Source organism: Barbus barbus (assembly GCF_936440315.1).
Source record: "Barbus barbus genome assembly, chromosome: 2".
NCBI classification, from domain to species: Eukaryota; Metazoa; Chordata; class Actinopteri; order Cypriniformes; family Cyprinidae; genus Barbus; species Barbus barbus.
The window spans coordinates 37,109,187-37,218,486 of NC_136730.1; the positions used below are offsets into that span (position 1 = coordinate 37,109,187).

At 36.8% G+C, this 109,300-nt stretch overlaps 1 protein-coding gene across 1 annotated transcript; it reads left to right on the forward strand.

The window, feature by feature from the left end:
- Positions 1 to 22,422: 22,422 nt before the first annotated feature.
- LOC306887108 (ankyrin-2-like) lies at positions 22,423 to 107,153 on the forward strand. The gene is made up of 48 exons (XM_079444620.1): positions 22,423 to 22,800; positions 33,626 to 33,727; positions 39,776 to 39,874; positions 41,824 to 41,922; positions 42,022 to 42,120; positions 42,386 to 42,571; positions 46,597 to 46,695; positions 47,110 to 47,208; positions 48,372 to 48,470; positions 49,324 to 49,521; positions 49,609 to 49,707; positions 51,848 to 51,946; positions 52,317 to 52,415; positions 53,841 to 54,038; positions 55,128 to 55,226; positions 55,707 to 55,805; positions 55,934 to 56,131; positions 57,660 to 57,758; positions 57,842 to 57,940; positions 58,136 to 58,234; positions 58,392 to 58,490; positions 58,600 to 58,672; positions 58,849 to 58,902; positions 60,520 to 60,661; positions 61,099 to 61,186; positions 61,436 to 61,533; positions 61,857 to 61,892; positions 65,183 to 65,407; positions 70,849 to 71,003; positions 71,156 to 71,367; positions 71,849 to 72,056; positions 72,497 to 72,593; positions 72,838 to 73,066; positions 74,221 to 74,346; positions 74,429 to 74,551; positions 75,110 to 75,142; positions 77,250 to 77,271; positions 80,091 to 85,076; positions 85,644 to 85,721; positions 86,218 to 86,349; positions 86,980 to 87,126; positions 87,281 to 87,461; positions 87,553 to 87,628; positions 101,164 to 101,247; positions 102,033 to 102,197; positions 103,145 to 103,333; positions 103,541 to 103,632; positions 105,685 to 107,153. Exons 1-48 carry the CDS (start codon positions 22,696 to 22,698, stop codon positions 105,905 to 105,907), a joined length of 10,746 nt encoding a protein of 3,581 aa, XP_079300746.1. The 5' UTR covers positions 22,423 to 22,695; the 3' UTR covers positions 105,908 to 107,153.
- The last annotated feature ends 2,147 nt before the right edge of the window (positions 107,154 to 109,300 follow it).

Genomic DNA, 109,300 nt, shown 5'->3' on the forward strand with positions numbered 1-109,300 from the left:
GAAATAGAAGGGGAGGGGCAAAAAATACATTTCAGTGGCATGGCTGTCTATGCAGGGTCAGAAAGCTTTCGGATTTCATGAAAGAAACATCTTCATTTGTGTTCTGAAGATAAACAGAGGTCTTGGAACGACATGAGGGTGAGAAATTAATGACAGAATTTTCATTTTTGGGTGAACTATCCCTTTAAGTTATCAAATGTATTATGTTAATTTTGACTTGGCATGGTAGTATTTTGTGGAGAAATAATCGATTAAAAGATTTCAAAATTCACAACCCAGGCTGTTGTGCTACGTCTAGTAGCTTTTGTGTCTCATAGCATTAGTTCCATGTTTTAGCCACCGTGTCAAAATGTTTCATTCCATTGTGCCCTGTCCAGCTGTTTTTAACCCAAGAATGCAAAATATACCAAATTAACCACTGATTTTATAATCTATTATTTAAATTCAAATAGTTGTTTCATTACATTTGTTTACACATTCCTCAAAAACAGACTTACTTTTGATTTGTCGTTCATTTTTATAAATTTTGTAATAAGTATTTTCAAACAGTAAAGCACAGCGAACACCAATCTCATCCTCACTCTTTCTCTCACTCTTGCTTTATCATCAACATTCATTTTCTCTCTATCTTGTTCCCACACTCTCAGAAATAAAGGTACAAAAGCTGTCACTGGTGCGGTACCTTTTTAAAAGGTACATGTTTGAACCTAAAGGGTCCATTTTGGTACCTTAAAGGTACATATTAGTACATAAAGTGGACATATTTGAATTTAAGTACAAAAGTGTACCTTTCGAAAAGTGACAGCTTTTGTACCTTTCTTTATGAGAGTGCATGGTACCTGTGGCTCTGAGGCACTCCTTATGTTTCAGACCAACCCGTGCTGAAGGGAATTTGAAAAGAGGGCTATATTCAGCATTCACTGCCTCTGAACCTTGACACATGTAGTATTTTCTTGTAAATGACTATTTTCTTAGAGAATGTTAATGGCACGAATTGAATGAGCAATTTGAACAGACTCCTAAACTGTGCATATGAATGACATTCATTCATGTCATGCACAGACAAGCACCACTTATAGTTCATTGAGAAAATGTGTAAGTCTAGTTTTATGCTGGCTGTATGGTATGTTCCACTAATTAAGCAGAAAAACTAAAATCTATTCAGAATAATAAACATCTATTCATGCATGCAGTCTTTGCAAGTTATAATAAAACTGTCAGTAGAATTACTGTGGTTTGTACTTAATCGTTTGTAAAAGTTTGTTGTTTGTTCTGGCTGAATACACTTCCTCTCACTTAGACTGCTTTTTTGGTCAGTGGTGGGTGTTACATGAAGCGAAACGCAATGACAGATGGGGGCTGGAAATGGCCAGAGAAACTGTGCTCCAGTAGGGTTGAGGGTTGTAATTTTGTGTTTGTGTGTGTGTGTGTGCTAGTATACAATATGTGTTTATATGTGTGTAAGGCAATTATCAAGTATGCTAATGCATTATATCTTCACAAGAAAACCGAGAAATACAAATATGAGACCAATAATATACCAAGATGGTTTCAAAGCAATATTATTTTATGTAATTTCTCTCTTCACTTATTTTTGTACAATAACCTGCCTTTTTTATTTGACTTATTTTTATTGTTTATTTTAATATCTCTTTAACAAATAATTTGCGATGCTACCTGGCATGTTGTTTTAAATTTCAAATAGTCAAATATTAGCTTTTTAACTGCCTGGCCAATAAGTTGCTCTATCACTACAAACCATGCTGTTTTTCATTTATTGAAACTGACATGCCATATAATCTTTTCACAAAATAAGAACGCTTATACAAAGAAAAAATGGTTTAATATGATAAAGTTTTATTTTCATCAGACAAGGGCTAAAGTGACAAACAATAAATATGCAAACAAATCTTGACGGTGCTTTGAACGTTTGATGGAATGCATGGTGACACTGCCAATTAAATGCATTTTCTCTGGCATCCTTTCCCTGTCTGTTATTGTCTCAATAATTTCAGTGAAACTAAGAATCATAAGTTCATTCATATTAAATTTACTATCAATATTCCATTTTCCAGATGTCTTTCTCTCACTACGTACGCCTGTGGCCAGGAAAGTCCATTGCTTTGACTACAGAATCTTGTAGGTAGAGGGAAATCCAGTTACCCATCAAACCCTGCTGTTCCGCTCACTGTTTCAGCCAAATCTTTTGTCCTCCTAATCCGATTGTTCCAGTTTTTCGTTCTGCTTTATCCCAGAGTCATTCCCTCATCACCACCCAGAAAACACAAAGACAAAGTGAACACTGTGCAACAGTCACAGTAGAATTAAGCAATAATAATCCATTTTTATTTATTACATGCCTTAAATGTGATACTTTCATTTAAAGGAAGAGTAAAAGAACAGTTCTAATGACACATGCTGTTGTTCCATTAAACATATAAGGAGAATTGTTGAATAATCTTGAATAATATGACTCAAGTTGTATAAACCACTTTTATGGAAGCGATTGGAGCGACATCATAAATAAATAAAAATAAAACAACAAAAAAAATTATATAATTGTAAAGGTTATGTAAGTCACAGTCAGTGTTGTGTGTGTGAATGTGAGAGGGAAAAAGAAAAAAAGGAGAAAATTATGAATTGAAATTTATTGGAGGGTGTAGATTTGGGGGTTGGGTGGAAGAGAGAGAGAGAGAGAGGGAGAGAGTATGATACACAGAGTCTCTGTTTACTGTTAAAGAAAGGATCGATTATGAGCTTTGAGGTTCTCTAAGAAAGAGCAATTGAAGCTGAAACAGTGAAGATAGTGTCAGACTGGAATCTTTGACCAAGATCCTGGAAACATTCTCCTAATGTTTGGGAATATCATTTCTCCACTCAAGTCTTTTCCATTCCCTCTATAGTCTTTTTTGTTCAACAGTGCCACACAATGTCTCCACATTAGTTAATACATTTACATAATACATTTTGCTTCATACGATTATATAAAGATTGATGGACTGATTTCGCTCTTTATTTTTAAAGCTGGCATTGTGTGAAAATCAAGTCTATGTCAAAATTCAAACCTGCTTGGATACCAAAGAAATTAAATTTGCTATTGCTAAACTTTTTTGTGTGATTTTTACTCAATATCTGATTAGAAATCCTGCAATATCACTTGTTCATGTATTTAGTCTTTTGATTATAAAATAAGAATACAGTACGTGTTTATAAATTCAAATTCATTCATAAATTCATATAATACCCTAGCAACCGCATAGCAACAAGCTAACAAGCAGTCACGGGTGCATTTCCTAACAGCATCGTTAACCAACTATATGGTTATTCTACACGCTACACTACACTACTGTAAATGCTATACATGTTCTCTATATAGATATTTTACGATGGCACATGTACATAAATGCATAAGGGTAATCTTGGGTTATGATGTAAGAGGGAATACGTGATTAATCAAGCAACAAATAAAGAAAAATAATTTAAATAGTGAAGTAGATGTGTTACTACCAGAACACCCTGGCAGTGGGTGTTGCAAGTCTAGTTAATATTTTAGGCTACATATTAAAACAAGAATATCATTGTATTATACTGTTTAATCCACTGTATCTTTTAGAATTGCATGTTCAGCAACAAACAATTTTTGATCAGGCATTGCTAATAGTTACTAAAGTACAAGTTGGGGTAGAATTTTGATATGGCCGTGAACATTAGATTTGACAAGTTTTTAAATGTACAATGTAACTTTAAAAATCTTAGCATAAAACCGTTATGTTAGCATTATATTATTTCAGTATCTAGGTTTTTTAATCTATAATCTCTAAGGCAGACATATATCTTTTGTTCATGTTCTTGTTATTCCTTATTGCCACCCTAAAGAGAGTATGAAAAGTCAAACCACTATCTCAGCCCAAAATTGAAAATATGGAAATCATATCCTCATTTAATGAACCATGCCTTGGTGAGCTTCAGGCTGTACTGAATAATGGACCGATCCACCCCCTTAGGGTTTTATCAATTATTCATCTGAGAAAGCAGATTATTTTGGTTTACTATTTGTTTCTGATGGTTAGGAAGAGAACTGACCTATGTGGTGGAGCAGATGACATTTTTCCATGCACAACGGTTCAGAGCATTTCAGAACATTATACACATAATGCTAAAAAGTCTTGAATTGTTAATTATCACAAAATAGATTTTATTGCATATATTGTTTAATGTATCCATCATATAGCTAGTTGGAATGGAGTTGGAAACAAGCTGTAAAGAGTTGCATAAGGCTCTGCTCTGTTCGACAGCACACTTTGTCCCCTGGACTGTTATTGATTTTGTTCCAAGTTTGCAAACCGACACCAGCTAATAGAATCTGTAGGAGGATCTCTGTATAGCGTTTCTATTGGTTTGCCCCACAGCACTTTGAAATTGACTCCCCTTAGAGACCTTAATAAACTATTACATCTCTTTTAGTACAGAACTTTTTTTCAAAATAATGAATAAATACATTGAAATTAGTTTAAAATAAAGTTGTTGTTTTTTTTTTCATTGTGAATAATGACAATGGAATTCTTGAGTCCATTAAAGTCACAATATGCTTGTTTCCGAGGGAAAGATGTTGTAAAATGGCATTGTTGAGGAATTCTCTTTGTGTGTGGGTTATGAGAAATAAGGTCTAAAATGACAAAGAAAAATCTTTTGCCAGTTTAAAGCTGGAGATACACTGCACGACTAGCTGAAACGTTCTAATATTGACCTCAACACACTTAAAGGGATAGTTCACCCAAAAATGAAAATTATATCATTAATTGCTCACCCTCATATCGTTCCAAACCCGCAAGACTGTGTTCATCTTCGGAACACAAGTTAAGATATGTTTGATGAAATCCGAGAGCTTTCTGACCCTGCATAGACAGCAAGGGTGCTACCACCCTATCAAGGCACTGAAACATAGTAAGGACATTGTTAAAATAGCCCATGTGACATCAGTGGTTGAACCGTAGTTTTATGAAGCTATGAGAATACCTTTTGTGTGCAAAGAAAACCAAAATAACAACTTTATTCAGCAATTATTCTCGAAGCCCTGGGAGGGACGGGAGGCCTTTCTATGTGGAGTTTGCATGTTCTCTCTGTGTCAGCGTGGGTTTACTCCGGGTACTCCAGTTTCCTACCACAGACCAAAGACATGCAGTTTAGGTAAATTGAAGATTCAAAATTGTGTGTAAGACAGACTTGTGTATGGATTGATTTGTGTATGTATTAACTGGTTCTTGCAGTATGTATGGAACCAAACTAAACAAGTAGTTAATAATGTATTTAACCATGTATCAGAGATGTGTCTTTTCTGTCTGCACAGTACAAGAAATCACAGGGTATGTTTTGAGCCATTAGTGTTGCCTGAGCTTGAAAACAAAAAAACAATACAAAACAATAAGACCAAGCCCATATGAAACTCAAACCCAAAAGTGTCATCTCGAAAATAAGCCACATACCAAAACATAGTGACCTGCGGCTGCCTATATTTTAAACACCATGAACTGGATAACTTTATGAGCCAAACCCAAACAACAAGCTCAAAGATGCTTAGTAAGATTCACCTATCAGAGTTGGGGAAAGTTACTTTTAAAAGTAATGCATTACAATATTGTGTTACTCCCTAGTTACTTTTTATAGAAAGTACTGTTACATTACTTTTGCATTACTTTTTCTCATCTGGGCTGGGCTTGGTTGTTTGTTTTTAATATAAAAAAAGTTAGATTTTTGGCAAATGTAAAAGTCCTTTCACAGCACAAGTGAAGGCTGAGGGAAAAGTACATTCACATCTGTACAGTAGAGGGTGCAACCTTTCTGCTGTGATTCTGGATTGCATGAAGAATAGCATGCAGGAGAAGAAAGTTCAACACTCTTCAGCAATAAAAAAGTCATTTTTGCTTATGGTTGAATTTGATCATTAAAGTTCAGCAGCAAAGATATTGGTTAATAAAATAAAATTAAAGGTGGGGTAAGCAATTTCTGTTTAATATGCCTTATGAAGCTCCATTGTGATAGATCCTGTTGTCTTTGGGTGCAAAAAGAATTTCCTGTGTGAATGACTCCTTAATCCTACTATTATTGTTATTTTTTTAAATGCCATTATTTTTTTGTGCATTAATGTGTAAAACTGACAGGCCCAACTAATATTTGTTGTTGTTGTTGTTTTTCAAGTCTCTGATCTTTGATATCGCATTAACACTGATACAGATGGACGTTCATGTGTGCATTAATACCAAAATGCACATCAACATGTTCATAGAAGAGAAATGTCACACATGCAAATAAAATTAATTTTTCCTTCCATTTTTTTTTTTCTCTCTTCTCTCGGTCAAGCCAACTATTGTTTCGTAATAGGACATAATATCACTGAAAGAGATTCTGGCTCAGGGTTGGTAAGATTTAATGCCCATAAACCACACAAATCCACTGCAGTGGATTTATCTTTTTTGATTAACAGGTTTGTCCATGTTTAATCTGCACCAGTTTTAGACAAGAAAAACAAATACGGAGGACCCTGTCTTGTGGAGAGAATAGGAGAAAATGGTGTTAATACGCCACTCTGCACTGATAGTTTGGACTCTGGACATCGTCTTAGCTTGTGTTTCCCTGAGGGCTTTTCTGTCGCATACCTGTACTAAGATCTGATTCTGGGTCAGTTGAAGACTCCACTATTTCTAGACACTTAATCCTTAAGCATCACAGTGTACTAATACCTCTAGCCTGGTGCTCAGTAATCCATCTCTCCACAGTGGCCGTTCTTCAGCAGACATCCTCACAACCCCTTGTTCCCTATTTTTATTTCATTATTCTGTCATTTTCATTACTCATTATTCCTGTTTTTGGATATACCTAATTGAAACCTCCCAAAAACACCCATGAGTGTTGGAATGGTGACCAGGGCAACAGCTCAGGTAAGGCTTTATCATCAACTCTGTGTATTAGCTAACTGCTCATAATTTATTGTCCAGGCAGTTTTATCTAGCAGTTTTTTTTTCTTTCAAAGTTCCACAGAGGTCTGCTGCAGCCTTTAACCTGCTGGCCCACAATAATGGTTATTTCATTATTGTCTGTGGCCAAAGAACTGCATCTAAATGTTAAGCAATCAGCACATTCATTAATTTCTCTTAACAACCATAAAGTGATAGTTCACCTAGTAATGAAAATTGGTTACACTTTATTTCGATAGTCCACTTTAGACATTCTAATAACTATAAGTAACTTTGTAACTACATGTCAACTAATTCTCATTAATTTGCAACTACATGTCTACTAACTCTCAGTAGGGTAGGTTTAGGGTTAGTAGAATAAGTTGACATATACTTGCAAAGTTTCTCATAGTCAGTATGTCGTATGTTGTGGACCCATCAAAATAAAGTGTTAGCAGATATTAAGCAGTCTACTAATACTCTAATGACTGCTACTTGACATGTAATTGCAACGTTACTTACTGTTAGTAGAATGTCTAAAGTGGACTATCGAAATAAAGTGAAAATTCTATCATCATTTACTCACCCTCATATGCACTCTCAGAAAAAAAAGGTACAAAAAGCTGTCACTGCGGTGGTGCTAATATATACATTTACGTTACTAATATGCACCCTGTAGGTACATTTGAAAAGGTACCTTCCCAGTGACAGTTTAGTATAAAGTCATATGGTTTAGTCATATGGTTTCTAACCCTAACTACTAAAAGCTTTATTTTACCATTTCTGGTTGTCTGGTGCTTCTTTCTATTAAAATATTAACTGCTGGTATTACACATAACCATTTGAACAAATGGTTACCTTAAGTGTTAAAATTTTAACCCTTAACTCGTCAACCAGCATTTGTGTTACACATCTGAATGATAACCCAGACGTGCTATGGGGAGGTGTGCTAATAAAAAGTGAGCAGTTTTTTGTCTGCCAGATGTTATAGCAGGTGAAAGAAATACTTGAATAATAAAATAAATAAATATTTTTAACAATAGTGAAAACGTGCATTATCAGCATTTGCTAAAAGAGCATTCATTTATTAAAAGACGAGGGCCAAAGTACCCAACTGAAGTGCCCAGATGACTTCAAATTGACTAAAACAACTTTTGTAGTAGTATTTTTGTATTGTAAATACAAATAAAGAATGAAGCCTAACAAAAAGACTAAAGCCTAACAAAACTACTTTCTCTGAATTTTATGACTGTTTTATCTTGTATTTATTCTTGTTTTCCCACACTGTTTTTCACTGATTAGCAGGTCATTTCTGATTGTTATTGATCACAGAATAATTTGGCCCAGGAGCTCATGACTGAGCAGGGTATAAAATAGGTTGTGCATGGTTATGTGCGTGGCTGTGGGGTGCGATTAGCTTTTGAGACTCACAGCTAAAATAAAATGTTCAAGGGCCTAGTTATATTCCATTGGTAATGCCCATGCTTTGTTAGAAAGCAAAAGATTGCATTTAGCTGCATGCCAGGAACCAGGCAGAGATGATTAATCGAGCCAAAATGCATTTGATTGATAAAAGAACCTTAGTGACAGTTGCTGTCTTGATATGATTATTTCTGTGACGTTTACATTCTAATTATGATTATGTGATAGCATCAGCTTGAACAGATGTGTTAACACCAGCTACCATTGGCCTATAAAATTTAACTCCCTAGTTTTTAAACTGCTTCCAAGTTCTATGTATCCCACCCATTCCAAACTGTTTTGCGTTATGCTTTGTAAAGTAGCAGGGGATGCTGCAGTTCATCACATTAGTTTGTATTTTTGTTGTTATTTATTGTTGTCACATATCATATTGAATTTTTACAGTTGGTCCATAATCACATTTAGAGATGTTGTGAAATATAAATAATTAAATCATGGTGCACAGTGAAAAAAAACATGCACAGTGTCATGGAAATATGTTACACCACATTGCATCACATGCAATAACTGCAGAAACTTGTAAATTATTAAATGTGTAATAGTAGATAAATTAGTTTATATTTAAGTGATATCTCATATAATCTTTTGGGAGAAACTTGAAATAGAGAGGTTATGAAATAAACTTCCTATGCACCAAAATAATTTGTGTATAAATGTTATCAAGATATTAGCATGGTTGCAACACAGGCTCATGAACAGTGTGTGCCTATGGCTACATTTTTTTCAAAAAATATATTATGTTGCTTCTTGCATGTTTTGTAGCAGTTTCAAAGTGAAATTCCCAGTGAGTGGTGCTAAAAAAAGAGAGTTAAATTTTGTCCCAAATTCCCGAATCAGATAAATGTGACTGTGCCCAACATTTTATTACACTGGTTTATTCACGTATCATGGCAATTCAAAAATTGAATGTCCGGTGAGTGGCGCTAAAAGGTTAATGCTATATTGCATAAACAACATACCTATAATAAATATAACCCTACCAAACCAATATTGTTAAAGAAAAAAACTGCAAGATACCTTGACATTTTACCTTATTTTTACATGGCTCTGAGCTCTTTTGTCAAACTGTGTTTCAGAAGAAACATACCTGAGCTCTCACTTGGATCCAGCTTATATGGCGAGCTACAGACAGCACTTTAGACCGTGTGTTCTTCTCTGCCCACGCTAAACTTCACAGGTGTGAATGCACGCTCAGTCATGCAACTCAAGATCAAAATGCTCACGAAAGACGCATACTTCCACATATCCATCCTTCCTCAACACATGACGTTCCTGAGGTTTGCTTTCGGGGGCAATGCGTACCAATATTGGGCTCTTCCATTCGGTCTGGCACTTTCACCAAGTGTGTGGATTCTGCTCTGGCTCCCCTGCAACTCCAGGGCATCCGCATACTGAATTACATCGACAATTGGTTGATACTAGCTCAATCAGAGCAAATGGCGGTTCGCCATCGAGATGTTGTTTTCGCTCACATGAAAGAGTTGAGGCTAAGTCTAAACGCGAAGAAAAGTGTGCTTTCTCCAGTACAGAGGACCACTTATCTAGGCATAGTGTGGGATTTGACCATGATGCAGGCACGTCTGTCTCCTGCTCGGATCGAGTCAATCCTCACGGCAGTCAAGAGAGTGAGAGAATGCTAGTCACTCACTGTCAGACAGTTTCGGAGACTGTTCACTTCATGGTGCGGAAATCGTTAGATGGTCCCAGTTAACTGCACGGTTGGCTCAGTTCTGGAGTTCCTGCAGGAACGATTCTTCGCAGGTTTGACCATTTGGGTGGTCAGTTATTGGGGGCGAAACCCGTTGGTACATGTTTCTGTCATTCTGTGAGGCCAGGAGAAGTATGGTACCGCTCTAGACTCTCAGGTGCATCTGTCTTAGCTGTGCTCACCATGATTTCACACTACACAGGAATTTGTCAGTATGGGGGCGTGGGCATTCTCATTCCCAAAGCGTTTTCCAGCACAGCGTGAGTTCCCGAAGGGAACCATGGTTACATACGTAACCTGGGACATTCTTGGTTGTCTGAAAGCTGAAGAAAACATTTAAAAAATGTTCAATTATATCATTTTGTACACATTACAGGAACATTACTTTACGTTTAGAACATTAAAGTTGGGGTATGCAATTTTTCAAAAACGCTTTAGAAAACTGAGTCTGGGCCGAGTACCAAAACAAACTTGTAGCCAATCAGTAATAAGGGGCGTGTCTACTAATGATGTGGAGAAGAGAGCGTTCAGTGCACAGGACGGAGATTAGCTGAGCCGAGTGACAGAAAGATAGAGATAGCGGATAAAAAATTAAAATGTCTGCAGAACGATATGATTTCAAATATCAACATTGGCTACCAGAAATCACTTACCCCACCTTTAACAAGTAGTAAATAGCAATGTTTATAAAAACATAGACTGATGCCCTTCTAATATACTGTATTTTAGAAAACCATTCTATGAGCAGTATACAAATAATAATTTGTATAATATTTTGATAACGTTATTAAACCAGATTATATTTAACGAACATTTAATTCATGTTCCTGGAAGAATTTTGTTCATAGCTTAGTAGATTGGTATGGATAGGGTTAGAATAAGTTTACTTCATTTGAAAAGTTACTTATAGTCAGTAGAATGTCTTTTGGGAGACTATCACAATAAAGAGTTAGGAGATATTAAGCATACAGTCTACTAATTCTCTAATGAGAGTTAGTTGACATATAGATGCAGCTTTATTGTCAACAGAGTGTTCAAAAGGGACCATAATTTTTTTTTTCAATGAGGTTTTCCTGGGTTGCAACATTTTAGTCAAAAACGGTTAATGCATAGAGTAAAGCCATCTATTGCCAAATGTGTCCACGAGTAAAGCAAGGTTTGTGTGAGGTTGCTATTAGGCCTGCCAAGGATTTCTGCGCGCGCGCGCGTGTGTGCGCGTGTGTGTGTGTGTGTGTGTGTGTGTGTGTGTGTGTGTGTGTAAAAAAAAAACCAAACAGATGGCATCACTAGTGTAATCTATGAGTCACCCCTGTCGGCCTACTGACACACTCGAAAACACTATATACCTACAAATACACTCTGCTCTCTAAATCCTGATGTCACATAAAAGGATGCTATTATTCACCATAATATATTTAGTTTGATAAAACTAATCATTATGGATCCACTAATAACTTTTTTTACAGATCAAGTTCTAATGAAAATGCTTTCTTTTTTGGTACTACTGACATTTGTATTATGGTGCTGTTAAACAATTAATCGCGATTAATCGCATCCAAAATATTTTTTTTTGTTTAGATAATATATGTGTGTGCACTGTGTATATGTATATATAAGTAGGCTACATATATAGGCCTACACATGCATATATTTAAGAAAAATGTTTATATTTTAAATATATTTATATACAATATAAATTATATGAATATACATATATACATGTACATACATGTAAATATTTTCAAACTATATACTGTATGTGTGTGTATTTATATTGTGGCGGGAGGAGCAAACGACAGACACAGTTGGCGTGGCGTCAGGCCTCGGAGAGGTTTTTATTAAACAATAATAATCAAAATAGTGTCCATGGGGAAAAAGTGTCCAAAATAAACAGGGAATCTGGTGTCCTCGTCGTGCTGCGGGGTACGTGAAGGAGGGCAGTGTCCAGGAAGGAAGGGTCCAGGGAAGGGCGGAGTCCGGTGGCCGCACGCGCTCCCCTCTCGGGACCGGGAGCGAGTGGCGGCGGCTTCTCTCGAGCGGCTTCGTCCTACTCCTTGGCCCCCGGCGCTTCTGGGGGATTAGACGGCCCGGCATCCTGGCCTGTCAGCCGTCACGGGTGCGGCAGTCTTCCTACTCGACGCGCCCTTCCTGGACCCACGAGGACACCAGCGTGCATGCACGGGGAAGAGACCGGTCTCTCGAGCAGAGGCGCGCTCGGCATTTAAACGGCGGCGGTGATGAGTCTCCATTCACATCAGGTGCGCCTATTGCGAATAGATGAGGCTATTCATCGCCCTCCTCTCTCACACACCCACTCCCGTCGGGAGCCTGGTGAAGGGCGGCGAGTACGGGACGGGGTGGTGATGATAATAAGGGGGGAGGCAGCCGACTCGTCACAATATATAGCCTACATAATAAATCTACAGGAGACACATATGTAAACAAAAACTCACCAATTTTCATGTAGTATAGTGTGAATAATTATTTGAAGACAAAGCTAATGGTATATACTTTTTCAGTTTCTTAATTTTATTTAATTTATTTTAATTTATTATTTTATTTTATGTTTTTTTATTATTATTAATTTAATTTATGATTAGGGCAGACACTTTTTATTCATGTATTCCCTCAAAACATTTTGGTTTTGATAGTGCCATGCTCTATTGTTTGAGCTACAGGAATATCCTCTAATTTACACTCATGCAAGGCATCTGGATTTTTCTAGCTAGAGACCATTGCTAAACTAAAATACTTCATCTTGTTTAACGACTTGCTTAATTTCATTTAAATGTTTCTCCCAGTCTGAATTTGTATTTGGAAATTTGTCAAAGAGCCTTGCTTAAAGTTGCTTCAGAAAAATGTACAGCTTGTGATTGTCTATGTGCGGGGCAAAATGTTTAGTAATACTAATGTCTTGTTATGTGTTTGTGTAGCTCATACCCAGACACAGTGGAAAGCGCTGTTATTGTCGCTGTCTCTACTAATGCAGGTGTTTTCACTAATAAATACCTTCTAGTATCAACTTTTGACTAAATGTGCTCATAATACATGGAAAACCTGGAAATCATTTGTGATCTCCAAGCCTAGAAAAGTCATGGAATATAGTAAAATAAGTACAAATAACTTAAGCAATCATTGAAATTTAGTTTTCTCTGCTTTAAAATTTAATTGGCCACATATTGCTGTGAGTGCTTGTGTAAAGTACAAACTTTATATATATAAAAAAAAATCCATAATCCTGCTTTGATAATGTTAGTATGTTGTTTTATGGTTGTACTTGGGACATTTGTGCACTACTAAGGAAAATCTTTTAAATTCCAAATTAAATCCTTAAGCAGTAAGTACCTTATGACTGGAAAGGTAACAGAAGACTGTTGGGAACTGCTGAAACTCTTTAGTTCAATTTCTGTTAAAATTGATAACAGCTCTAGAGAATAGATAACCAGCAGATGGCGCTACGTTAAAGTAAAGCGCTGTACACTGCTCTGCTACTCTGAGTTACTGAATATTCGTGTATTCAACATAAAACACTTCCATTTGAACATAGTAATAAGGATTAGTGGTCTGTTCGTTACTTTGGGATATTTGCTTAGGTGTAACACTATTAGTTGTGCACCACAATTTACTGATGACTGTCATACTTTTGGAGAATGATCAGTAATAGCTGAGCCAGTGGTGCTGTGTTATCAGGCTAGATGGTACAAAAGTTTTCAGAAATCTACCTATCCTTCAAATGCATATTTTCTTATTTACTTTGTAAAATACATTTATTTTTAAAGAGGAGATAAGGGAGTGTTGTAACACAAAGCAAGTTGCAATCCCTTTAATTAGATGAATTAGGAATGAGCTACAGGTATGTTTCTGCTTCTATTGTTTTATATAAGGGATAACATTTAATGTGAGGCTAGTTGTAACATGCATGATTTAAAAGTTTACATACTAGCATGCCTAAGCTTAATTATTTACCACAGTAGTTGCTATATCATCACTAGTGTACTTTAAGTTTTCTTTGGTCTTTCAGCCATATTACAAGTGCACTGCTAATTTAATAGTTTTCTTTAAGTGAACTTTACATCATAATTATAGTTTACTATTTATATACTGCTTTTTAAACAGTTTGCACTGAAAAAACAAAGACTATGTGTTCAGTAATTAAATAAATAAAATATTCACAAGCCAATAACATAGACAGCATTTTACATGAACTATTTGTATTCATTTTTATTCAGTTGCTTATGGATATTTTTATTGAACACAAACTGGGCTGCCTCACAAGAAGGTCCCAGTTCGAGTCCTGGCTGAGCAAGGAGCAGTCTGCAGGTTTTTCAGTGTAGCCTATACTTTATGTACACAATTATTATATAAATACTTATTTAGATGTATGAGTTAATAAGTTCACTTGAAGAAAACAAAGTTTTCTTGAAGTATTCTCACAGACATGCTCCACTGTTAGCACTATGCTGTTCCATGCAATTAGCAATGCATTTCATTCTGTTTACTGCACCGTGAGACCTGAAAATCAGACAGGGGCAAATCTGAATGTTTAGATATTAACGTTTAAAGAATTCCAAAGCATTCTTACCCACTCACCTATTTGTCTTCCGTTCTGGGATAGTTTTGTGTAGGGAGGGTTGTGGTGTGTTTTGTTAATGTGTGCCTTCGTCTGTTGCCTTGTTTTGCCCTACACACACACACACACACACACACACACACAAAATATATATAGGCTATATATATTTATTAGGGCCAGAGCCGATCCTCCCTATACGCAGAAATTCATGTACAAAATTCAAAATGGCCATGTATTGTGTTAGTGTATTGTGTTACAATCCACCTGATAGAAAGATAATATCATAGTAATATGATATAATCTTAATAACAATAATAATAATAGTCAATAATCAATAATAATAATACGTACTGCATATTGTTATTGTTTTTATATTTTAGTCATACCCTCAGAAACCAATGGGACATAACAGATATGTATGTCTCTCCTATTATGTTTATAAAAAACAACAGAATGCAAATTTATTGATTCCTTTTATTTTAAAGTTATTTTAAAGGCCAAAATGTTGCCATTGTTTCATTGTACAGTAATCAGTAATACGAGTATATGGATTTGAAAAAGGCTCAGTGAAAGAAATCAGCATCTACGAGTGTATAAATCAGCTAGTATTACCACACAGAGGCGGACTGCACCAATTCCTCTTTTGACGGGTGGGAGGGAGATGGGAACCCTGAGGGGATGGGAATTTCAGAAGACCGAGAGGTGTCTTTAATCTTTTATCTCCCCCTCCTGTTTTTCTTGCATGGTTGCACCCATTTTCTCGTCTTTAGCAACAGTGAGCGATACAGTACAGTAGCCACACCCTTCTATCCCAACCACCCTGCCCAGAGACCCCTGAAAAATGTGATTGGTCAGGAAGGCGTGTTGTCTAATGACTGATTGTGCCACAATCCAAAGCTAAGCGGCTAACGGCAGCTTGAGGACACATGGGGGGATGGGTCTGCCCTATTTCCCTCTTCTTGTTTACCTCTGATTATTTTATCTAAGCTCATATAGTTCCCCCACCCCTTTTATAGCGCTCTCGCTCTCTCTGTCTCTCTCTCTCTCTCTCTCGCTCTCTCTCTCCCTCACACATACACTCACACCTTAAATGTAGTTTCCCTGAGAGCGGGAGAAGGAGGATGCTGCTTGCTACTGCTTGTCTATTTAGACCTGTCGTGGGAGGAGTTGAGCGTCACTGCTTCTCTCTGTTCTCCTTTTTCTCCCTCTCTACCTCCCTGCGTACTTCCAGAGCTGTGACAGTGGGTGTTACTCGTCTGCCCTTGGGTTTGAAAGTCACCTAAGACCTGTTTCTTCATTGCTAACATCATTCCTCCTTCGATTTCTGCTTATTGCTACTGATATTGAGGAACTGTTGCTATGGCGCATGCTGCAGCGAGCATCAAAAAGGCCAGAGTGGAGATGGAACAGGCTCCTGATTTGAAAGCGCTGGAGAAAGCCCGTGAGAAAAGAAGGCGCTCGCGTGAAAGAGCCGAGCGCAGGTGTAAGGTAATGAAGGCGTCGGCATTTTCCATCTCACCTTTCTTCCACCAGAGCACTGGGGACACAGGCCCTTAAAAAACCTCCTCCACCCTTTCATCCAACCATCCATCAACCATCCATCAGCATTCAAGTCTGGCTCAAGATGCACCTGCCTGAGAAAGAAGAACACTAGCATTACAGCAGGCTACGAGGATGCACTCTTATTTATTTATTTTAATTTATTTATAGTCATGACTTTTAATAAATGTCTTTTTTATTTGACACTATTTAGTAGTTAAAGCCTGTAGTTTGTATTCATACCACTTCAACCTTCTGATGCATGATGTCCACTACAGTTATCATCTTTCAGATCTTTAAAAGCCATCTTTTTTATTTTTACCTGTTCAGGGTGATGTTACATTCAAACCGCAATGTGTGATTATCTTTTATATTTATTAATACTGTAGTTCATGCATCAGAAATATGTATGTCCTTATAATTCATATCTTCCAGTAATAATGATTGTCTATTTATTGATGCGGCACATGTCCATGACACACATCTTTATGTTTTTGCATCTTTACAGTATCCATACAGTGCTGTGTTGTTGTGTGAGAAACCAAAAGGATTAATCTGCGTGTAGCAAAGAGAAATTAAGGACATGTCTTAGTCCTGTAGTCAGAGCTGCAGTCTAATAGCGCAGACTTGGCACTCAGAAGCAATGTGTGTTTGGGTGTATCTATCATGCATTCTGAATATGGTAGCACAGAGGAGTGTCTGTTTATGCATCTTTGTGTGAGTGTTTTTGTATTTGACACTGTCTTTAAATAATTACTGGCCCTTTAATTTTTATGCTGAGATGTTTATGCTGTAAAATATGGCCACTTTAACAATAACAACCTAGCAGATACAACACAAAAATTATAAGCAGTGGGCAAGCTTTATGTCCAGGACTGCTGTTCATGTTAGGACCAGCTATACATTTTCTATTGCATGGTTGTAATCCTTGAAATGTTTTGCGAGCAACCCTCTACTGTACAGGACATCAGTCTTAATGAAATATAGCAATAGTAATTAGTCTATGAACAAACTGTGTCAGAAACAAGTCAGACAAGTCGTAAAAAGGATTAGTGGTGTTTTTTGAGCAATTGCAATCAGCATAATCGATTATACAATACTTCACAGTGCTGAGGAAAGTGAAATGGTGTGAAACACACTGTAGTTTTTGCTTGATGTTGCTCAGAGTGAAATGCAGGGTTTTAAATTACGGAGTGTCTATTTACACAAAGTGCAAATAGCCCATCTTGTTGGCAAAGCCTATTTACACTAACTCCGCCCACTAACGTGTGATTGGGTTAGTCAACAATAAAAAAAGAAGCTAGTGTAACATCAGTTTCAGTGGCGTAGATGGTAAGGTGCATGCTTTTTGACGCGATCGACCCGAGTTCGAGCCCACCTTTTGCCAAACATTATTTTCTCCCTTTTAAAATCTCATATCGCATCAGAAAGGCATTTATTTTCAATAAAAATGAAGGAAATAATCAAAAGTTGATCGGGTAGGGTTAGGGTAGGTATAGGGAGGGCTTTATTGTCCCAATAAGTTGACATGGGGCAGTCGTTGCCTAATGGATAGAGAGTCGGACTTGTAACCCGAAGGTCGTGGGTTCAAGTCTCAGGTCCGGCAGGGATGTAGGTGGGGGAGTGAATAACCAACACTCTCGCCACCCTCAATACCACGACTGAGGTGAGACCCTTGAGCAAGGCACCAAACCCCCAACTGCTCCCTGGGCACTGCAGCATTGGCTGCCCACTGCTCCGGGTGTATGTTCACTGCTGTATGTACACTTGGATGGGTTAAATGCAGAGCATAAATTCTGAGTATGGGTCTCCACACTTGACCACACCACTTCCCTTTCCCCTTTTTGGGGGCAGTCATGGCCTAATGGATAGAGAGTCGGACTTGTAACCCGAAGGTCGTGGGTTCGCGTCTCAGGTCTGGCAGGGATTGTAGGTGGGGGAGTGAATAACAGAGCACAAATTCTGAGTATGGGTCACCACACTTGGCCACACACCACTTCCCTTTCCCCTTAAGGTGGCATGGGGCAGTCGTTGCCTAATGGATAGAGAGTTGAACTTGTAACCCGAAGGTCGTGGGTTCGTGTCTCAGGTCTGGCAGGGATTGTAGGTGGGGGAGTGAATAACAGAGCACAAATTCTGAGTATGGGTCACCATACTTGGCCACACACCACTTCCCTTTCCTTTCCTTCCCAAAAGCTATGGGACAGGACCCTTTCAAAAGGTTCAAATGTACACTATATGTACCTTTAAGGTACTATGCACCCTTTAGGGGCAAATAAGGTACCGAGAAAAGATACTGCCCCACTGACAGCTTTTATTCCCTTTTTTGAGAGTTTATGGTAGCATATCCAGATTTGTCGCAGTGTTCAATTCCTCTCCTGACTGTAAGTGGCAAATCTCTCCAATCCATTACATCCAGCTGCAGCCGAAGTCGAGCGCACCTAAAGTCTGAGCTTTTCTTGACTGCTGACTGCGGGATGGAGTTGACCAATAAAATCTCCTGACTTGTTTATGAAAGGAAATTATGCACTTTTCGTTTTGGATAGTTGAAGCTCTGAATGAGCAGTAACTTAAAAGTGTTGTAGCCAGTAGCTGGTGAGAGACAAAGTTAATTTTAGACCCTGTTGATATGGTATTGTCTTAAACTCAAACTGACAGATAGTAGTTTAGATTTTAAATCACGTTTGTGGTGGTAGTGCAGGAGGAAGAAGAGGAAAACAAAAATATTTGTAAATACAAATAATAAAATGCGGTGGTAAAATAAAGTGTGGTATTATTATGGTTGTGTAGATGTTATTTATATTTTGTGGGATGATGGTGGTGGCATAATACATCACTGTGCAGGTATTTTATAATGCAAATTGTTCTTTTAGTAAAATTGCAAAATGACCCGGGTCTACTAAGGGCGATTAACTAACTGTGTGGTTGTTGGCTTTTTAGTGTAATATGCGATGTTCATTCACCTGTAGCATATTTGATCAACCGTGTACATTTTTAAAATTAAATTGACTCTCAGGTGACAGCTGTCTCACTCAAAACTTGGCCATATAGAACAATCACTAACCTCCAGACAAAAAAAGAAAGGAGACAAAATAACAAACTTTTTAGTGTGCTCAAATGCACAGTACTCTAAAATATTATGCCCAGTCATATTAGTTCAGATGATAGGAATAGTTAATCCAAAAATTGAATTCTGTTGTAATTTGCTTATTACAATAACCATTACTTATTACCATCACATTACAAACCCAAACAACGTTTTTGAAGACCGCTTTCATACTAGAGATTTTAACGTGAACCAGAATACTGTTGTTTGGTATGTGTGAAAGTCTCTCTCTCTCTCTCTCTCTCTCTCTCTCTCGCTCTCTCGCTCTCTAAACTGGGTGTGCACTAGTGAACTGAATCCAAGTTGGGATACTCTAAATGTTCCTACAAAGTATGACAGAATAATTTAGTCAAAAACCATAAAAAGGGAAAGAAAGAAAGAAAGAAAAAGAAAAAGAAAAATAATTTACTGTAGTACATGGTTTCTGTTCATTCAATTAAACAACTCTAAATACTCTGTCATGGTTAAAAATGTGACATTATGCATGTTAAATAAATAGTACAGCTTGAAACATACTAAGCAAAATGACTGACCTACGTAACATTGCAGAAGAGATTAGAATATGTATTTATCTTTGTCCAGCATGTTATGTCCAGAGGTAATAATGTGCATCATCAGTTCAGGCTTTCTGCTTTGTAGCAACATCAAGGGCATTCACGGGTTTAGTGTTTTAAAATGTGTTGCAGTGCAGATGTCTGAGTTACTATGGAAACATAGCCCCAGACACTTTATTTGTTTGATTTGTGTGTGTGTGTGTGTGTGTTATAGCAAGAATCACTGCCATGAAAGTTCTATTGAATGTTCACTGCCATTGATTTATAAGTGATGTGGTTGTGACATTTTAAACAATTTTTGTCTCGAAATGATGCCAGTGCTATTAAGGTTAATAAATACATATGTGTCTGTTCATCATATTAGGCCAGAGTTTACACAGACTTTGTTTGGGTATGTCCTGTCAAACAGCAATCCAATGATGCATTGTAGTACTACAGCATCACATTAAAAGCATGATATTAAGATAAAAAATCATTGATTTAACATATATATGTATATAGAATATACATATATATGGTATAGGTATATAATATGGGGAAGTCGTGGCCTAATGTTTAGAGAGTTGGAAAAGGTTGCGGGTTCGAGTCTCGGGCCGGCAGGGATTGTAGGTGGGGGGAGTGAATGTCCAGCGCTCTCTCCACCCTCAATACCACGACTGAGGTGCCCTTGAGCAAGGCACCGAACCCCAAACTGCTCCCCGGGTGCCGCAGCATAAATGGCTGCCCACTGCTCCGGGTGTATGTTCACGGTGTGTGTGGGTGTTCACTGCTGTGTGTGTGCATGTTGGATGGGTTAAATGCAGAGCACGAATTTCCTAGTATGGGTCACCATACTTGGCAGTATGTCACTTCACTTCATGTATATATATATATATATATATATAAACAGTGTTTATTCGACTCCCATCCCTCCTTTCTTGTTCAAGTTGAGAATCCTTGTTAAACATTCTATGACTCTATGACTTTATGACTTATAAAGACTTTTTCATAATAATATGTGGGGGGAAAATCCCATAGACTAACACTGAAGGGGAACATCTATATCTAGGACTAGGATATCATAAAGATTTAAGGGTAGACAACCACCCAGAACTACCTAAGCGACCACTTAAAGGCACGTTAAATAAGATCCATAGCAACCTGACAGCAACACCTTACAGCCACCCACTATACCCCAGTATTGTGCCAATGAGTAATGTATGGGCAAACACAACTAGATTATTTTTGGAAGAAACTGTGAGTTGGGTTTAATGCATAATAGTAAATTTATGTAAGTGGTTCTTAGGAATTCTGTCTGTTGTGCATAAAGTGGTTATGTTCCCCACAGCAGGAGTGAGTAGCTCTTTTGCTCCACCGCACTCCCCCCGACCACATGGTTTACTAGAGATTAAAGAAGTTTGTTGTCTGTCCAGACCAAAAGATTATGTCCTCTACGCAGCAAGAGGAAGATTGAAATAAAATCCTCTATCAGTGCAGGAACGTGATGTTTGCTTAGTGAATAGACATGGTGCGTGATAAGGGGAGGGGCTTTGTAATTGGTGGTTTGCATTGGAAAATGTTTCTGTGCTTTATGAAGCTTAGAGCAAATCTTTACTCAAATATCAAGATGTAAGTCTTTGGCACTTAAAAAGATCATTTAGGTGCCAAAGAATAAGGAAGTAAAGACTGGTAAAGTGGGTAAAGATTCTTGAAAATATTCTTAAGAAGAATGTCTTCTGAAGCCATATAATCACTTGTTGTAGGGACCAGAATGACAATTTGATGAAGTGTATTTTGATAACGATAACAGTCTGCTAAACAATGTCTCTTTACACCACACTGAAAATGTGGTTTGTGGTTAGTTGAAGTGGATGGACCCTCAAATGGGCTCTTTGTTGAATGGGCTCCATGTTAAAATATTTAATTGAATGGAAAATATTTTAGCCAAAACAGTTGGTTTATTGTGTAGAGAAGGTCTATTGTTGAGCTCATTAAATGTCAGCTCAAAGCATTTGCTTCTGTATTAAACGTCATACATTCACACACAAGTTCCAACCATTTCTTTTAAACACATACACACTCACACTCTCACACACACACACACACACACACACACACACCATGAAATGGCAACTCAAAGGACAAGGAATGACAAATTAATTGTGTCATTGATCATGAAGGTTAAATATTAGCACTGTGTTGTACTGTGCATTTGTGATAAAAATTCTAAACATGACACTAACAAGCACATATGTAAGTGTAATGTTATTTCTTTGACCAAATTTGTATAAACAAGTAATACTGAGTAACTTACAGCAATGTGAGCAAATAACCTTGAATGTTCTCTATCCCCCACCCACACCTCTGACATCATGAATACTCAAATCGGCATGTTTGTTTAATGCTCATTGGATAGAGGCACTTCTGTTAACATGATCCTTGGTGGCCATTGGAGCACTGGGTGCTGAGAAGGAGCCCCTGAAATCTCCCACCTTACCTCCCTGTTTTGGCCATGTCATCCTCCCTGTTCCCACATCCCAAACATGCCACCATTGACATGCATAGCTTGGCTTGTGGGTGTAAAAATAGCCAGGGCTCAAATTAGCAATGAAGGAGAAGCATTAGCACCCAGTAGTTAGCTGCGGTAGAGCTCCACTGGTTATGGAAGGGACTAGTTGTCTGTCTAAGTGATAGATAAACTGGTAGAACAGTGTGGTGCTTCTCTGTTGGGCTCAGAAATGGGAGCCAAAAGGAATAGCCTTATTTGATGGTTTCAGGATTTCTTTTCACATCCTTGTATATCCACCATGGGCAATGCAGCAATGCGTAAGGCACATAGAGTCAAAACTCCTGCAGAAGATGATATGCTTACAAACATTGAATCAGATCAAAGTGAAAGCATGGACTCCCTGGTAAGATTTAATATTTTTGTATACATATTTGCCTAGGTAGCTGTTTCATACGCAGTTTCAGTGAGGGAGATTTTTGCTAAGTGTTTCTATTCTATTATTGAGCAGACATGAAGTTGGTTGATAAATCTGGATCTTTAGAAGTGCAGAATTAGCACCTTGATGTTCATTATACATTGTCCTACAAAGCTGAATGTGACGTTTCCCTGAAAGTTTAGTCGCAGGTAATAGTCTTCAGCTTCACAAATCAATGAAGACTATGGCAGCCTTATATCAATCCAGGTTTGCTGTGATATTTTCGTGCCTTTGATAGTCACTCATGAGATTCTTCTTGACAGGTAACAAAACTTCAGCAGCTTATGAGGCCCAGTTTTACATGGTTTAATTCTACTTAATCCGTCAAGAATACAATGTTGCACTGGTTATGTATATTTGGGACATTTTATGGTCTTATGTGCATGTGTATTGGTTTATTTTGCTGTATGTCTTTTCATTGTGCAATTATGTTTGCCATATTCAGACTCTTTAGGCCTTACTCTTGAAATATGAGCAGAAAGAATTTCTGAATACATTGGGGCTCATTCATAAAACACAAACAGAATGAATTTCTGTGTAAATTGTTTGTAAAGCCACTCAGATCATTTTTTGATTCATTCAAGTGTACATATTTTCAAGATGCTGCTCCCAACCATGCATAAATGGTGTTTAAAACATGCAAAAATTAATCTGAGTGTTCTTTTAGGCAATGCGATTACTTTGTATTTTGATAACACTATGTATTATATTAATATTTCACGAGTGTGTTTTCTCATATAGGTAGTCATTAAGCTATTGATGTTAAACTTATCCGGCTTGCTTTCCTTTGTGGATTGGGTCAAGGAAGCAGCTCTGATATAAACCCCTGTGGCTTCTAAAATAAGTATAGATGGCAAGATAGTTAAATGATGTTGTTGGAGAGATGCAGAATTTCATATAATAACAAAATTAAGCTAAGCAATTAGTCAAATGTGAAAATAAATCTCATTGACAAAATGACTGACTCCTTTGTTTTGGCACTAATATCAGTTTTCGAATAAAGTCATCAACACTGTTTTCACCTGCAGTAGAAGAGTCCGTTAGCAGACTACATGGATTTTTGTTCTTTGTGTTGTAAGGTTTTAAAAAGGCTGTTTCCATGGCAGCTATAATCCTGGCATGACCTTTTATATGAATGTGAGTGGGATCAAAATTGTGATGCCAAGTTAAAGTAGATGAGTATGCTAGGTATTTTGTGGAGTCAAATACAGCTATTGGCTAACTGAGGCCACAAATGTCGGATAAATCTCTGTTGGATGTAGACTGCATGTTGTGCAATATTTCAAAAGCAATTAGTGATTGTTACAGAGATTGAATTGATAAACAGCTATAGTTGGTCTGCTGTACCTCCTTCTTAGTTCATGAAGTATTGAGGGGGGTGGGGAGGAGATTGAGCCAGACAGAGATAGAAAGCAGTAGGTGAATTAAATGCTTGTTTTAATATTGTGGGTGAATAGTCTGCACAGACTCTACACCCACAGAATTACAGCAGAAAGCTTCACATAATGTTGTGCTTTTACTCTAACCAACGCTAAATGTTTAGGTTAAAATTGATTTTGTTTAGCCACATCTGAGGTCCATACTTCTTAGATTTTTCCACAAAGGAATTGTAGCAGTAGTATAGAAATATGGCAGCTGCTCAGCATTTTGTTCCCTACTCAGGTATCTAGGATTACACGCATAACCAAGACATTCTCTTCAATCAGAAGTTGATGCTATTGGGACACTCTATCACAATGTCATACAAAGCAACACAAAGTTTGCACCAGTTTATCAATCTATGAACATATGCACAGACTGATAGAATAATATGAACTGACACCTGTTCAAACAGATAAAACCTAGGAACCAGGAGTCAAGCCGTTGTATAATTAAAACTAAATTTTAAAAAGTGTGTGTAATACACCTTATAAACATACAATGCCCTTTGCTTTGTAGCAGCAACAACCCTGTTGTCCCTGTTGTGGCCACTAAAACAAGCAAACAGCTGATAAGATTTACACTATTGGCTTACAGTCCGTGTAAATCCATAGCGCAGAGGTCAAACCCAATATTTCCAGCCAGGGATGCACGGTGGCCCAAACTTGAGAAAGTAGATATACTCCAATCGGGATCTCCCAAAGAAGCTCCTCCAGGAGAGCCACCAGAGACAAGTGCTACACTCTAAAAACCGCTGGGCTGTTTCAACCCAACTTGGACTAACCCAATCTCTGGGTTAAAAATGTAATTAAGAAATTTAACCCAGCAGTTTGGTTAGTTCATATTTGACCCAAAGTTGCACTTATCTACTTCAGCATTTTTTAAAGTGTACCAGCAAAAGATGCACTACTTGCATCTACTTGCATTCTCGCAAATATTGTCGGAAGCATAATTTTTGGTGGATGGCATACAAGCATGTGCCATAGGCATGTGCCAAACATCCATCTCCAGAGGCAATGGAAGAGACAGAAAGAACCAAATGGGGCACTGGGTAATTCAACAGGGCAGATCCCCATAAAGTGCTCAATTTGGACTACAAAAATGTCATTTCTGTAATGCTGCTTTAGAACAATATGTAACATGAAAAGGATTGTATAAACTTGACATCATAACAGAACATGTGAAAATGGTTTGCACATCCTGTGTGACTCTATCATGAAACAATGAATAAGCACTCTCTGACCGGATAAATGGAACATCTATTTCTTTATGAGTGTTCATTTGGATCATTTGGCCTTGAATGACAGCCGTTTTTGCCTTATTTTTTTAAATTAGTGTGTGCGCTATTGTCCATTTATAGTGTTGAATTTGTTGCCTCTTAACTTGCAAACTGTGACATTAGTTTCCTGCGTCAAGCTGAGCATGACTAATAAAGTACTTTGGCTGCAGTATTCAAAACTGCTGCTGTACACAATCTATCCTCTTGACTTCCTGTGTCCTTGAGCACTGCTACTGCTACAACTATCAAATTAATTCTGCAAATCTATCTAAGCCAGTTAGTTTTTTCTCTAACCCTTAAGCCAGTGGCTGAAAAGAAGTAAAATAGCACAGTTGCAATTATTCATAGTGTATGTTCTAGATCTTTTCTTTGTGCAATCATCAGACATTTTCATATTATCACTGAATACTACAACTGTTGTCAGGTGAAGTATATTTTATTTATTTAGACCTTTAAACAATAGACATTGTTTCAAAGAAGCCTTACAGAACATATTTCAGCCATAATCTCTCAAATTCCATAAACCCGTACGCTGTAATTACATACATAAATTGGTGAAACAACACTGCATTTGTACACTGCAGTTCATAGATATTTGTAAAAATGGTACTTCACTACATTCTCTTACTCTAAGTACAGCAATGTTTTTAGGTTGGAACTCTGGGTTGGCATTTCAGCAGATGCTCATTTGTTTCTTTTTATGCATTGTATGAATGTGTTTGTTCTGAAATTGAATGGTTTACAGTGTGTCTAAAAACAGCTATTTATTTTCTTCAATCCTTTACGTAAATATAATAACATTTAATTATGCATGGTTTTTTTTTGGTACATAATTCTTTTTTTGCATGTCTCCATTCTTATGTCAAGACACACTTCACTAGAAGATATCTTACTGAGGCAGTGGCTCAACAGGGTTATTTCTGGATCAAATATATACACTAGGTTTTGAAACTATGAAACTATTCTGTTTTATCCAGTATGTGGATTAGTACTAATGATAACAGTTAGAAACATGCTAATAGGCAGATACCTGCAAGTTAGGCTTGTTTGTTTTGATGGTTTTAGAGATGTTTTGGACATTTCATGCCGGGAGACCAATCGTCCAAACAGATCCCAACCTAGTTCTTTAACTAGCTCAACCAGCAAGAGTTTCTTAATTCACTAGCATCACCAGATCAGTCTGGTTACCTAGTTTTACCAGTTTAAGATTTGCTTGAGACCAGTATGGTCATAGTGGTACACTAGCTGGATCATGCTAATCTAGGTCTTGTTTTGCAGGGAATGCAGCATATAATGTGGGGAAATGATTTTAAATGAATTATTCGTCTTGACAGACAAGAGCGTTTGTGTTTGTGTTGTGTGGTCTCAGAAAAGGGCAGAACTGCTGGTCTCCTTGGTTACTGGGCTGGGATGAGAATGTTTCTAGTTTTACTTGTCATGGGATTCTGAATTATTCATAAATCCTTCACACAGTGTATGAATTCAAGCAGAGAGGCACTCTCTGAATGAATGTTTTATGCTCAACTAGCCAATTAGTGATCCATTGACTTATATTATGTTTGTTGGGTTGTAGGATGGTTAGGTTGGCAAAACTTTAGTTGAATCTTATTTTGACAAGTATTTAACATTATATTGTTGATCACTTCTAAAATGATTCAGAACATACAAGGCATTAGTTTAAATTTCTAATACTATTTCACATTGTACTATGATAAGTCTGCAAATTAAATGACATTTCCCAAATTAATTACACAATATGCAGTATGTACTGTCTAATGTTTGAATTTTACAAGGTCATTTTGTCATCCAGCATTGTAGTCTGCTAATCTTTTTGGGATTTTCATTGTAAACACACTACTCACACTTTTTTACTGCATAATAAAATAACGTATAATTTAAATACACAAATTGGGGCGTACCTACTAAAATATTCTACAGTAAAACAGTAATAATGTATATAAAGGAATGTAAAACTTTTAGCCTTTTAATTGGGGAAGGAACAGTCTCATTCTAGAGTCCATTTTATTGAACAAACATTTGCATACACACTCATGATCAAGATCATAAAGATTTTGGGTATTTTTTTCTTGTGTGTCATCAAGAGAAAGATTAATTCACACAAATAATTACAGATAATAGTTAATATACATGAACTAAAACCCACAAAAGTTTTAATTAAATGCGATCTTTAATCATAATGTTTATTAACTTAATCATTTGGTTGAACATGGTAAGCTTACCCACCTGAAAGGTTGTGTTCCTTAAATGAAACATTTTGATTTATATTTTGAATTAAGGTGTTACTGAGGTAGCTACATTTCTCATTAAGCAAAATCTCCCTGAGCACAGACCTAACTCTCCAGAGTGTTATCCTAAGATGCCTCCTCTATATAGAGATCACAAACAGGGACAAACACAGTGTAGGAGCCAGACAGACAGACGCCTGCTGTAGCCCCTGGAGAAGTGACACTTTACAAACACAAACAGGTTGCATCACACACGGAAGAGGGGCCTGTTTCAATAAGGAAGTTCAACCAACTCTGAGTTTAAACTTGAACTCTGAGTTGACTTAAGCCGGGCTCACACTGTGCGATTTTTAATAGTCTTTTGCGATTGTTGCTTGTCACACTGTACGAACATGATCCCCATGTCAGACTGTAGGATCTCAGTTGTCTTAATGTCAGACTGTACGACAGTCCAGACGCGACAAAAACGGACGTAAGCAAGAAGACTTGTCCGGAGTTTTACGTCATCAATACGTGACCCGCGTTCTCTCGCTATAATGGTAGCTAGCAAACAACAGCAACGTGTAGCGTTAGTTTTATTAATTACATGCCTTGATGTAAAAAAAAAACAAACGAAAAAGACGACGTGTGTGGAGCAAATCATGGCTGGGCAAAAGAGGACTTTATGGACTTCCAGTTCTACAGAGCGAACTTGAGGTAATTTTGTTATTCGAGTTTAAACTTCCTGCCCCTTAATAAATAAACTTTAAGTAAACTTTACTTTGTATATATTGTTTTTACAAATAACGAAGTTGAAGTTTGAAGTTGTCGCGCTAATTGCGTCATCAAGTTCAGTGCTCCTATTGGTTCTTGGTTTGACGGTCGTCGTAGGAGATGTCACACTGCAGGAAAGTGTCTGAAATCTTCTGACACTGCCAGAATTTAATCGGAGGAATTAATCGGCTGTCGGTGAACAAGTCAAACCAGCGATCTAGACAACCGATTTTAGCCTAGGATAATAGAAATCTTTTAGGATTTTCTAAATTTGTCTCAGACGAACAAATCGTGGCCAAAATCGCACAGTGTGAGCCGGGCTTTACTCTGAGATGGGAAACTGAGTTTTCGGTTACAGAACAGCTGAACTGAGTTAGTTTGCTCAACTCTGAGTAGGTTGACTCCGAGTTAAGCGCATGCACCGTGACTATGAAAAGTCATGATCATGAGCAGAGTGCCGAAATTACGATTCACCATGGCAAGAGCTTCTGCCAAAAGATGTCAGCGCTCGTTCTTCCGTCAATGCGTAACTTTAATTCTCAATAACTGTCATAACTTAATAACTGTTATAATATCAGAGGTGAAAACTGTAAATTATTGAACTAATATTCATTTTAATGGTATCCCATGGCCACACACACAAAAAATAAGGAAAAAGACAGAAAAAAGAAACAAGAATGTGGCAGCAGCTAAAAAAAGAAACTATAAAAACACAATTCATTCATGGTAAAGCTTTAAACATGAAAGGTTCATGGGTGTGGGCTAAATGCATAACTTTACAAACATTAAATAGCATTCAATGTCTATTTCAATGCGCTGTAGCTTTTTCCACATAGTCTAAAACACTCTTTTCACATAGGCTAATTAAATATTCTCTAATCCAAGGAGAGGAGATGGGCAAATATTGGAAGATTTCTAAAATCCAAAAGTAAAAATAATAAATTTTGATTTTGTATTAGGAAATAAAGATGACCAAAAAAAATTGTGAATAATTTGTTTATTGAACAGCTGTGGTGGTGGATACGGCTCGTACTACCCCTCCATCTGGCATCCTTCCATTCCATAAAGTAATCAGTTTCATTTTCAGAAGGTGCGACGGTGGGGATATGCTTGTCATCAATGCATTCAACCACAGTGGAAATCCTGAAGGACATTCTGATTATTGGGTTACTTCCAGACGTCACAGAAAGATGTTATCAAGTGAACGTCATTTATCAAATTAGCCTCATTTAAACAGATTTTTACCGTGCTGAGCTACAGTCCAAAAATATATATAATGTGCTCTGCATCGCCGATGTTTTAAAGTGCATTTTTCTTATTTTGCAAATTATCTTCCAATGGGGTAAAAAATTCAAAATATTCTTGTTTCCGTTTGCATTAAGATTATTTTTCTTACCCTATGGCGGACAATTGTACTTGTTTTATGTAAAATGCACTTAAAAGAAATGTAGACTAAATGTAGACCATTTTTGGTATATAAAATGCATATTAAGAATTTTTTGATATTTGTACTTGAAATAAGACAAAAATACTGCATCTCAGTAAGAAAAGCAATTTTGCAGCGTGAATGAATGAATGAGGTATTAAAACATCGCTAACACTTTGAAAAGGGGGAGGAGATTTACCAAAGAAAACCTGCTTCCGACCAGGTTAGGTTCACAGAGTAAGTTACCATGGTAACTGACTCTAAGTAAGTTACCTCTCTTTCAGAAACGGGCTTGACTTAACCTGCTTTCCCACAAACCTCCCATTTTGAAACGGAAAACCCAGAGTTTCTCAGATTTCAGGGTTAACATACTCCGAGATTTCACTTAACCTCCTTTCTGAAACGGTTGTACGACAAACTGAAATGAGCATAAGCAGAAAAAAAATTACAGTTTCTTCAATATTATTGTTATTATTATTATTATTTATTTATTTATTTCAGCAATGGGAATGTCTTTATCTGTATATAGCTATGGCAAAATTATGTTTAACCTATCTGCATTTAGATAAAACCAGCTGTAGTTGTGGCTTTAAAAAGAAACCCATTTTAAAGGTAATTATATTCCTTAAACTGTTTCTGTAAAGCAAATATGCATTTAATAATTCAAAGTGTTGCATATTACATAATTAAAGTATAATATATTTATTTTCTAAATAAAATAACAATAAATGGGCCAGCGCCAATAGCTTCGTGGTTAGTGCATTGACATGTGGTGACCACTTTATGGTGACCCGAGTTCGAATCCCGTCTTGAGGTCCTTTGCCGGTGCCGTTCCCTATCTCCTCCCAGTGCTTTCCTGTCGTCTCTACTGTCCTATCTATAAAAAAAGCATAAAAGAATATTTAAAAAATAACAATGAATGGTAAATAAAATGGTAAAAAGTTATTTAATAAAGTGCAATGCAGCTATTTAATTGTACTGCTCCCATTTTTATTCAGTCTTTACACTCATACCACTCATACAATTTACACAATCAGTACTTCAAGCTACATTGATTATATGATCACACGCCACTATTTAATGCATGTGGAACTTAACCTGGACAAGAGCAGAGCACTATTATCATCAGTTTTTAAAAGAGATGCTAGGGCTGTGCGGTATGACAATATATATCGGATGGACGAAATAAAAAGTCTGTCGTTTCATATTATGCTCTATCGTTTATTTTGTGGTGTCGTAAAATACATTGTTTACGGTAATACTGTTTCATCATTTGGATTTGGGGGTGTGAAGGGAGACAGAACCAGGTGGAGAACAACCAGCCAGGACAAAACGAGGAGCTCGTTAACTAAATGAGGGACTAAATCTGTAGCATGGAAATGCGTTTTTAAGCACTGCAGTTTTAAAAGAACTGATTTTAAGGCGTTGATACACAACAACAGAGCTATATGTCTCTGTGTGAGAGGAGGGTGCATTTTTTGCCGCTTTATTGGCTTTGAACGATTACATAAACACACTTATATGGATCAGAATCCCTGTCTTTGCAAGTATCTTTATAAACACAGTGATTTTAGGTCTTAAGAGAGAGTAAACAGCTGAAAAAGAAAACGCATATGTTACATTATATTGGATCAGGACTTCGGTCTTAAAGCTGTCCAATGTCCGTCCTGCCTGCCATTCATATTAATCAAACAACAGTGGGAGAAAATCTCTCACTGCTCTTGACTAAATCACTTTTGTAACTTTAATAAGATGATATTAAAAATAATAACAATGATATTTGTATATATGTATAGAATCTATACATAATACGTGCTAATTATATCTAGATAGAATTAACACAGTGAAGACTAATTAATTTACAAAATGTATGTAGAGTTTCTAATTTATTGTAGTTTTTTTGTCCTATTGCTTGCAATTAGTTTCTTATCCTTATTTCATCACTGACTGTTTATTTATCTTCAGTGAGCTTGAGGGTTTTTTTGGTCTATTTTTAGGCTTTAATTAGTTTGATATTGACATTGGTGACAAGGAGTATGAAAATTCTATGGTATCAAAGATTTTAATATAAAAAAATGTGATGTATATCGTTATCATGATATAAAATTAGTCATATCGTGATATAAGATTTTGGTCAAATCACCCACCCCTAAGAGATGCCATTATTGATTTCAAGGTAGTCACATAAATTAAAGTAATACTGTTTATATTACAGGGCCTTAACATGGTCCAGTATATGTTTTGCATATAGCTTCCTTAATTTACATTGTCAAAATGCAGTAAGTGCCACACACATCTTAAATATACCACATGGGACAAAGTGCGCCTTGATATGTTTGAAAAATGGCTAATGTTTACTATAGTACTATAATGTATATGTACCTTTTTTCTGCTGGCTTCTCACGCTGTCGCTGACTGACATATGAATCGCACACATACAGGCACTGCTAGGTGATTTTGCTTTGGAAACTTCAGAAAATTCAACTTGGATTTTATCAGAACTGACATTGCTGACTTCGTCGTCTTGAAATGGATGTCGCTCAGTCCTTTTTTGTCCGATTTCAACAAGTCATATAATTTTGAGGGTCTTTTAATGGAGAAAAATTTGGTCATTGTGACTCATTTTGCCAACACAGGTCACACACACATATATATATATATATATATATATATATATATATATATATATATATTGTTTCCAAAGCAAAATCACCTATCAGTGCCTTTATGTGTGCGATTCATATGTCAGTCAGTGACAGCGTGAGAAGCCAGCAGAAAAAAGGTACATACACATACATATACATTATAGTACTATAGTTTATGAGCAAAAACAGTTACAGAAGTACATGCATTGTGCATTGTTTTAAAAACAAATGCACAATGCATGTACTTATGTAACTGTTTTTGCTCATAAACACTCACTCACTGAATTAATTTTCTCTCTGAAGCTCTGCATATGGGTTCACATTTATATACTCAGTTCACTAAGTATGCTGTGTAGTTCCTCACTCCACGTCTGCAATCTTTCTGCTGAGGTACTAATGGTGCATTGCAGTTTTACGCAGACTGCAATGTTTTTTCTAGCTGCTCCTTCAAATCTATCTTTGCATGAACCAGTAGACTTCTTAAAACTTTTTGACAACCTTGTGCATTTCAATCTGTTTTTTTAAACTGTTTATTTTAAGTATGTTGTTCATAATGTCCATTTCTATAGAACAAAATATTCCAAAATCCACCTTTATCCACATCAAAAATTACTTGTAGTGAGTTAATGTTCAGAACATTACTAGAGACTAAAGTAATTGAGAGATAAAATATTAAAAAATGTTGACAATATTCGAGAAACAGCTTAAATCTCATCTCATTTGTGTGCACTTAACTTTATCCTGTTGAATAATAAAAATAAATGCTTTCACTATTTCTTATGTCCCTTATACCTCCCTGTTCTAGCTTGTACTATCCTGTAAGATATTTGAAACACTTGTTGTGTTATTGTCTCCTTAAGATGAATCACTTGTTGTATTCCGAATTTGTATGTTGTTTTACATAAAAGCAACTGCTAAATTAATAAATGTAAATAAAAAGATGTTAACCTGTACTAATGATGTAATTTTCCTTTTTTTCCCCTAGTCGGACAGCAATACCAGTTTCCTTCGAGCAGCAAGAGCAGGAAATATTGACAAGGTTCTGGAGTATTTGAAAGGCGGAGTTGACATCAGCACTTGTAATCAGGTAGGAGTCTCTCTTTGTGTATTTTGTCAAATATCATAAAGAAATGTGTATAGGTTTCCTACTGGAATTTCTGACAAAATTTGGAACATGGTCAGCTCCTGAATGGTTTTGTTGGAGGTTTTAAAGGTGCACTAAGCGATTTTTGCCAAACAATGTTGATATTTGAACGCACCAAAACAAACACGCCCATACCCCAACAGGACCTCGCCCCTATTTTGATATCTCCTCCCCACACGTACATACACAACCATGGCAATGACGATCGCAGAAACAAGGGAAGATGACACACAAGCATATTCAAACAAAAGCCAACACGGATAAGTTGTGTGAAATGACGCTAAATCAACTTTACTCACCTATCATGAACAAACAACGCAACCTCAGTGTACAATTCAAGCCCTTCCTGCTCCTTGAGTTCTCTCCACCAGTGGAAAGCTGCTCCGATATTTACGTGGGTCCTACCCTCTTGCCTGATCGTAACCTTTCTTTTTAATGTTTTGTTTCTCTGATATTTATTTTTTGCCATCCCTCTCTATCTATAGTCGATCTGCTAATATCCATCATGTGCACTCAAATTGAGCGCTCTCTTCCCTATATCATTAAAAGACACACACCCTTACTGCTGATTGGCTACAAGTGTGTTTTGGGACAAATGCTGTGGTCAAAAGCGTTTTTCAAAATCGCTTAGTGCTTTAGAATTCTGGTAAAGCTGGCAATTTGAAAGGGCACTTCAGAATGAAGGATTTTGAAGTACAAGTAAAGCCTGGCTCACACTGTGTGATTTTGGCCACGATGTGGTCGTCTGAGACAAATTTTGAAAATCCTGAAAGATTCCTATAATCCTAGGCTAAAATCGGTTGTCTAGATCACTGGTTTGACATGTTCACCGACAGCCGATTAATGGCCGTTGCGATAAATTTTTTCCTCCGATTAAATTCTGGCAGTGTCAGAAGATTTCAGACACTTTCCTGCAGTGTGACATCTCCTACGACGACCGTCAAACCAAGAACCAATAGGACCACTGAACTTGATGACGCAATTAGCGCAACAACTTCAAACCATTCATTATTTGTAAAAACAATATATGTACAAAGTAAAGTTTACTTAAAGTTTATTTATTAAGGGGCAGGATGTTTAAACTCGAATAACAAAATTACCTCAATTACCTCAAGTTCGCTCTGTAGAACTGGAAGTCCATAAAGTCCTCTTTGCCCAGCCATGACTTGCTCCACACACTTCGTCTTTTTTCGTTTTTTTGTTTTGTTTTGTTTTTTTACATCAAGGCATGTAATTAATAAAACTAACGCTACAACTAACGTTGCTGTTGTTTGCTAGCTACCATTATAGCGAGAGAACGCGGGTCACGTATTGATGACGTAACACTCCGGACAAGTCTTCTTGAGTACGTCCGTTTTTGTAAAAAAAAAAAAAAAAAAGTACGTCCGTTTTTGTCGCGTTTTGACTGTCGTACAGTCTGACATTAAGACAACTGAGATCCTACAGTCTGACATGGGGATCATGTTCGTACAGTGTGACAAGCAACAATCGCAAAAGACTATTAAAAATCGCACAGTGTGAGCCCGGCTTAATGGACACTTGCCTCCAATTCTTTGCGCAAGTTTAATTGTGTGACAATGGTGCCTCTTTAATTGGTTCTGCAAAATGCGGGTTTTAAGGAACAGTTTTTTGGCCCCCTACCCTTGATTCTTGTGTGACAATGGCGCCTCTTTAATTGGTTCTGCAAAATGCGGGTTCTTTAAATGGTTCTACAAGAGGTGTGTTTTAAGGAACACCCTTCATCCCTTCGAAGCTCTTATTCTGAAGGGCAAGCCCTTCAAAGGGATTAGGGCATAGGGGTGAGCTCTTCAGATTGGAATGCAGCATCAGTCATTATGTCCAAATGTTCACGCAAAGAAAGAAGGCGTGGTTTCAGTAACCGCATTAGTGTTGATGCAGCCATGTCAGGGAGACGCTGTGTTTCTATGCGAAAGCAAAAGCACTTTATTTGGCCTTTTGAAAATAGACTAATTAGGAATCATTGGTTAAGATTTGTTTACAACAGAACAGCACAACCCAAATGTTTGAATTTGTGCAACGCATGTTATGGACGAAGGTTTTGTGAACCTCGGAGAGTGCAAGTAGGGCCCTATGATTTCCGCGATGCAGAAAACGCGGACGGAATCGCGGAATCCAGTCATAAAAACGGAATTTACAGTTTAACACGGAATGTCACGGAATTTGTCAAAGTTTGGATGAATTAATCAAGGTCATTACACTTAAATCAAATCGCGATATGGGCTAGTATCTGTAAATATTAAGCCGCAAAAGTCAATTTAAATATGAATCTTGCATGTTCTGCGCGTCTCTGTATGAATGGAGCAGAGGCGCGGTTTTGTTTACGACACACACAGCGTGCGTGGCGCTCGCGGTGATTTCAGCGTCTGCTGAAATATACAAAATATTTTCATTTTAATAGTAAATCCCCTTTATTTGCCAAAAATGTAAATGTTTAATTTTCATTAATTAAAATATAAACTAAATCAATGTTTTATGCATTCATCTGATAACCAGTAAAATTTAAATACAGAATTTCTGAGGGGGAAAAAACATTTCATAAGGCTACAGTAAGAATAATAAAAAAAATTGTATTCATTCAAATAATTAGACATGCTAAAACACAGAATTTGGTAACAATAAAACATAAGGTGAGAAAATTATAAACATTTCATACGGCCCTAAACGTCATTGTTGTTACACTTTTAATAAATGAATGTTAAATTGTAAAAGTTTCATGCTTTTAATTAATTAGGCATGCTTTTTGATTAATAAAATTTAATTTGACCATTAAAAAGGAGTCCATAAAAATTAAAACCGAAAAAACAGAATTTAGGAAAAAATTAAACGGAATTTGGGAAAAAATTAATCGGATTTCATAGGGCTCTATACAAGGCTGGCTGTGCACGAAGGCTATTTCTAAAAAAAAAAAGGGTCAGTTCCGACTTTGCTATGACAATCTGGCGCTTCTGAATCAGCGACTGTAAGTATGTTTTGTTATTAGTTTAAGTATTTGCTATTGACTGTTCAAATATGGAGTTTTGTGCGTAACACGTCATGTGTGTGTGTGTGTGTGTGTGTGTGTGTGAGGGGAGCAGGGTCACATCGCAGCAGAGTGTACAGCCTGTCAGAAATCGTCTTAAGCGTGGCTTGTGTACTGCAAATACATATGAGCATCATCACTGTGTCTTGCCCTTTCGGGCTTGAACTGATGCTAAAACTAACTTGAAAGCTGAAGCTCGCGATTATGGTAAGGGGCGTTACATTTCCGACACATGCTTGTGGTGTTCGGCCAATCACAATTCACTGGGTCAGCTGGCCAATCAGAGCAGACTGCGCTTGTCAGAAGGAGGGGCTTTGTAGAAAATTACGTGTTTGAGAGAGGCAGGGCATAGAGAAACTACAATGATGTACAGTATTTGAAAAATAATCAGTTTTTTGAAGATTAAAGCATGTCAACATATTCTGTTACACCAAATACACAAAATAATGATCTTTAAAATAGCATCATATGACCCCTTTAAAGCAAACCTTAGTAAATTATATTGTGTGATTCATTTAAATAGTCTCCTCCCATAAATGTTGCGTCTGAAAGGGTATAAGTTATAAGGTCAGCTGCAAAAATGACTTTTGTGAATGTTCACGCCTGCTAATTTTTCACTGCAAGCCTTTAGTAATTCCTGACAGTACTTTTTTAACACCAAAATAGGGTTTACTATGGTGCAAGCTAGTGCAAATCTGGCCCCTGCTAAAAATGATTGAAGTCAAGAGTCCATCGATTGTACCCATCAAAGGGCCCTTTAAAGTGGTCAGTAATCACTTAAGTTTGGAACGACACTTCAATATGGTGACCATGATCATTCTCACACCGAAGTGTATTTTAGAGGCAGATTTATCTGTTGTGGAACACGGTGAGAGTGGTGTTTCGTTCATGATTAATTCAACTGGTTTGTTTCTATGGTTCACTTTTTAAGACATGCCGCCATACATTTCAAATAATAATAATTTCATATTTTATGCAACATTTCATATTTCTATATTCTATATTGTGTTTCTTTTTTTCTTTTTAGTTTATTATTTTGAGTGACAAAATTTTGACAGTATTTCATGCCACTGATTTCATGGTGCTTCATCATGCACTCAGATAGTTTGTTGCTATTTTAGGAGCTCTATTATCAAGTGCCTACCTCGTGCAAAGCATGTTAGCTTGTTAACAGCTCTGCTATGGCAACAGTGTGTGCCCAGTGTGGTAAACAGCAGGCACATGATTCGGTCTGCAGTATCGAATGTCCTTTGGCTTTTTCTCTTTTGGCTAGCATGCTGTTTATTTGGGGTAGCATAGGAGATGTGCATGGTGTTGTTGCTGATCTGAGATTGTCTACAGAAGGGTCTGCCAGGTTGACCTTGACCCCACCAATGTAGTTAACCTGATCAACTGTTGTGTGTAGACCAGCTTGAACAAGAAATAAACCATGTCAAACCATGTTCAAAAAAAGAAAAGAAAATGTTGGACATATTCCAGTGAACATTTAAATAGTCTATCTTTGAGTTTGTAGTTTTTTGTTTGTTTGTTTGTTTTATATGTAAGAATTTGTATGTAATAATTTTATTGCCAATGTGTGAACAACTTGCAACGAAACTTCAAAATTAGGACCTTTCCCGATTTATAAAAGCCTGTAGACTAATTTATGTGAAGGACTTGGGACGTTTTTGCTGTGAAAATCAAAAGGGTATGACAGAAAGGATGTTTTTCGTCAGCGATAGGAATATGATTTAAGAAGGATAAGAGGTAATGTTAGAAAGTTTAGTTTGAAAATGTTTAATAGCAAGTAAGACACATTTAGACAACATTTGAAGTAAATAATACTTATAATAATAAATATTTATTTGCAACAACTGATGGAGTGCTGAATGCTGCACGCTCACACAGCATTGTCATAGTAATATTGAGCATGAGCAAATAAGTTGTTGGCTGCAACTCACTGAACGGCCACCGGTGTCACTAATAACAAGGGATTCTGAATTCTACATAAAGTCCATTTTAAAAAAATGAAAACCGACAGTTCTGTTTAATCTAGCATGTTCCCATTTAAATGTACAATAACAGCTCATACTTGGCCTTTTAACAAGCAGTAATTTCACAGGGTTGCATAAGACAAGTTGTAAATCGAGCCACCCCCTGAGTCTAGAGAACATTTTACAGCATTTGTTACATGATATATTCAAGAAGTACTCATCATCTGGCTTGACGTGATTGAGAGGAGCATATGGGAAAAGTGTTGAATGTTTTTTTTTTTTATTCTAAAAACTGTTTATGCGTGTTATATCACTACATATTCATCACATAATTCCAATGCATTTACACAAATTACATTTGTGTTGTTTCTTAGTTTTGATTAATCGTTTATATTAATATAAAATATGGAAAATGATAATAAAAAGAACAAGACATGTCCAAACCTTTGACAGGTAGTGTTTCTATAAATAATGGCATAATAAAAGCATACTGTGCTTTCCAAATTAGGTTGTTGAAAGTGAGGTGTAGACATTTAGATTTCTAGGTACTTCACTGCATTATCAAAGGTTGTGTCAGTGATTGGCTGCCAAAGAGATCCCACATGTCAGTGTGATTTTAAGATTGCACTGTCTTTTAAGGTCGCCAGCAGTAGTCATCTGCTAGCTTGCGACACTCCTTATTTTATTTATTATTATTATCTCTTTATAAAACATTTTTTTGAGACTGCACATTGCTTTTTTGAGACTGCAGTTGAGGCACATTGCATTTAATAGGATAAACCTGACATTTAACTTTCTTTAATACATGCATATTTTGAGCTTTTAATCGCAAAGACAGAAAACATACCTTGGGAATGGATGAGGAGGTATACTTGAGTCTTCTTTCCCCTGTACATCGTTTTTATGATGGTTTCCTTTTAGAGTACGTTTGCTTTTAGTAGAGAATGAAGTACTAACTTCTGTCTCTGACCTCCACAGAATGGCCTCAACGCTTTGCACTTGGCTGCAAAGGAAGGACATGTGGACCTGGTCCAGGAGCTGCTGGACAGGGGCTCTTCAGCTGATTCTGCAACCAAGGTAGAGTTCAAGAAAAATATGAATGGTACTTGTGGTAAGGTTTACAGAGACAGAAGCTACAACTCAAGTTTACAAATAAAAAATGGTGTAACATTATGCTGTGCTTTAAAGAGTATGCTAGCAACTCTGTAGATCACTTTTCTGTTAAGCATGTGAAACTGCTAGAAGTACAAATGGTTTCTAGCTGGCACTGGCGCTCTGTGTGGGAAGTTTCTGGGAATTTTCTAGGAATGGCTTTGTGTAAATGAATGCTGATCAAAACCATGCACTGATGATCTTTTTCCTGACAGCTTAAAATAGTCTTAACAACACTTCCCAACCTTTTAATCACCAACCCAACACCTGTTAATACACAAAATGAATAGGAGGGAAACATGCCATGTCAACACTGACATTTGAATGTCAGTTCTTATTTCAGGCTGTCAGTTCCCTTTGACATTCATGCTGTGCTACTGCTTAAACTCACAGAAGTACATTAGAGATGTATTAAAACAACAACTTTGTCATTTTAAATATAGAAAATTTGAGGCTATGCTTTCCTTCTCTGACAGACTGCCATAGTACTTCAGTCAATATGACAAGAGCTGAAAGGCTGAAAGACTCCTCCAGGCTACTAGACGTGCACACATGAAAAGCTCTGTTAACTGTTTTGGGATACATCATTTATACAATTTTGTGTAGAAGCTTCCACACTACTAATGTTTGCTTTAAAAATATATTAAAAGTTTAATTGCTTTTTGAGATTTCTTTCAAATAAATGTCACTGCATATTTGAAAAAAAAAAAAAGGAGGGCTACTATAAAGTGTTAAATGAATGGTAGCCAGATACATTTTGACCACACCACAAGTTCATCAATATTTAAGAGGGGTAATCAGTGGTCAAAGGAGCATTCATCTATTTATGTATGTACTATGCATGCATGTATTTGTGTTTCAAAAATATTTCACCTTATTCAAATATGGATGGGTAGTTAACAGAAAATACAGTGGGCGTATTTGGACACTAAATAAAGGTTTGAGGTTAGCTCTTTAGTACAATCTGTTTATCTGTTTTCCAAAGGAACTGTGGTAGTTAAAAAGATTTCACTCCTATTGGTCTAAACTACAAAAAGCAACAGAGCCCTTATGATCAGTGATACTCACCACAAATGCATTTCTAGGACCCTTGTTTTTTGTGACAGTGCCACCTGGCCAATTCTACTCTATCACAGGAGACCTGCTTCAAACCTGAAACAAACAGATGCAGATACTAGACCTGTTAAAATTATACTGTTTTTAATTTGTATTATATTTACATCATGTAAGAGTAGATGCAGTCATTTTAGACATGAATGTGCAAGACATCTGCTGTCAGCCACTTGCAATCCTTTTAGCTGTGCAAAAACAGATCATTATTGCTGCTTGATGTTACTGAAATCATAATCACACTACTTTGTAACTGAGACAGTTTACTGCAATTTGTTAAGCCGGTTGTATGCCAGACAAGCCAGAGCTAATTGAATGGACAGAGAAGCATTCTATCCTGTGTCTCTCTTGAAAGGTTTTAAACATTTAATAAGACAAATCAAATAATAGAAAGAATTGTATTGTACAGTATCTCAGTTGATCTTTTTCTTGATTTCTGATAGATGCACAATATAAAGAAATGGCTGATCGTGCTGTGCTAATTTTGTGTTAATTACATTGCACACTCAATATTGCATTGCAGGTTCAGAAGCTTATCTAAAATATGACCTAGCTTTGCTGTCCAGCAAGAACAATGAGTGACTGTATTTAACAAATAGTTTTTGTTCTATCATTTATTAGAATTTGTAACATGTTTTGAAGTTATTATCCATGCCTTTCTGAATAAGGTATTCGGCTTTGGGTACATCCCTGATATCATTTGTGGCATGTGATTTTAAGAGAAACGTATATGTAAATGATGAATGTGTTTGTTTGGCTCACAGAAAGGAAATACAGCTCTCCACATCGCTTCTCTAGCAGGACAAGGAGAGGTTGTGAAGATCCTGGTCAAGAGAGGAGCAGACATTAATGCACAATCTCTGGTAGGAACAAGTTTGACATTTATGCCAGCACAAGTTCAAGCGAAAGGGTAAAAAAATAAATGAATACAGTAAAAACCATTCAAATCTGTGCTCTTATAGAATGGATTCACTCCCCTGTACATGGCTTCTCAAGAAAACCATTTAGATGTGGTGCGCTATCTTTTGGAGAATGGTGGAAACCAGAGCACCGCAACAGAGGTAAAGTGCTTCTAAAATTGTATATAGAATGATGAACTTCAGTAAAAAGAGAAAAACCCACAACTGATCCTAAAGATTTTTTGCTTATGTCAAAATGCTGATTGCCTACATGCTGTAACAAATACTAACCCCTAACGCTAAACTACACCATACACTTATTCTTAAAGTATACACAGATAGCATCCAAATACTGTTGTGTCAGGATTATTGGCATAATGCAAGGTTAAGTGCAGTATTTGAAATATTTGTTTTTCTCTTTTTGCAGGATGGCTTCACGCCTCTAGCTATTGCTCTGCAGCAAGGCCATAATCAGGTGGTGTCCATCCTTTTAGAGAATGACACGAAGGGCAAAGTACGTCTGCCTGCCTTGCACATTGCAGCCCGCAAGGACGACACGAAATCTGCTGCCCTGCTACTCCAAAATGACCACAATGCCGATGTACAGTCTAAGGTAAATATGGGCGGAACATAGAGCTAAGGGTAGTATGTTCAAGGATGGAAGGAAATATAAGGGAATATATATCGAAATCCAAATTGAAATTTGGCTTCAAATATAAAAAGAAGGTTTATTGGTATGATGAATAATGTCATTAAGAATAATAACAGTGGGTGTGGCCTTGGTGGGATTTACTCACCATCTCTGCATTAAGGTTGGGACCCAAGATTTGTTCTGGTAACGGTTCTTATACATCTTCATTCTTTTTCACGTTTTAGCAGACTTGTGCTTGCAGTCTAAATGGGATATTATTTTAGATATAGACTGGGTACTGTGAAATAATACAAAGACAGCTACATCTATCCACACATCTATCATTGTTCTTTCTGAGTGCATGCTAGCATTGTAAAAAAAAAAATCAACCTTCTAAACTTTAAAAGTTTAAAGGTATTTCCTCCGTTGACTTCCATTTGAACAGAACTGTCAGGATTCTGCTGCATACACATTTTTAACAAACTTTGCATGGAAGATGGGCTGCCAAAAAAAAATTGGGATCTTTGACCTGTGCAAAGGCATTTGACCAATCTTTCAACTGAATAATAAAAAAAAAAAACTTAAAAGCTGCATGTTTCGATGGGGGTTGTAATTTTGCATGTTTTGCATGTGATTACAATTGCAGTTAGAATCAGACTAATGACTTGCTCAGTGATTGAATTGGTAGTTACACATTCAGAACAGTTTCGTCGTAATAACTGGTATTTTAATTAAAAACTCTGATGTTAAAAAGTAGTAGTTTTTGTATGTTTAGGTATATTGTTAGCACCAATTGAAACAAATCATCAGATTCATTTCATACCTTAAGATTTCCACCCCTACTCTGCATGTCGCTACTAACAGACCGTTACAGATTCAGCATCTTGTAAAACTGTCTTGTTTATGGTTGTGTTTGTATGTGACTTGCAGTGGTTTCAGGATGTTTTTAGTGTCTTCCATTATTGTGTCAGATGAAATCTTTTGTCTGTGTTTGTCTCTCTGCGTTTCTCTGTTTCTCTCTCCAGTATAAATGTGCCTGCATCCTGTGTTTCCATCCCGACGCTGTCCGGGTTTCACTGATTTATCTACTTACCCATTACTCTATTTTATCAGTCGTAAAAACATTCACTACTTAGTGTACCTTAACTGACTGTAAATATGAAGAAACAGCATGCACTTGCAAAATGAATGTGCACAGACACGCAGCCTACATTTGTGTGAAAGTGTGCATGCATGTCTGGTGTTTGTGTTTGAGACCGAATGTTTTCTGTTTTTTTGGGAAATGCTAATAGAGGTATTTATTTTTCTTAAAAAAATGGCCAATGATTTATACTATAAGTGTTGTTTTAATTTTAGTTCAAAGAGAACCATGCAACTTTCAGAATGTTTCTGATGATGAAAAATGTGCCAGTTTAATTTTAGTTTCAGTTTTAAACCAAAATTTGTTGGCTTAAATGCCATATGAAATGTTCATATTTATGTATTACTGTTGTCAACTTTTGGCACATCCGCTAGTTTTACAATATTTCAGACAGAGTATATATAGAACATCAAATTACTGAATGTTTAATCATAAGATAGTTAAATGTGTGATTTTGTCTATGTTTTGCTAGTAGTCCTGTCTTTTGATAGCTATTGACATGCAGCATCACACAAAAGCAAATTCTTGAGCCAAGACCACCATAAAACCAGAGTATTTACAAGAGTATGGAATACAAGGGTTCATTTATTTTGCAACTGAAAGCGATAATTGGAGGTATTACTGAAATAAAGTGTGATTTGAATGGTCATGTGACCTTATACTGTTCGTCATCTCATGTGAGTTAGTATACCTTTAAGAATGGGTTTCTAGTAGCAGGCTGGGTAATACATATGGTCCCTCAGAGAAAAATGAAGACCTCTTGCTTCTATGGCACAATTTGCATGCAGCCGCTATCAACCCCAAATGTGTCTGAGTGAAATATAACAAGCCTATTTCCTTCCCTGTTTTTGCTGCAACAGATGATGGTCAATAGGACAACTGAGGTAGAGATATTTATCTAGTTCCTCATTTTTTGGCAAATAAAAACTATTGATTTACTGCATTCATTTTTGGTCCTCTTTTGGCATGTAGAATTGAGCTTTTCTGTTTTTTTAGTTCTTTTGAACCTTTGCATGGCTGGTTAGTCTCATTCACAGCATCATCCAATCCCCTTTGCATATGTCACGTCAGAAATTTCAGTTTTATTTGTAAAATATATTGATTGAGAATGTTATGTTATATCTAGTGCCATGATTGCTGCTGATGTTTAATCTGAGCTATTATAATCAGAGATAGGCTGAAAAGTCAATGCAGACAGTGTCTATCCTCCTAACATCTTTAATCATAAATTTATATTTCAGCCTTTACTTACAGCTGCAAAGGCACTTTAACATAACTGTTTATGCAAGAGTACTGCATAAATATGTAATATTAAAATATTATTATTATTCACATCCATTGTCTTAATGTTGTATTATCAATTTAGCAGTCTTTTGAAATTCATTAGTTTCTAATAAATTAATAAATAATATTCAGATATTCAGTGCACAACACTGTCTTATATTGGCTTTGCTTGCTGCCTTTACTGAAACATACAGAAGCCCAGGGAAACTAGTCACATGGCTTTTTTAATGAAATGAACATTTATTTCATTACTCTTACCTAAAGGTCAAATAGACCCCAGTGGCATGAATTTGTCTTTCAACAACAATTGCTTGACTTCCAGCACGCATTAGTGTGATTGCATTAAGCTCTTTAATAATATAATATATATATAGGCTGTGCTAAGAGGGATTAATCATTCTTTTTCAACATCCACCCACCAGAAATAATGATTGAATGTTTGCAGGTGGCATATAAATTCTTAAACTGTTGTTTTGTTAGCGTTATCAGTTATGATGTTTTGATATGATTATGAATATTATTGATGGAATGATTATTATATGATACACAGCTGGATGTATGAATGCTAACAACTCAATGCAATATCATACATGTTACAAAAGGTTTTGTAGTTAGTGGTGTATATAATTAAGTACTTCGAAATTATCGGATTTCTTTCATCTTTGCAGGCAATTTGCTCTTTGCAAAGTTTTTATTAGGTTTTAATGTAATTATCCACTGTACAGCATGCTGCATCACATATTTGATTTTGCACCAGCTTTGAACATGTTTCACACAGTCAATATATTCTTCACACTTTTGTAAATGATGTTTTCACATTAAATCGGACCGTGACTTTCAGAATGGGAAGGTAAGGCAAGAATTTCACATATTCAAACTCCTCTACAGTCTTTACCTTCTTATAGTCCAGACATGATTTTAATGCTTATCATATTATCTGCATACTGCACTTTTGTTTTTTGATACTTTTATGTTTTCTTTAGTGTTCTTCTTTGATTATGTTCCCCTTGTTTTCATTATACTAAAACGGTATGTCACCTGAAATGTTGTGTCTTTTGTCTTTAGCTTCTTGTTATTTTAAGTTGATTTATTTGTAATTTTAGTATTTGTTTTTATTTGCATGCCTGTGTCTAGGAGTTTGACCTCTCTTAATGTTTATATGTGTATGTTTATGTATGTGTTAGTTGTCAAAATTCAAGTTTAAGGTTTCTTTTCAGACTTCTTCACATGGGACCAAAGGTGCCTTTGAGGCAACGATGAGCTCAATCCGTTTTCATAATTGTCCATTTTGTACTTTTATGTGAGACCACATGTGATTGCTGCATGCTAATTTAGTCTATTAAAACAAGATAAAATCAGGGTTGCAGTTTTTGGCTGGGGTTAAAGATGCCTCTAATTGCAGATCTGAAACCAGCTTTTTTTGTAAGTTAACATGGTTGTATAGGCGAGGTTTGTTGTTTTCAGATCTGTGTTTATTGACAGCTTGGCTCCAAAGCATGGGAGGAATGTTGGTGTATATCTCATGTTTTTTACTTTATTTTATGTTTCTTGTGTCCCGTCCCCTTTTTTTATTATTTTGTAGAGTGGATTCACACCCCTGCATATCGCTGCTCACTATGGGAACGTAAATGTTGCAACACTGCTCCTCAATCGAGGGGCTGCTGTGGACTTCACTGCAAGGGTGAGTGTTTACAGCTTTTACATGCATGTGCACGAGCTTGACTTTCTTAAGCACTTGTGCATATAATAATACAACTTCCTCATAATACCACAATAAGATACAATACACAAACTAAGAATTTAAATTAACTTAACATTTAAAAAACATTGAAAATTATTTTTGCATTTATGAACCTGATGAGAGTTGAGACCAAAATTAACAATTTTGAAATCTGAAATTATATATTTACACATTTATTTATTTTTATTTTTGGGGGGCATGATGTGCAATTCAAGTTGTTAACATTTTAGACAAAGCTTGTGATTCTACATAAGATAAAACACAATCCATAAATGATAAAAATGATTCTCAACTCAAGTAATTTCTAAAGGCAATTTTTATTATTTTTTAAATTTGTTTATTTTGTCTGTACAGAATGGGATCACGCCATTGCATGTTGCGTCTAAGAGGGGAAACACTAATATGGTTCATCTGCTGTTGGACAGAGGGGCTCAGATTGATGCCAAAACAAGGGTTAGTAACAATTTGTTAGCACTTTTGTTTTGACCGTACTGTATACATTTTTTATGAATCTGATATAAGCCAGATGTTAGTTAGCTATAGAAGAAAGGTATGCTATGCTTAGATCCAATTTATGAATTTATATTTATGTTTTGTAAAAGATGCTCTTAAAAGTGTAATCTGCTTCACTTCAAACTACTTAATAAGCAGTAAAAATTACCTATTGAAATGAAGAAACTCTCTCTCTACTTTGGCTGCTGTTGTCTGCACCACAGCAGAATTATCAGCACATTGTTTTGGCACATTTTACACAGGATGACATTTCTTATTGAAAATAAATAACTAATTTAAAATAAATGATATAAATAAACCAAGTATCTCCTAACTGCTATCTTGGGCCAAATACAGGGAATGGATGACCAGTTCATAACAGGGCTACCACAGGGAAACACACATCCACACACTTAATGTATAAGCAAACTATTGTCACCAGTTCCCCTGACATACATGTCTTTGAATTGTGCAGAAAACCAGAGCACCCCAAGGAAACCCATGCAAACACAGAGAAAACATACTAAATAAACACAGAAAGGCCTACTGGAACCTTCATTAATTGAAAGTCTCAATCCAATAAGCAGTCAGATGATCTAATAATCAGTCAGAAGTCTTTAAAGCCTGTGGTACATGCATTGTTATAATCCCATTTTAATTACATGATCCAGTTAAACTTTATAGGCTTTAATTTGCCAAAATATTAAACTGCTACAAATATAATGTGTATTTATATATTCAAATACACTTAGATGTGTGTGTGTGTGTGCGGTCTGATTAAAGCCATGACCGGCTGTGTTCTTCTTCAGATTTTGACTGCAGTGTGGAGTCCAGCTGGTTGTGTTCTGTCCCTTTCTTCTGCAGTCTCCCTCCTGCAGTGTCTGATGTATCATCCTACACAAGCGCGCGCGCACACACACACACACCCCTTTCACGCTCTGTTGTTACTGACTTCAGCAGTGCTTTTTATGTGCTGTAAGCAATGGTGAATACACTGAGTATAAAAGACCCAGGAGAGAGACTATGGTTGAGAGTGTAGGGATTAAGAAGAATGTATATAACGTATATATGCTTTGTAATGAAATTACTGATGAGACGATAAGGTGAGAGTGTCTGTGTTGCAGGATGGCCTCACACCTTTACACTGCGCAGCAAGAAGTGGGCATGACACAGCAGTGGAGCTCTTATTGGAAAGAGGAGCCCCTATGCTGGCCAGAACCAAGGTAGCTATCGAAATGAAGACTTGCTATTGTTTTTGTGTATAATAATAAATATATATTCTGAAAGTTAATTTTAATGTGTTGTTGAAGGTAAAGGTAAAGGGTAAAGTTTTATGTTACTGTTTGAAATTACACCCTAATAGATAAATTACTAAGTAATGTCTGTTATAGCTTTGGAAATCTCTCCCTTCCCATAACATGACATTTTGTATTCACTGCAACATGTACAAAGACACATAATTAGACTACCAAACTCACCAAAGCTGTCAACACTGTAAGCAGTGCAACATCTCATGATGCATAGTCAGTGCATGCAAGGAATTGTTTTGGAGGACAGATTGCCTCAACCAGCTGATATACGAAAAAGTTAATCCAAGAGTAGCATGATCATTTGCTTAAAATAATTAACACAAAGGGAAATTTAAATAAATAGCAGTTTCAAAAAAATGCAACACAGTAACAAATGAAATAAATGCAAATTTGGATTTCAAAAATTTGATTCGTAATATTATCTAATGTTATGGTGTTGTGTTTCTGATAATATGTATTGGTAAATCATAGTAAACATGAAATACATTGTGAAATTGTTTTAATTTAATTCAATTCTTATTCATTTCAGCAACTAGATTCTAAATGCTACAAAATCTTGTTAGTTACTTTGAGTAAGAGTAATTCAATAATGCAGTGCATTACTTTACATTACAACTTAACCCATCACCTACCAAAAACAGTTTTCTTTTATCTCTCCTAAAGTTTCAAAGCTTAAAAATGTTTTACAATATCAAACACATATGTGATGTGTCAATGATAAAGTTTTCTCTTTCTTTCTTTTTCAATTTACCCTTGTTGTGTCTAGAACGGTTTATCTCCACTCCACATGGCAGCGCAGGGTGACCATGTGGAGTGTGTCAAACACCTGCTGCAGCACAAGGCACCTGTTGATGATGTCACACTGGACTACCTGACAGCCCTCCATGTTGCTGCCCACTGTGGTCACTACAGAGTTACCAAACTTCTATTAGACAAGAGAGCCAACCCGAATGCTCGAGCATTGGTACATGCATTCTTCTTATTGTGGGTCTTGTTTCCTCTATAAAGCTTTTTATAATTTTACACTTTCTTGCTGGTTGTTTCTTTTTAGAATGGTTTCACTCCTCTACACATTGCCTGCAAGAAAAACAGAGTCAAAGTGATGGAGCTCTTGATCAAGTATGGAGCATTCATTCAAGCTATCACTGAGGTATGTGCACAGAGTCTAACACTCCCATAAGAACACCATGGAGGTATTTTGTCTCATTTGATAAAATAATATGTATTTACAAAGTTTCAGTGATTTATTCAGTTTAGTTATTTTCCAGAATCTTCATTAAGCCTGCATAGAATCTGTGCATAGTTTCTCAGTAAGCTCTGCAGTTCATAGGTTCACTCAAATGGCACTAGAGTCAGTGGCATTTCTGAATTTGTGCACTGTGACAACTTTTGAGTTAAAGTGCTTCGCTCTCGGCTTACTTTATTTTTAAGGATGGATGGAAGATCAGAATCACTGAGGTGGCATTCTTTTGCCTTTAAAGAACTTACTAAGGTGGTTTCATGTACAAACCTGATTCCAAAAAAGTTGGGACACTGTACAAATTGTGAATAAAAACAGAATGCAATGATGTGGAAGTTTCAAATTTCAATATTTTATTCAGAATACAACATAGATGACATATCAAATGTTTAAACAGAGAAAATGTATCATTTTAAGGGAAAAATAAGTTTTTTAAATTTCATGCCATCAACACATCTCAAAAAAGTTGGGACAATTACCACTGTGTGGCATCCCCTCTTCTTTTTATAACAGTCTGCAAACGTCTGGAGACTGAGGAGACAAGTTGCTCAAGTTTAGGAATAGGAATGTTGTCCCATTCTTGTCTAATACAGGCTTCTAGTTGCTCAACTGTCTTAGGTCTTCTTTGTCGCATCTTCCTCTTTATGATGCGCCAAATGTTTTCTATGGGTGAAAGATCTGGACTGCAGGCTGGCCATTTCAGTACCCGGATCCTCCTCCTTCGCAGCCATGATGTTGTAATTGATGCAGTATGTGGTCTGGCATTGTCATGTTGGAAAATGCAAGGTCTTCCCTGAAAGAGACAACGTCTGGATGGGAGCATATGTTGTTCTAGAACTTGGATATACCTTGCAGCATTGATGGTGCCTTTCCAGATGTGTAAGCTGCCCATGCCACACGCACTCATGCAACCCCATACCATCAGAGATGCAGGCTTCTGAACTGAACGCTGATAACAACTTGGGTTGTCCTTGTCCTCTTTAGTCCGGATGACATGGCGTCCCAATTTTTCAAAAAGAACTTCAAATTTTGATTCGTCTGACCACAGAACAGTTTTCCACTTTGCCACAGTCCCTTTTAAATAAGCCTTGGCCCAGAGAAAACACCTGCGCTTCTGGATCATGTTTAGATATGGCTTCTTTTTTGACCTATAGAGTTTTAGCCGGCAACGGCGAATGGCACGGTGGATTGTGTTCACCGACAATGTTTTCTGGAAGTATTCCTGAGCCCATGTTGTGATTTCCATTACAGTAGCATTCCTGTATGTGATGCAGTGCCGTCTAAGGTCGCCGAAGATCACGGGCATCCAGTATGGTTTTCCGGCCTTGACCCTTACGCACAGAGATTGTTCCAGATTCTCTGAATCTTTGGATGATATTATGCACTGTAGATGATGATAAGTTCAAACTCTTTGCAATTTTTCTCTGAGGAAATTTCACACCGCCGTTGGTCCTATCTTGGAAAACAAAACCTACCTTTCCATCTAATCCTTGTAGTACTACATCTTTCCCGATTGTCTGATTTCCTGACTATATGGCTGCTGGCCATGGTGGTACTATAAGCATACTTAGAGGACATACTTCAGGATATGTTCAAAGGGGCTGGTCCGACCCCTGAAGCGATCAAACAGCTCAGGTGTCCCACTGATCTGGTGCTTTGAGTCACAAATCATATGGTTTGCACAGTCAGTCTCTCTATTGCAGGTTTGTTTGCGACAAATCCTCCAGACTTTTTTATTTTATTAAATAATTCAATAAAGTTACTAATAAAAGTTTTGTTCACACATTTTACAACATTCTGATCAATTCCATAGACTTTTCCTGCACAGAAAAACATAGATTTATAACACAATAGATCTGTTTTGGGTCTATTCATTTCATTGATCAGTACAGTATATCAATATAATCACAATACCAGTATATACTTAATATTCATATGTGCATGTTGTGCTTATTTGGGAGAAACAGTTAGTAGACGATGTGTGTTGATGATTTATTTGATTTAGATAATTAGGCTGATGTCGTTTCCATCTCTCTCTCTCTCTCTTTAGTCTGGTCTCACACCAATCCATGTGGCAGCCTTCATGGGTCACCTCAACATTGTTCTTTTACTACTGCAGAATGGAGCCTCCCCTGATGTTAGCAATATAGTGAGTGAACAGCGAGCTGTCTGTCTTCCATCATGGAAGTTTGAAAGTGGTCAATGTGGAATGTTCTACAGGCACAACATGACTCGCACATAAAGCTAAATAAAACTATGCATAAAAATATTTTTTATTAAAATCCATTAGTATACTGAATGAAATTTAAGTTTGGTGCAAAGCATTATAGAAATACCTTTTCAATTTAAGCTTATTTTTAATGCTGGCTTAAAGGCAGGATAATTAAGATGTCTGTGCCTACCTTTCGAAACAGGCTTTGTGTTGTAAGACAATTATTTAAACATGGAGGTTCAGCTAAGAAAAAGATTAGAAATCTCTGGTCTACAGCATTAAGTACTCCCTCTGTATTCTGTCTAAGCGTGGCGAGACCGCTTTGCACATGGCTGCCCGTGCTGGACAGATGGAAGTTGTTCGCTGTCTTCTGAGAAATGGAGCCATGGTGGATGCAAGAGCAAGGGTAAGATAAAGGCATACTTCAGCACTGCATGTGTTCACTTAATATTAATATTTATCCAGTCCTTCTGTCTTATTTGAGGGGGGATAGGTATCCTTACCAAAAAGTAGTACATTTCAAGTTTATTTTATTAAGTATACGTAAGTAAAGTTCAAGTATATTTTTAAGTATACCTTATGTAGTAAGTATACAAATATCAGTGTACTAGTAGTATGCTTGTAAGAGATGTCAATACTCCTTGGGACTAAATTGGCCCACTTTCTAGTATATAAAAGTATACTTTTAAGTATACTTTAAGTATAACAGTAGTAAACTTTGAGTACACAACTAGTTTAAATCAAAGTTTTTAGTTTGTACTGAAACTATACTGAAAGTTAACTTATAGGTATACTGAGAGTTTACCAATTAAATACTTGTAGCATTTTTAGTACACTTTGAAGTATAGTCTCAGTAAACTACTAGTTTAGTAGTTTTATACTGCAGGTTTACTCGTAAGTTCTTTAAGTAAACTTTACATCATACTTTAAGTATTCTACTATGTCCCTATTTAGGTATTAATTTAATATGTTTTTTTTTGTATGTGAATATCTGAACATACAAAACATCAAAAGAAAGAACAGGGTATCCGCTTGTAAACAAAAACATTTTATTTTAGCTTCATGCATTCTTTTTTTAAACACTTGAATGTGGGTAAGTTTCATAAATAAAAAATAAAAGAAATAAACAACATTTTTTAACAAAAAGCTGACAGAAGTTTATGAATTGGATCCAGAATGATGATCAAAACGTAGATGTTGATCAACACCCCAAAGCTCGACAGTCATTATTACCTCTTCATTGGTCGACATTTTATTCCATAACTTTACACAGTTTTGATGCGGTTTTATGTCTGATGATCATGTTAAGATTACATGTGGAAGCATCAGTTTCTTCTTTGTTTGTTTTTTTTGGAAATTATGTAAAGTTGTGTACCCCCTACCGTATAACAATGAAAACACGGCTTCTAGGAGCACAAGTATAGCTCAAATATATTTAGACTTTTTCTAAGTATAAGTCAAGCATACTTAAGTGTCATTTTAAGTGTATTCTGAGAAGTACATAAAGCCAATTTCTGAGAAGTACATAAAAAGTAGACTAAAAGTATACTTTCCTATTTTTAGTTTAAAAGAAGCATACTAATAGCACACTTGAATAAACTTCTTTTTCGTAAGGGTATTCCAACTGTAGTACACTGTCAAAAGTAGTGGGTAAGCTTTTAAGGGTCTGTGAGAGCAGGGTGGCCAGAGGCTGATAAAATGCAGATATTTAGAGTTTAATGTCATCAAATAAGACATGCACCAAACTGCTGAAATTAAACTTTAACACAGAGTTTACTCAAAACTTGCCTATATGCACATATGTACCAATATCACACTTCTCACCCATCAGGAGGATCAGACGCCGCTTCACATTGCATCTCGTCTGGGTAAGACAGAGATTGTCCAGCTCCTGCTACAACACATGGCTCATCCAGATGCAGCAACCATTAATGGTTACACCCCACTTCATATCGCTGCACGCGAGGGACATCTGGACGTTACCTCAGTGCTGTTGGAGGCTGGTGCTTCTCACTCTTTAGCTACCAAGGTTAGTGATAGCCAGATTTGACTTCCCTGTTGAAAAAACCTATTTAGACCAGTATCATTGTGGTCACAAGTTTACATAAACCTTCCAGAATCTGCAAAAGGTTTTGTCTTTTGGGAAACATGTAAATATCTTATGTAGCTTTTGAAGAACAGTACAAATTAAAAAATATATATATTTCACATCCCTGTAGTGATTTACCTTCTTGAGCGTAAATTAATGATTGCACCATTTGTTAATAGTTGAGAGCCTACACCAAGTGTAAAAAAGAAAAAAAAAAAAGATTGATCTCAAAATCAGAAGTCACTGTTGGAAAGTTGTCTCATGTAGAAGATGCTGGAAGTTATTATTATTTTCAAGGATTATTAACTATTGTTAACTGTAACTACATATAGATATGAAAATACTGCAGTTATTGTTACTGCTACTGAGTTATTATTGTGGTATTAGTCCACATTAGCTAGACAGTACTATGTTCAGAATCCTAAGTACTCACTGTCACTCCCGGCTGACAGTACCAAAAACTACATATGAATCATATAGTAAAGAGTTAACAGAACTGTTTGACAGCCAGAGCTATTGCTTCAGTGAATTGAAGCAATAGCTGTACCATTGGTCTCAAACTCAGTTCCTGGAGGGTCACAGCTCTGCACAGTTTAGCTCCAACCCTAATCAAACACACCTGATTCGGCTAATCAAGGTCTTCAGGATTGCTAGAAACTTCCATGCTGGTGTGATTTGCAGCTGGTTGGAGCTAAACTGTGCAGAGCTGTGGCCCTCCAGGAATTGAGTTTGAAACCAATGCTTTATACATGCATCTCTCAAAACATATTTAGTCTGCTCATCTTCTCACAGGGCCCAGGCCAGTTGTCAGTGTGGTAACTGATAGAGAGATGTGTTGTAATAAATTTACAATGATTTGTGGCTTATTTTAAAATTTTATATTATTAGCTTTTAATGATTTTCTGTTTAGAATATGTTTATAATAAGTGCATATTAGTATTGTGTATAATGTAATATACATCCAATTAGGTTAGTATGTTTGACAAGGTTCAGTTGATTTATCTGCATTTTGCATTTAAATATTTACAGAAAGGATTCACGCCTTTACATGTGGCATCAAAATATGGTAGCCTGGATGTGGCAAAACTACTTCTACAGCGGCGGGCACTCCCTGACTTTGCTGGGAAGGTAGGCACGAGCAAACTGAACAATCTGTTTTTTAAAACACTGTTGTACATTTTAAGATTAAGACAAAATGATTAAGTGCGTTTGCAGTTTAAAAAAAAAATACAAAATTCACATGACTGGTTGGTTCTAGTCTAATTCATAGAATTTTTGGAATGTTGTTTAAAAGAAATACATTGAGGCTATGTTGACTGCAAGAGTACTGGTAAGCATTGTTCCACTTACTGATAACATTTTGTTAAGAAAAAGAAACAACATTGTTTTCTTCCTTTTTTCTTTAATAAGGAACCAGGTTTTGATTGCTCTCGAGCTTGCACTCTAATATAGACGATAACTTTACCTTCAAACTTACCACGCTATAACAAGCCCTGTTAACACTGCTTTTTCATCAAATATTCCATGAGTCATCAGATTTGGTTTAATGCTTTTTGCAATGCTAACAGTTCTCCCTTAATCATGTTGCACTGACCATCATCCCAGCAGAATGGTCTTACTCCTCTACATGTCGCTGCTCACTATGATAACCAGAAGGTGGCGCTCCTGCTTTTGGACAAAGGAGCATCTCCCCTTGCCACAGCCAAGGTGAGAAGACGTCATCTAAATATATATGCTTTTTTTTTAATTGAATTTCACATTTCTTTTTTTTCTCTAGCAAACTCTCTGTAGCTTCACCAGCCTAACTGTCCTCTGTCTTTTCTCCGTTCACGTAGAATGGATACACTCCCCTTCATATAGCAGCAAAAAAGAATCAAATGGAAATAGCTACCACACTCCTGCAGTACGGAGCTGAGACCAGCATCCAGACCAAACAGGGTGTGATGCCACTCCATCTAGCTTCCCAAGAGGGACACATGGAGATGGCAGCTCTGCTTCTGCAAAGAGGAGCTAATGTCAATGTACCCACTAAGGTGAATGATTATGAAAATACTTCAAATCACTACAAATATCAAATAAATGTAAACATTGTAAAAAAAGACATTTGAGGCAGAGTTTGCAAAATTGAATTAGGCATTTTAAAAACATTGAATGATAATTCAGTATGGTGTCCATCACTTTGACATAATAAAATGATCTAGTCTTATGTGTTTCCATTAGTGCTGTCAAATGATTAAACGTGATAAATTGCATCCAAAATAAAAGTTTTTGTTCACGTAATGTGTGCGTACTGTGTATAATTATTATGTATATACAAATACACACATGCAGTATATATTTTGAAAATATTTACATTAGTATATAATTATAAATATATAACATTTATAAACAACATTTTTCTTAAATATATACATGCATGTGTGTGTGTGTATTTACGTATACAATAAATATAAACAGTACACACATATATACTATGTAACGGGGCGAACAAGACGTGAGGATGCAAGTGCAAGCTTTTATTTACAGGCATGGTCAATAACAGGCAGGGTCGAACAAACAGCAAACAGGTATAGAGAGTGCAAGACAGAAGAGTACTCAAGTAAACAGGCCTGGTCGGCGATCGGCGTACAATATCCAAAGGGCTTGACAGAAGGGGTAATCCAGGTACGAGAGCAATAATCCAATCGAGGTGCAAACAGAGTCTGAATGGCAAGGCAAAAGGTAAATCCAGAAAACATGGGCAGGAGTCAAAACACAATCGAACACACAAGGTAAAGCAAGGCAATACTATGACTTGGGCTCCGTAGAGTAGCTATCGCTATGAAAGTGATAAACGCAATACAATACTCTAGCAAGAGGAAGTCCATGGTTTATAAAGCCTGAGTGATTAGTGTGATCAGTCGTGTAATCAGTGAAAACAGCTGTGTGTGTCGTCAGTGCAATGAATGATGGGGATTGTAGGGAAGTGCAAGAGTCCATGCGGTGAGTGGGTGACCTCTGCTGGTGATTAACCGGAAATGCATGGACAAGATTCATGACACTATGTAAACAAAAACTTTTATTTTGGATGCGATTAATCACGATTAATCGTTTGACAGCACTAGTTTCCATACTTTGAAAGATTACTACAATAAAGTAGATGACATCTGAAATAAGACAAAGATGCAAAAGCAGATGAATCCAGTGGAATAATTTACATTACAGAAGAGCACAAAAAAAAAAAAAACTAAAAGAAGTAACAATGGGACAAAGCAATGCAATAATTGTGAGTTTCTGAATAGTTTTATATACTCTGTGGTCCTGTAAAACTGTGGTTTTACATGACAAAAGAACAGGTAAGCCATTTTGCCTACTAAGAGCCAATCCTCCATTTAATCTAACCTCTTGATTTTGTTCACTTAGAAGCCCTATATTTGTTTAAGAATAGCCAAGGCCCAGACTATTATTAAGCTCTTCATTTCAGCTTTGTTTGTGATGATGAAATCCAGCTCTGTTGTGTATAGGTCTCTGGTTTGATTGGTTCATTTATTTTTACATTTTTAAATTTGAATGTTTTCTCAGAGTGGACTTACATCCCTTCATCTTGCTGCCCAAGAAGACAAAGTAGGTGTTGGAGAGATTTTAGTTAAGCACGGTGCCAACGCTGACCAACAAACCAAAGTAAGAAGATTATTATTATATCCCAAAGTAAGATATATTTTTCCCAATAACTATCACCGAAGAAAATATGATCTCTGTTTCAGCTGGGATACACACCTCTTATCGTTGCCTGTCACTATGGAAATGCAAAGATGGTTAATTTTCTGTTGAAGAGTGGGGCAAGTGTCAATGCTAAAACAAAGGTATTTCTTAATCTATGAATTTTTTATTTTAATATAAAGATCATTTAATATTTAAATAAATACAAATAACTGTATAACCACAATATAAATTGATTTCCACATAAAAATGAGTGTACTTCATATTAATTAGACAAAAGATAGCACTGTGTTGTACTGTAGGCATATTGTGAAATATAACATTTGTATTCTTGTCAGAATGGTTACACACCTCTACACCAGGCTGCACAACAAGGCAACACACACATCATTAATGTCTTACTCCAGCATGGAGCCAAGCCCAATGCCATCACTGTGGTGAGTAAATATAAACACAGTCACACACAAACATACAAACACGTACTCCAATTAAACATTCTTCAATAAAATCAGGACACCTTAAAATAAAGTGCAACCAAAAAAAAAAAAGCAATTGTCTAAGTTCGTTGTTGATATTATGTCCTCTACTGTGTAGAATGGAAACACCGCTCTTGCCATCGCACGTCGCCTTGGTTACATTTCTGTGGTTGACACTCTGAGAGTAGTCACAGAGGAAATTATCACTACAACAACGGTAAGTTTACCCAAAAATGTGCATTTATAAGAAGTTCATAAAAATGTATGCATTGTGGATTTTAACTAGATTACCAACAAGATCAAAAAACACATTTGTTTCTGTGTAGACGGTGACAGAGAAACACAAGCTAAATGTGCCAGAGACCATGACAGAAGTCCTTGATGTGTCTGACGAAGAGGGTGAGTGTGACAAAAAATTATTTTATTTCTTTATTATTTCAGTCAGTCAATCAGTCACTCAATCCCGGAATATTTCGTCAAATATGTTGGCAAGTCTGAAGTTTTCACTTGTAATATGTTGACAGATTTTCAGCTGTTTGGGTATCTAACATGTATTAACATGGAATTTCCTGCAGTTCCAAGACAGGTAGATGATGGGGCTATGTCTGATGACTCTATTGATTTTGAAGGTATAGAGTGACAGAGCATGGATTGCTGTGGTGTAATAGCTCAACCTCTCTAAATGATCTTGCAGGTTGTAATGATAGTAATAATAGTTGTATATGCAAGAAGTGTGTGTGGCATGATGGAATTGGCTACTTTTAAATGAATATTACTAAAGGACTGTCAAAACTTTGTGGTGGTTAATGATTTTTCATGAAATATAATGATATGTATTATATGTATAGTTTTAGTTTTGCTGTCATTTATTGGAATTGTAGTGCAGCCAATAAGTTAATAAGCAGTCTACTAAACATTGGTTTATTTTTAAGTTGACAATAACAGCTGAAAATTTGATTCTAATTATCTCTTCTTTAAAAAGGTAAAATCATTCTCAGTTGGAAGTTGCATAATATGTAAAAAATTGTAAAATGAGTACATACTGACACAATTGAGTCATGGCTGGGGATTAGATTTATAAATATCACCTTTTAGTTTGTCAAATCCTGGCAAAACCAACCCTACTAAAAACATATCAATGTCCCAGTAATAGCTATGTCTATTGCTAGGCAGAAACTGGCGTTACTAAGCAGTTATTTTAGTATCATACTAGTGGAGTTTTTGTTCATGTTTTAAACTTTTAGTAATTTTGTTTAGCAACTTTAGTCATTTTTGTCATTATTATTATTATTATTATTTATTGTTGTTACTACTACTACTAGTACTACTACTATTACTACTAATAATAATAATAACAATTTAATAAGTCTATATTGTTTTTATTTTGATATATTTTAGATACTTGAACCTAAACTAATCAAAAATGAGAATTGTTGCAGCTACTTGATTTTTATTTTTTTTTAGTTAATTTAATTTAATTTAACTGTGCTATGAGATATTGTAATGTCATCTGTTTTTCCCCATGAAGATGGTGCATTTTAATATTGTACGTATATATGTACTAAAAACTGTTTTGTCAAACTTTAGGAGTGCACTGCCATATACAGCAAATGACTTTAAAGCTAAGAGACATTAACTAAAACCCACAAAACACAAATGTTTTGATTTTTAAGGGTGAAAATAAAAGTGTGGAAGTTTGATCACCTATAGTATCTGAGATCTGTCTATCTAAAACTCAGTTTCTTTTTCTTTTCTTTTTTTTAAATGGCTAATCATTTAATAATTATATTGCATACTATTTGTGTTGTTTTTCCCAATGTTCCACACTCTAGGCAGCCAATATGCAACTGAAAGCCAAACACCAATCTCTGTCTACAGTATGTCTTGCCTTTACTGTCAGCTCATTGGCTTACAGCACAGGCTAGAGACACTGCCCCTGCTGGCCATACTGTGGCAGAGCTGCTTCATTTAGCCTACCCTTGATTTTATTGCCCTAGGACTGCTTCAGTGTAGACTGCTGTCGTACCAAATTATAGAGGCTTTGCTGATGCATGCAATCTTTAACAAATGTAAATGGAACGAATGAAGAATCTGTAAAGTAAAGGTTTTGTGCATTTATAATGTTTTTTTCCCCCTCTCAAGGTCTCGTATGTTTTAAACAAGTCATTATTTTATTATAAAAAAACTTTTAATGTGTTTTGTAGATATATGGGATTACAGTAATAACATAATCTGTCTGTCCACAGGTGATGACACCATGACTGGTGATGCTGGAGAATATTTGAGAGCAGAAGATTTGAGAGAGTTAGGAGACGACTCTCTACCTGGGCAGTACCTGGATGGCATGAACTACTTGCGCTTCAGTTTAGAAGGAGGCCGATCAGACAGGTACGTTTGTTTTGATACTTAATGAAATGTAAGTTGTTAAATAGATACTGCTATTTTCTTATAGTGAAATTTGTCAAACATAAAATTAGCAAACTGTCATTTTTCATATTCAGTTCTCACTTTATTGAATACTTACAGTTCCTTAGTATAACTCAAACATACCAATGTATATTTTTATTTTAAATGCTTTATATTTAAATGTATACATTTATTTGTAACTCACATATTCTTCTTTCTGCTAATGCTGACATAGTCGCTTACAAAGGTATGTGAGGAACGCTGCACTCTCGATGTATCAGTGATTGTTTTAAAGATGATCCACTATTTTTGTTCAGTGTATTTTTAGAACTAGCTGCTACTGGATGGATGCTGATGTATATAAATACAGGTAAAAGATGACAACCTATTGATTGTGTATACTGTATGTTTTTCTTTAGTTTGGACAGGTCCTACACACCCACTCACCAAAGTTACTACCCTGCAAGACACTATGGGATGATGGAAGATATAATATACAGTAACCAGGTAAAGTTGAGGATTTTTTTTCATGCATGCATTTTTTTAAATTGTAAAATAATGTTTTATATGAATGCTTTCATTTGTGATACCCTGTGGTGGCCTTCAATAATTTATATGATTAATAAACAAATTAGTAAACTTATTTTATATAAATATACAAGTTTTTAAAGATTCTGGCTTCTTGAATTCTGCAATTCATGTCTGTATTAGTAGATAAAACCCCAATTTTAACAAAGATGTCTTTATCCACTCCAGGTGTCCTCACTTGCAAGAGAAAATGAAAAGGACTCATATAGCTGGGAAACGGAAAACTTGGACAACATAGCACTTTCCTCAAGTCCTGCTCATTCCGGGTATGGAAAACAACTTCATGCTCTCCATCAAACACATTCTTACTCACACATACATATACTATAACTCTTTGTATTAATGGTCAACGTGGAATCAAAATTGACTCTGTTTAATTTTTATATGTTACTGGTCTTATTGGTATTACCTTGGTATTAAAGGTTTTTTAAATAACACATTTTTAACAACCAGAAACCTGTAGGATGGTGGCCTTGAAATTGCAAAGTTACTATATCACTTCTCACTTACTGTAATTTCATCTGTTTTTCAAACTTCCTTCTCTCTTTCTGACTTTTTCTCTCTGATGGATGGTATTTTTGGTCTTCAGCCGTTGTTCTCCATGTCATGACCATGACAATAGCAGGTGACTGCAACGTGTCATTTGACCTCAGACCTCCTCTGCTCCTTTCAGTGTGCATTCTGCACAGGAATCACCTAGTCTGCCATCTTCTTGCTATGCCTTTTGGATTATTACAATTTGTAATAGGCCTGTGTGTGTGTGTGTGTGTGTGTCTACACACACAAACACACAGCACGTATTTACACCCTAAAGATGCCAAAAGGCATAGCAAGTTTGAAGTCATCTGGATGTTTTTGTAATTTTTCAAACATTTCTTGGAGACTAACACAGTATTTGTCTGTTCCTCATTTGTTTTAATCATGGATTTTGTGACAGACAAAACTTACCAAGTATAATGTGATATTACACCATTACTGTAGCATGTTACTGTAACATAACATTATTATTATTATTATTATATAACAATATATATAATATAATAAATGCTTAAATGAAATTTAAATGTATCAAAGATACATACCTATACAAATTGAGCCATAAATAAAATTAAGATAAAAAAAAAAGTTTAATGCTGGCCTGTGAGGATTGATTTTAAAGAATAAGAAAGCTTGTGTTGGTGTACAAAGATCCAGATTAACCAAGTTAACTACTGAAAGTGAAATAAGTGCATTACCATAACCAGCACAAAAAGTGATTGCATAAGAATTTTAATTCTTGTAAAATTTACATATACTTACAGGTGTGTCTCAGAAAATTAGAATATCGAGAAAATGTTCGTTTTTTCTTGTAACGCATTTCAAAAAGTGAAACTTTCATATATTTTAGATTCATTACATGCAAAGTAAAACATTTCAAAAGTTTTTTTTGTTTTAATTTTGATGATTAGAGCTTACAGCTCATGAAAGTCAAAAATCCAGTTTCTCAAAATAATATAATATTTACATTTGAGTTTCAATAAATGACCATTCCTACAGTAATGAATTCCGGGTATCCCTTGTTCTTTGAAACCACAATAATGGGGAAGACTGCTGACTTGGCAATGGTCCAGAAGACAATCATTGACACCCTCCACAAAGAGGGTAAGTCACAGAGGGTCATTACTGAAAGGTGTGGCTGTTCACAGAGTGCTGTATCAAAGCATATTAAATGCAAAGTTGACTGAAATTGGATAGGAAAAGGTGCACAAGCAACAGGGATGACCGCAAGCTTGAGAATACTGTCAAGCAAAGCTGATTCAAACACATGGGAGAGATTCACAAGAAGTGGACTGAAGCTGGAGTCAGTGCATCAAGAGTCACCACACTCAGATGTCTTCAGGAAAAGGACTACCAAGCCACTTCTGAAACAGAAACAACGTCAGAAGCATCTTACCTGGGCTAAGGAGAAAAAGAACTGCACTGTTGCTCAGTGGTTCAAAGTCCTCTTTTCAGATAAAAGTAAATTTTGCATTTCATTTGGAAATAAAGGTCTGGAGTCTGGTGGAAGACTGGAGAGGCACAGAATCCAAGCTGCTTGAAGTCCAGTGTGAAGTTTCCGCAGTCAGAGATGATTTGGGGTGCCATGACGTCTGCTGGTGTTGGTCCATTGTGTTTTATCAAGTCCACAGTCAATGCAGCCGTCTACCAGAAGATTTTGGAGCACTTTATGCTTCCATCTTCTGACAAGCTTTATGGAGATGCTGATTTCCCTTTCCAGCAGGATTTTAGTACCTGCCCACAGTGCAAAAACCACTTCCAAGTGGTTTTCTGACCATGATATTATGGTGCTTGATTGGCCAGCCAACATGCCTGACCTGAACCCCATATGGAATCTATGGGATATTTTCAAGAGAAAGATGAGAAACAGTCGATTCAACAATACAGATGAGCTGAAGGCTCAATAGTGCTTCAGCAGTGCCACAGGCTGATCGCTTCCATGCCACACCTCACTGATGCTGGAGTTTGAACTAAAGGAGCCCCGGCCAAGTATTGAGTGCAGAAATCAACATACTTTAAAGAACTTTTTTGCAAATCCTTTTTATGATTGATCGATCTTAGGAAATATTCTAATATTTTGAGATACTGGATTTTTGACTTTCATGAGCTGTAAACATCAAAATTAAAACAAAAAAAACTTTTGAAATGTTTTACATGTAATGAATCTAAAATATATGAACGTTTCACTTTTTGAAATAAGTTACAAGAAAAAAATTACTTTTTCACAATATTCTAATTTTTTGAGATGCACCTGTACATATACTTATGTATACTTTACATAAACAGAATTGTCATATACATAAACATGGGCATTTTTGTTTGCTATGCATGTTGTGTCTCTAGGATTGTATATCCACATTTCCAGACAATTTGTGCAGGTGTTGTGTGTATGTTTGCATGAAAATCAAACACAGATATATGTTGTTTTGATAATGTTATCCACCAGGATCTCATGGGTATTTGTATGTATTTTACATAGTGTGGTTCTGAAGTTTTGTAGTAAATGTAGTTCTGCCACACATACATTCATTTACATTTGCATAGACAGTAAAATGTACAATATTACCGTATTGATTGCATCTGAAAACGATCTTAATTTACACATGAAAAACTGTATAGGCATACATATTTACAAACCATTATTTATGTATATCGAATTAATGGAATTAATGGTTGATATTGTATTTACGATCATGGAGGTTATGATTTCAGTTGCATTTGTTTACGGCAGTTGCTCATTTAATTTATTCATTTAAATTGATTAAAAATTTATGTTAATTAAGCCATCAGAAATTAAATCTTAAAAATTAATAACATTTTTGGAATTGTTTAACCATGACTTGCATGTGTTTTCCATAGAATACAAAATAAGCTTCAATATACTGTGTAAAAGCAACTCGGGGAAAAAAAGGCAATAAATGCACCAAAAAAAAAAAAAAATAACTCGATAAAATTCAAGCTTTTCTTCTTAAGATAATTACATGTTTCTGCCTGTTACATTTGATATATTCTTTTTATAAACAGTGGTTATGTTTAGTTTTAGGTTAAATATTACAGTTTTTATGTGTGTAAATACACAAATAATGTTTACATTTTAGATGCTGTCAGTCCATCCATATTGTACATTTCAGTATCTATCCAAACACACAAAACAATATTGTTGTACCTGTAAATGTTACTAATAATACCCACTTATAAACAATGAGACCAGGCTGGAATATCATGATCACCTTTTGAAGTGACTTGTGATTTCATGACATGCATATGGTTTTCATTGAAGTGGTTCTTTATTAAACGTTACTAAACTCTTATTTTATCTGAAGATATGGTGCCTTTAAAAAAAATATAATAATTTAACATTGTACTTCCTCAATGCAGTTTCTTAGTCAGCTTCATGGTGGATGCCCGTGGTGGTGCCATGCGTGGATGCCGCCACAATGGTCTACGACTGATCATTCCACCGCGGAAATGCAGTGCCCCTACTCGAGTCACCTGTAGACTGGTGAAAAGGCACCGACTGGCAACCATGCCCCCCATGGTAGAGGGTGACGGTCTAGCTAGCAGGCTGATTGAGGTTGGACCCTCTGGAGCTCAATTCCTTGGGTAAGCAGCTATTGGTTTTTGTTTGCTCGGCAGATCGGAATATTAGATATTAGACACAAAATAATGTGTATGATTGCTGTTTAAACTCTGAACATATTATCTTTTTATACTGACTTAAATGATCAGAATATGAGATGCTGACTTTTAATCAATGCTCAAAGTAGTCTGGTGCGCTGGGCTACATTGGAAACACCAGTATCTTGCACAGTATCTTGTACATATCTTGCACACCAGTATAAACCTGTACTTTCTGTATAAAATTATTATTTTAGATCTGAAAGGACCATCTAATCTACGTTAAATCACCCATCACTCTTTGCTTGTTTTAAGTGACATTTAGGGGTGGGTAATAGACTAAAGTACAAACCCGATTCCAAAAAAGTTGGGACACTGTACAAATTGTGAATGGTGCCTTTCCAGATGTGTAAGCTGCCTATGCCACACGCACTCATGCAACCCCATACCATCAGAGATGCAGGCTTCTGAACTGAGCGCTGATAACAACTTGGGTTGTCCTTGTCCTCTTTAGTCCGGATGACATGGCGTCCCAATTTTCCAAAAAGAACTTCAAATTTTGATTCGTCTGACCACAGAACAGTTTTCCACTTTGCCACAGTCCATTTTAAATAAGCCTTGGCCCAGAGAAAACGCCTGCGCTTCTGGATCATGTTTAGATATGACTTCTTTTTTGACCTATAGAGTTTTAGCCGGCAACGGCAAATGGCACGGTGGATTGTGTTCACCGACAATGTTTTCTGGAAGTATTCCTGGGCCCATGTTGTGATTTCCATTACAGTAGCATTCCTGTATGTGATGCAGTGCCGTCTAAGGGCCTGAAGAGCACGGGCATCCAGTATGGTTTTCCGGCCTTGACCCTTACGCACAGAGATTGTTCCAGATTCTCTGAATCTTTGGATGATATTATGCACTGTAGATGATGATAACTTCAAACTCTTTGCAATTTTTCTCTGAGAAACTCCTTTCTGATATTGCTCCACTATTTTTCGCCGCAGCATTGGGGGAATTGGTGATCCTCTTGCTATCTTGACTTCTGAGAGACACTGCCACTCTGAGAGGCTCTTTTTATACCCAATCATGTTGCCAATTGACCTAATAAGTTGCAAATTGGTCCTCCAGCTGTTCCTTATATGTACATTTAACTTTTCCGGCCTCTTATTGCTACCTGTCCCAACTTTTTTGGAATGTGTAGCTCTCATGAAATCCAAAATGAGCCAATATTTGGCATGACATTTCAAAATGTCTCACTTCAACATTTGATAGGTTATCTATATTCTATTGTGAATAAAATATAAGTTTATGAGATTTGTAAATTATTGCATTCCTTTTTTATTCGTAATTTGTACAGTGTCCCAACTTTTTTGGAATCGGGTTTGTACATTGAAAATGGTATTTCAGCAAACATGATAAAATCTTTACTTCCGATTATAAATTTTTTTTTTTATTTCCATTTCAGCTTTAATGTATACAATTCCACTTTGACTTAATACTTGAAACATACTTAGAATTGCAATGGATACATATCATTGTTGCAAGGTAAAACAGGGAGAACTCCTGTAGCAGATGTAGAAAGGTGGTGCTGGGGTGGAGGAGGGCTAAAGGCACACACTGAGTTGGACCAGGTTGGGGTGGAAATAAATAAGGCTGCGTAGAAAGGAAAGAGATATTGATTGACTGTGTTGCCAGCTTGAAAGATCCAGTCAGCTACCCAGGAGAGTTTTATGACTGAACTATGCATTAGTTTTAATTCCAAATTATATAAAAGGTTGTAAAATAAACAGTAAATAGTTATTATTAGTAGTGTATATATGATAATACTAATAATATGCAAAGGGAGTAGTTTTTCCTATTTTAACAGTGCTTTGATGAAATATTGTACAATGTTGTCATGGACTTCTTTGCTGCTTTTATTACTCACCTCCTATCAAAATGACTGATTTTGCTCCTGCATTTCTGTATTTAACAAGGTTGTAACACCTTAAGCTTTGTTAATTATTATTTATTTATTTTGCTAAATGGCTTGCAGAGAAATTCATTGTATCAGCAAAAATGAATCCTTCTTAAATTGCTCCATGATTCATTTTATATGTTTTCCCTTGCTGACTAACAGTTGATGAATGGAAATCTACATATAATGCAAATACAGGGGTGCGTCTTATATTGCTCCACATCCTTATATTGAGCCTCATTTTAGGGGACAGCCATTTGTAATGGTGTGCGAAACCATGGTGGACATTTAATTCAATAATGCACCTCAGTGGCAAGTGCACTATCAATGTACACTCAACAGCTAGTTGCTAAAGAATACCCATGCACTGTCAGTGTTGCATCAAATGAATTTCTAAATCTCACCAAAAGATTGCATCTGCAGCATATTCTAGTACTCATCCATATGTATTCTCCACATATTAACCTCCCTTTGGGCAGGATGTGGTCTCTGGAGCCTTCCTCCCTTCTCCCGTTTGGGAGGAAGAGCACTTCCTTAATGCTCTGGTCTGCAGACAATTATGGGAAAAAAAGAACAGAAAAGATCAAAATGACTACACAGGTTTCATGGGGCGTTGGGAAGGTTACGATGTAGCCGAGTTCACTTGTTACCCAGCACACAATAGCTTGTCAACATCTGCACACTTTCCATGGGGACCCCTAATCAGTAGTTTGACACAACATCAACGTGACTGACAGATAGGGAAATTCTTGGATAATGGACAGAACGAGATGTAGTGTTTCTCCTGCCATAGTCTCGCGTAGCCAGACCTTCAGACAGAGAAGCTGAGACTACTCCTGCCATAACACAACACAACAACACAATGTCTTGTTCCCCCAATCAGGAAATAGAGGTTACAATAATAAACAAGCCCATTTTCATTTTGCAGCCTGACTTGATATAAGGGGCCCATCATGTACCATAGGTGCACATGGTTTAAAGGGGTAATTGTTTTAACTAGAGGAACCATTAGTAAGTAATTATTTATTAAGTAATTATTTATTTACTGTAATGAGGTAGGCAATGTAGCCATTTGTCCTTTTAGGTTTCAGAAGTGTTCTTGCAAGCACCCCCTTTGTGCGCAAGAGATTATGAATGCCATTTGGGACAGGGTTATAGATTCAAATTTGTTCGTGAAAATCTAGTAAAAAAAATAATTTTTCACATTTTTTACTAAATGAACAAAACCATTTTCATTTATATGCAAAAAACATGATCTAATAATAAACCTAAAAAAACAAATATACCTATATGTACATATATGTGACCTTGGACCACAAAACCTGTCATGAGTAGCACAGGTATTTTTGTAGTCAAAATTATTGATTTTTCTTTTATGCCAAAATTCATTAGGATATTAAGTAAAGATCATGTTCCATGAAGATATTTTGTTATTTTTCTACTGTGAATTTAGCAAAACCTATTTTTTTATTAGTAATATGCATAGCTAAGGATTTCATTGGACAGCTTTGAAGGCAATTTTCTCAATATTATTATTATTCTTTTTTTTTTCACCCTCAGACTCCAGATTTTCGGATCTCTTCCAAATATAATCAATCAACAAACCATACATCAATGGAAAGCTTATTTATTCAGCTTTCAGATGGTGTATAAATCTAAAAAAAATATATATATATTGACCCTTAGCAAAATGCCAACTGGAGACTAGCATGAACATGTTTGAATGATGATGCAAGCAAATAGTTGAATCATGTATTAACTAATATTTGCACAGTTTCAGATTAGTTTGAAAAATCAACTTGCAAATAATTTTAGTAATTATGTTTTAATGCTCCCATGAGTCATTGGAGTTTGCATGGAACAAGCTTTTAGCATGGTCTATAAGAAACTAAACTAGGAAATAATTATAATATTAGTTGCTTATTATGTTTATATCACCGACAAACAATATATTGTAAAATAATATATTGTAAACATTTGATATACAGTATATTACCATGTCCTAAAATTACTGATGATTTATTTTATTTAAAAAAACATTCTAGACTTTATCAGGCTTTATCAATTAACCAGGCAGACGGTGTCAAAATAATCACTTACAGTTCTTTTCTAATAACCAGAACAACAACAACAAAAAAGCCTAATTGCAAAATAATTGGAATTTAAACTCTTCTGACTTTTCTATTCTAAACTGAAATGGATCTACACAGGAAACTCGACAATATGCCATCTATGCTCTCTTTTCTCACTGCTGCTATTGGATCACAGTAAGCTCCACCTCCCTACTGCCCCGCCCCCTCTGAATGAGGGTGAGAGTTTGGTTAGCCGCATTCTGCAACTGGGCCCACCAGGGACAAAATTTCTGGGGTAGGAGTGACACATAAAACAACCAATGGATGCCAGTCCCACATCCCACTTTCTCCTTTCACACTATCTTCCTTTTTATTTGTGCTGTATTTGGTTGTATTCTGTTTTCATTGTGAAGTGTCTCTGTGTAGTAGTGTATGGTACCATAGGTGCACCATAGTGTCATTTTTTTTTTCATCTTGATTACTCATGATTGTTTCCAAACTTGATGAAACTGATTAACAAATTGTGGATATACTTATATACTTCGCTATCAAAATTTCACAGGTTTTGGAAATTCATGATCAAAACAACATTCCCAAAACATACTATTTGTAGTGATTGTCATATTCGTAGTGAAGTGTGTTGTTCCAAATCATGTGTTTCCTTTAGCTCCTTTAGATGAATGTTTGTACCCAGCTTTTTGTGCTCATCTCATTTTTTTTGCCATTTGTTGAGCTACTTTTGTTGCAGCATGAATTTCAGTGGTTGTGTGCATTTTTAGATATCAACATAATATGAATATTGTTATATGTGGAAGGTACGTTGTAGTATATTTTTGAAAGTTTTCACTCATTTAGGCCATAGTCTAGTAGGTATGTCCAGTAGAATTTTAATCAAGTATTAAGACTTGTATCAAAAGATATCTGGGCATATCAAGATGTTTCAGCACTGAACTTAAAACGAATGCCAAGTCTAGTTGCATTTCATAAACTTTCTTTTTAAAAATGTTCTTTTTGTGTTTGTTTTTTAAACATTCTAATGAAATAAACCAATAAAAATACAATATAATACACATTATTTATGTATAGCCTACATGATATGAACTTTATTGGATCCAGTTGCTAATCTGTGCAGTTACCATCACTGAACTAGAGAAAAGTAAATGTAATAGGAAACTTCTCATTTCCATTTCTGAATATTATTATAGCAATTACATTACATTAAAACAGCAAGCCTCTCAAGGTAATTTGTTACAGTGATTTCAGAGCTAAATTTATTAGCTTAACCGTAGATAATATGGTAGATATATAGACTTTGTACATAAATATAGAATTCAAAACACATTAACACACACACTTACACATGTTTGATGAATAACATTCTTTAACTTCCTGCTGGGTGGTAGGCCGGTGATTGTGGAGATCCCTCACTTTGCGGCTCTAAGAGGAAAAGAGAGGGAGCTGGTGATCTTACGCAGTGAAACGGGAGAGAGTTGGAAAGAGCATCATTGTGAGTACACAGAAGAAGAGCTGAACCAGATCCTCAACGGCATGGATGAGGGTAAGAAAAAAAAAACATCATGTACATATAAGCATAACATGAATATGACCAATACAAATGATACATTTTCTAACATAGTCATGCAGGTCTGCACAAGGTCCCTTTCTCATTGGCTGCTCTATACATTATGTACAAATTATTAATTTGTTTAGGACTGGACCCACCAGAAGAGTTGGAGAGAAAGCGAATCTGTCGCATTATCACTCGGGACTTCCCACAGTATTTTGCTGTGGTGTCACGAATTAAGCAGGACAGTAATCTCATTGGTCCAGAAGGTGGAGTTCTGAGTAGCACAGTGGTCCCTCAAGTACAGGCTGTCTTCCCAGAGGGAGCTCTCACTAAACGCATCCGTGTTGGCCTGCAGGTAGCATGGAGATTAAATAAAAAAATATTACAATGTAGAATCATAGTGCACACCGCTGTATTTTAGTTTAATTTTCTTTTCTTGTATTTGTCAGTTATTGCTGTTCATTTAGCTATATCATTATAATAATGTTAATGTTAATATAATGTTATAAAAGTAACCCTTTAATGTGTCGCAATATTTTGTTCAGTTTTTACTAGTTTAAGCTTGATTTTAGTAATCAGTAATTAAATTCAAAGTAGTAGAAATAGTACAATGTACTTTCAGTGTGCCATTGTCTTCAAAGTTTAAAGCAGTTTTTAGTGCTTTATTATGTCATTGAGCCAATGTGATCACAGGCATTCTGTTGGTAACAGTCACAATATTTAAATACATTTTGAACAAATGACAATGAGATAAAGGTGTTACTTTACATTATTAATTTGCTCTGAACCTATCGTTATGATAGTTGTATTCATTATTGCCTTTGCTTTTTGGCTAGGCTCAACCAATGGGTATTGATGTAGTGAGGAAGAATTTGGGTAATAAAGCCACATTCAGCCCTATAGTCACTCTGGAACCACGGAGGAGGAAGTTCCATAAACCCATAACCATGACCATCCCTGTCCCGAAGAGCTCCGCTGACCCAATCCTTGGCGGCTTTGGAGGTGGAGATACTCCTACATTACGTTTGCTGTGCAGCATCACAGGTGAGAAAGTACACAGGAATATTCAGAAACCAAACAAAATGCTCTTCATTCCATAGGTAGCAAAATATGCATTAAAGGTGTAACGGTTAAGTGTAACACTGCAGCTCTACAACCAGTGGCATGGGTTAAGTCATGTAGAGCCTAGAATAATCTACTTGCACTGAGCTTATTGGTCGATTTGAAATATGTCTATAGTATTCCATTGTTGTTGTAGTTTCTGGATCTTCACTTAAAAATGACTGTTTGGAAGAAGATTTTACAGTCTGTACATTTTTACAGAGAAAAAGTCTTTAAAAAATGTAATGATATAAAAAATAAATATAAGAAGACAATGAGAAACCAACAAAATAAAAAAAATCTTTTGAAAATACCGCAAACTTGTTACTAAATTTATAAACCTATTTGAATTGTGTAACCAAAGACCATTTTTGCATGTTTAGGTGGGACCACTCCTGCTCAATGGGAGGATATCACTGGGACTACACCATTAACATTCACCAATGACTGTGTCTCTTTCACCACAAATGTGTCTGCCAGGTATTTTCTCTACAGGCATTGCCTGGTAGAGCATTACTCAATATATGTTAAATGCATATATACTATTATGTCTTTTTGATTGGAAAAGATGAAACAAGTTTATTCCTTGTTTTTGAATTACAAATTTTCCCCTTCGAACCGCCAATCCTCAGTGAAGCCCACAAACAAACAAACAATAAATAAACTAATTAATTAATTAATTAATTATAATAAGCACCAATATCTCCTGTATTTTCTTCATCAGATTCTGGCTTATAGACTGCAGGCAGGTGCAGGAGTCGGTGAACTTTGCCACTCAGGTGTATCGAGAGATCATCTGTGTACCTTACATGGCCAAATTTGTCATCTTTGCCAAAACACATGACCCTATTGAGGCTCGATTGCGCTGTTTCTGTATGACTGATGATAAAATGGACAAAACTTTGGAGCAGCAAGAGAACTTCACAGAAGTGGCACGTAGCCGAGATGTGGAGGTGAGTCATGGGTATTGCTACACTGGATTCTTGTTAATATACTTCAATGCAGCCCAGTCAGATATTTCTCAGTATTGTATTGTCTAAACTAGTGGTGGTTCCCAACCAACTGTCCTTGAATAGTAATTGGTTGGGAGTTTCAATTATACTCACCTTTTAACCACATTATTATTGTAAAAAATGTGACTGGTTTACGTGATGAAAGACCACATCAAATGAAGGCGGAAGTTATTATCAGAAGGGAAGTAAAGACAATACTTTATTTAAAAATATATATTTTATTCATTCTAATACACGTAAACTGTTCTAACAAATGAATGCACACATTTTCACAAGCTGAAAGATAGAAGGAAAGAAAGTTTAAAAATTGGCTTTCTAGAGACTAGAAAAGTGAATCTGAAGTTTCTACCAATGCATTCTATCTCACAGATCCGAACTGAACAAACCAATAGTAATTGAGTGAGAAACTAAGGCTTTGGGGCAAAGTTTAACTTAGACTAGACTAACTACAGTAGATGACTTGTTCTGGTTCTGACCAGTTAGATAGATGCTGTCTTTAGTTTAGGGTGTAACTGTGTAACTTTGTTCTCCTCCCCTCACATTAATCAACATGTTATTTTCTCAGTCAAATAGTTCCTGATTGTCCCGGTCTTGCGATGTATAATTTAGTAATGATTTATATAATAAGAATATGATAGATTCTCCCCAAAATTGATTGCCATCAACATTTAGGAAATTATTTTACAATCACTCACACACACACACACACACACATGTTGGGTTTCCATGTTTTATGGGGACATCCCATAGGCGTAATGGTTTTTATACTGTACAATCTGTATGTGCTATTGCCCTACACCAACCCTACACCTAAACTTAGCCCTCACAGGAAACATGCTGCATTTTTAGATTTTCAAAAAACTTTATGCTGTATGATTTATAAGCTTGTTTCCTCATGGGGACCAAAAAATGTCCCCACAAGATTAAGAGTTACTGGTATTACTATCCTTGTGGGGACATTTGGTCCCCAGGACGTGATGAATACCAGGTGCACACACACACACACACACACACACACACACACACACACACACACACACACACACATTTGAATGTGTTTTTAACAAAGAGACTGATATTATGTTGCATTCTAGGTATTAGAAGGTAAACCAATCTATGTAGACTGTTTTGGAAACCTGGTTCCTCTAACAAAAAGTGGCCAGCATCATGTCTTCAGCTTCTATGCCTTTAAAGAGAATCGACTGGCTCTTTTTATCAAAGTAAGTTAACTATGATATATCTGAAGAATTAGAATTGGATTCATACAATGGCTTAACTGCACACTTGGTGAATCACTTGTAGATACGAGACAACACTCAAGAGCCTTGTGGACGTTTGTCCTTCACAAAAGAGCCAAGATCTTATAGGACTTTGACTCATAGTGCAATATGCAATTTAAACATCACCCTGTCAGCCTACTCAAAGGTAAGTTCATGCCCTATGCTATTACTGACATTACAGAGCTGCACAATGCATTGCCCAGTGAAATTTCATTTCCATTTCTTTTGATTGTTTGCTTTGTCAGCTTTTATGGCAGGTTTGCATGCATTATGTTCATTTTGCTGCCATTATTTGATTGTTTCAGGTCACAATATCTACATAGCTTTATATCGACTTTAACATGAGAGAAACTTAGACATAGTTCAGACATAGTTGAAGCACAAAATTTAATTAGTCTATTACACAACTCATTGCTGTGGTTGTTTGGAAGGCCTCATCATTAGGGCCATCTTTTCCTTGTATTTCTTTATTTTATTACCTTATTTAATATTGCAGTGTATTGGGGTTAAAACTGATAAATGCTTTTCTGCATTTCGGTTGCACTTAACCCCTGTCACACCTCACTGGCTGGCCTCAGACATGTTCTGTTGCTATGATAACTGCTTTGCCTGCTCTCTCTGTCCCCTTCTGTCTTTCTTGTACCTCTGTCCTTTCTATCTTCTGGTGCTCTCTTCCTCTTTTGCTGCTTTTTGCTCCTCAAAGGAATCAGATTCAGAACAAGAACCTGATGAGGAGGTAACTGCAATTTTGCACTTTAATGAACAAAATGTCCTTTCCTTTCCTCCATTATGTCAGTTCAAAACTCCAATCTGCAGTCTCGCTGGCTTTAATTATTATTAGTAATAGTACTAAAAGCGTCTGCCAAATGACTAAATGTACTAGTAGTATTGTGTTAGTGCACACAGATGAGCTGTTGTGTGAACATTAATACTGAGAAAATGTTTTGAAACTCTTAGAATCTCATGAATGGCTCCTTATTTTTAATTTTTTTTTTTATTTCTTTGATTGTTTTAGTGGCAATGGCTTAATGCATAAAATACAGATCATTATAAAGGGTTTACACATTTTCTCATAACTATACAGTTGGGCAAAAAAGTATTTAGTCAGCCACCAATTGTGCAAGTTCTCCCACTTAAAAAGATGAGAGAGGCCTGTAATTTTCATCATAGGTACACTTCAACTATGAGAGACAGAATGGGGGGGGGGGGGGGGGGGGGGGGGGGAATCCAGGAAATCACATTGTCTGATTTTTAAATAATTTATTTGCAAATTATGGTGGAAAATAAGTATTTGGTCAATAACAAAAGTTCATCTCAATACTTTGTTATATACCCTTTGTTGGCAATGACAGAGGTCAAATGTTTTCTGTAAGTCTTCTCAAGGTTTTCACACACTATTGCTGGTATTTTGGCCCATTCCTCCATGCAGATCTCCTCTAGAGCAGTGATGTTTTGGGGCTGTCGATGGGCAATACGGACTTTCAACTCCCTCCAAAGATTTTCTATGGGGTTGAGATCTGGAGACTGGCTAGGCCACTCCAGGACCTTGAAATGCTTCTTACGAAGCCACTCCTTCGTTGCCCGGGCGGTGTGTTTGGGATCATTGTCATGCTGAAAGACCCAGCCACGTTTCATCTTCAATGCCCTTGCTGATGAAAGGAGGTTTTCACTCAAAATCTCACGATACATGGCCCCATTCATTCTTTCCTTTACACAGATCAGTGGTCCTGGTCCCTTTGCAGAAAAACAGCCCCAAAGCATGATGTTTCCACCCCATGCTTCACAGTAGGTATGGTGTTCTTTGGATGCAACTCAGCATTCTTTCTCCTCCAAACACGACGAGTTGAGTTTTTACCAAAAATTTCTATTTTGGTTTTATCTGACCATATGACATTCTCCCAATCCTTTTCTGGATCATCCAAATGCTCTCTAGCAAACTTCAGACGGGCCCGGACATGTACTGGCTTAAGCAGGGGGACACGTCTGGCACTGCAGGGTTTGAGTCCCTGGCGGCGTAGTGTGTTACTGATGGTAGCCTTTGTTACTTTGGTCCCAGCTCTCTGCAGGTCATCCACTAGGTCTCCCCGTGTGGTTCTGGGATTTTTGCTCACCGTTCTTGTGATCATTTTGACCCCACGGGGTGAGATCAGTGGCCTTGTATGTCTTCCATTTTCTAATAATTGCTCCAACAGTTGATTTCTTCACACCAAGCTGCTCGCCTATTGCAGATTCAGTCTTCCCAGCCTGGTGCAGGTCTACAATTTTGTTTCTGGTGTCCTTCGCCAACTCTTTGGTCTTGGCCATAGTGGAGTTTGGAGTGTGACTGTTTGAGGTTGTGGACAGGTGTCTTTTATACTGATAACGAGTTCAAACAGGTGCCATTAATACAGGTAACGAGTGGAGGACAGAGGAGCCTCTTAAAGAAGAAGTTACAGGTCTGTGAGAGCCAGAAATCTTGCTTGTTTGTAGGTGACCAAATACTTATTTTACAGAGGAATTTACCAATTAATTCATTAAAAATCCTACAATGTGATTTCCTGGATTCTTTCCCCCCATTCTGTCTCTCATAGTTGAAGTGTACCTATGATGAAAATTACAGGCCTCTCATCTTTTTAAGTGGGAGAACTTGCACAATTAGTGGCTGACTAAATACTTTTTTGCCCAACTGTATATTGTTTGCCATACCAGCTGTGATAGATGTAATGTAAGCATCCAGACAGCTTATGTGGGGTCAAATAGCATGAAATCAGAAAGTAAATTGGCAGTTTTAAGCTAAAAAATGTATGTCTGTTAATGCATAGCATGTATACAACTGAATTTTCTTCACCTGTTTTTCTTTGCAGACAAGCCGAACACTTGAGAAATGTAAGATGTCTAGTTTAATTAAAATATGTTGTTTTGCACCAGACACCTTTCCACTTAACTTACTAACTGAGAATGTCACCACTGTAAAATAACTTACAAAGCATGATATTAACATTCCGTAAAACAATTATTTGTGTCTGAGTGAGTTAACTATTGCTTGTTGTATAGCACTTTTCTCAGTTAAATTAATGTTAATGTATGCTTCAGGGTAATGATTCTCGCATGATTCTCACACAATCTTTCACATTCCTTTCTACTTAACAACAAAAATTACTATTAAATTTTGTTCATAAGTCTCAGATATAAAATATATACAGTATAATGGGTTCCTTTTGCTATTGAAAAAGCTATTTTTAACAGTAAAATTATACAAGACTTTAAAGGTGCACTATGTAACTTTTTTGTTCAGAATTTACAAACTGAGTGAGTACATCATGAATACATGTACCAAAACATGTTTTTGTCCTTGTCTGACTCACTAAGGTACACCTATAATGTTTATATTGGGACTAAGTAGCTCTGGCTACAATGTTCTTTCACAAGATGCAATTATTTTGTTTATTAACCACTAGAGCACCAAAAGTTACGTAGTGTACTTTTAAACATTCTATCAAACATCTATCTTTAGGTGTTAATTAATTGCATTGTGCTATGTTAATTTATATATGTATAAATGAGACACAAACGCACCTATTTTATAATGACTACTCAAACTTTCACTCTCTTTAGACCAGTGGATTTATATGCATAGTTCACCCAAAAATGAACATTTCCTAAAAATGTTTTCACCCTCGTGCCATGTCATCCAAGACATAAATGAGTTTGTTTCTTCATCGGAACAGATTTAGAGAAATTTAGCATTACATGACTTGCATCAACTGTAGTCCATCATTTAAGGTCTTGTGAAGTAAAAAGCTGCATGCCTGTAAGAAACAAATCCATCCTTTATTAAGGCATTTTAACTTTAAACCATGGTCAAAATACGAGTCCATAATCTATAATAACACTTTCTCCAGTGAAAAAGCCCATCCACTGTTGTCCTCTCACATCAAAATCAAATGGCATATTTGTTTAGAATTGTTTTGGACTGTTTTTGCTTGTAAACTGTGCTTGATCTTTGGGTATTTCTTTCCTGATTTAGACGAGTCAACATCTTTTTCACTAGAGAAAGCAATATTATGGATAGAGGTGGTTAAAAAAGTTAAAAGTCAAAAATGTCTTAATTAGGGCTTTATTACAAACATGCAGATAACTTCACAAGACATTTATTGATGGACTGGAGTTATGTGGATTATTTTTGGTGAACTATTCTTTTAAATCCTGGTTGTGGGGACCCATTGCTCTACATGTTTTGTATGTCTCTCTTATCTCACACAGTTCAGTTTGGCTATCTTCTAACAAGCTCATTATCTGAATCTAGTATGTTGAATAAGGGAAATAAAAATGTGCAGAGCTGTGGTTCCCCATTTTCTTATTTTAGGTGATATTAGTGAGTGTAGCTTTCTTTTTCATATTAGTATTATTCTGATTGGTTTATGAATCATGATAGAGGGAGAGGTTATTGAATAATCACTTTTTATGCACAATGTGAATTTCATTCATACTGTGGTGATGTTTATGTTTTCAACTGTTTTAGAGCTCTATTCCCTTCATTACACAATAACAATCTGCAAAGCAAATTATTTCATCTAAATCTGTATGAGTCACCCTCATTAGAAGCTTTTTAGTGCCTTTTTTTTTCTAATAAGCCAGCCTATCAAGACTCTTCCCTTTGTTTATATGTTGTAGGAATGTACAAAACACTGAAGTGGGCACATGATATAACCTGTATTTAAACTAGTCATTGGCCAGTTTGTTTGTATTTATTTATTTATTAGATGTGTGGCTTTATCAGTTGAATAATAACATTGTATAATTTGCTTACTATTGCTTTAGAGAGTATCAAATCACCACACTATGTAATGTGACCTATAGTACATACATTAGGTTAATGTTTAGGTGTAAGTAAAAAATAGAATCCAAATATATTACTACATGGAACTTACTACACAATAACATGTTAGTTTACTAAGGAAATAACAGCTTACATAGAGTATTTTGAATGATGTCTTTGTGTGTGTGTGTGAGAATGATTTTTCAGAACTGCTCTTTGTTTAACACTAGTCATCATTGCCACTACTAATATTTAAAAAAAAAAATAAGTTATAATAAATAACATTGTGCTTATGTTGTTTTTTCAAGTGCATTTATTTCCACATTCTAAAAACACATTTATTTTTTTACTGTTATTCCGTTTTAGTTACATATCACTGGCTTTCTTAAAAAAAAAAGTTTTACTGAGTTCAGTTTTTATAAAGTTCTCTCTTGAATTCTCTGAATTCTCTCTTTCTCTTTCTCTCGCTTTCTTTCTTCTGTAGACATAAATTATACATGAGCAATGTTTACTTTGTGTCACTGTTTTTCAGTATGTCCCAGTGTTTGGGTTGGCTTATTTTTGTCTCCCTTTCTAATTATTGCATTAGTTTGTCTTTTTGTTTGTGTGTGAGTGTGTTGTTGAACCAAATGTGAATAAGCGAGTTTCCTGCTTATTCTTCTGTTGTCTTTAAGATTTGGTTAGTATTTGCTTTGCAGTTGTTATTCTCCCATGAGTCCAGTAGACTCTCCACCACTCATTATCCCACAATCCACTTAGCATTTTTGTCATCTTGATGCCTTCTGGTCCTTGAAGCTTGAATGTGTCCCTTATATCCTTTTCCAATCTCTGTCCCTTTAATTTAAATTTTGGTTAATTTGCTCCTTAAATGTCATCCAAATGGAAGATGATGAAGACACTGAAACAACTGAAACATCATTCCTGAAAACACAATTGATCCGAGACTCCCCTGCCCTTGCAAGTCCAGATTTACTCTCTGAAGTGTCAGAGATGAAACAAGACCTTATCAAAATGACTGCTATTCTGACCACTGATTCCTCAGAGAAAGCGGGTCCCATGCAAGGGGATTATTTAGATAAGGGGGTGGAGGAGGTGTCAGCAGAGCCTTTTGAGATAATGGAAAAAGTCAAAGAGGATTTGGAAAAAGTTAGTGAAATTCTGAGAAGTGGAACATGTGACAAGGAAGAGTCTGCAAAAACAGACAGCCGTTTATATTGGAAGGATGAGGGTTGGGTTCTACTAACAGAAAGTGAAATCGAAGAGGCAAAAATGATGGCTGCCTTTGAATCTGAAGAATCACTTCTAAAGGAAGTTCGAATCAACAGAGGATCACAGAGACCAAAGGGTGCTAGGGACAGGGCTGGCATAGAGACTGTTCCCAGTGGTGAAATTAAGGAATACTTATTGGATGTGCCTGAAACATCTAGGCCTGCATCCCAAGAGTCTCCATCACAGCAAAGGTTCACTGAGGTTGTTCTGCGCAGAGGTGGTCGGAAAATAGTCCCTACTGTGGCAAAAGACACTAAGGCCCATACAACAGATGTAAAAAAGCCAATCAGAAGGAAAGGACCTCAAGGACACACAGATGAAACCCAGTCATCTAGCACAAAAGAAAATATTGTTAGTAAAAGCACTGGGAAGTCTTCCGTAGGGGATGCCTTTCTACCCGTCCCTGGAGACAAAAAAAAGTCTCCTGTTTCACCAGTGGTTGAGGAGACACCAATTGGTTCCATTAAAGAGAAAGTAATGGCTCTTCAAAAGAAAGTAGAGGAAGAACAAAAAGGTCAGAAAAAACGAACAGGCCAAAAACCTCAATATAAAGCAACAGAAGCCAAAGCATCTTCTGTTGTCAAAGATCAGAAAGCATCAGGCCTGAAAAAACAGACTTCTTCAGCCCAGAAACAGTCTCCTACTAGGTCAACAGGCTCTGAGCCTGGGAGACTAGAAGAAACCATGTCTGTAAGAGAACTAATGAGAGCATTTCAAACTGGTCAAGACCCCTCAAAAAGCAAGTCTGGGCTCTTTGAGCACAAAGGTCCTTCCAAAACAGAAGGCACAACAGTGAGTAAACCAGAGGCTATCCTCACAAAGTCACAATGTCTTCCCCAAGCAACCTCACATGAAGAAGTATATTTTGATGTTTTAAAGCCTGAAGATCACCATGAAGAAAAAGAAGTCAAAAGTAGTCCACACATAAAAAAATCTGAAGACATTGAAGAAGATACAAAAGCAATTCAAAAGAGTCATCAATATCCACAGGAAAAGAGTGGAAAGACTGTGGTTTCTGGAATAGTGTCTGCAAGTCCTTTTACTCACTCAAGCATGACAACAACAATTCCTCAAAATTTGTCAGAACAGCGCAGAGATCTTTTGGCTGACAACGGTACAGAGAACAGTGCATTTGATGACAGCTCTGACAGCATTAGACATGAAGCATTGGCCGACTCGCCCAATGCCAGCCTTGCTGAAGTGGAAGCCCCATTGAGTTCTGAGGAAAGTTACAAACATGAGGGCTTGGCTGAGACTCCAGAAACAAGCCCTGAGAGCCTCTCATTATCACCGAAAAAAACAGCTCAGTCTATACTTGCAAAGACCTCAAAATCAGTAGAAGTCACCCCTAAAGTCAAGACAAGTAAAGTATCTGTTTCCTTTTCCACTGAGATGAAAATAACTAATGAACAGGCATCTGAAGCTACAGTTCATCATCCATCATTGAGCAAAGCAGTGGATGAACCAACAAAAAGTGAGTCTATGTCTATTCCTCATGGAAATAGGGGGGTGAACTTTGAGGGTGAACAAACTTCTGTTGATAAGGATGTTGTTTTTGTGTCATCCAAACCATCTAAATCTCGAAAACTGACAAAAAGAACATCTGAAACACTAGAGTGTTTTTTGAGCGATGAGGAATCCTTTGATGGTCAATCAATACCAACCTCTGCTGACTCCCTGGCCTCAAGGGCAGCTACACAGGATCATGGTGGTTTAGTGCTACATCTTAGACACCAAGATTCAGAGAACCTTAGTCCAGTAGCTGATGACTCTTTTACTATTAGCCACAAAGACTCTTTAGAGGGTAGTCCCTTGATGGAAGACAACTCTTCCCATAAAACCCCAGACTCTATTGAGCCTAGTCCAACACAAGAATCCCCGTGTCGTGACTCTTTAGAAAGCAGCCCCATAGAGATTAAAACCAACCTGGCTTTTCCACCTACAGTAGAACAACCCAGTGTGACCACAGGGCCCCTGACATCCTCCAAAGCCCCTGAAATCCCCCCAGACAGTTTGCGTAGTAGAATGCTCAAAGAACAGGAGGGTAATGCCGACGATGACAGTTGTGAGCAGACGTCCCTGATGACAAGTTCGGGTAAGAGTCCTCTCTCACCTGACACACCAAGTTCTGAAGAGGTAAGTTATGAGGTCAATCCCAAAACCCCAGACCCCATGGTCCTGATTGTTCCCTTTAAGCCATCAGTAATCCCAGAGGAGACAGTAGAAGATGATGAGTTGAAGTGTGGCCTGACACAGAGGAAAATTACTCCAGACGAAGAGATGTTTAAAATGGCTGCCAAAATAAAAACATTTGATGAAATGGAGCAAGATGCAAAAGACAAAAAGGACAATAGAAAAGATAGTGAATCCTCTCAGACCTTGGTAGCATCTGATGCAGGAGATGACAGCTTCAGACTGTTTGAGCTTACATCTAAACATGAAACATCCTCTGTGGATGATGTTGGGTTTAGTGAACTCAAACAAGCCTCAGAGATAGCACGGTCTGTTGAACCGATCATTAAAGTACAACCTCCCTCTCCTTTTCCAGCAGGTATTCATAAGAGCCCCCACACATCTGACGACATTCAACAAACCGTGGCCCACAGTGCAGCATCTTCAGCTGAATCAGCAATGAGGAGACCTCAGTCTGTCTCAGAAAAGCATACCATAAAACCACGCCTTCAAGAATCTCATAGTGAGAAATTTAAGGACAAAGATTATGTCGATTCAGAGTTAGTACAGCTAAACAAAACTGCCTCTAACAGCAAAAATATAACTGATGAACAAAAAGAACAAAGCTTAAAAAAATCAAAAGGAAATCGAGAAATGTACAGTCATGAACAGCAGAAGGAGGCAGCTAATTACGAAAATGTTGACTGCAAATCACATAGTCAGGAAGAGTCTAATGTAACGGATGAGATTAAAGGGGATTACATGAGGAATGCAGGGACATCTTATGTTGATATTTGTAGTGGCAGCATAGATATTGATACTATTCCAATTATTATTGGGCAAACAAAAGAAACATTTAAACCAGAAATATGTATTTATGATGACACAGAGGAAGATGATGCTGAGGAGGAACCTCCTAAGACTGAATCTAGAGGAGTTACAGCAAAAGCAGAAACAGACGCCTGGAATTCAATGCGAGAAGATGATGATGCATTTGCAGCAAGAGTTAAAGAGGAAGAGCAAAAGATCTTGGGTCTAGCTGTAGATCGGCATTCCCAAGGGGCGACTCCAGACACAACACCAGCAAGGACACCCACTGAGGAGGGTACACCAACAAGTGAACAAAATCCTTTCCTTTTCCAAGAAGGAAAACTTTTTGAGATGACAAGAAGTGGTGCGATAGACATGACAAAAAGGAGTTACGAGGAGGAAGGGTTTGCATTTTACCAAATAGAGCAACCCATTGTAGAGGGCATAGCTGAAGAAGAGGGTAATGAACCGGTTAGAGCATCCAATGATGCTGAGAATGAGATTGGTTGCAACCTCTCTTTGCAAATAAAAGCAGAGGAGGATGAAGACATCCTTAAAGAGGCTACAGATTTATCTGTACATTCTCCTGCTGGGGATAATCTGGCAACAGCTACAAAGTCCGATTTTTCAAAGTCTAAAACACCCATCAAATTGGATCACTCTGCCTCTACCAAAACCTTAGAGAAGGACCAAACAATGTTAGAGGTGAAATCAGACAAAGTTACGAGTGAGGGACATTTAGTATGTGATCCTGGTTCCTCTGACACTGTTATAGCCAATGTCCAGACAGCAGTGTCAACAGTTACTAGATCAGTTCATTCCCAACAAGACCAAGAGTCCTCAGATTCCTCCCCAGAAGATCAGCACTCAGTAATAGAACAAACCAAAACCCCTGAAAAGACAGAATCCCAAATTAAACCTGTCTCTAAAAGTTACACTGCAGCATCTCTATCATCTACGGCTAGAAAAGATATGTCCACCTCCAAAGAGGAAGAGAAACCAAAATCCCGAATCCCTGTTAAGGCCAGCTCCCTCAAGTGTGAATATGTAGGACTTGCCAAGGACAAGAAGTCAAAGTTGCCCATAAAACCTCAATCAAGGAGAAAATCTGAGACAGACACAAGCCCATCCATATCCTCCAGTTTAACAAAGTCTTCCAAAGCCAAGAGCTTCTGTGAAAGTGATTCCACCAAGAAACCAGCCAAAAAGCACCAGAATCGTCCAACAAGCACTGACCTATCCAGCACAACTAAGACACTTCCTTCAAGATTACCAGTCAGGGGAAAGCCTGGCCAGCCAGTTCAAACTTCCACACCAGCAAAACAAAAAAAGGGTCGGCCAACTGACACAAACAAACAGTCCATTGCATTTTTTGAGGAGATTAGTCAAGAAGCAGCTAAGGTAGTAGAGAGCTTGGCTCAGGCAGAGAAAGACAAACAGGAGGCTGCTACCTTGTCTAATGATGAAAGCAGCACTATTAATGCCTCAGTAATAGAGAATGAACCTTTCATTGACATGCAAATGCCTTTCCCTGAGGATTCCATGGTCATTAGACCCCGATGGGACAACCCTGTTGAGACGCAGATGGAACGAATCCCTGCTGATAAAGTCCGAAGTCAAGGTATCCCCCATCTCTTGGGGCCCATTATCTCTTTCTCATCTGCCTCAGCACCTCAGTGTTGAAAGTGCTGCTTCTCTGTGTTGTAACTAATGTTTCAACTCTTTGTGGTGCTTCTTTGATGTTTGGGCTATGTTTGTGACTGTCTCTTTTCCTTTTATCTGACTTAAATTTCAACATTAATATAAAACCAAATGCAGTGGGGTGTATTTATAGTGATTTTTGCCAGTATATTCACTATACATATTACATTGACAGAATTGGTTAAATTTAAAACATGAGTTGAGAGATACTGTTGATACATTCTTTACAATGTTCGCAAATCCTAGGAGAGTTATTCATAGTATTTATTCATGATTGATAGTTTACCTAGTATTTGCACTTTGCTTGAAAGTAGTCTAAAATGAGTCAGAAATGTTGGTTTAAAAAGTATAGTTAAAAGTATTCATTAATGTATTTTCTACATGAGAAAGCCAGTGACCTTTATTTATCTTAACATTAAATTATAAATTGTATTTAAAAAAAAGTGTTATATTTATGTGGCTCTTGCTGCTTTGCTGAAATTTGCAGTAGCTCCACAGGATGAGGCTGACAGGAAAGAGGGGCGTCTGGCTGTAATTGCAGATCACCTTGGTTTCAGCTGGCCAGGTAAGCAGCTTTTTTAAATATCAATTAACCAGGTTTCAGAAATGCTGTCTTTATGTGAATTCAGTTATAGTGACTTGTGAGTAGAGAGCTTAAATGTTGACAGAGCAATACAGTAAGTATACAGAGTTAGACAGAAAGTTTTCGTATAAATTTTAAACAGGTGCCTGCCTTGGTTTCAATCCATTTGGGAACCACTGCTACATACTGACATTTTTTTAAATGTCAGTAGCCTATGCAGTACAATACTTAATCATACGGTTTAAGAGTGACCCAGCAATACTGGAAAAGACGTTGTGGTTCAAATATTAGAATTGTTGAAGAGGTTGGGATACTTATTGTTGTATTTGTTTGTAATAATCGTCATTCCTACTTTTTTATCATTGTAAACCTTATTTCAACACATATTGCCTTGCAGTAAGGACACTTTTGTTTCATAATACTTTGTTAATCTGAATTAAATACATGATTTATTACCAATGTGTTTTTGTTCAATCAGAATTGGCTCGAGAGCTTGAATTCAGTGAGGTACAGATCAATCAGATAAGAAATGAGAATCCAAATTCTCTACAAGACCAAAGCCATGCCCTCATAAGACTATGGAAAGAAAGGGAGGGCAAAAATGCTACAGGTAAGATTACTGATCATGTGTTTTCCTTTTGTTTATATCTAAATTTGTATTGCTCTATTCACCAGATAGCAAACATTATTAAATCTGAGATCAGTTATCCGCTCAGCCAGCCCAGCACCAATGTGCAGCATCCTTCTGTAATTAATTCAGCTTAAAAGTCAGAATTTATTTTAATTCAATAAACTTTCTACAATTATATTTTAAAAAAATGCATCATGGTTAAATTCAAAATTCTATTTTTGAGCAAGTACATTAAAAACAGTGCCCAAAACAGCATTGAATTTGAACTAATCAGCTATTTGGTGATGAACATGGACTGTTCTAAACAGCAAACCAACCTCTGTGGAATCATCAAAACATCAAACTCCAGAGAGTCTGTAATCAAAAAGGAAAAGCAACAGAGCCTGTATCAAAACAAGATCCAAACCACAGTGGCAGATATGATACCTGCTCTGATTACTTTTTTTTTCTGATATAGACTTATGATATTATGATATAAACAATTTATGATATTATATCATTGTGGTAGCTGGTTCTGCCAAAGATGGAGGATCACTCACATTGTCTGGTTGTCCATTGCATTCTAGTAGACAAAAATATGCATAACATAATCTCTCCACTTGTCAACAGAGGACACTTTGATGAAGACACTTACAAAAATAAATCGTATGGACATTGTTCATCTCATCGAAACAAAAATCATCCAGTCCAGTCAAGAACAGTCATCACACACCTATGCAGAAATTGAGCAAACCATTTCATTGGATCATAGTGAAGGTATGGATGATAATGACTTGAAACGTATTAGGTTGTTGTTGTTTTTTTAGAAAGTCACATTATATTATTTATCACTTTTCCAGCAGATGATGAATCTCTTCACTTTTACAATGATTTTACAACATTTCAACAGAAACTTATGTTGGCCTTGCAGGTTTTTCAGCCCTACAGGAGGACATGGACAGCCCGAGGCCAGGTCGGCGGACAGAAGTCACAAAAAAAGTATCAGAACTTGGGCCTCTGGTGGCATCTGTCGAGGATCTCTCCTGCAATGTATCTTTCCTTGATGATACCCAGAAAGAGAGGTTGCTGACAGACAAAGAGATGGGTTCAGAGTAAGTTAATTCTATTCCTGACCTATACCATTAAAAATGTATTAATAATATACTGTAATAAGTTATTTAAATTTGATTCTTTATTTGTCAGGGTGGTCGGAGCCTCAGCACATAGTTCTGTTGATATGGTTGGACTGAGGCAACAATTCCCAGGCACTGTCAAAAAAGTAAGTCCCTTCTTTACCCTGTACAAAGCTGTTCCCTGGAGACTGCAGTCTCAGGTGTATGGCCCAGTTTGCAAAGGTGGTACTATTTGCAACGAATCATCAGACAATACACATGAAACTGTGAGCGATCCTCTCCAAGAGTTAGGAGCTACTGGGGGTCAATTTATCCCAGTATCCACCCAACAAGATGATGAACAGAATGTCCCACCTTTTAATTCAATGGAAGAGTACAAGCTGAGACAGAGACCAACAACCTTGTCAGATTTTGGGCACACCCTGTTGGAATCTGAGAATGCAGAGCCAGATTTCAATGAGTTGTCTGTAGAACTCAAGCAAGATTCTGAAGATTATATTACCTCACCAGTCTCCAGTGCAATACATTTATTTACATCCCCATCAAATGAAAAGACAGAAATTGCATCTACCTCAACGAATAAATATGAGGTTGCACTTCCAAAGAAACCAAGTGAGAGCGAGGAGTATATACAGCGCCACGTTGAGGAAGTTTCTGACAGATTCTATAGAACCCTTTTTGGTGAAAGTTATGTCTTACCTGAGCTATGTGAAAAGAGTGTCATTGTAGAGACTCATAGGTTCCCTGAAAATGAGATTTCTTTTGTGGATGAAGGGAATTGTAACATCATTCCTGTCTGTGTACAAGAATCTTCAGATGTTTCCAAAGATAGTGATGTTAATCAGTTTGGAATCACAGAATTGTCCACTGAAAGAGTACAAAGCATAACTCAAATAATTTCAGATCCTCTTCAACAACCTAGCATGTCTTTTGCACTTGTAAGTGGAACAGACATTACAGAGAAGATTACCCATTCTACACTCAGTCAAATGTCACTTGATTCAGTTACTAAGCAGCCACATAAGTTATCACTTCCGGTAACTGATTCTGGTTCTTCAGAAGCAAGGGTTGAAATAGCCATGCCAATAGACCAACCAACAGATGCTGGATGTACAAAAACGGAATATACCACCTCAATATCAGCTGACGTTATGGAGTGTAGACCTCTTACACCTGTATCTTTAACATCCCCAATTGAGCTAAGATCATTGTCACCAGATTTAGACTTTGAATATTTTGATAACCTTGGAATGACTTCATCTGAATATAGATCATCACCAGAATCAGTGGATTTTTTGCCTTTAGACTCACCAGTACCATTTGAATATAGAGTGTCTTCACCAGACTCATGCATATTAATGGCTGAATTAAGAGTATCTTCACCTGAATCTGTAACTTCATTGAATGACTGCACTATTCTCTCTGTTGACTCTCCATTGCCTGATTTTAGGCCAGCTACGCCTTTGCCAACTTTTGAAAATTACACACCTGAATTCACAATACTTGTTGAAGAATACAAAACATTGCATGCACCTGGTGAAAAAACGGTTCCTCTTACAGGATATACAGAAGATTCACTAGGAGCATATTATTTGGAGGTGACTGATGAGACAGAAAGACCTATTTCACCTGGTTCTGTGATTTTCTGCCGATCATTATCACCTGAATCAAATATATCTTGGTCTTCTATGTCCATTGGTTCTGACATTTTAGATAGTGAACACTCCACTGAAAAAAGTTCTGAATGCTATACTCCATCTCCTTATGCATTTTTGACTGAATTAAGACCATCATCTCCAGAATCAACAGCATCTATAAATGAATATAGAGTACTTCCCCCTGATTCCCCAATTCCATGTTTTTCAACAGAAGTGCAAAATTACTCTTTAGCACTCATGACAGGATACAGATCACCATCACTAAAGTCTGAACTTTCAGACATAGACTCTGATCTGATATCATTAGAGTGTCTAGCTGGAAGTCGCCCATCATCCCCTGAATCAGTTTCATCTCTCAATAACCAGAGATGCCTTTCCCCTGATTCTCCTCTTCCCAGCTTTACTCAAACAGACTGGGAAAGTTTCATACCAACTAAACTGTATAGATCTGATTCATTTGAGTCAGGCCTCTCAGATAATGAAAACAAATCAATATCAGAAGTATTGCCTGAAACCAGACTGTCATCTCCTGAATCATTTACATCGATAAATGAACACAGACCCCTTTCACCTGATTCACCTGTGCCTGTATATAGAACCACATTACACTTTAATGTAATCCAATTTTGGAGCCAAAGAGACTCGTCTCCTGAATTAGAAACATCTGATATTGAATATTTGCATTGTGAGCCCTTGATCTGTGAGCCAAGATCTCAATCCCCAGAATCATTCATTTTAGAGCCTGAATATGTTCCTTTGTCCACAGTTGTAGTGGAAAGTGTTACTTTTGAAGGTGAGCCAATGGAAAAAGCATACACTCAAATATTAGCTACTAAGACCACTGAATCAGTATACAATGAAGAACAAAGCGTGAGTGAATTGCCAAAACCAAAGGGTAATTTTATGTCGAAAGCTATGCTCGGCAATCGTATTGCCAAAATATTTGATCCACACTACAAAGGCGGCTCCAAGCTTCTTGTTTTGGACAAAACTGGAGAAGTCTCAACAGCTTTACATGGTCAGCAAATAATATACCCACCCTCTACAGAATCCAAAATTCATGATTCTTTTGAACAAAACCTACTTGTCAAGTGTACAGAAATTAGTCAGGATTTACCTCAGACTGAATTGAATTTTGAAAGTCAACGCAAACCACTTTCATCACATCATCAATTTAGACCAATATCCCCAGAATCACTTGTGCTCGATGACCCACTTGAAGAAACTGAGTGTAGACCCTTGTCTCCTGAATCAGTATCATCAGTTAATGAGTTCAGGCTCCTATCACCTGACTCACCTGTAACTGAATTCAGTGGATTTTTCTCTCAGAGTACCTTTCCAGTAACCGGTCATAGATCGTGTTCACCTCATTCACTGTGCTCAGAAATGACAGAATATGAACCTTACTTGGAAGACCTGTTCACTGTAGAAAATTGTTTCAGGGCATTCACACCAGCATCGGACACCTCACTGAATGAGTTTAGATTGCTCTCACCAGACTCACCATTGCCACAATTTTTCACATCCTTTGAAACAACTCCTTTAAATAATTGTAGGTCCTCTTCCCCTGAATCTGCATTGTCAGACCAGGAACATGAAGTAGATCTTTTTACTCCAGTGGCTTCTCTAGAATCATATGATGAACACATACCTCTTTCTCCTGATTTATCAATATCAACACCAGATTCTCCAGTACCTCAATATTATGCTCACTTTGAACTTACAACTTTTTACAGATCTTCACCCCCTGAATCAATAGTATCAGATACAGATATACAGAACGATTTATTTGATGACATGATGATTGATCTTAGAAGGTCCTCATCAGAGTCAATCACATCACTTAATGAAAACAGACCTCTGTCCCCCGATTCACCTATTCCTGACTTCACAATAGCCACACACACATGTATCATGCCATTTACAGGCTCTCGATCATCCTCTCCAGAATCAGTCACTTTGGATGTTGAAAACGAATTGTGTCAATATGACCTTCATCCAGAGCAAAGACCTGACTCTCCTCAGTCTATAATATCAGAGATTGAGATTAGACCACTGTCCCCTGACTCACCTGTACCTCAATTCATGACATTATTCCGTCAGAGTACTTTGCCAGTAACAAGCCCTAGATCATGTTCACCTCAGTCATTGTGCTCAGAGAATACAGAATATGAACTTTACCTTGAAGAATTGCTAACTATAGAATATCGACCAGATTCCCCTGATTCAGTTTTATCAGATACTGACCAAAGACCACTTTCTCCAGACTCCTTGCCTGAATGGAGACCCATGTCACCTGGCTCTGCCATGCTTTTGAAAGACATTAGAGGGTCTTCTCCACAGTCAAATGGGTCCATGAATGAATGTAGACCCCTATCTCCTGACTCGCCTATAACACAGTATTTTCCAGCAGTCTTTGGATCAATTTCTGTTAAAACATATAGGTCCTCATCCCCTGAATCTGCATTATCAGAAGAGGAATGGGAATTAAATGTTTTCACCCTAGATTCTTCTCCAGAATCAACAGAATCTATAAATGATGAAAGTTTTGACTTTAGATCTTTGTCCCCTGATTCTCCAATAAGTCAGTATAATGCCTTTCATTTTGAACCAACAATGGCAACAAGTTACTTATCACTATCCCCCGAATCAATGCTATCAGACACGGATGTACAGAACGATTTATTTGATGACATAGTGATCGATCTTAGAAGGTCCTCATCAGAGTCAATCACATCACTTAATGAAAACAGACCTCTGTCCCACGATTCACCTATTCCTGACTTCACAATAGCCACACACACATTTATCATGCCATTTACAAGCTCTCGACCATCCTCTCCAGAATCAGTCACTTTGGATGTTGAAAACGAATTGTGTCAATATGACCTTTATGCAGAGCAAAGATCTGACTCTCCTCAGTCTATAATATCAGAGATTGAGATTAGACCACTGTCCCCTGACTCACCTGTACCTCATTTCATGACAATATTCCATCAGAGTACTTTGCCAGTAACAGGACCTAGATCATGTTCACCCCAGTCACTGTGCTCAGAGAATACAGAATATGAACCTTACCTTGAAGAATTGCTAACTATAGAATATCGACCAGATTCCCCTAATTCAGTTTTATCAGATACTGACAAAAGACCACTTTCTCCAGACTCCTTGCCTGAATGGAGACCCATGTCACCTGACTCTGCCATGCTTTTGAAAGACATTATAGGGTCTTCTCCACAGTCAAATGGGTCCATGAATGAATGTAGACCCTTATCTCCAGACTCGCCTATAACACAGTATTTTCCAGCAGTCTTTGAATCAATTTCTGTTAAAACATATAGGTCCTCATCCCCTGAATCTGCATTATCAGAAGAGGAATGGGAATTAAATGTTTTCACCCTAGACTCTTCTCCAGAATCAACAGAATCTATAAATGATGAAAGTTTTGACTTTAGATCTTTGTCCCCTGATTCTCCAATAAGTCAGTATAATGCCTTTCATTTTGAACCAACAATGGCAACAAGTTACTTATCACTATCCCCCGAATCAATGCTATCAGACACGGATGTACAGAACGATTTATTTGATGACATAGTGATCGATCTTAGAAGGTCCTCATCAGAGTCAATCACATCACTTAATGAAAACAGACCTCTGTCCCCCGATTCACCTATTCCTGACTTCACAATAGCCACACACACACTTATCATGCCATTTACAGGCTCTCGACCATCCTCTCCAGAATCAGTCACTTTGGATGTTGAAAACGAATTGTGTCAATATGACCTTTATGCAGAGCAAAGATCTGACTCTCCTCAGTCTATAATATCAGAGATTGAGATTAGACCACTGTCCCCTGACTCACCTGTACCTCATTTCATGACAATATTCCATCAGATTACTTTGCCAGTAACAGGACCTAGATCATGTTCACCCCAGTCACTGTGCTCAGAGAATACAGAATATGAACCTTACCTTGAAGAATTGCTAACTATAGAATATCGACCAGATTCCCCTGATTCAGTTTTATCAGATACTGACAAAAGACCACTTTCTCCAGACTCCTTGCCTGAATGGAGACCCATGTCACCTGACTCTGCCATGCTTTTGAAAGACATTATAGGGTCTTCTCCACAATCAAATGGGTCCATGAATGAATGTAGACCCTTATCTCCAGACTCGCCTATAACACAGTATTTTCCAGCAGTCTTTGAATCAATTTCTGTTAAAACATATAGGTCCTCATCCCCTGAATCTGCATTATCAGAAGAGGAATGGGAATTAAATGTTTTCACCCTAGACTCTTCTCCAGAATCAACAGAATCTATAAATGATGAAAGTTTTGACTTTAGATCTTTGTCCCCTGATTCTCCAATAAGTCAGTATAATGCCTTTCATTTTGAACCAACAATGGCAACAAGTTACTTATCACTATCCCCCGAATCAATGCTATCAGACACGGATGTACAGAACGATTTATTTGATGACATAGTGATCGATCTTAGAAGGTCCTCATCAGAGTCAATCGCATCACTTAATGAAAACAGACCTCTGTCCCCCGATTCACCTATTCCTGACTTCACAATAGCCACACATACATTTATCATGCCATTTACAGGCTCGCCATCATCCTCTCCAGAATCAGTCACTTTGGATGTTGAAAACGAATTGTGTCAATATGACCTTTATTCAGAGCAAAGATCTGACTCTCCTCAGTCTATAATATCAGAGATTGAGATTAGACCACTGTCCCCTGACTCACCTGTACCTCATTTCATGACATTATTCCATCAGAGTACTTTGCCAGTAACAGGACCTAGATCATGTTCACCCCAGTCACTGTGTTCAGAGAATACAGAATATGAACCTTACCTTGAAGAATTGCTAACTATAGAACATCGACCAGATTCCCCTGATTCAGTTTTATCAGATACTGACCAAAGACCACTGTCTCCAGACTCCTTGCCTGAATGGAGACCCATGTCACCTGGCTCTGCCATGCTTTTGAGAGACATTATAGGGTCTTCTCCACAGTCAAATGGGTCCATGAATGAATGTAGACCCTTATCTCCAGACTCGCCTATAACACAGTATTTTCCAGCATTCTTTGAATCAATTTCTGTTAAAACATATAGGTCCTCATCCCCTGAATCTGCATTATCAGAAGAGGAATGGGAATTAAATGTTTTCACCCTAGATTCTTCTCCAGAATCAACAGAATCTATAAATGATGAAAGTTTTGACTTTAGATCTTTGTCCCCTGATTCTCCAATAAGTCAGTATAATGCCTTTCATTTTGAACCAACAATGGCAACAAGTTACTTATCACTATCCCCCGAATCAATGCTATCAGACATGGATGTACAGAACGATTTATTTGATGACATAGTGATCGATCTTAGAAGGTCCTCATCAGAGTCAATCGCATCACTTAATGAAAACAGACCTCTGTCCCCCGATTCACCTATTCCTGACTTCACAATAGCCACACACACATTTATCATGCCATTTACAGGCTCGCGACCATCCTCTCCAGAATCAGTCACTTTGGATGTTGAAAACGAATTGTGTCAATATGACCTTTATTCAGAGCAAAGATCTGACTCTCCTCAGTCTATAATATCAGAGATTGAGATTAGACCACTGTCCCCTGACTCACCTGTACCTCATTTCATGACATTATTCCATCAGAGTACTTTGCCAGTAAGAGGACCTAGATCATGTTCACCCCAGTCACTGTGTTCAGAGAATACAGAATATGAACCTTACCTTGAAGAATTCCTAACTATAGAATATCGACCAGATTCCCCTGATTCAGTTTTATCAGATACTGAGAAAAGACCACTTTCTTCAGACTCCTTGCCTGAATGGAGACCCATGTCTCCTGACTCTGCCATGCTTTTAAAAGACATTAGAGGGTCTTCTCCACAGTCAAATGGGTCCATGAATGAATGTAGACCACTATCTCCAGATTCACCTATACCACAGTATTTTCCAGCAGTCTTTGAATCAGTTTCTGTAACATATTATAGTTCCTCATCCCCTGAATCTGCATTATCAGATGAGGAATGTGAATTAAATGTTTTCACCCTAGATTGTTCTCCAGAATCTATAAATGATGAAACCCCTGACTTTAGATCTTTATCCCCTGATTCTCCAATATCTCAATATTATAACTTTCATTTTGAACCAATAATGGTAACAGGTTACACATCACTATCCCCTGAATCAGTACTATCAGGAATAGATATGCAGACCGATGTATTTGATGACTTGGTGATTGATCTTAGAAGATCCTCTTTGGAGTCAATTGCATCAATTGATGAAAACAGAGCACTATCCCCTGATTCACCTTTTCATGACTTCACACTATCCACACAATCATATATCATTGCAGAGACAGGCTCCTGTCCAACTTCCCCAGAATTGGACTGTGTGGATGATGAAAATACACTTTATCAAACTGACTTTAATTCAGAACAAAGACCTGACTCTCCCCAGTCTATAATATCAGAAACTGGGGGTATACCACTGACCTCTGACTCACCTGTACCTCAATTCAGTGTGTTATTCTCTACGATTACTTTGCCAGTATTAGGACGTGGATCATGTTCACCTCAATCACTGTGCTCAGGGACTACAGAATATGAACCTTCTTTTGAAGACCTGTTTATTAGAGGCTCTTCTCCACAGTCAATTGTGTCCATGAATGAATGTAGATGTCCTGACTCACCTATACCACATTACTCAGAATTATTCATTGAACCAAGGCCAATAAAAGGACATGGTTCATCCTCGCCTGAGTCTATGACATCAGATGCTGGTTATGAGTTAGAGATCAGTGCATCAACATGTGAGAATAGGCTTCCTTCAATGGATTTAGTATCAGAGAATGAACCCACCTCAGGTGAGATTAAATCTCATTTGTTTTATTTTAGGGCATCCTCAACAGACTCTGACACCCTAGTTAATGACTTTAAATTGATCTCACCTGACTCACCTGTGCCACAGTATTTCCCAGCACTCTTTGAATCAGTTCCAGATTATAGGTCTTTATCAGATTATATGGGCTCATCCCCTGAGTCTGGATTGTCAGAGGAGGAACTAAATGTTTTAAGATCAGAAGCTTCTCCAGAATCTATAAATGAAGGCAGATCTCTCTCCCCTGATTCACCTATACCCCTGCCAGATTCTCCAATACTTCAGTATTATGCTTCACACTTTGAACCAACAATGGTAACAGGATACAGGTCAACATCTAATCAGACGATATTATCAGAAATAGAAATGCAGACAGATGTATTTGATGACTCGCTGATGGATCTTAGAACATCTTCACCAGAATCAATGACATTGGTAACAGAAAACAGACCTCTGTCCCCTGATTCACCTATTTCCGAGTTCACACCATCCACATCCACATTGTTCATACCAAAGTCAGATTCTATATCAACTTCCTCAGACTCTTTGAGTGATGAAAATGAAATATATCCATCAGACTTTAGTATAGGGCAAAGGCTTAACTCTCCTGAATCAGTAATATCAGAAACTAAGCCTAGACCAGTTTCCCCTGACTCACTAAATGATTATAGACAAATGTCACCTCACACAGCAATGTCTGTGGTAGATAATGCATCTCCAGAATTATTTACATCATTGGAAGACTGTAGAATATTACCTCCAGAGTCTGTTCCACAGTTTTCTTGTATACATAAAATATCAGCAGTAAATGTATACCGATCAGAGTTATCCGAGTTACCTACATCAGAGACAGACTTTGAACTTTGGGTAATTTCATCTCAAGCTACTGAACAGAGACCCTCCTCCCCTGAATCAGTCATGTCCTTGAATGAAAAAAGACCATTATCACCAGACTCACCTATTTATGACTTTAAGTCATCAGTGTATGTAAATGTCACCCCAAAAACCACATACAGATCATCCTCCCTAGAATCCATTGTATCTGATGTAGAATTTGACATGGCGAGCTTTGCATCTGAGGATGTTACATGGACTGAAAATAGACCCTTATCTCCTGCGTCAGGTGAAATATCTCCTGTGGATCAATGTCATTTAGAAATAGAAAATAATCACACTGATGATGAAAGCCAAAAATTACTTGACCAAGAGCTATCCAGCATTGCGACATATCTGCCATTAAACAAGACTTTCAGAATGATGCCTCAATATAAACTTGTGTACAAAGCGGTTCCCTTAGCATTAATCTCCCATTTGTATGATCCTCAATATAAAGGCGAAACTTTCTGTCCAAAGCCAGGTGTGTTTGAGTATGCTGGATGTAAAAAGAAGGCAAATAATGAATGCACTGAGCAACACAATTATGACATTTCCAACAATGCTACATCTTATAGCGAAACATCCTCACCTTTCGATGCCGGTTGTCTGCAATCACATGTACAAACAGAATCATTTGATTTATTTGAAAAAAATCAAGAATTTTCCACTGATTCTTTATTTTATTGTACAAGTTTAAATGCATGTCTAATGGACTCTTCAGATAGGAGAGCCTCTTCACCAGAATCATATACATCTATAAATGAGTACAGGCAACTCTCTCCTGAATCTCCCATTTTTGAGCACAGACCATCATTACCATGGGCAGAGTTTTTGTTTGAAAGTCGACCCTCATCCCCTGAGACGATTTTCTCAGTAAATGAATTTCAAAGTCTTTCACCTGATTCACCTATACCTGAATACTCAACACCATCACCAATTCCAAATGAACATATATCTGAATCTAGCGAAGTACTCATGCAACACAAATCCATTTTGAGTCCACTGTCCCCTTCAATGAGTAATGATGAAAGTTCTGATATGGACTCAGTGTATCCTGAATCATGGTACCCACTGCCACAATGGATCATGTCTGAAAACAGACATTTATCATCTATCTCAGATTTTTCAGACTTTGATTCTAGATCTTTATCACCTCAAATGTTCTGTCTTGAAACAGAAGTGCGAAACCCATCACCTGAAGTGGCAACATTAGACACAGAATTAACAGAAACTATTACTCCAGAACCTTTAGTTTGTGAGACATTTTATCAACCTGAATCACCTGAATCAGTGATTGAATCTGAAGATGAGTTTTATGAGAATTTGAATAATTTGTCATTTTCTGACATTGATGAGATTAAGGAAGATTTACCTGTCCTCAAAAATGATCCTGCTTTGCTGAATCTAGTGACATTTGAACAATGCGAGGAACAAATTGAGTCTCCAAGTGAAATAGAGGAGCTTCCGTCTGTTTCTGAAATTGGGATTGAGCGTTCATTCGATGATGGACTACAACCGAATGCATCTCACGATATAGCATCCGAGCAAACACAAAAGGACACACAAAGTGTAACAAAGACAATTACTTATTGTGAAGAACAGGACATAATCACAGCAATGAGTGAATCTGCAAATGAAGAAACTAGCAAAGGCCTCAAAATCCATAAAACAGATGAAAAGGGACACATGGAAAGTCCACAGCAACAAAAAGAAGATCTAGGACATGATTTAAGAAAACTAGCCCCTAAAGATGACAAAAAAAGGGTAAGAAGATTAGCATGCAGCTGTGAATCGTGTGCGTTCATAACAATGTATGAACCAATAGGAATGTAGTGTCAGATCTGCTCTAAAACAGATTTTCACAGTTCTTGATCTACTAACATTTCGAGACTAAATAGACAACTCTTGAGGAGTGTGCAGTTTACAAGAGAATAGTCAGTTCTGAGAATGTTTACTAATTCACCATAATGATTTTGATGCAATTTTAAGACTGCATTGTTTGTAATGAGACTTACAGTATTCTCAACTGCATGTTTGAATCTTAGTATTAAGGATTGTCCGTATTGATGTTAAGGCATGTCATTTTTTCAGTGTTTCAATGCAACAAAATCTGTTGGATTTGTTTTATGTAATTTATAGAAACAGGGAGAAACATTGTTTTGTTTCATTTCATTTTGCACAGGACAGTGTCTCAGAGGAAATTAATTTAGTGCCTCAAGTGAAAGATTCAATTCTAAGGAAAGAAGATACACCGTCAATTTCAAAAAGTTTAAACTTAACAGCATCCTTAATGACCAGTGAATCATCAAAAGAGCCATATTTATCCACATATGTCTCCAACATACCTGAGCACAACAGATCTCAGCCTGTCTTTGATTTGGAGGCCCACAAATCCACTCCTGATTCATCACCTGAAGAAACAAAAGCATTAAATGAATTGCAAGAAGTAAATTATTTTCAGTTTCATCTTAAAGACTCTCACAGAAGAGTTGAACTAAATCGAATTAATTCCTCTGCATTTAGTTTGAGTCTTGAATCACATGATTATAAAAAAATGCCCTCAAGATCTGTGAAAACACCAACAACAGAAACTCCCGTTTCACCTATATTTAACACATCCTCTTTTGATCAAGGGAATTCTCCAGAGTCCCACGAATTTCTAGACAAGAGAATATCTTGTGCTACAGGGACTGTCCAGCTTTCCTCAGATTTCAAATGTGTTGTTTCTAAATTTGAACAGGCATCACCATCTTTAGGTGGTGATAAGCCTGAACTAAGTTTAGTTTTTCCTGAAACTTATCCACTTGTTGCTGATATGTCACCTTGTACTCTGGAAGTGAATCAGGAGCTGACGGGTGACCAGTGGCAATTAGATGCCACTGCAGTTTTAGATGCTGACTCTCCACTTTACAGTCTTAATCTTAAAGCCAGGCCAAGACCTGTTCGTACAGATAGCATTGAGTCAGAAGCTGAGTTCTTTGATTGCCGACAAACATTTTCTGATACATCTGAGCCAGAGGTCGGATCATCAGAAGTTTTAGATGTTCCTCAAACAATTTACCACGTTGAGGAACTTCCATCTTTATCAAGCAGCCCTGAATATCTGACAGGCATATCTAAACTTAGAGAGCACGCACAGTTGAAAAAGGATGAGCGGCCCTTATCCTGGGCCAGTGAGGACCTACCCATAGTTCTTGAGCCAGAGGATGAATACACTGGTGAGGAGAAGACTTTCCCTTATGATTATACAGGTGATCATTCATTTGCTGAAGAGCTACCTCCAATAGAGGGAGCAGAATATGATGACGATGATGACTCTCTAGGGAGGGTAAGCAAACTAGCATGACGTTTGCGCTCAGTTTCTGAAGGCAGAGTGTTGTCTGTCCCTGGCCTAATGTAACAAACTTACTCAAGCCCTAATATAATATTTCAAAACATCCAGCAAACTAATATATGGTGTGTTTTGATTAAAAATAATAAACATAGTTTATATGTGTGCACCCCATTGCTTACACTTAACTTAAGTAACTTAAAATTGTTGGATATAATGTGACACTTGACAAACAGCAGCATATTTCTTGACTGCATGCAAAAGGAACTTCCAGAGTACAGGCTTTGCATGGTGTGACGTGCAAGTATACGAGATATACGACAGTACTTAAGACATGCGACCACAATGCATCTCTGCTACTCTTAGGAAATAGCTGAAGAACTAGGTTTGCTGTCTGATAGTTCAGAGGAGGAGGTGTTGACCACCAGGGTGGTGCGACGCAGAGTTGTAATTCAGGTACCTGTTTTGGGTGTGCGCGCTGGTGTCATTGGGCCCCCATTTCTATATTTTGGTGTGATATTGAACAAAAAATGTTTTCATTTGTTGGTACAATAATGTATAAATAAACATAGTAACATTATATTTCATTTCCCATAAAAAGTATTTGTCTCAGGACTTTTCACTGACATTTTCAATCTCAAACAAAACATTTTAAATATTATTATATGAATTGTAAAGTGAATATATACTAAGTAAAAAACAAACAAACAATGTGACTGTATATCAATTTGAATATGGGTGGAGTTAATTTTTTATCTTCTTACAGAAAAATTGAATGGGTCTCATTAATGAAACAGAACACATTTCTTTATCAATATTATGTTCAATTAAAACAGCTTTTACAAACACATTAATTAGTTTTGTTACATGTATATATTTTTATTATGTTTTTTAGTGTGACGAGATGCCTGACATTCCTCCTCAGACTGTGACAGAAGAGAAATACACTGACGAGCATGGAAACATGGTGGTCAAAAAGGTAAATTCTTTAACGTTCATCTTTTCCGTGTCTTTACACGGATTCAGAGATTTTGCCCAACAACTGCTAGAGTTGGTAAAATAATGTAAAAACCCTGCAGCATGATCCTTTTTATTGGTTAATTGTAGGTTGCCTTTAAAATAACGTATGCTATTTGAAAGAAATATGAATTACCTTATCATTAACAGTGAAAAATTTGATTATATTTCTTTTAAACAGTTCCAACTTACTTGAAATAGTGTTTATTGCTGTAATGAATTATGAACATTGGAGTGTTTTGGTTAATATTTTAGGTACTTAATGTTTATTGTATTATTTTTTAGTGTCATGCATTTTTCTTCCTCTGATTGACCTCACCACAGCTATAATGATAAAGGCAGAGAGAAACTATATAATTTTAATCACATTCAGAACAATTTTTTCCAGCTGATGAATGATAAAACATCTCATTCAGAATCAGATCTGCTATGGCAAGATTGATTATATAAAGCAGCAGATGAGTGTGCGCTTAGAATAAACAGACGTTATCTGCTAGTGTGGATGCTTATATAGTTGTCATTCTTGGTGTGAACGTTCCTTTAGTCTCGGCCTCAAGCGTCACATCAACAGAATGACCACAATCCTTTTGTAGAGAGTATGATACATATTGCAAACACACAAAACACTTTTTTTCATTATTATTTTTTATAATCCTTGAAGATGGTAGCACAGACAGTATATCTTATGTTTAAAGTTTATATGATAACCTTGATCATTTCCAACCTTGTGTAATTTTCTCCACACAGATAACAAGGAAAGTCATCCGTAAGTATGTGTCAGCAGATGGAGTAGAGAGAGAAGAAGTGATCCTGGAGGGTCCGCAGCAGGAAGCTGTCACTGTGGATGAGGCTGACGGTTTCTCTAAAGTTGTGAAGAGGACAGTGGTGCGGAGTGGGGGAGAGCAGACTGAGGTGTGAAACCTCATTTGGATTTGTAAAAACAATACAATAATATGAATCCATCAACAATTCTTTAACATGAATATCAGTCATATTTGTTTAGTGAATTGACATTTCCTTTGTAATTTCCATGCTTAATTTTGCCAGTTCAGATATGTTTGTATATGATTCTATTTTCACTGTTCTTTTCTTTGTTCTTTCATATTTCATCTTTCATTTAATGGCTCATTTAATGACTCATCAGAGCTCATTTAGAGCTGCTCCAGTGCAGCGGTTCAGTAATCACATGACATTTTTCTGTCATAATGTTGGGAACCACTCATTATACATACTTTCTTTGCAATTGAAATTTCTGAACGAACAATTTAGTGCCAGCAATTTGAGTAAGGAATGTGTGCTCGACATTTGTCTCTGTGTTACAGCAACTATACAGATGTGAATATTGAATTTATGTTTCACATTCTATTAATTCAATGCATTTACATCATAAACCTTCTTAAAGGGATAGTCCACATAAAATTTCAAATTGTCATCATTTACTCACCCTTGCGTCGTTCCAAACATGTATGACTTTATATGTTTCTGTGGAACACACACACAAAAAAAGATATTTTGAAGAGTGTTGATCACTAAACAGTTTTAGTTCTTATGTACATAAATTCAATGGAAGTCAATGTGAACTACACTAGTCAACATTTGAAGTGGATCAAAACCTTTCATCAATGTTGTCCTAAAACCCAAATGCATTCTTGTCTTAGGACAACTTTGATGAACTTTTTTTGATCCACTTTAAATGTTGACTACTTCAAAACTGTTTGGTTATAAGAATTCTTTCATTTGTGTTCAGCAGAGGAAAGAAAACCCTGGTTAAAAACTGCTAATTCATTACCACACAGAGTATAGGCCTTCTCTGTAAAGGTAATGCTAATCATTTAACATCTCATGTCTATGCATTTCAGGTAACCTTCTCTGAACCTTTATCTTACATTGGGGCAACATCTTCTGAGTTTGAGGAAGAGCCTGTCCAAGGTCGGAAGGTCAGCAAAGTCATCAAAACTATGGTAGTGCAAGGTGAACGAATGGAAAAACAAATTGGAGACCCTTCACTCTCATCGGATCTCCCATCAGCCAAAGACGACTTTGAAAAGGTCTAGATATTTGGTTCTTATCTAATGTAGTGACATTTAAACATTTTATGGATGTATCCAAATGCTTTATTGGTCACAGTAAATACTATATTAAATATTATGTATGCCGTATAGCTTTATCTTCAACACTAGCTCACTGTTCAAGAGGAACTAAATGTCTTATGTTTGCATTCTCTTCTTGACTCAATTTCTCTCTCATATGTCTAGGCTTTAAGCTATGTAGGAAGCTTTGGAAAAGTGCATCTGCCTCATTTAGTTGAGAGAGAGATGGTCAAAGAGGATGGATCAGTGGTCAGAAGGTCTGGACACTGGCATGTCCATTTAACATGTAGCTGTTTAGGAGAATGGTGTGATAATAAAAGAGCAGTTACTAATACTAATACCTAAGATGTCCTCTTATACCCCTTTTTACAAGAATGATGTCCCCAGATAGCGTCTCTGAAGTTTCAGCTCAAAATGTCCCACAGATCATTTATTATACCATGCTGTATACATCCCCTTTTGCCTGGAAGCAAAAACATGCTGTCTTTGAAAGCTCATGTTCCAAAATGTGGATGTAAACAGCTGCATATGTATCAGTCTATTAGATCTGTGAAATGTCTCTTGGATATCTTGGACATGACGACAACACACTACTAACGCAATTCAACCAAACCCCCCTTTTTTTGAATTACTTCAATTCAGGGTATTGTGATGAGTACGTTCCAGAAAAAAAAAAAAAAATCTCAAGACTACAATCAAGGCATTTGAGGAAGTTTAGAAACAGCACTTATTGATAAAATGAATAAGTCAGTTATTCAAAGTCAGAATAACTGACTTTGTGCTTTGAAGATCTTTTCCATGCACAAAAAGCAACATTACACTCTAAAAAGGAAGTTGAAAATGTAAAATAGCATAATAGGACCCCTTTAACATCACAGACTGTTTTCACAGTTTATGATGCTAAATGAGGAAGTTTGGTGTTTAATGTGAGAGGTTATGCCAATCAAAATGGCATTGCAGAGGCATGTTTGTGATTAAAAAAACAACCAGCTTTGTATCCTTCTAGGCTACAGTGTGTTATTTTACTAACATATTCTTATATTCACTTGAGCCATTGCCAAGCTCTTCCTTCATTAAGTTTTGCATGCTGATAAGTTTTCTAGAACATCAGATTGGGACACAGTTTTTATGAAAGCATTATGTTTTTGTATTTTTTATAAACTAATATTAGTACATATTTGTTGGTTAGTTCAGGCTGGTTTATGCTGGTTTGCTGCTGGTCTGGTAGCCCTTACCAAAAAGTAGTATATATTTATACTACAAGTATACTCTGAAGTTTTCTTTAAGTGAACTTTACATCATACTTTAAGTATACTACTATGTCCCTATTTAGGTATTAATTTGTATATATTTTGTTATATGAATATCTGAACATACAAAACATCAAAAGAAAGAACAGGGTATCTGCTTGTAAACGAAAATATTTTATTCTAGCTTCATGCATTCTTTTTTTAAACACTTGAATGTAAGGTTCATTAAAAAAAAAAAGAAATAACATTTTGAACAAAAAGCTGAAAAAAGACTAAGAATTGGATCCAGAATGATAATCAAAACGTAGATGGAGTTGATCAACACCCCAAAGCTCGACAGTCATTATTACCTCTTCATTGGTCGACATTTTATTCCATAACGTTACACAGTTTTGATGCTGTTTTATGTCTGATGTTCGTGTTAGATTACATGTGGAAGTATCTGTTGTTTCGGTTTCTTCTTCAAAAACACGGCTTCTAGGAGCACAAGTATAGCTAAAATATATTTAGACTTTAAGTATGTCAAGTATGCTTAAATGTCATTTTAAGCATATTCCTGAGAAGTACATAAAGCCCATTTCTGAGAAGTGCATAAAAAGAAGACTAAAAGTATACTTTCCTATTTTTTTGTTTAAAAGAAGTATACTAATAGCACACTTGAATAAACATCTTTTTTTCGTAAGGGAGACCATGCTATTCAGCAGCAGTTTTTTTTTCTCCGCAACCTGCTAAAACCACAGTCTATTGTCTCTATTTTGACCTGAATTCATGTATAAATTAATAAAAGATAAATTACCCAGACAGCAAACAGAGTTGGCCCAGATCCGGCCATCTGCCCCTCTGGGCCAACACTATGTTGCTGTCTGGGTAAAGGTAAACAGCTGCTAAAGTAAGACTGGTTAATAAGCCTAAGTGATGCTGCCATTTGCAGTTATATATTTTTAATGTCTGGAGAGTGTCACTAAACTGTTATTCAAAGGAATGGCTAACAAGATGATCACATAATGAACTAGTAATTCAATTTCACACCAGTTGTCACTCTGTTGTGTTGATTTGTAGGACCCGGATGCATAAGACGCGCACTCAGAAAAGCACAGTAGTGAAGGATGGCCAAGCCAAACAAACCCACCTGGAACGACTGGAGGACACCCCGGAATCCCTGCGACCCGATGACCTACAGCAGCACCTGCATCAGCTGCTTCAACGCTACTGTACCCCAGAGGTGACCGAAGAGCCCGATGCAGGACAAGATTCAGAAGCAGGAGAGCAGGACAAACAATAAGGCACCACCTCCTGCTGTATGTGTGTTTGATTGTGGCAGGCATTTAATACAAGTATCTGCATATTTATGTCTGTAGCCCTTTCTAATAACACAAAATAATTCTTCACTTGCTTACCAGATCCCCTTATATTATTTATTGCTCGATCTTTTCAATCATGGCAAGTAATCGAAACATTTGAACTGCATTATGGCTGAATGTCTTTTTTGTTTTGTTCCTGACTGAAATTATTTTCTCATTTTGTGACCAAAGATAGTGTTACCTGAATTGCGGAGTGATTTGTATGAAAAATAGATGTTTATAGATTAGTGTGTGCGCGTGTGTCATTTTGGTTGCTGTGGTACTGTAGAAGCAGAACTAAACATAATAATAATAAAAAAATGAATATGGGTTTGCTGAGCTCATTGTCTGGCCACTAAAGGTGTGAAGACATTTGTAAATAATGGACTTTGATTGAAAATGTTTTAAAACACTGTCATATACTCTTTTGTCTCCTGTAATTGCTGTACAACTGCATCAGTGGACTGCTGTAATTAAAACATGTCAGATTACTTGCTCAGAATCTCACAACAGACCTGATAAAATATCATCAAAATATCTTTGGGGCATGTGAGTTTGTAACCACAGTTAATCAAGTGCAAGCAATCAGCTATCTGATATAACTGGCTATGTATTTATACTGGCTATGACTGAGATTTAAAAGCAACAAATAAATATCATGCTGTAGTCTTTCTTAATCCCAGAATGCTTCTGAATGGTTTTTACACAGACTATGTGAGAACTGATCAGTTTTAAGTGAAAGAATGCTGTCATTATCTACACATCCAGTTATTTTGTGTCATTGACCTCTTTGTTTTCACTGTCTAACCTTTGTACGGAACATGTGTGCGTTCTCAGATCTCCTCTGTGACAATGCAATTATGTTTGTTTATTGAAAACATTTTTTTTTCTTTTTGAATGAATGTTAAATTAATCCCATTTTCTGTTTTGTGCAGTCCCAGTTTTTATTTTTAAAGTATGACTGAATTCAATGATAATTTGAGTCCCCCTCCCAAACTGTGCTTGTGGGCTTGACTTGTAACTTCCCTATTTCTGATGCTCCTCCAGGCGCTTACAGTAGAACTCAGAACAGGGAGGGAAAGCGATAAAATTTGCCTGTTGTTTTTTTTTTTTGTTTTTTTTTTTTCCTCTGCTGTTGCAATGATGTAAAATAATAACAATAATAATAAAAAATGAAATGTTAATCTCACTGTTACCTTATCTTCTATTAGGAAAAATATGCTGAATTGAAGAAATTTAAGTAATTTGTGTTTAGGTGAATAGTGTTAGTGTTAGCTTTGTTCATAGGTGGAGAGTGCACACGCTAAAAAAATGGTGCTATATAGCACTAAAAGTGGTTCTTTGGCTCGTAATCATAGGGGAACCACTTTTGGTGCTGTATAACACCAAATCTTGGTGCTTCAGTGGTTCCTGTTAAGCTCCAGTATGGTTCTTCAGTGGTTATTTGGGGTAATTAAGGTGCTATATAGCACCACTGCCGTACAAAGAACCTGTTAAGCCCATTTAAAGGTTCTTTAGGAGCCAAAGAAACACTGTTGGTGCTGTTTAGCACCATTTTTGTTGAAGAAATACAGTGCAATATGGCAACTCTTATGGTTCTGCATAGCACCATTTGACAAAGATGCTGTATAGCACCTTTAAAGATATGGTGTTATACAGCACCAAAAGTGGTTCCCCTATGATTACAAGCCAAGAACCACTATTAGTGCTATATAGCACCATTTTTTTTTTTTTAGAGTGATGGGCAAGGTCAGTAAGGGTGGGCAAGGAGGGATGGTTTAGGATTCTGTTTCAAAGCTGAGTTAATTTCTAAGTTCAATCATTCTTTATGGTGTTCATCTTTTTCGTGTACCTTATGCCTTTTTTTTTTTTTTTGCATTTTGTTGGGCTCTTTTTTGTTGTTTTAATTCATTCTCTAAATATGATGTGCCTTTCATTTAACACTCTCATATGGCAAACTCTTGCCATATGAGCGTGTTAAGATATGTCAGCTCGATATGTCTTGAGATATGTCAGCTCGAACTGTAAGGCTGTCAGCAATCCTGTTAAGCGCAACCGAGTCTTAAACCATCTGAAGAGCTTAAGGGCAGACCTTGTTTTTTTTTGTTGCAAGAAACACATATCCGTTCTGTTGACCACTTTAGATTAAAAAGGGATTGGGTTGGACAGGTTTATATTTCACTGTAAATCTAGAGGTTGTGCATAAATCTGTTCCGTTTGTAGCCTCTAATATTTTTGTAGATCATAAAGGAAGATACATTATTGTATCAGGAACACTTTTTCTCGGCTCGCTTGACCCTTGCAAATGTTTATGCTCCCAATTATGATGATCCTACTTTTATTTTCTCTTTTTTTGTTGTGTATTCCTAATATTCATTCACACCCACTTATATTGGCTGGGGACTTTAATTGCGTTATGTCTTCTGTTCTTGATAGATCTTCCAAAATATCAAAATGTGCCTCTGTTATCCACACATTCATGCAAAAGTATGGTGTGATGCATTCTGCCATTTACATCCATCTGAAAGGAAGTATTCTTTTTTTTCTCATGTTCACCAGACGTATTCTTGCATTGATTATTTCTTTTTGGACCATAAATGTCTTCCATACTTACAGGACTGTTATTACCAAAGTATTGTAATTTCGGATCATGCACCAACTATATTAGATCTTCAGATTCCATATCGACCGCCTAAATACCGTCAGTGTCATCTTAATCCAGGTCTCCTATCTGACAAGGATTTTATTGAATATCAAAGACATGCTAAAATGAATTAAAGCCTGCATTTTGTAGACAAAAAATAATTGTGGATATAATTGCCTTTTCAGTTAAAAATTAAAATAATGTGGTTTTGTATGTATGAATTGGAGCAAAAAAGTGTCCTCCTTACTGTTCAAAAGCATCAGGTGTCCGAAATTCTGTCTGGTGGTGTTTCTACAATGTTTAACATTACAGCTGCATCTATATCGCAATCATAAAATTATACAATAGTAACAGGTAAAACTATTTATTGCTGATGCTTGTTCTAAATTGTGGTATATGATGCAAGCACAATATAAATGACCTTTAGTTTTAATACCCATTAGATGTAGTAAAAGTAACATTAGGAAAAAAGCCTGTCCACCATGTGTTTGTGTCCTCAACTTTTTTTTGTTAATGTGATGCATGACAGATTTGCAAGTTTCTGTATGTCTGTGAAACTGTGCAAAGGTTTTATATTGCAAAGAAACATTAAGTTACTAATTATACAGTACAATAATGAATCTCTACACAATTAGATCTGCAAATTCGCCTAAATCATCATTCGAGGCACATGAAGTTCTGGTTATGTGTC

Bases quoted from the DNA above. Each gene is read 5' to 3' on its own strand.
- LOC306887108 (XM_079444620.1), top strand. From the start codon at position 22,696: ATGGGCAATGCAGCAATGCGTAAGGCACATAGAGTCAAAACTCCTGCA. The intron at 60,662-61,098 runs GTACGTTTGTTT...GTTTTTCTTTAG, and splicing joins GAAGGAGGCCGATCAGACAG to TTTGGACAGGTCCTACACAC. The intron at 103,633-105,684 runs GTCTGGACACTG...GTTGATTTGTAG, and splicing joins GATGGATCAGTGGTCAGAAG to GACCCGGATGCATAAGACGC.